The sequence below is a fragment of the Panthera onca genome, chromosome A1 (genome assembly GCF_046562875.1).
Source record: "Panthera onca isolate mPanOnc1 chromosome A1, mPanOnc1 haplotype 2, whole genome shotgun sequence".
NCBI classification, from domain to species: domain Eukaryota; kingdom Metazoa; phylum Chordata; class Mammalia; order Carnivora; family Felidae; genus Panthera; species Panthera onca.
The window spans coordinates 157241548-157385726 of record NC_138339.1 but is presented as its reverse complement, the minus strand read 5'-3'; the positions used below and the strand labels follow the sequence as shown (position 1 = coordinate 157385726).

The 144179-nt window shown below is 45.3% G+C and overlaps 2 protein-coding genes, 2 long non-coding RNA genes and 1 pseudogene across 5 annotated transcripts; 2 read left to right on the top strand and 3 right to left on the bottom strand.

Moving 5' to 3' along the window:
• Positions 1-41706: 41706 nt before the first annotated feature.
• Positions 41707-56831, bottom strand: LOC132674640 (nuclear pore membrane glycoprotein 210-like). Its single transcript, XM_078435906.2, has 9 exons — positions 56745-56831; positions 54936-54998; positions 54589-54768; positions 51689-51769; positions 50483-50614; positions 49215-49373; positions 46037-46128; positions 44248-44422; positions 41707-42850 (listed from the first exon to the last, which is right to left on the bottom strand). Exons 1-9 carry the CDS (start codon positions 56829-56831, stop codon positions 42671-42673), a joined length of 1149 nt encoding a protein of 382 aa, XP_078292032.1. The 3' UTR covers positions 41707-42670.
• A 7155-nt stretch (positions 56832-63986) lies between these two features.
• On the bottom strand, positions 63987-67442 carry LOC144613929 (nuclear pore membrane glycoprotein 210-like). Its single transcript, XM_078435965.2, has 5 exons — positions 67410-67442; positions 67136-67328; positions 66500-66606; positions 64625-64729; positions 63987-64542 (listed from the first exon to the last, which is right to left on the bottom strand). Exons 1-5 carry the CDS (start codon positions 67440-67442, stop codon positions 64237-64239), a joined length of 744 nt encoding a protein of 247 aa, XP_078292091.1. The 3' UTR covers positions 63987-64236.
• Positions 67443-68635: 1193 nt separating this feature from the next.
• LOC144613935 (transmembrane protein 65 pseudogene) lies at positions 68636-69741 on the bottom strand (annotated as a pseudogene).
• On the top strand, positions 69739-126706 carry LOC132681777 (uncharacterized). Of its 2 annotated transcripts, XR_013557764.2 has the most exons (8): positions 69739-69860; positions 82846-82976; positions 86200-86346; positions 91748-91855; positions 99542-99647; positions 105961-106054; positions 111769-111863; positions 124680-126706. It is a non-coding gene; the product is annotated as an uncharacterized LOC132681777 (long non-coding RNA). The 2 variants fall into 2 exon arrangements; XR_013557765.2 differs by lacking the exons at positions 111769-111863; positions 124680-126706 and adding an exon at positions 110149-111056.
• On the top strand, positions 73871-78173 carry LOC144615721 (uncharacterized). The gene is made up of 3 exons (XR_013554272.1): positions 73871-73936; positions 74358-74647; positions 76363-78173. It is a non-coding gene; the product is annotated as an uncharacterized LOC144615721 (long non-coding RNA).
• Positions 126707-144179: the final 17473 nt, after the last annotated feature.

Sequence of the window (144179 nt, the reverse complement as noted above, 5' to 3'; positions counted from 1 at the left end):
TCACATGGCAAAACCTGAGATCTCCTCCCAACATCCAAGAAAGAGTGTTTGCAAAGTGGATCCAACAGCTCCACTCAAGCCTTCAGATGACTGCAGTCCCAGCCAGAACACTGACTACCTCATGAGAGTCCCTGAGTGAGAACCAGAAAAACTAAGCTTCTCCTGAATTCCTGACCCACAGAAATTGTAAGATAATGTCTTTTGTGTAAAGTAGCTAAGTTTGAGGGTAGTTTTTTTTGTACAGCGATAGGTACCTAAGACAGTTTTCTACCACTTTGGGACTGTACTTTAAGAAAGGTTGTCCATAAAAAATTATATTTATGCCATTAATGTATGCTTATATTAGAATTTTAAGTATACATGAGAAAAAAGACACATTTAAAAAATGTCCATATTCTCCTTCAAAGATAACTAATTTTATCATTTTAATATATAGTGTTTCATGCTTTCTATTTGTGTATGTTTTTCTTACAAAAATGAACTCATATTATTTGTAATCTGCTTGATCATTCAACAATACTGAATAATATTTCAAGTCAAAGAAAATTAGAATAATATGTGGAATAGTGCATACTATGTGCATAGTATTTTATTGGATAGGTACACAAAATATACGTAATTTTTTAAGGAGATTTAAGCTATCACCAGTGGCTAGCCATCCATGTGGCTCTTATGTGCTTGCCCATTTATGTCCTTAGCGGTGATTGATAGAAGTACAACTGCTGGGTAAGAAAACGCACATACTTCTTAAATGATTGACACACATATTACCAAATTACATAAAATATTGGGCAAATTTAGATCCTTCTAGCAGTTTATCAGGGTGTTTCTCCCACCATACCCTGGCTAACAGCAGTGCTCATCAGAATCATTAACGGCCAATTCTAAATGAACTGAATCCCTAGTGGTGGAATTTATAGAAGACTAACAAAAAGATATCTGGGCGGCTGAGAAAGGATCTTTCTCCAATCATACACCATACTGCAATATTCCCTCTCATCTATGTCCCTCTAAGCTTCCCCTTGGCTCCTCTTACTTCAGCTACACAGACCAGGGGAGGAGGCAGAGGTAATCTCTGCCATGAAAGTCCCCAAATGCAGTTGTAGAAAACGTGGCACCATCTTCTGGTGCCCCTCCAGACAGACAGCAGTTATCTTGGGCAAAATGCACCTTTTGCTTCTGAAGATCGTCAACTGCATGCTATTCTCTAACACTAGTTATTCATTCATCCTTTTAACCTATGTAAACTCATTCTCTGATTTGTAAAATAAAAATTTTAAATAAAAGCCACCAAATGACTTATTTCTCTTGCCATGGACCAAGATGGGCAGGCGGACCAAAAGGAGGAGCTTTGATTCCTCAGACCCATGGACATGCAGCCTTGAACAGTATTTACCAGGCAGGGTTCTGTGGAAAATCCTACAAGAGATCTAAAGGCAGGAGATAAGAATCTGGGGGATGCTCACATTACATGGATGGATGGATGGATGGATGGATAGATGAAACCAATAGAAATGCCTATATTAGTTATGGAACTAAAGAACTTGCTAAATTATTTAAGTGTATGTTTAATATAATTTTAGCTATTTCAAAGGACATAATATTACATGTAATGATACTACCAATCCAGTTAATGGTCATTATTTTTCTCTCGTATACCCCTGCAGCACATGAAGCTATGGGCCACAGTGGGTCACTGCTGGTCACCTACAAACACGTTTATATTTATCTCAGGATTATTTACCAAGTGTGTACATTTTCTCCATAATCCATTCAAATAAAAATGTGTGTGTATTTTACTCCTTTGATAAGAGGCAATTTTGAGTTGATATACCCTTATATGGAAAATATGTATATTGCGCTGTTTGCCAGTTTAAAAAAGCCAATGTCTTGATTCAAAAGTATAAATCTGATATATATCCAAAGGCAGGGAAGGGGAATACAGAAAAGAAGCTGAAGGGGAAAAACAAGCATTCAGGTGGTTGGTCACACTATCCTTGAAGCAGGATAAGAAGGTGAGACTCCCAGGAGACAGAATGGAGCAGAGAGGTGCTTGAGCCTGTGTAGACCACCTGTAGGCAAGAGCTACATGTATTTGAAAGAGGTTACCATGACTCAGATGAGGTAACGGTGCTGGACACCATGCAGGGGCAACATCCATGTAATAAACACACCTTTGTGGCAGACTGCCCCGGCTCAGGCATGTCCAGGACAGCCATCCTAAAGTGCTGTGACTCTCTGTCAAGTGCCTTCGACACCTGAGGCCTTCCTCATGGACACATATTCATGCAGAGAGCCTTGGCCATGGCCCACACACCGGCTCCTCTGGAAACCTTGCTCATGCCCCCACCTTTCCATATTAGTGGCTCCATCCTCCGTGCCCCACAGCACTTCTGTACCCCTGTACCTATCTCATCTTGCCAAGACAACTCCTGGTTCCCTGACACACTGGGATGGGAAGCGTGCCCTCCTCCACTTGGGCTCCCCAGCCCTTAACAGAGCAGAAGGGCTGTGTAACATGTGACTCGGCTGAGATGGCAGAGCTTACATCACCCGCCCTACATGCCTTAAGAGTAACTTCTACCAAATGATGAATGAAACATGATCACTTTGCATAAATTCAGAGAAGCATTTTTCTCCTAACCAAACTGAAGAAGTAAAGAATGAATTAGGCTTTCCTCATGTCCTACAGTTACTCTTCTTAAAATCGCCACATGGCTGTCTTTCTTGGTCCCATGCACCATTTACCCACACAGTCTGAGGGCAGTCAAATGCCATTAGAGTACCCGGAGACAGCCAGGCCTCCTCTCGCCGCCGCTGGGGAGCTACCGTCGCAGCTGTCTGTGTTCTGGAGGAACACACCAACACCCTATCGTGTGACCACGAGTGAAAATGAACCAGAACAGAAATCAACTTGTGAAAACACACCCAATCTACACCCTTTATGCTACAAAAATTATATTTCTTGGCAGACATTCTTCTCAGCATGCAGCCAAACCCTTACAACTTAATTCCATCAACGGGCACTCCTGTCCATCTAAGTTCTTGAGTCTACCCAGGCCCAGAAAGGAGCATGGATAACAGGATTGGACCCACTTTGAAAATGGTCAGGTATTTCCCCTTCAGAGGGAAGTGGTCACATCATCTAACTGTGTGCCAGGCAATGGGGAGAGTGTCTCACATACACAACCGAGTCTGTATTCGCATCAAGTCTGAGCACTGGCATTACCCCCACCCCAGGGTTAAGAAAAGCAGCTGGCACACTGAAGAAGGTGAGAAAGCTTCCTCCCTGACACCCTGCCAGGCTGCCTCATGCATCCCAGCTACGCTTCCTCTTAGGTTTATCCTATTAATTTTTATCTTTCCCTTTACTGAATGATTAACTTCTGCTCTCTTAAGAGGCCTCTATCTGGCATTCACCAGATATTCATTTCTCAGCAAAGCAATTAGTTACCTTAATCTTCCTTTATCATCAAACCTGCATCCTTAATCCCTCAGCATAAGTTCCAGGTCCCCCCAGTGATTCTAGATCCGAATGCTAGCAGGATGAAGTCAGAGCCCTAAAAGAAACCTTCAAAAACAGATGCCATTAAACTCTCATCACCATCTACCAGCATGTATCGACAGAACAACTATTATGCACGGAACCTGTGTGGTAACATGTATGGGCTGCAGGGGAGGGGAGGGGGTGCTCATTTGGACAGCATGTGCTGAATGCCCACTATAGGTTGACCACTTTAATGAGATACAGGTGTGTCCTTTTTACAAATGAACACACTGAAGGAAAAGATCTTCACCTGGAAGCAGAGAGGCAGGATTATGGCCCTAGAGCTGGGCCCTCCCCCTTCCCCCCATGCTGTTTGGCACAGTGCTAAGTACCTTAGGGCATACACAGAACAAGCCAGTTCCAGGCTCCAAGCACCAGCCTGGCTGTTGAACAAAAAGAGGACCCATAATTCAAGTGAGTCTTTGCAGAGGGATGAATGGCTGTCTGCAAAGAAGGGGCCTGCCCCTGAGGCAAGAGAAGATGGGCTTCTGGGGAGGCCCTGAGAAGAAAAGACATGAGCCAGCTGTGATGAGGGAGATAGAGGCTGATCTTGAAGGACAACCTCACTTCAGAGCCCCAGCACATTGACCCCACTGGATGGCAGTCATTCTCATGGGCCTTTCCTTCCACTGCCCACTCACCACAGGCCTCAGGAGGCATGGGTCACTTCTCTGCTTCCACCAATTGCCCAGCCCGACACTCTCTTGGTGCCCCTACTCTTCCTTCTCATTCCTCGCTACTTGATCTTTGCTGTGGACATGGCCCTGAGGGTTCTATCAGGGATGTAAATCGTCAGCCCAAACTGAGGGCCCCCTTTAAACAATTTCTGGACAGATGAACGAGACTTATGGGAAAGTGGGCAGAAGGCCCTGGACTGCGTCAAGGTGATTTCCTGAATGCCTGAGGATGTTGCCCATGAGAAGTCACCTGTCATCAGCAAGCCCAGGCAGCAGGGTGGGAAGGTGAATTAGTGACACCTATGCATTTCTGAGCTCTCTGAACCCTCCTGCTGCAAAGACCACAATGATCTATCTCAGAGTTCCCCACTCGTGCTCAAGCACATGCCACTCTTGCCTCTATCTAAACAAAAACATGCTGAAATCTCCAGAAAGCCTCGCTGCTGGACTCTCGGCCTCCTTCAGAATATCATTTCAAACCAGGTGGTGCTCAGAGTACGCCCGGAGCACACAACCCAAGTGTACTCCACAAACAGAGCAGATACACAACCGCCCCATCTTCCCAAACTCACCTTCCATGCCAGCTTGCCTGACCTCAACTTAGGCTCATGGTTTTCTACCTCTGCGTTTTACATTTGACCTTCCCTGCGTCTAATGTTCCCCCCCCCACTCTTCATTCCTTCTTTGAAAAAATAAAGCATCAAATGTCCGGGGATCTCCCATGTGCTCAGCACAGTGCTGGCATGTAAGAGAAATACGAGGAGCTGCAGCATGCTGTCCGATGAGCTCATCAGTCTACATGAACACACGTGGGGCATGAAGGGGCCCAGTAAATGCACACACGTGCCACAGGCTGAATGCAGGCAGTCCCCTCTCTCTGGGGATGTACACGGAACCTGAGTGGAAGAGACCTTTGCTGTGTAGGCAGCAGCAACTAAGGTCTTCTGGACAACAGAACAGTCAGTGGAAAAGCACAAAGCCAGCAAGGCACAGGGTGTACCTGGGGACCTGCTTAATCAGGGAGAAGAGTCTCCAGAATGACAGACAAGGCTGCAAATGGAGACCAGATGTCGACTGTGGAAGGCAGGGCCAATGGAAGGAGTCAGTCTTCATCCTCCAGGCAACAGGAGGATAGCAAAGAATTTTCGAGCCACCGTGCTGTTTCGTGGGGATGGGTGCAGCAGCGGCCCCGAGTGGGAGGCCTGCAGGTGGGAGCCACCAGAAGGAACCTGCTCAGATGCTCTGAGACACCTGCTGGTGAGGGGACCCTGGGCTCTTGAGGTTGCCATGGGAACAGAAAACCAGGAATGACGAATGTAAATGGCTTTCTTAAGGAAAACGAAGATGTTGTGACCCTGCTGAGAGCAGTGGAGAGAGAACAGTCCACGAAGACAGTGATGCTCAGAGCGGACACTTCTGTTTTGAGGGGCTTAGCATCGAAACCCTTTTCTATCTCGGAAGAACATCCCCCACCCCATCGCATGCTTCTTGATGGAAGGCAGAGCCCATATCTTCTAGAGTAGTTGAAGGAGACAGACTGTCCTCTCCCCCTCCCCTTGGCAGCCTCTGTTCAGAGGTGTGACCTCCCCCAGATGGTCCCACCTGAACTGCAAAACTCAAGGGGTGACAAGGACATAGGGACAGTTTAGGATTCAGTCCCAGGGGAGGCATCCAGCAGCGATCAGGGCTGGACCTGGGGCCATAATCAAGCCAGAGAGCTTCTGTGGTTTGACTTGGGCCGGGCTTCCTGTAGTCTGACAGACTGTGGTTCTCCAGCCCTGCTTCAGCCTGGAGATTCCTGAGTTACTCAATAGGCCCCCAACAGATTCCTTAGTCAGAATCATACTGGTAAAAATATTAAATCTACCCCTGAAATCCTTGTTGCACTATATGCTAATTTGGATGTAAACTTTAAAAAATACAAAAAATAAAATCAATCAAATCCAATCCATGCTCTGTGCCTCTCCTCAAAGCCTTTGTCCCCAAACGCCCAGATGGCACAGCCTCTTGTCAGTTGAACCCTTCTAGCTCCTCTGAACAGATGCTCACTAGGTACCCCCTTTGTACTCACTTCTATTAGCCAGAGATACACTGACTAGGCTTTAGGTGCCGCCAGGACAGAACCCACATTTTTTCAGGGTAGGGAGGGGCAGAGGGAGACAGAATTTTAAGCAGGCTCCATGTTCAGGGCAGAGCCCAACATGCAGCTCGATCCTGCATCCCTGGATCATGACCTTAGCCGAAATCAAGAGTCCCACTGAGCCCCACAGGCGCCCCCACATCTTCTCTTAAACTTACCTCCGTTGCCTTTCTCTACCCCACCCATCAAAACCTGGCCCACTCCCACACTAGCACAACACTGTGGGTAGGGCAGGCACTCTGGATACACCTACAGAAGGATCTGAATTTCATTTGGTCACTCTGGGAAAAATCTGAAAAGCCTCTCACAGGAGTTAAAAGTCCACAATGATGCAATGTTTGGAAAATTTTTTGTAAAAATATTGAGAGATAAGGTAGAGAAAGAAGAGGGCTGGTAGAGTAACATCAAAATATATTTAATGATAATTTTGTCCTCAAAATAATCCAGGCAAAAGAAGAACTGCGTACAAATATAGATTCAACATGGGATTTATTTTACTATTCTCTTTAGTTTTGATGTTGAAAATTTCCACAAGAAAAACCTTAAAAGATTCAAGATATCAAAACTGAATGGCTGTCTTGAGAGTCTAAGCATGAATGGAGAAGGGATTGAAATCTCCCATGACCGTGTGATAATTGCTCAGGAAGGATAGTAAGCAGTGAGCTCCATGCATTTAGGAAAAGCTTGCATTTAGTCATAATGCAAAAACTTCCATTTATTAAAGAGCTTACAGGGGTGGGAGGTGGGAGATAGTGCTTCAGTAACAGAATCAGCATGGAGGGATTTCAGCCCAAAGAGCACACCAAGGGGAAGCAGTGGTGATAATACCCACTGTGTAGTGCATACAGTTCCCTGCCCCATCTGCTCCTCAGGGTGACTTGGAGGAGAATGACTGATACCCATGATTTACCTTTGTATACATAAGAAACTGCCATCCATCCCATAATCTCAGGGTCAGTGAACCAGAGCACGTAAAGATATAAGGAGTCAGAAACATGCTCACGACCACAGAGACGTAACTTCCACCTTTTGATCGTGTAAATCCCATGTCCCCGTTCCTGGGAAAGCTGCCTATAAATCTACTTAAGGCATGGCGGACTGACCTCCTGTGGGAACCCACCTTGTGTTCAGAAACAGAGGTGTACACTGAGATTTTTTCAAAAACCTGGTGCATCATTTCAGTGCTTTGACCGAAACTTCCTAAAGGGCTGGCTTGAGAATGACACACCCTTGCCACAGATGACCTCTGTGTCAGATGGTAAAGGCAGAAAATTAAAATCAATGGAAGATGAGCTATAAGAGAGACGTCCATCTCTGAAGGGTTCTCCTCTTACCCTCTTCTGCATCACTGGAGTTTCAGAAGGTGCTTACTGACTACATTTACTACTGGTCCAGTCCTCATCTCCATCGCTGGGATTTTGCCGCCATCCTGGCTGCAAATTCTTCTAAGCGGGGGTCTGTCTTCCCCTGCCCTCAGCTGCAGCTGTCACTCACAGAGGTCCCCTGCACTCATCCCTGCCTCCCCCTCTCTATCCAGGACACTCAGCAGAGACTCTGAGCTCCCTCTCCTGCTGACTTTATTTTCCTTGAGCTAAATGCAATTCCTTCCCTGCAGCACCACCTGCTTCTGTAACAGATCAACACACATGAGATGTGGCCTATCGCTCATTAACACTTTATTATGGTTGTAACTTCTAGTGATTACAAGCCAACTTCCTTAGAGGCCCCTAAATGTGCCATCTGGGTGCCTAAGGGAACCCCCTCTGTCCACACAGGCTCATTTCACTAGGCAGGTGAATGTCCCCTCCTTTCTGGTTCTCCTTGAAGGACACAGCGTCACCTCCCTTTAGGAAACCCTATCATTTCGATGGTAAATGTTCCTGATTGAGGCTACAGAAAAGGTTCAGTTCCTTGGAAATAAAACAAACCCCTCCTCCAAGGAACTCCCTTGCTTCCTCTTTGAATTAGAAGGAATGTGTGTTCCCCCACATATGTTAGGGAACACTACTTCTGTGTCTCTTAAAAGCAGGGCTTTCCTATGACCAAGTTGGGAGAAACTTGCATTCTGTATTCTCGCTGAGGAGAGATTCACACACATATTAGTATAGTAAAGACTACAACTAGGGCTGTAATGGATCATTTCCCCTAATAGCATCCAGTGAGATTAGAATTTTCTAGAACTCCCCCAAGGGATGTTGCAGGTACAGCTTAATAGTCCCAAAGAAGCTAAGCAGAAACCAGAGGGCAAACCTGTGGCCTTTGCTGCTTTTAACTCCTTGCCGTTTGTTATCTGGAGTCATTAACACATAAACCCCGAAAGATTTATGATGATTCCATGCTCTGGCTATAACTTCATTTCTGTCCATGTCAGCTGACTCAAAAATCAAGGCCCATTTCTACTGACCATCAAGCATGGAGGACACAAAGGATTGGCTTTCAGCACACATGCTATTCTCCTCCCAGTGTTCCCATCTGTTCTGCAGGGGATGCAAAGCCAGAACCACATCTCCCAGATCTCTCAGGGCTAAGGTTCCAGATGTGAGTTCAGCGGGGCCATTTAGATGTACTGTTGGGAAATTTGGAAAGCAGAAGTGAGGCAGAGGTCATAGTTCTGTTGTCACTCCTTCCACAGCAAGCCAAGTCCAAGAGGCACTCAGTTCTTCTATGATGGTTTTAGCCAAGGTTCCAGCATGCAGATGCCAGCTTCATGGGTGCCAGGAGCAGGACTAAAACACCCATGTGTGGGTACAGATCACAGAAGTGTGGCTGGTTTTGATTGAGGCAGCCTCTTAAGCATGGCAGTGCCAACGTGGTCCTGGGGATGCTGCTCCATCACTGTAGAAGAGGTAGTAGCTTCTTTGGTGGTCCAGCTCTCTAGTATGGCTTTCGGACACTCAGTTGTGAAACCTCCATCTGGAGAACAGCGTCATCAGAACTCTTAATAATTCAAGCCAGTCAATTCCCTGCAACAAATCCCTTCCTCCTGCAGTTTGCTATAGTGGATTCTGCTTCCTGAAACTGAACCTTGATCCATACTCCAGCTCTGTCTGTGTTCCTGCAAGGATGACCTAACCTCTCAGTCGCACTGTAATGACTGGGATTCTGAATAGTCATAGTCTACATTCCATCCAGGCAGGAAGACTCCTGTATGGCTGACTGTGGGAAAAATGATGAAAACCTGGCCTTCTGAAACCAAGCGTGCATCCTGGGTCAGGTCGACATAGATGCCTGCCTCTCAAGTAAGTAATGATGCCAAAACTCCTGGAGTGGCAACTATATGTTGCGTGCCACCAGAAGTTGAAACCATGTAAATCCCAGGCAGCAGAGTTTACCAGAAGAAGAAATATACCTGGGTTCTAACTGCAACCCATGCCATTTAAACTGTGAGTTGCAGACCCCCTGTTCTGCCCGGTGGGGGCAGTGACATCATCCACCTCAAAGGGAGACAGAAAAGAAGAGTAACCTGAAAGGACTTTGGGCAGCAGGGGTGGGGTAGGGGGAAGGGTGTTGGTGGGAGACGAGGAAGAGTATTATTATTATTATTATTATTATTATTATTATTATTGAAGGGTGGTATTTATTACTACTAATTATTATTAGGATCCAGAAATCATAACCAAGAAAAGTATATTTTCCATACTTTGAAATATACTGGCTAAATCTTTAATACTCATAACTTTTCAGCACATTGGAATTTAGAGACAAAGTTTTATGAGCCTCATAAAAAGAAAATCAGAGCAATAAAGTGCAATGCTTCCTTTAGATTACAGCCAAGCATTGGAAAGGTTTTTTGTGTTTGTTTGTTTTTTCTCAAAAATCATCTTATTTCAACAGTACTATCAAGACCCATCGCAGGGTTACTATTTTCAGGTCAGTTATCCTTTTGTGCTGTGCCACAAGATAGCTGGAATATTTCCTGTACCTCCATGGCTCTGTTTGTGTTTTGTTGTTGTTGCTATTGTTTTTGTTTTTGAGCAAGAATCATTCCTGTTTCTTCAGTTTTTGACACAACAGGAAATTACTATGGCAGGTTTGTATCACTGCTAGCCTTAAAATGCCATGACCCCTTGAAGCAAATGCTCTTGACACAATCTCAAAGTGCTGCTCTAAGATAACAGAGAGCCACAAGGCAAGGAGTTCTTGGGAAGAATTAGACTAACAGGCCGGAAAGCAGGCAGTGGCCAGACCAAGGGGAAGGAGGTCAGTGCTGTCAGTGTGCAGCAGAGCAGCAGGGTAGGAATTGGGACAAGTGACAGAAGGGGACCGAGAGTCGTGTAGCCAGAGCTCCCTGGGCTGAGGACAGTTCTGAAATCAACTCACCATGCATTCCAGGACCCAGAACAGAAGTCAGCCACAGTGTGGAGCCCAGAACCCATGGGCTATGGCAGGTAAGGGTTATACCTGCCAGCAAGAGCTGGGTCCATCACAAGAGGCCAAGGGAGGCCCCTGGGGAGGTCTCTGATCAGGGAGCCCTGAGGAAAGGATCCAGACCCTAAAGAGGGGGTGGGCCCAACAGTCTCTCCACACCTGATTCTTGCACTTATGTTACCAAAAAGACTTCAGTGAGACAAAGCAAAACACATAACTCAACAGGATTCCTTTAAGGTTCCCTAGCGCATTTAAAATAGGATTTAGCTTTTTTAAATGGTCTTACATGTAACATTTTTGGAAAATAACATAAAAACCAAAGCACCAGAACCCTGTAAATCTATGGATTTTTTTGAGCCATAAGAGAAAACATTTTACATTGCAAAATGAAATCCTATGAGGTGTTCTAACCCTAAAATATTCACTTTAGGATGTGTGAAGTGTTTGCTTTAACCATGGAACTAAAACCCATTTGTTGCCAATGACAGGCAAAAAAGTCAGACTAGGGGATGATTGTGTAGTGCTCAAAGAGCAGGCAGGTCCAATACAATCAAAGGGATGCATGAATTCACGTAGATTAACTGATTTTTAAAACCAAGGTGGCTAGATTTGTGTGTAGGGAGACATGTTTTAAAAATACATGCAGCCATCTTCTACGATCCAATTAATGGCAACAGCTTTATCCAAGGACGCTGAAGAGTTAGCTGCAAATATAAATGTCCCAAGAAGGAGGGCTCTGCAAACAGGGCTGCCTGAAGACAGCTTTGCTATATTCTCTCGGATCCAAAAAGGGAAGCTTTATCAGGTCCTTCCCTCCACACACACACATCATTTTATTTGGATGTCACATCGTGTGATTAAATTTAACTGGGAGGACCAGTGGAAAACCATAGCATTAACAACATAATTTTTTGAGGAGAGATTTTTTCTGCCAAGTGCAAAGGAGATAATTCTGAAAGTGGTGAGCTGCTAAGACCTGCTTTCAGCATTTTTTAAAATCTAGAGGTACCAAGATAAAAAATCTCTGCTCATTATGGCACTGCTTCTTAATAACCAAATCCGGGGAGTGACCTGGGTTTTCATCATTTGGGCTCCTGGTGGAAAAAAATCATAGCCCATATAGAAGAGATTATCTGTTTACATAACTTATAGAAGTTAATGTCTGTGTGTGTCCATGTGCCCAGTTTCTGGAAGGTTACAGAAGAAGTAAACAGAAGTCATCTCTGGAGAATAGAACAGATTGGGGGAGGAATGTCTTTCCCTCTCCAGTTTACACCCTTTTGTCCTAGCTGAAATTTTATGCTAAGTATTACTTTTATAGTAGAAAAACTAGCCATGAACATATGTTTAAAAATCACTTTAAGAGCCCAGAGGCCAGGAATCCCAGAAAGCTCAGTCTCAGCCCTGCTCAGTCACCAGGAAGCTATAAAGCTAGAAATGCTCTACAGCTGTAACACTCCCTACAGTTTCCAGGGCCTACACTGCCTCCCTTTATTCCTGTAACACTGTCATAGGTGTCAAGACAAGACACTACTCTGATTTCACGCATAAAGAAATGGAGGTTCTGAAGACTAAATGTCCTGCCCGGGGCCACAGGGGCTACAGTTGGGGAAGCTGCACTTGAACCCAGGCCGACTGCCTCATTGCCATCCTGCCTTCATTCTGGAAACCTTGTGCAGGTCACGTCTGGGTCTTGGACCACCCATCAATAAAATGGAGACATTATCATAGGCATCCTTTCAACAAATAAGTAAACAGTAGCTTATTTTACTAAAGACAAAACTGAACTCAGATCAAGTAACTTCTTGTCCAGGGACAGACAGCACTTGAACCCAGAAGCCCTCTCACTCCACTTCCTGGCTGCTATTCCAGACATCTCTCCCAATTGTCCCTTCCACCTAAAACAGGGCTGGTTTCAGGCGCCCAGATGTTCACAACAGTCTTGATTTTCAAAAATACGTGTCCTAGAATGTTCATGGCAGGGACAAGTGCTGATAACCCATCCACAGAGTCACCCACTGTTAAAGCATTTGCCTAAAATCTGCTCCGTGCCCCAGAAGACCTCAAGCAAGCTCAAGGATTCCAAGCTGCTTGCAGGAAGGGAAAAAATAAACTTCAGCTCTGCATAACACTGACAATTAGGGCAGAAACTTCCAAGGAAAGATTCTCAGGACTTTTCCCCAAAGTTGGAGCCTGCACATTCCTCCAGGAGATGCTGGGAGAATGATGGTCTCCCCCATTCCCCTGCCTGACCTATGCCCTGATCTCCAGAGCCCACTCCAGCTGTGCAGAAACAGACTTGCCAGTCCTACCTGCCCTTCCCCACAGTGTGACAGGGAGAGAAGAGAAGTCCCTCCTAAGATATGGACTAGACATGATCCGCTCAGGGATGAGAGACAGGCACTACAGTCGTATGGGCTCACTTTTAGCACATGCCATGAGAACAGCTATCAATGTGTGAAAAATACAGTATAAATTTAATTCCTCATGCCCAGGAAAAGCAAAACCCCATCCAGAAGAGCCAGAAGGAGGAGTCCATCAGAATGGCCAATGCAGAGGGAAGTAGCTCCATCTGTAACCCTAACACACAGGGAGCTCACCCCAGGAACCTTTCACACTTGAGGCCTAGCTCCCTTGGGGCATCAGCCACTGGCCACAGCTCAGGAGCCTGTAATGGGCCTGGGGCCCTCACCCACACCCTAGGGCCAGCCAAGGTTCATCCCTGCAGGGCCTTCAGAGTCCTCTCCCAAGTGCCCTGCAATTGCTCTACAGTTTCCAATCAATACAAACTCAATGTCCAGTTAATCTCTACAAAATCAAAATCTCTACTTGGCTCTATTCATGAGCAATCTTGTAGGGAAGCCCCCACATGGCCAGCTGAAATGCTGTGAACACACACAATGACCACGCACAATGTCTGGCTACACCAGTGACAGTGAATACCTAAGACTAGGACTAAGACATTCACTTGTATATGTGAGTTGTTTTTGTTTCATTTCGTTTTGTTGTCCCCCCGCTAAGATTTAAAGCCCAGAGAGCCAAATAGTTTTGTGGTGACTGGTCATTGCTACACATTGCTGTGGCATGTGGTTTCAGTCCAGGTCTGGAGGAGCAAATGGCAAACCTTTAGATTTCCAAATGGTGGTCAGCTTTATTAACAATACCCAAGTCCTTCTGAAGGAAGCCTGCATTCCTCCACACAGGTTGGCCCTGCCAGGGCCAGCGACAGAAGCCAGAGATACCCAGGAACCCGTGAACTCAGAGGTGCCACATGAAGACTTCAGAAGAAAGTGCAGTGCAGGCTCCAAAGGGCCAGGTGGAATCTTGAACTCTAACTCACCAGGCACTTTCCATTCGCTTTCCTCCTCATCATTTTCCTCCATTTGTGGAAAGGTCCCCAGGGTCAGAGAGTTGCTGAGAATTAGGCTGGTTTTGGGGGTGATGCAGGAAAAGAAAAATGCCCACCAAAATATCAAGGTGAGGAAAGGCATTTGGGAAAAGGCGATCAATGACTTTTTATCCCACAACAGAAATTTTCCAAGCATCATTTCCCCCCATCATTGAATGCAAATCCCCAAGACGTCTTTGTATTCTTGGAGCCCAGCTGTTTTAGGAGGACCCAACACCACAGAGTAGCCCTCCCAACGAAGAAATCCCCAGAATCCCACAGCCTCAGATCACTGTGTGACTTACACTGTCAGGGCAAAGCTGTTGCATTAACTCCCACATGTCCCTTCCCAGCTTCTACATAGTCATGTACAATGCGACAGCCCCACCATGAAAGCTGGAACCTGCTCTCCACAGAGGAGTAACTGCATCCCCACAAAATACAAAGGAAGTAGGCAAGACATGTCACTAAAGAAGAGAACCCCTTCTAACATAGCCATTTATTCTTTACACGTTAAAAAAAAATTACTTATTTTTGTTTTTTTTTTCTTTCCACAGAAAAATGTCATTTCCCTAAGCCAGCCAGACCTGACACATTAGTTTTTTTTTGAAATAACTCAAACATCCAATGGAAGACAGGAAAATGCCCCTGCAGAGGCCATGGCATAAAGATGCACAAAGCTCCAGAGGTCCTGGAGCTACCACTGAGCTTCTTAGTCTTTGGTTAACATGCACAGCGCCACACAGCCCTGGATAGACTCAGAAAAGCCACTTAGAATTCAATCTTGTTCCTTGCAACACTAGAGTGGGCGATTAAGAAGACACACATCAGAGCCAGAGGGAAGGGCTCTGTTCAAATGTTGATGCTGCCTCTTACTCTGTTGTCTAGTTACTCCATCACACTGGGCCTCAGTTTCCTCAACTACAGAAATGGGGATAAGAGCATCTACCCCACAATATTGAAATGATTAGATACATTTATAGAACATAGTTAATATACTTCTTGAGATATAGCAAGCATGATATAAGTGTTGGCTATTATTTAAAAAAAAATGTTTCTTTATTTTTTAGAGAGAGAGGCAGAGCATGAGTTGGGGGAGAGGGGACAGAGACAGAGCGGGAGACACAGAATGCAAAACAGGCCGCAGTCTCTGAGCTGCATCGGCACAGAGCCCGATGTGGGGTTCGAACTCCCAAACCATGAGATCATGGCCTGAGCCGAAGTCAGACGCTCAACAGACTGAGCCACCCAGGTGCCCTAAGCACTGGCCATTATTAGCTAGAATTGCTTAATGCACTGAGGGCCTACTAAGGACTGTGAATACAAAAGCTTCTAAATTGCAATAATAACTATTCATAAATTTCTGACTCGGGTACTTGAAGGTTATTGGTGCTATGCATTATCAAAATATACTAGTGAGGCCTGCAAATCCTGTCGATTCGAAATGTGTACACCTAGATATTTTTTAAGGTGTACACCTAGACTTCCAGATGTGCTCACCCTTTGTTTTTCAGGATGTACGGGACAAAATTCAAACACAGCATGTCTTATACGTGGATTGGCTTGATTCTGTGGTTTGGTCTCTTCTGGGAGATGCTGCATAGAGAAGGTGGGCATGTTCAAATGCCAGCTGCAGTCCCTGAAATCTTGAAAGGCCTGTTCCAAGCCCTTAGGATCTAGCTCTCACTTACTGATCCATGAGACTGTGACAAATTGTGCTTCTTGATAGAACTGTATTCAAACCACCATAGTCCTTTGCATCTAGCCAGAACCTACATACCCAACAAATACACCGCTGCATTCATTTTCCTAGAGACCTGATATTTACTGTGCACCTACTATGAATGAGACGCTGTGCTAGACACTGATATACGTACACTCTCTGCCCCCACATAGCCATCCAGGCTGATTTTTTTAATCATGAAAATACACATAAAAGTATAAATTGAGATAAATGTATGAAGATAAAAACAGGGTTATGAAAGTGTATATGGAAGAGACATAATGGACACTGGCCTTAGCCAATTCTCTGCTGGAGAAGTGACATCCAAAGTGAGACCTCCAGTTTCTGGTAATGGTAGACTAGGTAATGGTAGTTGGGCCAACTGTACCACCAAAAATAATGAGCAGATTAAAAAAAATGTCAGATAAAATTATTCTTTAAACCACTGAAAAGTATAGGGGTGCCTGGGTGGCTCAATCAGGTAAGCATCCAACTCTTGATTTTCCCTCAGGTCATGATCTTGTGGTCCATGAGATTGAGCCTGCATCGTCCGGCACTGTGCTGACAGCATGGAGCCTGCTTGGGATTCTGTCTCTCCCTCTCTCTTTGCCCCTACCCTGTTTGTGTGAGCAAGCGCTCTCTCTCTCTGTCTTTCTCTCTCTCTCTCTCAAAATAAATAAATATTTGAGACAAAAAATAAATAAAGCATCAAAGTGTAGATGAGATAGTAGTGAAGAACTAGGGAAATTTCAGAGAAATAGGAACACAAGGAGCCACTTTTGCCCTGAGGGTATTTGCCAATTCTGAAAAATTTGTTGTTTACAAGCCACTCAATCTATGGTATTTTGTTATAGCAGTCCAAACAAACTAAGACAGAAATAGCAGCCTTGATGGGATAAGACAGAGACTCCAGCCCTGAACTTGGCTTAAGTTGGCTCTGGATACGAGGCATTAAGCAGAAACAAATACTAGAGGAAGGCACCTTCGTAACAGGTCCCAAATACAAATCAGCACAAAAACCAAAGATAACTAAGTCCACAAGGAAAGAAGCACCATGAGTAAGAACTAGTTGAAAATAAAAATAATAAAAACAGAACTACAAAAACTTCAAGTATTGGAACTGTCAGACCATAAACTCTGCTTACAACATGGGAAGATTTTAAAAAGACAACTTGGAAAATATGTACCAGGAATAGGAAAACCAGTGACCTAAAAGATTTAAAGAAGAACCGAATAGAAATCTAGAAATTAATATAGTACCAACAATTCAAAACTCAAGATTTTAATACCAAAATAGATACAGTTGGGGAGAGATTTGAAAAATCAGACGAAATTATCCAGAGTATACCATTTAAAGACAGAAAGGATGGAAAATACAGAAGACAGGATAGAGAATGCAGAGGAAGAGAAGATGAAGTGTTCTGTAATCAAGACCTCAGAAAGAGAAAAGGGGATGCCGTAGAGGTAATATGTGAAGAGATAAAGGCTGATCATTTTCCAGAATTTTTGTTTCTTTTTTTTAATCACAAACATTTTTTTTACATTTATTTTTGAAAGTCAGAGCACAAGTCCGGGAGGGGCAGAGAGAGAAGCAGACACAGAATACAAAGCAGGCCCCAGGCTCTGAGCCATCAGCAAAGAGCCTGACGTGGGGCTTGAACTCACAAACCGTGAGATCGTGACCTGAGCTGAAGTTGGACAATTAACCCACTGAGGCACCCACGTGCTCCTTTTATAAATTTTTTAATATTTACTTTTTAATATAATTTTTGTCAAATTGGTTAACATACAGCGTGTAAAGTGTGCTCTTGGCTTTTAGGGTAGATTCCTGCAGTTCATCGCTTACATACAACACCCAGTGCTCATCCCAGCAAGTGCTCTCCTCAATGCCCATAACCCATTTTCCCCTCTCCACCACCACCCCCATCCAAGCAACCCTCAGTTTTTTCTCGGCATTTAAGAGTCTCTTTTTATTTTTGAGAGACAGAGCGTGAGCGGGGGAGGGGCAGAGAGAGAGGGAGACACAGAATCCAAAGAGCTGTCAGCACAGAGCCTGACACAGAGCTCAAAACTTGAGATCATGACTGAGCCAAAGTCAGATGCTCAGCAGACTGAGCCACCCAAGTGCCCCTCCAGAGCTTTTGAAAGACATTAATAGGTAACTTTAAAACCTCATTCAGTACTAAGAAGGAAAAATAAAAAGACAAACCTTAACACAATACTATTAAAATGTACACCACTAAAGATAAGGAGAAAAATCTTAAAGGGATCCTGAAATAACGCCAAACATATTACCTTCAATAATGACAGCCTGACGGGTATCCTCTCAGTGAGAACAATGCACGATAGTGGAATTTTTCCTTTAATGTGCCAAAAGAAAATAACTCCCTACCTAGAATTCTATACCAACGAAAACAACAAAATCATCCAAGGAGAAAGGTAATCAAAATATTTTTTTAAAAACTAAGAGTGTTTGCCATCAGCATACTGAAATGTGAATTATAAGGGCAATTTTAAAGGACGTACTTTAGGCAGAAGTATCCTAAATGATAGACTTGAAGTATAAGAAAGAACAAATGGCAAAGAAAGTGGTAAATATGTGGTACTATCAACAAAATATTGGCTATGTAAAACAATAACAATGATGTTTTATAGTCTCCTTTAATTAAAATTTTTATCATCAATAAATAGCATGTAAGATGAGCATGGGGAAAATAAATGTAATTATTCTAAGAGCCTCGTATTATCTGAAAAGAGGGTAAAAGTTTGATTAAACTTTAAAGTTTGAAAGTTTGAAAAATTAACTGTTAATTCCCAAGGTAATTACTAAGAGAAAAAGACATTTTGGAGCGCCTGGGTGGCTCAGTCGGGTGAGCGTCCGACTTCGGCTCAGGTCATGATCTCACAGCTTGTGGGTTTGAGCCCCGCGTCGGGCTCTGTGCTGACTACTCAGAGCCTGGAGCCTGTTTCAGATTCTGTGTCTCCCTCTCTCTCTGACCCTCCCCCGTTCATGCTCTGTCTCTGTCTCAAAAATAAATAAACGTTTAAAAAAAATTAAAAAAAAAAGACATTTTCCAAACTAGTAAATGGCAAAAGTAAAATGGTAAAAAAAATCAAGAAAGGAGGTTAAAATACCAGGGTACGTGTAGAAAGAATAAAATGTTAGGTTTAAATCTAAATATATCAGCAATTACATTAAATGTGAGTAGATAGAGATATTCTAGTTAAAAGGCAAGAACTATCAGACTGGATTTTTAAAAAAATTCCGCAGTATGATATTCACAAGAGACAATGTATAACATGAAGAATCAGAAGTTGATCTGGCCAACAACAGTTTTCCAGGCAGAAAGAATAACATATGCAAAAGACCAGCAGTAGGAAAGCCCAACTGATAGGAGGTCAGTGTGGAAAGTTGTAGCGGTTAAAAAGAAATACAGTCTTAAATGAGCTGGAGGTGTAGGCAGGTGCTGGAGGTGTAGGCACCTCCACACAGGTGCAGGCAGAAAAGAACAACAAAATTTATCCTAAATGGCTGAAAAGTATTGGAAGAAGTACACAAGACACAATCTAGGATCTCAAGCTGCAATGCAATCGACTTAAGCACAAATAATAAAAGAGCTAGTGCTCCTAAGGGCACCTTGGTCCATTTGTGAAATGGTGTGGTTCAACTATGAATTCTGAGGTGAGGATAAGCTGAAAGTGACCTGGGAAGAACCACAGGGATGATGGAGGGCTTGTATTCTGATAAGGGAATGTAGATTTGTACCTTGCAGGTGATAGGAGACTGTTGAAGGATTTTAAGCTGTAGAGTAATTTGATGAGAAGTGCATTTAAAACTAATCAGGCATGACTGTGGAAGATGAAATAAGAGGGGGAATGGAAGTAGGGAGACGAGTTAGACCACTCATGACTTCAGAGCCACTGTCATTGTTTCTTACTACCTCTCATACTCAGCATTGTACAGAGAAACAAGCACTCTTTAAGTTTATGTATTTATATATTTTGAGAGAGGGAGAAAGTAGGGAAGGGGGGAGATGGGGGAGAGAGAGAGAGACAGAGACAGAGACAGAGAGAGAGAGAGTATCTCAAGCAGGCTCTGCACTGTCAGAGCATAGCCCAATGGGGGGCTCAAAATCAAGGGCCTTAAGATCATGACCTGAGCCAAAATCGAGTCTGGTGTTTAACTGACTGAGCCACCCAGGCACCCCAAGAAGCATGCATTATTATCTCACATTCCCTAGAGGGACCAAAATCAGAGAAGCAGAAATGGATTTTCAAGCACCCATAGATTATTCCCACCATGGTACCAAAAAGTAGAAAATTGCTTAATTTTGAAATTATAAAATCTACCCACTGTACTATTAATTAGCAAACCTTAATTTAGCATTTTCTGAGGACTAGGTATCTGCTAACATGGTGGGAAATACAAAAGACACTTTTAACTGGGAAGAGATGTTATGTCATTCGCTTTCCATAATGGCTGTGAGGCGTTTGACAACTCATTAAGTTCGACCCTCCAGGCATTGCCCAAACCCCCTGTAGGTCATTATCTCGAGGTTCTGGAGTTCAAACCCTGCATCAGGGTCGCTACTGTCAGCATAGAACCTGCTTCAGATTCTCTGTCCCCGCCACACTCTCGGCCCCTCCCCTGCTGTACTCTTCCAAAAATAAATAAGTATTAAAAAAAAAAAAAAAGCTCCCAGGTGTCACGCTCTCCTCCAGCTCTCCTCCAGACTTACAGTTGCATAGACTGCCTACCTGCTCTTGACTCCTCAGTTCATATCTCCAGCCTGGACATCTCCCCTGAGCACCAGAGCCATATATCCTGTGGCCTACTTGATGCCTACCCTCAAGATCTCCCAGACATCTCAAACTAAAACATAACAAAGGCAGAGCTCCAAAATACCCACCACCCCTCTCGGGCTCTCCCATATCAGTTAATGGCCAACTCCATCCACGCAATTGCTCACACCAAAAATCTTGGAATCATCCTTGATTTCTCCTTTTATCTTGCAACTTCCAACATATAAATAAAATTTTCAACTTACATGCTCACATGTATCCCAAATGCAACTCCTTATCATCCTCACCACCATGATCCAGGCCACACCATTCCACTGCTGGCCTGACTCATGACTCTGGTTCTGCCTTTGCTCCTCTGCTTTCCACTCGTGCACGGCAGCCAGAAGGATCCTGTTAAAACCCAGATCACCTCTCCTCTGCTCAGAACATTCCAGGCTCCCCACGCTCCCCCCACCTTTCTTCAGGGCAAAGGCAAGAGTCCCAAATGTGATCTGCAAAGCCCTATGTAAGTGGACTCTCTGCTGCCCTCTGACCTTGCTTTTTATCCTTTGCCTCTTTATTCTCTCTGCACCAGTCACACAGACTCCCTTACAGTCTTTCACTTGCTGTTCTCTCTGCCCAGAATGTTCTTCTTCCATTTCCGCAGAACTCATCCCCTGATTTCCTTCAGGAATATACCCAAAGATCTCCCTGGTCCCCTAACATCTCAGGGTCCGCCACCCCCTAAAATTCATATCCCACTTTCTTAATGTTTTCTCCTTAGCAGTTACAATTAGGTAATGATCCCTCATCTTGTTCGCGGTCTGTCTCCCCCACCAGAATGTAAGCGCTCGAGGGCAGTGATTTTGTGTTTTGTCCAGGGTCCAGCCCCAGGGTCTACTACAGTGCCTGGAACAAGGTAGGTGGTCAACACATCTGTGTAACAAGGGAAGGAGTTCTGCGGGTCACTGGTCTAGCTGGTCCAAGGTCTTCTGGTGGCCCCTTCTCCACTTGGTCACCAGACCCAGACAGCAAACATCTCAGGCCTAAGGGGACAATTCCAGCAAGGCATGATAAAGGCCCATCCCCATAGCTTGGGCACGGTCTTGGGAGGGGACTGCACAGACGTCCGCTCCTCACAAATGCCCCAGCTTCCACAGCTGCTGCTGTGCACCCTCATCTCTGCAAAGGAAAACACCCCCTGGGATGTCTTTCAAAACCAAGTCCCATGTAAACCCTTCAGCTGTTTACCTGAATTCCTTTTAATCTCCTATAGAGATGCCACTAAATAACCAGCTCTCAAGGACTCAGGGGGGGTGGGGAACACCAACTCCTCCTCAGAAAATGTTTTTATCACCCTGCTGCTGAGAAAACAGGATTTAATTTCCATCAAGAGAAGTACAAAGCAATAGAGCAATTATTCATATTTTCCCTCAGTGCTGGATTATCTAACCAGGGGTCTCAAAGCATTTAATCTCCAACAGGTAAAGGGTTTTACCCAGGCAAATGGACCTTCAGACAAAAATCTCGAGCCCCACTTGCAGGCTTGTGTGTGAACCTGCTGGACCTTCCATTTGACCTCATCATGGAGGTCATGAAATACTCTCAAAGGCAGAGCCATTCACAAATGAGAACTTTCTCTTTTGGGGTAGGAGGTGGTGGGCAGAGAGGGTCTCTTCCATCTCTGTGGTTCCATCATGGGATGTCTGCTGTCTCAGTCCACATCCAATGGCATTCCCTCTGAGAGGAGCAGGACACCCCGGAGGATCTCAAGACAAGAATCACCTGGAAGGCCCTGAGGCACTCTACTCTCTGAGAAGTCCCTTGCACAACGTCCCAGACAACCGGGACCCCAGGTCCACTGTTTTCCCAAATGCTTCTGGGGATAGGACATTCACTCCCCATCTTCTGGAAAGCCTGTTCTTCCTAAGTGCCATTGGTCCCCTGGGGTGACTCTTTTCAAAGATCCTGGGTCTTTGTAATCACTGAGTGTTCACACTGTGCCCAGCACTTTACATAATTTACCTCATTTAATTACTCTAGTCTGAGGAGAGAATTGCCATCCCCATTTTCAGATGGGGAAACGGAGGCTTCCACTACTTCCATCCCTTCCTAGCCACTCTCCTTGTGACACGGGTTCTAATGCGGCATTTAATTTCAGGAACGCTGCAACCATGACTGTAATCTCTTTACCTCTTATTCTAGAAACACAGGCTAGCACTTGTAAACACACTAAAGTCTTCAAAGACAGGGAGAAAAAAAAAAAAACCACACAGCATGCTTAGCCTAAACACCAAGAAAGAAACTGAAGAAACTCAGGTTCATCACAATATCAAATAATGTGGCAGGTCAGCCTCTCAGCTGATATGACTCAAAATTAGATGCCGACCCTGTGCACCTTAATTTCACCAAGGCCCTCTATCATCTTTGAAATAGCTTTTAGAGTAGTTTTAGTTTCATGGGAAAATTAAACAGGAAGTACAAAGTTCCGAAATACACCCTGTCCCCAGAAATACAGTTTCCTCTCTTATTTACATCTTGTCTTAGTGTGGTACATTTGTTATAACTGATGAACCGATATTGATACATTAGCATCTACAGCTTCCTTTAGGAGTCACTCTGTATTATGTTCTATGGGTTTGGACAAATATAATGACACGTGTCCATCATTACTGTATACAAAATAGTTCACCGCCCTAAAAATCCCCTGTGCTCTACCTGCTCGTTCCTCCCTACTACCCCCCTCCACAACTCCACCCTCTGGGAACCGCTGATCCCAAATGACAAGAAACCCTGGAACTAATAAGCAATTAGAGCAAGATTGCCTAATACAAGCAATTGCTTTCCTATATCCTAGCCATGAACGATTGGAATTTGAAATTAAAAACACATTAGCAACAAACAAACAAAAACCAAAAAAATGCTCATGTATAAACAAATATGAAGCTAACAAAATATTAACATGGTCTATAGGAGGAAAACTATAAACCTCTGATGAAAGAAATCAAAGATTTACATAAATGGCTATTCCTTCGTTGAACTTGAAGAGCAAATCCTCCAATCCCCTCTGTTACCCCGATCTCAAATTGTAGCAATAGTTAACAGACAAAATCTCCAACCAGAGGTAGCCCCATGGATGTGCTGCTACAAAGTTTAGGCCCTCTGCCTACTGTGGGCTGTGGCAGGGAAAGAGGTGCCCAACGGCGAAGGCATATAAAATACAAACAAGTGCTTAGTATGCATACGTCCCAAACATTGCATGGAACATATTGACACTAAAAAATTAGAAGGTAACTGTTAATGTCAGGCGTTGTGCGGGGTAAAGATAGGAGTGTGAGTCAAAAACAATTTTTGCAGTATAAGGCCTTATTGGGAACTAAGGTTCCAGGCGAGGTTCCATGACTCAAGGAGGGAATCAGGGAAGTCACACCCAGGTATGGTGGGGTAGGGTTTTTAAGCTGTAGCAGTTCCGGGTTTAGGCTCAGGTGGGTCTTTCTCTCCTGCCAGGTTGTGCTGTTGCTCGGTAATTGGTTGAACTTCAGTTGTTCTGGAGAGCCGCTAGGGGCTCTCTGTTGGGTTGTGCTGGCGCTCGGTGATTGGTTGCCCTTCAGTTTCTTCTGGCCCGCTGGAGATGTTTCTTCCTGTGTGCTGGCGAGAGGGCCGTCCCCCTCCAGGGACATCCTAACAGTAATTTGTACTTCAGCTAAATTTAAATTTTACCTGGGGCTCCCGTATGTTTATTTGCAGTATCTTGCAACCCTACTCCAAGGCCTCACTGAAGCCAGACTGGGGGTGGGAGGAAGGAAGACAAGGCAAAGTAACAAACCTGTTATTGTACCCAGTGCTTCCTATTTTTCAAAGCTTTTTCAACTCTGTTTCTCCAGATTTGCTACATGTCTGAGAGGAAAACAAGACAACAATCTCCACCCTCATTAACCAGAGGAGAGGGGGAAGACGAGCACCAAGCAATGGAGCCAAGACTGTGAGAGTCAAGAACACAGCTGGCTCTCATTATGCCTTAGCCCACCTGTTCAATTAGTCCAGTGGTTGAAACGTGGGATCACCTGGTGAGCTGCCAAAAGCCCCTGAGGCTTGGGCCCCACCCCTAATGCCTGCGGATCTTTTAAAAAAACTTCATGATAGGGGTACCTGGATGGCTCAGTCCGTTGAACGTCTGAGTCTGGCTCAGGTCATGATCTCACAGTTCGTGGATTGGAGCCCCGCATCGGGCTCTGTGCTGACAGCCTAGAGCCTGCTTCGGATTCTGTGTCTCCCTCTCTCTCTGCCCCTCCCCTGCTCATGCTCTGTCTCTCTCCCTCAAAAATAAATAAACATTAAAAAAAAAAAAACTAAAACACTTCGTGGAGGAACTGCTTTTTTAGTTTTTAAAAATGTTTAGTTGATTTCAATCAAAAAGTCACAGGCAGCTGGTGGCTATGGATGGAATACCACAGATCAATAATCTCACCCATTTCTCCCCACCACCATGTTTTTCATTTTTAAGTTTTTATTGAAATTCCAGTTAGTTAACATACTACCATGTTGTTTTAAAGCAAATCCCAAACATATTATTTAATCCATGTACCAATATCTTTTAAAGCTTTCCAGATGATTGAACTGTGAAACCACGGTTGGAAACCAATCACTAGTCTATCAAATACTCAAAACTGTAACACTTCGTTTAATTAGGGGACTTTCAGCAACTTCACAACCTTGACAACCTGGTTCTAACCTTGAGTGCATATCCAATCACCTGATGAGCCCAGACTCCACTCCCAGAGATCTGGATTTGGGGAGATAACTTTTTCTCTCCCTCCTCCTCTTGCTCCTTCCCCATTTTTCCACAAGCTCGTTATGTGATTCTAATGTGCAGTCTGAATTGAGAAGCACTGCTTAAAAGTCTTTCTATATAAAGCATCTTCCACAGACCAGCCTCACCTGGAAGCTGGTTGAAAACAGCAGAATCTCGGGTCCAAACCCAGACCTTCTGAATCAGAAAATCATTTTAAAAGCTTCCCCAGGGGCACACTGAACATGCACACTGAAGTTTAAGGAGTACTACTCTAAAGCAGTGGTTCTCAGAGTGTGGTCCCCTGACCAGGACCCTTGGGCTGCAAACTTGTTAACGGTATAAGTTCTGGAGCCTTATCCCAAGCCTACAGAATCAGAAACGCTGGGGGTCAGGCAGAGCAAGCTTTATTTGTACTTTCACCAGCCCTCCTGGTGATGCTGATGCACATTCTAGTTCAAGACCCACTGCTCTGGAGTCTAGAACTTGGCTGTATTGCCCAAGCAGCAAGTACTGCTTACAAAAACAACACTTCACTTCAAAAGAGAAGCTGAAGCCATCCTTGGGCTTCTACACAAACAATTCTACATAAATTAAGATATCTCTTTTTAACTCTTTGACCTATGAAAACAAGGAGTGCAATTAAAAACAAAGCAGCCTGGGATCCTTAGGAAAGTATAGGCCAATAACTGATGTTCCTATAAGCATCCAAGATACTAAACATGTCGGTGATGTTCCATACATTCTCCTTGAGAAGGCACCCAAGTTTACATTTTAGAAATAGTTCTATTACAATGTTGTACATTTCTTCCAAGCAAAAAAGAATTGCTTAGAATAGTCTATTGTGTCACATAGTTCATTCCTAAAATGGAGAGGTGGGGAGGGGCACAAGAAGAAAAGTCCTTCTAGGATGGCATGGGAGGACCCAACACCACTCTCCGGAGAAGCTCCTGTTAAGCTTTTTGAGGTCTTGAATTCTTCTGAGAACCGGAGCAAAGACCTTCTGCCTTTAAAACACGTGTCCAGAATGTACATAAAATTTTTCACACAGTGTCAGAGGAGTCAAGGCCCCTAGGCCAATGGGTATGATGCTGAGGATGCCTCTTCCGGTACAGAAAGCAGGCAGAGAGAAGAGAATGCAGCTGTCTCCGGGGGAAAACCATCAGACCCCTGCCAAATCCTAGCTTATTCTCTCACCAGCTAAACAACAATCAGAGATTCATATTCCACTGAAAAAGTGGGTGCAGGAAGGCCGGTTTTACTGCTGCCATCTACGAGTAAGGAAACTGAAATCCAGAACAGTGAGAGGCTAGTCTAGGTGGGCCAGTGACAGTCAAACTCGGGCTTTCCACTGGCCCATCTCCTGCATACTAGGATGCATGAACTCTGTCTTCCTCACAGCTCCAGGACTGCCAGGCACACCGGTCTCTCTCTCTTTACTGCCCACCTTTTAGAGCCCATCTCCCACACAGTCACAGCCTGCCATCCATTACCCTTTGTCCCCTCCTGACCAGGGAAAGCCCATTTCTGCCTCCAAGCCTCTATTCCAAGCTGGGTAGGGTTGGCCAGCCCATCCTTGAAGCCTCAATGAATCCTGAACAGGAAGAAGTCTTAAATCAATGACACTCTGGCGCTGACTGTTGTAATGCCTTTTCCCACAACTAAAAGCTTGAGATCCTTGCGAGTAGAGTCATGTGCCTCATCTCTGCATCCCCAGAGTTGGCCAATGAGCACTCAACCAACCGATGAGGCAGGGAGGTCAGACACCACTCCAGACTGTGGAGATGAATAATGGAGAAGACTTCAGGCCTTTGCAAGTGTTAGTTTACCCTGGTATTGTGTTTGCAGACAAGGCTGCCTCCAGGACTAAACTTTAATCCCCTGAGGACGCAGGTGAGTTTCCTATCTTTATGTGAGAAGTACCAAGGGCCATGTTGTATAGGTGTTATATAGAGAGCGGGTGGCCTTAAGACCCTCCATTTTCCTGAAGAGTCAAGTTCTTCCAAACAAAGTAGCCACAGGGTCTAGGCTGAATGCTAACGAGATATCAGGAAATGGGGAGCCTAATCCTACACACCCGCCTTTCAGGAACCCCAAACACACATTAATGGGACAAACTGCAGGTCCGGCCGCCCTCTCCCACAGCCTCACAGCTCCTCAAACCACACACACTGTCCCCAACTTCTCTCTTCTCCTCCAGCAGAGCCCCAGCAGGCTGCTCTTTGCAAAACTGTTCTCATCCATCACGCTCTGACCTGGGGTGGGAGGGTGCCTGTGTTTCCAGCACCAATGTGGCTTCTGAAGAGCTTGCGGAGGACATGGCATCTGGCAAGCTTGGAGCCCAGGGGCACACCACACAGGTGACTGTGAATGCATGTGAATGTGTGTGTACGTGAATGTGCACAAGCGTGTACAAGCACAAGTCTTGGGAGCTGGAACACAGTTGACTTTAGTAACTGGCTGCCTGCCCTGAGTCCTAGCAGCAAGCAAAGCCCTGGGTATTGTGTCCTTATTCCTATCATCTGTAAGGGGATGGATGAGGTAGTATACGTTTCCCAGCACAGCAGCCCTTGGGAATGGGCCTCAGAGGTTGTGACTCAAGTTCAGCTCCAGGAGCACAGACAGCCCAAAGCGCCAGGCAAAGAGATCCTTGCCCCTCAGGCTGCAACTTGATGTCTCCTCGTACAGTGTCACTTTCTCTCCTGACAGTCTATTTGAAGAGCAGTGATAACCGTGAAATAAGGCAGAGAACAACCTAAGAGAGGCCTAATGTATTGGTAAGCTGTGCAGTCAGAGAGTTCTGTGGGGCTTCAGAAATGAGGCCAAGCTGCACCTGGCGGAGGGGTCTCGGGGTGCTATGGCCGGGGGGGGGGGGTGGGGTGAAACTTGCAAATGTGACGGAGGAGGTAGTAGTCATGTATGCTAGGAGACAACATGGTGAGGAGTGCAGATGAGCAGATTACAAATATATTCTCAAGATAAAAAGGACATGGGGGCAGAAAAGAGTCCTTTGCTCCCATTCCAACTTGTCAGAGGTAAAATTTTGTGTGTGTACACATGTCCAGCACATATATGTGTGTGTGTTTCTTTTTGCACGATCATACCATATCTATGATTTCAACTTACTTACTTTACTCAACCATTAGTTTTGAACATCTCTCCCTGTTAATATATAAAAATCAGCCTGAAAATTTGTAATGGTTGCTTATTCCATTACAGGAGGGTACGGAATGCCCCTTAGCTGTAGGATTTTTGTTTGTTTCCAATATTCTGCTATTTCAAATCCAGCAATTTGTCTTTGCCAGTGGGAAAACCCTACAGAAGAATTTCTGGGTCAGGGGCAACTCCAAGTACATTCCTACCAACAGTTCAAACGGCACTTACTGAGCATTTACCATGTGTACACAAGTGGTAAAATAAAACAGCTTTTATTTTAATGGCACTGAAAGTGAACTGATCCTGAGCTACTGACCCCAACAAGGAGGAGACCATTTATTGAGGGATGAGTTCAGGGCCTTTCTACTCTTTGTATATATTTTTCTATTGCATGCACATATATATATATATATATATATATATATATATATATATATATAATTTCAAAAGGCACCCAGTGCAATTAAAAAAAAAAAAAAGCAACTCAACAACAAAAAAGATTTCCAGAGAAGATGTTATGGTATAGAAATGAAGACTGTATGACAATGTAGAAAAAAGTACACTTTCCATCTATGTGTATGGTGCTTTACTTTCAAAGTGGGTTTTCATGCATATAAACCCCTCCTGCCATCACTCTATGTTAGTGAGTAGGATGGGAATGCATCAGGACGCTCACTTGATTGAGTAGAAACAGAAGCCCAACCGTGTGAAATGACATGTTCTAGGTCCACACGTTTCACTCCTAGGATCTCTATTTACCAGATGGCCATAGAGAGAATGTAAATATCAGCCTCATATAAACATTAGGGGAAGATATTGACAACAAATGTAACTGACTCTGAAGCTATAAGATTTAGAAAAAAGCTATGTAAAAGTTTAAAAAGTAACGAACAACTATCTTTCAGGAGTGATCAAAAACCTGTAGATACATAAAAAGTTTCTCAATATCACTAATAATCAGAGAAATACAAATTAAAACTCCGAGGAAGCATTCCCCACCATACTAGCAGAAATGTAAAAGTCTGATAATACCAACTATGAAGCTATAAAGCGATTGGAAACCGTAAACATATCTGGTGGTAGCAGCAACTGGCATGATAGTTTGAACAACAATTTATCATTACCTAGTAAAGTTGAACATACACAAAAATATTGAGCCATCATTTCCACACGAAAAGAAACCTAAAGAAACTGTAGAAGCAAGTATGTCCCAGAACACAGTATTGTCCCTGATAGCAAAAACTTAAAAACGACCCAGGTATCCTGAATAGAACACCTAAATGAATTTTAATATATTAATGTAATAGAATAAAAAATGAATGAACTACAGCCACCCACATCAATATGGATGAATCTCAAAAATATAACACTGCATGAACCACAAAAGAATTTACATAGGATGTTACCACTTAAATAAACCTTCAAAAGTAAGTAAAAACAGGGGTGCCTGGGTGGCTCAGTTGGTTAGGCGTCTGACTTCAGCTCAGGTCATGATTTCACGGCTCGTGAGTTTGAGCCCCACGTCGGGCTCTGTGCTGGCAACTCACAGCCTGGAGCCTGCTTCGGATTCTGTGTCTCCCTCTCTCTCTCTACTCTTCCCCCACCACTCACGCTCTGTCTCTCTGTCTCAAAAATAAATAAACAGTAAAAAAAAAAAAGAAAAAAAAAAGAAATTTAAGTAGGTAAAAAAAAAAAACACACAATGTATTATTTAAGGAAACATACATACAGGTGGTCAAATCATAAAGAAATGGGAGAAAACAACACACAATTCAGGACAGTACTTACCTTTGGGGATAAATGGTGAAGACAAGATCAGCAAAGGGTCACAGGGGACTACAAAGGCACCAGAAATGTGCTTTTTCTCTATCTGGATCATAGGTACATATGACCCATGATATATAATATATAATTTCCAAATAAAAATAGTGGGAAGAGAGTAAAGGAGAGAGAGAGTGTAAGGCTGATTTAAATTAACCTCAAAGGAGAGATTGATACAAGGGAAACAGATCACAAGAGGGTCTTATTTCCTCCAGTCAAACCAAGAAATTACCATTTTTCATTTTCTAAGGCAAGACAGTCTGGTGAGGGCCTCGGGCAGTATGGGAAGGAAATTGAAAGTACTCTGGTTTGATTTATGTTCTAAAAAAATTAAAAATAAAAACAAAATAGGTCCTTCTGCAGTGCAAGCTAGGTCTTTCTAGTTCGCCTGGCAGTATAGTGGCTTCAAAGGCCATAATTGCAGCCAGGGAGAAGTCCAGTGGCTAGACGGACATCTGTAATTAGGCAGGTGAAGTCCGCCTTACAGGCTCCAGGTGCTTGGCCGACAACCCTGCTGACCCCAAACCCACCTATGACAGGCAGTTCTCGGCATCCATACATTTCGCATTCTGACAACACACATGGATGCTCGGCTGACAGCTGGAAATCGCGTTTCACAGTGGTGTTCTCTGCCTGCCAAGCCACTGTGCCACCTTCAAGCCTTCACCATCCTTTCCTGGACAACCGTCACTCATTAATTCATGCAACAAACATTTCCTAAGTATGCCTGGACTCTGGTGCTCTGTGAGGCCATGAAGGTAGAGCAGAGAACAAAACAGACATCGTCTCGGCCTCCATAGAACTTAGAGTCGAAAGAAAGTGATTTTGCAATTATCTTAATATTTTGCTGTTTCCTGCTTCTTTTTGTTGTTAAATGAAGATAATAGTAAGAAAAAATGAGGATATTGGCCTTTGTGATAAGATACATCTTTTCTACTTCGGAGAATAGATTCTAATATAGCAAATCAGCAAAGGGTCCTCAGGGGGCTGCAAAGGCCCCTAGTTAGCCTCAGCTGGACCCTCCCAGCCTGTAAACAGGTCGACAGGTTGCCCAAATGACCCAGTGGGGAAGAATGCTGCAAATAGGATTAAAGACAGTATCTAAACAACAAGACACCATGAGAGCCATTTTATAATATATTTTTGTTCTCTGACATACGTAGAAAAATGCTGCTACAGACCACGTCAAAATAAATTACTGCCTATACTTTGTTCTAATAGATTTATGGTTTTAGGTCTCAACATTTAGGTCTTGAATCCATTTGGAGTTTAGTGTTGTGCATGGTATAAGAAAATGGTCGAGTTTCTCCTGCATGTAGCTGTCCAGTTTTCCCAATATCATTCAATAAATGATATTGAAAAGACTCTTTTCCCCACTACCTTCATCATAGATTAGTTGGCCATAAACATGTGAGTTTGTTTATGGGCTCTCTATTCTGTTCCATTGATCTCCATGTCTGTTTTTTGTGCCAGCTCCATATTGTTTTGATTACTACAGCTTTGTAATGTATCTTGATATCCGGGATTGTGATACCTCCAGCTTTGTTCTTTCTCAAGATTGCTTTGGCTACTCAGGGTCTGCTGTGGTTTCATACAAAATTTAGGATTATTGGTTCTGATTCTGTGAAAAATGCTGTTGGCATCTTATAGGGATTGCACTGAAACTGCAGATTACTTTAGGTAGTGTGGACATTTTTTTAAATGTTTATTTATTTTTGAGAGAGAGAGAGAGAGAGAGAGAAATGGGGGACAGGCAGAGAGGGAGGGATACAGAGAATCCAAGGCAGACTCCAGGCTCTGAGCTGTCAGCACAGAGCCTGACACGGGGCTCAAACTCATGAACTGCAAGATCATGACCTGAGCAGAAGTCAGACTCTCAACCAGCTGAGCCACCCAGGTGCTCCAGTAGTGTGGATATTTTAACTGTATTAATTCTTCCAACCCATGAGCATGGAATATTTTTGCGTTTGTTTGTGTTGTGTTCAATTTCTCTCATCAGTGTTTACAGTTTTCAGAGTACAGAGCTATTATTTCCTGGTTAAGATAATTCCTAGGTATTTTATTCTTTATGGTGCAACAGTAAATATTTTAACTCTCTGCAATGTAATCTCCCATTACAACATTAACTCAGTTATTCAAACTTTCACTATTTTAACCTCCAGACACCTTTTTAGAAGTGTGTACAAATTTAAGGACCTACCTAAAAACATAGCTGTTGGTTCTCTGAGCATGAGGAAATTCAAGAGATACTTAGGATTTCATCTTTCTGTAAGGATTGGTCTTTTCTTTTCTTTTCCTTTTATTTCTTTATTTCCTTGTTTCTTTCTTTACTTCTTTCCTTTTATTTCTTTCTTTATTCCTCTATTTATTCCTTTCCTTACTTCTTTTTTTTTAACAAAGGAATAGTTAGATATTCCATAAGTATCAAGAGGTTAAACCAGCAACACATGAAAGTTCTGAAGGTAAAATATCAAGCATTTAAAAATATATAGGTAAACGTTAAGGGGAAATGGGTCACGTGCCTTCCTGGTGCCTCAGCTCATACAGGCAATAAATTATTAGTTGGAGTCTTTATACCTATACATCACAAACCATGGAGAGAATTTATCTATTCAAAATCAAACCATTTCTCAGGGCAAGAAGTTAAGTCAAGTCTAACCACAGGAACTTCCATTCTTCCTACATCTATAGCTCCGAGGCTTCTTAAATCTGAGGAGAAACTCTTTACTCACGGCACACATGAACTGATTCTGTTTCCCCAAAGCCTGAGGAGAAGATGCCCTCAGCACGCATGAACTGATGATCTTTCCGCTGAGTCTAAGGAGAAACTCCTGATGCCCAGCACACATGATCTGGTGCTGTTTCCCTCAAGTCTGAGGAGAAACTCCTTACCCCCAGCACGCATGCACTGATGCTGTTTCCCCTAAGCATGAGGAGAAACTCCTTAACCCTGTACACATGAAATGGTTGCTTTCAGCCTTTCTTATTGCCAAGTAGCATTCCATTGTATATACAAACCAAATCTATTTCATCCATTCATTAGTGGATGGACATTTAGGCTCTTTCCATAATTTGGCTATTGCTGAATGTGCTTCTAGAAACCAAACCATGCCATCTGCAGCAAGATGGATGTAACTGAAGGGCATTATGCTCAGTGAAATAAGTCAGGCAGAGAAGGACCGATATCATATGTTTTCACTCATATGTGGATTTTGAGAAACTTAACAGAAAACCTTTGGGGACAGGAAGGGGGAAATTAGTTACTAACAGAGAACAGAGAAAAATTAAAGAATAAAAAAATAGTTTTAGACAGATTTCTTTTTCTTTGTATATAATACTATTTTGTTGTAAATGATAGGCACCCATAGATACACGTTTAAGTAATCAATGATGAGGTTCTCCACCAGGGACACCTGTTATATTGATACATCCCTTCCTTATTTAAACCTAGCCCAGGAAAACTTTGTTTGCTGTTTTATTGTTGTTGTTTGTCTGTTTTCACAAGTGTAAGCCAAATATATTCAATAAACATGTTAAAATAATAGTTCTGTTTCCAAAAGACCACTGAAGTCAAAGTGTTTTAAATTAATTCTATTTGGATTTCAATCCATCTTTCTTTGTTTTTGAATCCAATTAATACTAATTTGGGTAAGGGGCCTGGTAAAACCAGAAATGCCCTTAACCCTTTCTATGTTGGGAAAACTTTGAAGTGTATGTCACTAAGACTGAGAGTCTTTAGTTATAACACTGGGAAGTACAGGGGTTACACTGCAGTGATCAAGGCACTTGTCTTTCACAATCACCTTCTGTGCTCATGTAAGTACAGGGAGGGGAATTCTCATCCACCCACTGGGTCACACTCTGATTCCATATATTCAAGAAGGCAGGTATGCCAAGGGGAACCCTGAGGTGTGCTGTGTCCCAGAAATACACCTACCCTAACAATGTATTTTTCCCTCAGGGTTCCCACGCGCTAGATCTATGAAAAGAACAGAATCAGGGCCCAAGCCTGGCACAGAATGATTCAGTGAGAAGCCAAGATGTTCCCCATGCTGCCTCCAAGGCAATGATGGGGCTACAGAAGGGGAGTTTCAACTCAGTCCTACACACTGCCCACATACTTGGCCGGCCCCCGAGCCCAAGCTCTCAGCCTGAACTGCAACCTGAACCTCCCCTCATCTCAGGCATCCTGGGGAACCACTGCCTGCTGTTGCTTTGGATCATGTCTCCGCCCAGGACCTACCCCAACCATAGCCTTGCCTCTGGCCTTAGGTGTCCCTCGTCCTAGCTCTGAGGAATCAATGGAATTGAGGCCCGTGACCTCGCAAATCTTGTCAGGGAAGAAGGGGGAAGATCACCATGACATTTTCATGTATGGGATGGAGCTCCAGAAAGGGATCCCCAGCTAAAGCATAAGCCTTTCCCACAGGATCCACCAACGCCTGAACCCAAATCCTAAGGCTGACCGGCACCCTCACATTGCCCCCAACTCACCCTGCCCTGGAGATCACTGCACAGCTGCCTGTTTTCCCCTTGCCACCTCCGGGAACCGAACCCTAACCCCATGATGCCACTGCACATGCTCCTGCAGATAGGAAGAGAAAGACAAAGGTCATTATTTCATCCCATGTAAATGTGAACTAAACACTTCTTTCAGATCCTCCATTCTTACTAAGGAGCTTCTATTACCATAGAGCAAAAGTCAAACTTATGAGATCTATTCAGAATTTAACCCAGAAATGACTTTCAGAAAATTTCTTTTCAGAAAGAGCTTTAAGCAGTAAAAGATAAATTCTAGATTCCTTTTGTCTATGTTCATGAATTTATTTCTTACTCAACTCTTTCCCTTACCATTTATGTAAAATGAGCTTTGGGTTTCAAAAAAATGCAAAATTTTGATAACCAGTTGAAAAATACATTGATAATTAAAGACACCATAAATTAGTGCTTATAGGCACTGCATGAAAGGAAACTGGATAGTCAAACCTAATTCTGTAACCAGGCATAAACTGGTCACTTTGGGAAATAATGATTGAAAAAAAATGTCCTTTTATATTTCACTTTAATCCCCTATATTTTCAATGTTCTTAACATCAGCAAGTTGGCAATCCATAACCTGTATGCGCAAGTTCAAAAAGAGATGTCCTCCAGACATGGTCCCCTGTTTCACTGCTGGTCTAGAGAAGAAATAGGTGCAATAGCCAGAATACAGGATGAGTTGAGTGCTCAGAAAAAAATCACAGCATGGACATAGTAGGAGAGGAAAGAACTCTTCTGACCTCTTACTCTAAAACATGATACAAATCCAGTTCCAGAATCAATTCCCTTAGTTAAAAGATGTACCTAAGGAACTGAGAATGGTGTAAGATGCTGTCCCATATTTGTAGGGCATTTCCTAAAATGATCCAATTAATATTAGCAGGGTCAGTTTATACTGAGAAGCTGGTGTCCTATACTGCATCCTGGCTTTGCACTTTCGGTCCAGGTAAAGTGGTCATGAAGCTTGTGGCCATGGTGTACTGGGAAACACATGTCTGGAACTTCATCACTGAAAACAGCTTAAGACAAAGTGCCCTCATTTCTCATCGACTGAGGCTACAGAATACCACCATGAGTTGGAGATATAAAGAAATTTAATATCTGAACTATCGAAGGGCCCATATAGTGGGAGAGGCAGATACATAAACAGATTGTTTTAAAAACACTGTGGTCAAAGGTAACACCCAAGAGTAAAAAGTTGCAAGGTAGCATGAGAAGTTGTTTTGAGAAATGACGAAATAACTCACGAAGCAGCAAAGGTTGAAAGTGGCTGCCTGTAGGAAAACATACTGTTGACTCTTGTAGACTGCTGACTGGTATTTTAAGGTTTGTGTACATGTAACTTTGATGACAAACACATAAAATTTGTTTCTTTTGCTTGGTTTCAACATCCCTGGGGGAAAAAAAAAAACACCCATCACCAACCCTTGATATACATTCTTTTATTTTTTTCTTCAAATTTCCTCAAAGATGTTTTGTTCAATCCTTTGTAAAAACATACAGTGGCAACACAATGCACCCAATTTTTAAAAAATTTTTTTGAAATTTATTGTCAAATTGGTTCCCATACAACACCCAGTGCTCATCCCAAAAGATGCCCTCCTCAATACCCATCGCCCACCCTCCCCTCCCACCCACCCCCCATCAACCCTCAGTTTGTTCTCAGTTTTTAAGAGTCTCTTATGCTTTGGATCTCTCCCACTCTAACCTCTTTTTTTTGTTTTTTGTTTTCCTTCCCCTCCCCCATGGGTTCCTATTAAGTTTCTCAGGATCCACATAAGAGTGAAATAATACGGTATCTGTCTTTCTCTGTATGGCTTATTTCACTTAGCATCACACTCTCCAATTCCATCCATGTTGCTACACAGGGCCGTATTTCATTCCGTCTCATTGCCACGTAGTACTCCATTGTGTATATAAACCACAATTTCTTTATCCATTCATCAGTTGATGGACATTTAGGTTCTATCCATAATTTGGCTATTGTTAAGAGTGCTGCTATAAACATTGGGGTACAAGTGCCCCTATACTTCAGTACTCCTGTATCCCTTGGGCAAATTCCTAGCAGTGCTATTGCTGGGTCATAGGGTAGGTCTATTTTTAATTTTTTGAGGAACCTCCACACTGTTTTCCAGAGTGGCTGCACCAATTTGCATTCCCACCAACAGTGCAAGAGGGTTCCTGTTTCTCCACATCCTCTCCAGCATCTATAGTTTCCTGATTTGTTCATTTTTGCCACTCTGACTGGCGTGAGGTGGTATCTGAGTGTGGTTTTGATTTGTATTTCCCTGATGAGGAGCGACATTGAGCATCTTTTCATGTGCCTGTTGGCCATCCGGATGTCTTCTTTAGAGAAGTGTCTATTCATGTTTTCTGCCCATTTCTTCACTGGGTTATTTGTTTTTCGGGTGTGGAGTTTGGTGAGTTCTTTATAGATTTTGGATACTAGCCCTTTGTCCGATATGCCATTTTCAAACATCTTTTCCCATTCCATTGGTTGTCTTTTAGTTTTGTTGGTTGCTTCCTTTGCTGTGCAGAAGCTTTTTTATCTTCATAAGGTCCCAGTAGTTCATTTTTGCTTTTAATTCCCTTGCCTTTGGGGATGTGTCAAGTAAGTAATTTCTACGACTGAGGTCAGAGAGGTCTTTTCCTGCTTTCTCCTCTAGGGTTTTGATGGTTTCTTGTCTCACATTCGGGTCCATAATCCATTTTGAGTTTATTTTTGTGAATGGTGTGAGAAAGTGGTCTAGTTTCAACCTTCTGCATGTTGCTGTCCAGTTCTCCCAGCACCATTTGTTAAAGAGACTGTCTTTTTTCCTTTGGGTGTTCTGTCCTGCTTTGTCAAAGATTAGTTGGCCATACATTTGTGGGTCTAGTTGTGGGGTATCTATTCTATTCCATTGGTCTATGTGTCTGTTTTTGTGCCAATACCATGCTGTCTTGGTGATTACAGCTTTGTAGTAGAGGCTAAAGTCTGGGATTGTGATGCCTCCTGCTTTGTTCTTCTTCTTCAAAATTACTTTGGCTATTCGGGGCCTTTTGTGGTTCCACATGAATTTTAGGATTGCTTGTTCTAGTTTTGAGAAGAATGCTGGTGCAATTTTGATTGGGATTGCATTGAAAGTGTAGAGTGCTTTGGGTAGTATTGATATTTTGACAATATTTATTCTTCCAATCCATGAGTATGGGATGTTTTTCCATTTCTTCACATCTGCTTCAATTTCCTTCATAAGCTTTCTATAGTTTTCAGCACACAGATCTTTTACATCTTTGGTTAGATTTATCCCTAGAGAGAACTGGACAGCAACATGCAGAAGGTTGAAACTAGACCACTTTCTCACACCATTCACAAAAATAAACTCAAAATGGATAAAGGACCTGAATGTGAGACAGGAAACCATCAAAACCTTAGAGGAGAAAGCAGGAAAAGACCTCTCTGACCTCAGCCGTAGCAATCTCTTACTCGGCACATCCCCAAAGGCAAGGGAATTAAAAGCAAAAGTGAATTACTGGGACCTTATGAAGATAAAAAGCTTCTGCACAGCAAAGGAAACAACCAACAAAACTAAAAGGCAACCAACGGAATGGGAAAAGATATTTGCAAATGACACATCGGACAAAGGGCTAGTATCCAAAATCTATAAAGAGCTCATCAAACTCCACACCAGAAAAACAAATAACCCAGTGAAGAAATGGGCAGAAAACATGAATAGACACTTCTCTAAAGAAGACATCCGGATGGCCAACAGGCACATGAAAAGATGTTCAACGTCGCTCCTTATCAGGGAAATACAAATCAAAACCACACTCAGATACCACCTCACGCCAGTCAGAGTGGCCAAAATGAAGAAATCAGGAGACTATAGATGCTGGAGAGGATGTGGAGAAACAGGAACCCTCTTGCACTGTTGGTGGGAATGCAAATTGGTGCAGCCGCTCTGGAAAGCAGTGTGGAGGTTCCTCAGAAAATTAAAAATAGACCTACCCTATGACCCAGCAATAGCACTGCTAGGAATTTATCCAAGGGATACAGGAGTACTGATGCATAGGGGCACCTGTACCCCAATGTTTATAGCGGCACTCTCAACAATAGCCAAATTATGGAAAGAGCCTAAATGTCCATCAACTGATGAATGGATAAAGAAATTGTGGTTTATATACACAATGGAATACTACGTGGCAATGAGAAAAAATGAAATATGGCCTTTTGTAGCAACATGGATGGAACTGGAGAGTGTGATGCTAAGTGAAATAAGCCATACAGAGAAAGACAGATACCATATGGTTTCACTCTTATGTGGATCCTGAGAAACATAACAGAAACCCATGGGGGAGGGGAAGGAAAAAAAAAAAAAAAAAAAAAGAGGTTAGAGTGGGAGAGAGCCAAAGCATAAGAGACTGTTAAAAACTGAGAACAAACTGAGGGTTGATGGGGGGTGGGAGGGAGGGCAGGGTGGGTGATGGGTATTGAGGAGGGCACCTTTTGGGATGAGCACTGGGTGTTGTATGGAAACCAATTTGACAGTAAATTTCATATATTAAAAAATAAAAAAAATTAAAAAAAAAAAAAAAAAAAAAAAGATTTATCCCTAGATATTTTATGCTTCTTGGTGCGATTGTGAATGGGATCACTTTCTTTATTTGTCTTTCTGTTACTTCATTATTAGTGTATAAGAATGCAACTGATTTCTGTACATTGATTTTGTATCCTGCAACTTTGCTGAATTCATGTATCAGTTCTGGCAGACTTCTGCTGGAGTCTATTAGATTTTCCATGTATAATATCATGTTATCTGCAAAAAGTAAAGCTTGACTTTATCTTTGCCAATTTTGATGCCTTTGATTTCCATTTGTTGTCTGATTGCTGATGCTAGAACTTCCAACACTATGTTAAACAACAGCAGTGAGAGGGGACATCCCTGTCATGTTCCTGATCTCAGGGAAAAAGCTCAGGGAAAAACATTGAGGATGATGTTAGCTGTGGGCTTTTCATAAATGGCTTTTATGATGTTTAAGTATGTTCCTTGTATCCCGACTTTCTCGAGGTTTTTTATTAAGAAATATTGCTGAATTTTGTCAAATGCCTTTTCTGCATTGATTGACAGGATCATATGGTTCTTATCTTTTCTTTTATTAATGTGATGTATCACTTTGATTGATTTGTGAATGTTGAACCAGCCCTGCATACCAGGAATGTATCCCATTTGATCATGGTGAATAATTCTTTTTATATGCTGTTGAATTCGATTTGCTAGTATCTTATGGAGAATTTTTGCATCCATATTCATCAGGGATATTGGCCTGTAGTTCTCTTTTTTTACTCTGTCTCGTAAACGGTCTCGTAATGGTCTCCGTCTCGTTTAGGAATCAGAGTAATACTGGCTTCATAGAATGAGTCTGGAAGTTTTCCTTCCCTTTCTATTTTTTGGAATAGCTTGAGAAGGATAGGTGTTATCTCTGCTTTAAACATCTGGTAGAACGCCCCTGGGAAGCCACCGGGTCCTGGACTCTTCTTTGTTGGGAGATTTTTGACAACTGATTCAATTTCTTCGCTGGTTATGGGTCTGTTCAAGCTTTCTATTTCCTCCTCATTGAGTTTTGGAAGTGTGTGGGTGTTTAGGAATTTGTCCATTTCTTCCCAGTTGTCCAGTTTGTTCGCATATAATTTTTCATAGTGTTCCCTGATAATTACAATGCACCCAATTTACATGAATCAACACGTCAACAAATCGTCATACATGATTTTTGAACAAACAGTACTAAAGTAGCTCATGTTCTGTTTAACTAAAGTTATGGTGCTTTCAACAAAGAAATAGCTAACATGAGAAAGAAGATTCAGTTTCAATCTGAAGGAAGGTTATTTGTGACAAGTACCATGAAACAATGATTTTATCACATCACTATCTTAAAGAGTACCATTTTTCAGAAGTTACAAAGCACCAATACTCATGTAGAATAAGATCTTGAAAATATGTAAACTTAAGGCAAAAAGTCTCCATTTTTTGAAAATTAATTATCTGAATGATTTGAATTTTTCTTTCAATAAATTAAAAGATCTTTCAACATGAAGGAAATATATACTATGTTCTGACACCTCAACTAATTCTGCAGACATTCAGCTCAGCTGAAAGCTTCTGTAGGACTACTTTCAAGACCAAAAAGTGGAAACCAACAATCAAAAGCCCTTTCTATACTCACAGACAAGGACTCTGGATATGGGATCTAATGAATACAAAGAAAATTTAAGTATCACAATAAAATACTTTTTAGAAAACAGAAAGGACTGGCAATATACAAGTTAGGAACAAAAGCATGTATATGTTTACCCCCACTCCCCAAATTGTTTAAATATGCACTTGAATCCTATCAGCTAAAGTAACAAAGAAGTTCTTTTTGGTGTGTGCGTGTGTGTGTGTGTGTGTGTGTGTGTGTAGTACTAGGTGGAAGATAAAACCACAATTCCGTTTAAGGAGTCAAGTTCTGTAATTCTAATTTGATCAAATGAGTCTGTTGTATTACGTGTTCATAATAAGAAAGTTATACATTAATTTGTACATTATATGATTTATTTTCTTCTTTTTCCTCGAAATCTATGATTAAAGGATAGCTTCAAATTAGTTTGAAACTCACAGAGCAAAAATTATGTCAAATGGCTTTGTAGGAAAAAACAGCCCCTCTGAAAATAAGAGGTCTAAGTAATTATGTGCAAATAAACTTCAAAATAAGGTAGCTGCCCCCCATAGGCCCTAGAACCCCTGCCCAAGCCATCCTTCTTCCTATGCCTGATGCTTCTCTCTCCTCCTCTGAGCTAGTCTGCATGCCCCCGGGGGGCAGTAGTTCTCAACCTTTAGAATCGCCTGGAGGTCTAATTAAAACAGACTGATGGTGGGGCCCTGGGTGGCTCAGTGGGTTAAGCGTCCCACTTCAGCTCAGGTCATGATCTCCCGGTTTGTGAGTTCAAGCCCCGCTTCGGGCTCTGTGCTGACAGCTCGGAGCCTGGAGCCTGCTTCGGATTCTGTGTCCCCCTCTCTCTGCCCCTCCGCACTCACGCTCTGTCTCCCAAAAATAAACATTAAAAAGAAACCCCAGGTTGTTGGGGTATTTACAGGGCCAGCCAAAATGAACCTCATGTGGAGCCTGGTGTTCAAAGCCCGCGTGACCCTGAGCAAGTGGCTTGACCTCTCTGGGCCTCTACAAACAGGCGGCAGTGAGGAGTCAGCGAGATGTCACGTGGAAAGGCCTGTACACCCACAAGGGGATGCAGTGAAGGTCAGACCCCTTCCTCCCCGGCACCAGAGCATTGGAATGTGTGTGCCTTGCTCTGACCAACTTTTATAAAGTCTGTGATCACTGATTTGCATCCGCTGATCACAGGGCCAGTGCAATGGCCAGGGTGGCTACGTCTCCCCTGCAGTCGGCTTTCACGGGTACACCAAAGTTTATCACAAACCCCAACACCTGTGTCTCACCTCCGGCCTGCCACGGGACATCGCCAACAGCTTCCCGCCATGCGGTAGTACAGGCTCTGTGCCCTGCCTTCCCCTCACCGCTGCCTCCTGCCCAAGCCCAGTGCTCCCCCTGGGGTCCTGCAAGCACGACACGCTCCCTCCTCAAGACTGCAGGGAACAAAGCTCTCCTTCCAGTGGCACGGAGGGTCTAGTGGACTCAGCCACCCCCATACATCAAATCCAAGTACAACTGACACACATCTTCACGGGGGAGAAGAGCCTCACCCACACCCTACCTGTTGGTCGCAAAGCTGAGGACCGAATTGTGAGCATGGAAGCTATCTCCGGAGTTGTCGCGGAAGTGGACGGTGAAGGTCACGGTCATTCCCAAAGGCAGGGCTGCCAGAGCCTCCTTGTTCTGGGTGTGCAGGGTGGGGCTCATGGAGAGCCTCAGGTAAGACACAGGAGATACCTGGGGACAGTGAGCAGGTGTGGTGATGACTGCCCTGGGGACCAGCCTCCCAGGGAGGAGTCACTTGCCCCCAGTGGGGCCCGCCTCGGGAGGGATCGGGAGGCTGATCGACTCAGGGGTCATGGAAAGAGAAAAGGCCTTGGTCCGCTAAGCGTCCCAACCTAGCGACAAGAATCCCACCTTCCCACACAGTGGGCTGGCCTCACTAGAAGAAAACCCCCCAATCTACAATAGTCAAAACCCATGACTTTGAAAAATTAGATCGTTATTCACATTGGCAAAAATTCCCCCTGGGCTTTCGATGTTCGGTTTCCTTCGAAAACCTGGCTCTCTGGGTGTTTAAAGTGGAAGTAATGCCCACTTGGACGGCAGAGGAAGTATTAACCAGGAGCCACGACGTGCTGACAGGTGCTCCAGGGAAAGAATCCCAGAGCCCAGAAACCCAAGCTCCAGGGAGAGCAGCCCTGGCCCTCCAACTCCGGGTAAAATCTATCCTGGCCAGAAAGTTAGCTCCGCTCAGAAGACCCAATTTCTTGGATAAAGATCGGCGGGTGCAGCGACCTCTACTCAGCTGGTGCTCACTACATACTTGCTGAGGTAGGATGAGCAGGAAGCTGCTTTCACCGACTCAAAAACCAGGCTGAAGGTTCCCTGCCAGGCATTAATTACGGAAACAAGAAGACATTAATTAAGGAAACAGATCTGTGACCACGGCAAAATCTCGAACGTGAAGTCATGTATCTTGTCTGTCACCCAGGATTCAGAAAGTGGCTATGACGAGATAGTGGAAGGAAATTCCGGGGACCCGACCCGAGGGTGCTCGAGGAGGAGAAAGTCCCCGTCACCACGGAGCACGGAGGGCAGAGGGACATGGGAAGCGCCGTGATGCGGCCGGATGACCAGACCCTGACTCTCCACCACTGAAGTGACTCACTGAGCGAGTCATTTCCATGGTGAGTCCCAGTGTCCTTGCCTGTAAAATGGGTCACTGAACTGCACATGCTGCCACATGTATAATGCAACCATTTCTGTGTCGGGTGCCCAGCACATGGAGTCAATGTGCATAGGCACCTATCACGTTCCAGGTGCCGGCTGCCCAGTCAGGACATGGGTGCTGGTCCCAGCAAATCACGGGCCTCGCTGGGCCTCAGTTTCCCCATCTATGAGATGAGGCCACTGCAATCCATCTCCAAGGATCTTCTGCTCTGACATCTAGAAGATGCTAGAACTTTTCAGCTAGGACCTCTGCTCCCAAGTTATTCTTCAATAAATTCTTACCTACAATTTCTCAGCTGGAAGGTGATAGATCTATTTTATACCTGCGAGGGGAGATTTTTTTTTTTTACCTCGACACGATTGCTTTTATTACTCCAAAAAGCAGGAAAGCATGAACCTACCTTTACAGCAAAGAGGATGGTCTGGTTGGCCCCAAAAGGCTCTTGGGCAGTCACTTGGATTGTGGACATCCCAATCACGGACCCTGACGTCAGGCAGCCTTTCTCGTCAACATGCATGACAGGAACTTTCTCCGGCCCGTCCAGGACACGGTAGCTCAGAGATGCTGCTCCGTCCCTTTGGAAAAAAAGCAGACTCGGTTTTTCAGAGTGTGGGAGCGGGTCACAGCAAGGGGCCCGAAATCCCTGCCCTGAGATCCAGCCATCTGGGCTTCCCGATGGCTCCTGGGAGAAGGAAAAGGCCTGATCTTAGCCCCACTGTGCATTAGGACCTGGGTGCTCAGCTCAACTTCAGCCTCATCAGTCACCCACGGGAAACTTAATTTGCAAAACCGATGGTTCCAAAGAGGGCGCTGCTTCTGGGAGAAGAGGTTGAGGCCTGAGCTCCTCTCATCAGCTGCATGGGACATATGCTGTCAAAGATGGTTTCTGGGGCAAACTTCCCCATTTGCTGCCATAAGGCATCCTGGCACAGTGAAAGACCATCGCCAGGCAGAAGCTGAGTGCAGTCCCAATGCCCCGCAAACAGCTGCATGTCTCCTCTCTTGGCCTCCGTCTCCCCAGCTGTGAAAGGGAAGCAATGGTGTTGCCCTGTCCTGTTTCCAAGGGCAGGGAACGGGATGAAAATGGGCTGCTGGCTCAGAAAGTGGTTTGGGCTGGGTGGGAGACACATCTCAGTGTTTCATACTCTCTTTTAGGCTTACTACAGAACAAAGAAACAGCAGGGAGCAAAGGTGTTCAGCCCCCAGGGCCTGTCCCCCTCCCAGTGCTCTTTGCGTGCAGGCCGACAGGCCCTCCTCAGATGACCTTAAAGTAAATGTTACTGCTTCTGCTTCAACTTTCTCCCCCATCAGTAACCCCTTGCTGGGAACCTGCAGAATTCCTCTTCATCCTTTAATAGCTCAAGCCTCACTATCTCAGACAGGCCTCCCCTAAATCCTTGCACAGAAGGCCCTTCTTTGGGCCTTGGCTTAACCGTTATACCTTGTTTCGTTGTCCTCTTCTCGTGCCGTACTTCTCGCTTCCCCACCAGCACGTCATGCACCTGTTCCAAGAGCCTAGCACACAGCCTGGCATCTAGACACGTGCACGAATGACCACCACATGTGTGCGCTCCACGGAACACGCGAGCACTCCTGTGGTCCTTACAGCCCCTGCCCCACCGTGCAACTGTAGGTCACGTGCAAGTCATTGCCACCAAAGGCGCCCCATTTGAATGCAAGGTGGGAATGACATTGGCAGAGGTGTTTTACACCTGTGCCTTGTAGACAACGATGTGCATCCCCATCGAGTGGGGGTCTTGTTACGTGCAGGTCTGGGGTGGGGCCCGGGGTCTGCATTTTAACCGGCTCCCAGGTGATGCCCATGCTGCTGGGTCAGGAATTATTCACACTGAACAGCAAGCCTTGAAGACAAAGGGGCATTTGAAAATTTAACTCTTCCAAGGTAGCACTTCTTTCCCTTTAAGGTAGCGGGTTTGAGCAGTGGGCATTCAAACCTTTCGAGGCTACGGGGAAGATAAGAAGGACCCTTGGGAACACGTGATGTGGAACAGCAGAAGATGACATCCATGGCGGAGGGAGGGGGAAATGCAGAAGCCGCACCCACTTCAAGCCCAGGAAGATGCCGTTCGCTTGAAGCACCCGCGGCTCCTGACAACTTTGACAAATGAGCCGTCGGGTGCCGAGCGCAGCGTCTCGGCCCAGCTGCAAACAAGCGCTGAGTCACGTACCTGTTTGTCTGAAGCTTTATAAACGAGTTGGGCGACATTAATATTTGCTCTGCTTCTATTTCAGGGCTCAGCAGCAGCAGCTTTTCCAATACCTAGAGTGGAGGGAGTTTTGTTTCCTGTCATGCGACTGGAGTCACGGCCAGGCACCAGCTCCCCTCCAGGGAGGGAGACCAACGGGGTGGAGACAGGAGGATCACTGTTGCCAGCACCTGTCAGGTGGCTGGGGATGGGACGGGGAGGGCTGACTTTTAAGAGAGGCCCCGACGGCATCTGCTTCATGGAGCCAGGAAGCACGGGCCCCTCCCCAGATTCCCGGTGGTGGGGACGTCTCTCTGGGCATGGAAGGCAGCATAGAGAGTTACAGGACCCAGGGTCTTGCTCAGCTGCTCCTCAATGTGACCATCTCAGAATAACCCCCATCTCACTCCCTCCTGCCACGGTCCTGCGGGATCCGCACAGTGTGGGTACGGGGCATGTTGGCGAACCAGGGCAGATGATAAACCTGGTAATGTCCGAGTGAATCTGATCATCGCTCCCCAGGAGCCCCGGGGCCCTCGACGGCTCCCCAGCCCATGGTTGCTGCACTTATGGTAACTCCAGACCCCTCCCTACATGCACCCTAACTGCCCACCACCCTTCCAAGTCCCTTTCTCTAGGAACCCTTGGAAGGACCTTCCTTGGCATCCGGGTCTGGATGCTGAGCACAGCTCTGAGCTCCACACTGGCTTCCGATCTGATCAGACTGGCTGGATCCCAAGGGCTCGGTTTTCCAAGAAAACTCCCTCCCTCCCAGCACTGCTATGTTCTGATCGTATATGTAAGTCTAGATTTCTTCATCTGTAAAATGGGTCTAAAACTAATAATCCTTGCCATGTCTGTCTCAAAGAGCCGCAGGATTCCAGTAGCAATGTGCGTGGCAACACTTCCGAAATGGTGAATGATAAATGACCTTTGGAGCTAGATGGGGTTCTGGCATCAGGGGAGTCCTTCCACTAGGCAGGTGGCACCCAGAGTGGAGCAGCCTGATTTTGACTCGGATGCATGCACTGCACAGGAAGTACATGCAAAAATGTCTCCTCCTAACTCCTATTTGTCTTAAATGCATATTCTTTATTGTCCCTCTTTATTTTATTTTTTTTAATGTTTATTTTTCAGGGAAAGACAGAGAGGGACAAAGCATGAGCAGGGGAGGGGCAGAGAGAGAGGGAGACAGAATCCGAAGCAGGCTCCAGGCTCCGAGCTGTCGGCACAGAGCCCGACGCAGGGCTTGAACTCACGAACTGCAAGATCACGACCTGAGCCGAAGTCAGATGCTTAAGTGACTGAGCCACCCAGGCGCCCCTATTGTCCCTCTTTAGAGGTAAATTAAGGTGCAAGAGAGATATTACTTTCCTGTTAACTCAAGTTTAAGAAAAGGAATAATGCAAGCACCAGGGTCAATGGCAACTGACAGGTGGTCTCACCATCGGGGAGAAGCGGGGGGCAATGGGGCCAGGAGGGGCTGCTTCCCATCTCCTGCTGATTTGGGCACATGTGGAAAAATGCCATGTATCTTCAGGACAAGCTGCCTATTGGATTTTTATACATCTTCCTATTTTTCAATGTTCGCAACAAATAAAAATGGTTTCAGAGCACAGAATGAGCCAAATCAAATACATCTGTGGGCTGGATCCAGCATCGCTAAGTCTCTGACATACCCAAACCTCCAACTGCTATCAGCTAGGGAAACTGAGGCACAAAGATGCTCAGTGACTCATGCAAGGTCACAGAATTCGAAGGCTGCAAAGCCCCGTCTTTATCCAATGAGGAGGTGCCAGACATGCTTTCATTTTTAACTGGGAAGAACATCTATTTGCACGTGTCTGTGTTTGTATTTATCTGTGTATACATACGTGTCTGTGTCTCTGCATGCGTATGTATGTTACGTGTCTGTGTGTGTTTGTGTCTGTGTGTGTGTGCATGCACACATATGCAGCCCGAGGTGAGGGGGGTTGGTAAATGACAGTTTCTTTCTTTGAAAATCTTTACCCCTGACTAGGTAGGCGCCTAGGTTAGAAAATGCTTTATTTCTTCTTGAAGAGGGGACCTGATCTGTTTCTTTTCTCACGTTCAGGAGCTGCTTTCAATTTTTTCTTGCAATTTTTTTTAACGTTTATTTTTGAGAGAGAGAGAGAGAGAGAGAGAGACAGAGACAGAGCATGAGTGGGAGAGGGGCAGACAGAGCGGGAGACACAGAATACGAAGCAGGCTCCAGGCTCTGGGCTGTTAGCTCAGAGCCTGACGCAGGGCTTGAACCCACAAACCGTGAGATCATGACCTGAGCTGAAGTCGGACGCTTAACTGACTGAGCCACCCAAGTACCCCCAATTTTTCTTTGCCATTTAAGGTATCCCAGAAGTTATTGGGTCCCAGAGCCTTAGTTTCACTGAGGGGCTCCAATAGTCAGGGGAGGGAGGAGGGCAGACTGGAGAGAGAGATGCAGGCACTGAGGCCTGGGTGGGAGAAAAACTGCTGAGCTCCTGGTCCTGACTCAGTGGGGCTCCTCTGGGGGCTTGGAGCAGGCCCCCTCCCTCTCTGAGGCTCGGTTTCCATCTGTGAATTGATGGGTCACACCGTCTCCCAGGCCGTACACACAGCACAGCCCTCCAGGCCTTTCAGCACCCACCACCCACTCACTGCAACCTGGGGGCACACTCTGACCCCTCCCCCCTAAGGCCTCAGGCTCATCATCAAGCAGCAACGCCCACAGCGCCTGCCCCACAGGCTTCGGGAGGCACTTCACGGGTGAGGCAACACTGGGGACTGGGGAATGGCAAGTCCGCCTCTGGTAAGTGGTCTGTGTTTGCGAAATAAACACAGACAATTCAATTAATGCCCCACTCAGACAGTTCTCTGGCTTCTTTCTACCATGAAGGTGCCTCAGACTCCTCCCAGCTCAGGATTACCCGCTCTTTAGGGAATACATCAAGCTATTTCGGACCTCCTGGACTGCCAGCCACCCGCCCCCACCCTATGCCCTCAGGCAGCCCCATCTGCGGGCTCCCCTGCAGCCCGAGAACTCCTCAGGTGTGGGGTGGCAGAAGGGCTGATGTGCCCCCAAATGGTCCCCAGGGGGAGAGGCTGCTGGGTTGGCACCTCCTCTCCCTCTGACGGCGGCCTCTGCCCACTTGTCCTTCACCTGGATTTGGATCTCGTCAGTGAGCTCTCTGGCGAGGCCGTGCAGCTGTCCAGCAGCGGGGTCCAGAGCCTTGACCACCACCCTCAGCCCAGTCCGGCCTTTCACCCGGCCGTGCACGTTCATGGCAAAGTTGTACTGTGACGGGAGCCGGTGCGAAGCCTGGGATGGACACCAAATAGGTTCTCAGGGAGGGCCAGGGGCTCCAGTCCCCCCGACATCCACCTGCCTGTTCTCAAAGGCCGTCGCCTCACCACTCCAGCCAGGGCCCGCTAACCTGTCACGGGTGCGGGAGGCAGAGTTTCACGAAGTTCATGGGTGCATGTGGGGGATGTTGGCCCAACCCAGGCGGGCAGAGCTTCTCAGAGCCCTTAGCATGTGGGGTGGGTGATGAACTGAGAGGTATTTGCTAGACCTGGCAGTTTTCCACGAAGGGACCCTCTATTCTGGGATGTCCGTGTTATGGAAACAGTCTGAGGAAGCCCCTGGCACTGGAGACAGGACCCTCCCCCCCATGCACAGACAAGGCAAGAAGAAACCTCTCAAAACCACCCCACACTCGAGTCCTGTATGACCCAGGGAGGGCAGACTAGAGTCACCAGGGCTGGAACCTGGTCCCATTGTCCCATTTCCCCACTGGCTCCCTGGGCCAGACAGGCATGTCCCTTCCGTATGGGCTCGTCAACACAACGAGGGGGTTATAACTACTCGTCCAGCTCTGAGGTCTGAGGAGAGGCCAGGGTCCCTCTAAGAAGCGCTAAGGGGAGGGGGGCGGGGGTGGTTGCCCTCTGGGGTAAATCTGGAAAAAGCCCCAGGGCTGTGAGGCATGGCCTCAGAAAGAAGGTCAGAAGTACAGAGTAGGGGCCCTGACCAAGACCCTGTGACGGCCTGGAACTTTTGTGACTTCCCCACAAGGCTGCCTTCTGAAGCGGGTTACCCACAACGCCCCTCTCTGGCACTTAGCAAGAATGTGCTTAAAGTGGAAAGGGTTGCAGGCAGTCCGGGACCGGGAAGGAGGGAGAGCTAGGAGCCCATATTCCTGGTCACGAGAGGACTGGGAATGGAGGCAGGTCACTGGGGGTGGGGGGTGGACAGTGCGGTGGCAGGATCTGGGAGAAGGTGTCCCAACAATCCCTGAGAGAGAGCAGGACAGGGCCAGGACCAGCCTGGGAGGGAGGGGGCAGAGCTCACGTGCAGAAACGTGGGGAGAACCCTCCCGGCTCCGGACGCCGGTGCATGCAGGGGGCAGGGGACCCTGGGGGGGGGGTTACCTCCTGGTGCCGCCCTCGGATGTCCAGGATGTCCCGCTTGGTGACAGACCAGTGGAAGGTCAGGCCCGGCACGGCATTGCCAAAGGAGAAAGGGTTCTGGCTGTTGGTTATCCCAGTGATGTAAACAGGCATCTGCAGGAGAGAAGCCAGGCCCGTGACCAGCAGAGTCCCACCGCCAAGAGTGCCCCCCCCCCCAAGCCCTGGGCACCTCCAGCAGCCCGGGCGCTTTCCTGTCTCCTTTGTGCAATGGGGGCCCTTCTTCCCTAACCAGAGAAGGGCCTGGCACAGGGGCGAGAAGCTCTGGTGAAATAGCAAATGAGCAAACAAGAGACAGAGCCAGCCCCTCCGCACGCGGTCCTTCTTGAGCTGTGCACGGCGTCTCACCTTGGCTGACAGACCCCCTTGGTGACGTGGCCCCCTACAGCTCCAGGGGGCCTGCAGGCCCCCGGGCAGCCCAGCCCAGGCCACCCTGCCATCTGTGCCTCTGCTCCTCTCTCAATCTAGCAGGGGCTCCCTGCTCACGTGGAATGGGCACAGGTGGGGTTCACGGGCTCCCTCAACCCGTGCTTCCTGAGTGCCCACCAGGGGAGGCAATACCGCTAACGGGAAGAACGGACTCCATGCCAGGCCGCCTCGGTCAACTTCCAGTTCTGGCACTTACTAGCCATGCAACCTTGGGCAGAGGCCATAAGCTTTCTAGGCTTTCATTTCCCCACCCGTAACATAGAGACTGACACCAGGAGCCACCTCACAGCTTTGATGAGTGTCAAATGAGTCACCGCACAGAAAGCCCTGAGGTCCTGCTATCCAAGCATTGGCTCCTGTTCCCTGCCAGGTGCTATTCCAGGTGTGGAAGGGTGACAGACTCGGGGGAGGGAGACACAGGCATCACTCAATAACTGTGCTGAGGGAGGGGGACCCAGAACTGGAGAGGGGTAAATGCTATGCCCACGAGGGCTTTGCACCGGGAGCGAGAACACACAGAATGCTTGTTAGGCCTAGAGCAGGAAACGGTAGGGCTCCGTCCTAAAGCTCAGTCTGACCCCAGAGATGAGCGGGGGTTGAGCAGGAGAGGAAACAGCGACCTAGCAGCGACTTCCACTCCCCACAAGCTCAGCCTGAACCAGAACTCGGAGCCTGAGACCCGCCAGGGGGCTGCTCAGACAGCGACACTGGCAGCAGGTGCTGGAGGGGTCCCCGTCTCACCTGGGTTCCCGTCCTCATCCGAGTGATGGGGGCACGGATCCTCACCGCCTGGAGAAGCAGCACCTCCACCTCCACGAGGTCCTAGGGAAAGGGCTTTGGGCTCAGGCTGGCTGGGGCAGGGGGGTACTATCAGCCAACAACAGGTGTTTCACCAAGGGACCCCTCCAAACAGGGAGGCTCTTGCCAAGGCCAGCTTGGGAGCTGCATGGCTGGAAGGTGCTCACGGATGTCCAGCACCACCCTCCTCTTCCCAAGGCAGCCTGGTTTTGTGGGTGGCTCACCCCACACAGATCTGGCCACTGTTCCTCCCGTTCCCTTGGGGCTCCCAGCCTTGTCCTCTGAGCCTGCAGACCTATTAGATGGAGTTGTTCCGGGTCAGCACCAGAGAGACTAGGGGGCAGTGACCGGACACTGTTCTTCTCTAGGTTGGGTGGCCCTCACAAGACAGGAGTCCAGATGCTCCCGACCCTAAATCTAATGTGTTACTCTCTGTCAATGATCAGGGTGTTGGGATAAATGCAGGATACAGATAGAGTCTGGTTAGAGCAGACTGTATATTCTCCTTCATTCTGAAGTCTATACTCTTGTCAATCTGGTCAAAGATTAACCTTATCAGGCTTCTTTATAGTGCTATTGACTCTGTTGAACCCAGGCTACTAAAACCCTTAAGCCTTTTTTATATACTGAGCTCACCCTGTGTCTTGTGATCCGGGCTAATGCCTGGCATATAGTAGGTACTCAATAAACATCCATTCTCTTCCTTCTCTTCCTTGCCTTTGTCCCTTTCACTGCCCAGTCTCCTTCTGCCAGTCCTGGCCCATGCTTTGGCCATGGGTGCTGATTCTATGATCTGGTTTAGACAGATGAACTGGGAGCTTCTGAGCAGAACCCCCTACACTTTGTGGACACGTGGGCCTCAGGCTGAACCACTGCCTGCCTGGGCTCTAGGAGATGGATTTCAGATGGAACTGCTGGCAAAGTCACTCCACCTGCCCAGGGGTGCCAGACCCTCCCCCAGTTCCTCTCCCACCCCACCCAATGAGAGACACACGGAGAGAGGTGGCCCAGCGAGGTCAGACCACAAAGAGAAGTGGGATGCCTGGGTGGCTCAGTCAATTGAGCGTCCGACTCTTGGTTTCGGCTCGGGTCATGATCTCACGGTTGATGGGTTCAAGCCCCACATTGGGCTCCATACAGACAGTGGGGAGCCTGTCCTTCATCTGGTCCTTCATCTTCTCCTGCAAGACGTCTATCTGAATCCTGCTGTATGCCACAGGGCAGATTTCACATTCCCGACACTTTGTCTTTATAAAAATCAATAGGTACAATCAGGGCATCTACCTCCACGATGCAAAGACTTTGTGGCTTAACCGGTTACTTGCAGAGACACTGAAACTCGGGCAAACAGGAGTAAATCAATGAACTCAATGTCAGATCAAAGTCAGCCACAGGGAAGAAGGGCACATCTCCAGGGCAGTGCACAGAGCCAGCTCCCTTGGGTGCCCTGTGTTCAGATGCTATGAGCTCATGGGAGCTCATGGACTCCTTCCAGGGGGCCCTGCAGGCTGGACAAGGAGCAGGGTGACAGGGTTCTGAAAAGGCTGTCCACAGTCACGTTACACAAAACAATGCTCTTCTTAGAGCCCAGATTTCTGGCACGGTCATGTCCACGCTGCAGTCTCCCCTGAGACGCTTCCACAGGGCACCGTCAGGGAGAATCCGAGCACTCTGAGCCCTGCTCAGGAGGTGGAAACCATCTCCCGTCTCCCTTCCGGACCCCGGTGAGGTCTCTACCCCCTGGGAAACAAGGGAAACTATCGGACTTAGAAACCGACTTTCACCCGCCTAGTGTCAGTGCCGCTAATGAGGGGCAGGAAGACCCTCCTGTGGGGAGGACTCCCCTAGCTCGGCCTTCCATTGTCTCTGCTGATCCAGAAAAGCGCTTAGCAAAAGTCCCCGAGTCCAGCCGAGAGGCTTGGGGGATAACTTAAGTTCATTGCTGCGTGATTCAGGGTCTCCTTTTCTCCTGGAAATAGAACTCCGGGTCTGAAACACTACTGATGTCCGATCGTCCACATGCTTAGAGCAGCCTGGCTACGCACGCCCCTGAAAACACACACTGAGATCCACGAAGTGTGTCGGAACTAACAGTAACCCCTTTTCCATCAGAATGTCCCCAAGCCCTGGCCCACTAGCTGTGCCTCAGGACCGTCGTCTGGAAACAGGGTAGCCGTAGACACCCTGGGGCAGGGGTGCTGAGAGAACTAGAGAGCTGCAGGCTGCGTGACCATCATGCACTGGAATGTCCCCAGGGCAGGGATGGGGTTGAAGACCAGGCTCTGTCCCTTAAGGAGCAGCTGGGGAGGGGCGCCTGGGTGGCTCAGTCAGTTAAGCGTCTGACTTCACCTCAGGTTATGGTCTCACGGTTTGTGAGTTCAAATCCCATGTTGGGCTCTATGCTGTCAGCACAGAGCCTGCTTTGGATCCATCCTCTCTCTCTCTCTCTCTCTCTCTCTCTCTCTCTCTCTCTCTCCCCCCCCCCTCCACCACTTATGTGCTCTCTCTCTCAAAAACAAACATTTAAAAAAAAAAAAAGAGCACTTGGGGAGACTCAGTCTGGAGAATTCTGAGCGATCTTGGGGGCCCCCAAGTTGGCTAGGCTGGCACTGGTGGGTGGTCAGGTGGCAGACAGGGGCTGTGGACTCAGAGGGCAGAAGCAGGACCCTCAGAGAGGGGTGGTCCTCATGAGCAGAGCCAGAACTCAGTTAACAGACTTCCTCCCCATCCCAGCTGACCAGCACCCCAGCTCTTGAGGGGCGCAGTGCACCCCAGCACTTAGAGGGCTCATGCCCAGGGAGGCTTCGGAAGCACCCACGTCCAGTGGAGCCCACGCTCGTTACCTGAGACACGATGACAAGCTTGCTGGTCTCAGCGTCCACGGCCTGCACGACCCCAGACACGGTGCCATTGCCGAAGGCCAGCCCCCGCACCAGCCTGGCACTGTTTACCACGGCAACGGTCTCATTGCTGACGGAGAAGAGGATGTTGGACTGGGGCTGGGGGCCACCGTCCGAGGTGATCTGGCGTAGGGAGAAATAGCAGTGCCCATCAGCCTCCGCCTCATCCTCAGAGCTCAGGGCCCGGAGCGCCCCATCTTAGCCCTCTGGCGCCCAGGAGGGCAGGCCAGCCTGGAGCTAGGCAGGGGCCACGGGTGGGGGTGGGCGAGCACGCGGCCTTTGGTTCCTACCTGCATCATAGCCCCGATGATCAGCATCACCTTCCTGGGTATCAACCTAAACGGGGGAAAGACCTGCATGTGGAGACACAAGAGAGAAGGGGGCCATCGTGTTCTAAGCTCGCGCAGCTGGGCAGAATTCACCCCTGAATATTTTCAGGGAGGCACGGTGCCTGGACATCCCTCCTCTGTTAGAAGGGACTGGCGAGGGCCTGGGGTCCTGACCAGCTCTGGGGGGGGGGGGGGCTGAGTGCCCCCCCGCCCCAGGATTTCAGCCCGCCCATGGGCCTGAGGATCTGTGGTTCTCAGGGGCATGTTCTGTTGTTTACAACGATGCTTCATTTCACCAGATGTGAAACCCCATGAAAAGAAAGACAATTTTATTCATGTGAGACCCCTGCGTAGAGCAGTGGTTCTCACGGCACGGTCCCCTGACCAGCAGCACCAGGGTCACCGGGCAATCGTTAGAAATACACATTCTCCAGCCCACCCCGGTCTATGAAACCAGAATGAGGCAGGGTGGTGGGGGGGGGGCGGGGGGGGGAGTCCTGAAATCTATATGTTAACAAGTCCTCCAGGGGATTCCGATGCATGTCAAGGTTTACATTCCAGTGCCTTCAAGATGTTCCATTTCACTGAACTTCTCCAATTTCTACTGATAAATTGCCTGAGAATAGTGCTCTACTTCGATGCCCTCAAAACTTCTCAGATGAAGAAAGAGGGGTGTGGGGGGTCAAGGACAAGGATGTCCTGGTCTCTGCAGCACAAAGAAGCCCAACACCATCGTCCTGCACCCCCCGCAGTGCCCGCCCTGCAGGAGCACAGGAAGAGCCTGTGCAGTGAACGAGTGTGGCGTGTGGCGGTCGGTCGGCCCAGGGGCTGCTTTGTGCATCAGGATTAGTCTCCTAATCCTTTGGAGACTTTGGGGATCCTTAAATGCAAAAATGACGCTCTCCGCTCTTAAAGAATTAAGAATCTAGTTAGAGTGAAAAGACACAGCCAGAATGGCATACAGTAGGAGTTCCATAAGTGCTCACTGACTGAACAGCTCACATCTGGCACCATATAATACGTACAGTAAGAACTTTAAGAGACCAAGAGTCAGAAATGCTTAGTGAAGAAGTAGAACTCTGATCAGCAAATGACCAGTGGAAGTAAAACCACAGAAGGAACATTTGAGGCGGTGTGAGAGAATATTGGCTTTTCAAGCACTCTCAGCTGCTCGAACATTCCCCTTTTAATTACTAACCATTCTCTCCAGTCAGGAAGATAGGAACCTGACAGCAACCCTCTATAAGCCTGGCTGCAGCTCCTTCAGGTACTTGCAGTAATAAAAATTCCCTGTTTACGTTAAAGAAAAGCCTAGACCTATTACGCATTCCTTTTGCAAAAGCACTTGGCATAGCTCAGTTTACTCATTTGCTGATGAGATTCCAAAACCCTCACACTAGGGAGAAAATTCACCATCAGCAAGGGGTATGCCTGGCCAGTTAGTAACTACACCAGCTAGAGACCGAGAATCCCCAAGTCGGGGCTCACGAGGAGACGACGTCGGGCGGGATTCGCAATTGAGCTTTACCGATGTCGACTGGCAGGAAGAAGTATAACCTCAGAGGTTGCTTGACATCACACACGCGGAGTGACAGAGGTGAGACAACATCATAAGCTCAAAGCAACTTGGCGGGGTGGGGGTGGGGGGGCAGGCGGAGCTGGGTACAGGGACTCAGAAACAGGGCACGAGGAAGATAACTCCCACAGAAACACCGCTCTCCCAGCCTCTGTGAATCAGCAGCGAGGGGCCTTTAGGGAGTGGCTACTGACCTTGTCAACCACACAGACGTACGGCTCCTGAATGTCCGAGACGTAGACATTGGCCTTCGCCGGGGCTTCGCCGCCTTGTAGTGACATGTTGTATTGTTAAGGCATGTATCTCAACTACGTGGTCTGGGGGCTGGGCAAGTGGGGTACGCCACAGAGCTGGTGGGTGAATCCAGAGCGGCGCTTCCTGTCTCTAACCCTGGCTTTGCTGCCTGCAGCTTGTGGTGTTACAGTCATGGGGGGCAGGGGATGTTGACAGTGAATGGTTCAGTGCTTGCAAAGCTAGGATTTCAATATCAAGAACCAGTGGGGGAAATAAAAAGCAGATTTCTGACCCTAATGAGAGAGCCAAAAATGATCACATCATATCCAGGTTAAAATCCTTCAAAAAATGGGGCACCTGGGCGGCTCAGCTGGTTACGTGTCTGACTTCAGCTCAGGTCATGATCTCACGGTTTGTGGGGTTGAGCCCCACGTCAGGCTCTGTGCTGACAGATCGGAGCCTGGAGCCTGTTTCGGATTCTGTGTCTTCCTCTCTCTCTGCCCCTCCCCTGCTCACACTCTGTCTCTCTCTGTCTCTCTCAAAAAATAAATAAGCACTCAAAATTTTTTTTCTAAATCCTTCAAAGACTGCCCAGAGAGTGAGTCCAAATCCTTAGCCCATCCTGGAAGAACCTGGCATGAGCGGGCCCTTGCCCATGGCTCTAATGTCACTGTAAACCATGATCCCTCACCACTGTCAGGCTCCAGCCACAGTTCTGCTCTGTTCTCCAAAGCCAGCTAGCACCTGCCTGCCTGCCTGCCTGCCTGCAGACCACACAGTCCATCTTAATGATCTGGGGTTCTTCCCCTGCACCCTGTCTTCACCTGCTGGCTCCTGCTCATCCTTCAGGCCCCTGTTCAAGCATCCTTCCTCAGAAAAGTCTTCCCTGACCAGACAGCTAAGAGCTACCTCTGTTCACTTCTCCTAGTGCAGCTTTACTGCATATAATGTGGCCATGATGGAGACCGTGGTCTAGTGTCCATCCTCCCTCAGGCTGTCTTCTCGCCAGCTGTAGCCTCAGGGCTGAGCCTGGCACCCAGCACAGTACCAATAAACATGTACCAATCAGGTCAAGATCCAGGATCACAGCTCTAGGTCACTGCAGTTACGCCAAAGAAACCTGACTTTCCAGCTTGCTTCCTTAGCTTTACTTTTAGCTTTGCTAAAACCTAGAAATTCTAGGGAAAAAAAAAAAAGTCTGCAAACCCCATGTACCCTCATCTCTTTGGGAAGTGCTGTGATCCAACTCCTTCAATGCACATATGGGGAAACTGAGGCCCACTCAGGACGGGAACCCAGCCTTGGAGGGGCAGCACTGGGGAGAGAACCCAGGTGCCCAAGCTCCCAGCTCAGGGCTCCTTCTGCCACACTCTGCCAGAGCAACCAAAATGGAACTGTGGGCAGGGGAGGAGGGCGGGGCCAGCCGGAAAAGGCCAGAGCTGAGGCAGGCCCCAGCCCCATTAGCAAGCTCGGCCAAGCTGGAAACCCTGCCGGTGTCATTGAGCTCAAGGGCACATCAACCCGGATGAGGCGTGCCTGAGTTATTCCACACGATGACTTAGAGTCGATTAACAAAGATCCCGTGGTGGAAATCACACTCGCCTTCCAAAGCGATGCCTGTGCAATTTGAGCCATTGCCACACGAGTCCGGAATTAAATACAGGCCGAGGAGTGGGGTCTGAAACCAGGGGCCTCCAGTTTTGCCGAGGACGATTCATCCTGGCTTATTCTCTTTCCCTCAACGGAAACTCATTTAAAAACTTGAGAGAGAAATGAGAGCTTTCTTTGAAAGCCTAACGCGAGGCTCCGATCTAATCCTCCTGCAGAAGTTATTGCTGTCAGGACCTGGCGTGTCCTTCACAGCGCGAAGAAATTACACATTGCACTGGCTGCTGAAAGACCCGCACAGGGGAATGCATGGAAAGCTTTCTCGTTTTCTTTTTTTCTCTCCTTCAAAAGGACCATTTTGCACATTTTAAACAAAGACGGAAAGTGGCGAGGGGAAATCAATTCGTCTTCCGCTTGATTTCCCAGAGGCTGGAGGTCCGGCCACCTTCCGGGTGACAGACGCGGAGACGCTGCGTGGCCTGGCCGGCCGGCCTGCCTGCTGGCACCCATCAGCTCGCCTCACCCCCCCTGAACAAAGCTCTAAGGGAGAGAGTTCACCAGGCCCCTTGGGAGACGAAGAAGCTGCTCTGGGGGAAGCGGGGGACCTGCCAGGCAGCTGGAGGCAGAGTGGGGGCCTGCCTCACTGCAAACTCTAGACTGTGCACGTCTGTTTCTGCAGGCAATCCGGGTCCACTAGCTTCCTGACCGACATTGAGGCACGAGTATGAAGGAGAGGAGGAGGAGAAAAATCCAAGCCCAGAGCAAATTCTAATTTCCAAGTGTTGAAGGTGCCACCTGAGAACTTCAGCGAACACTGAGCCCAGAAGAAAGTCCTGTCATCTCTTCAGAGGTGATGAATGCATTACTGCTCATTAAGACACTGTCAGTGGCACCGGAGGCAGCTCGTGAGTGGGCTGGAGCCGTGACTTCTACTGGCCCCCATCAGGCCCCGAGGGTCTGCCCGCATCATCCCGGTGCCTCGCTTCCCTGGGCCCCCACACACTTCAGACTTGTCCCTTGATAGGTAGCATTCATAGAAGAGTAAGGACCGTATAAATATTTCCACACGTCACAGGAGCCATCAGCTCCCGCTTCCTATTATATAGCGTGCTTGTCAATGTTGTGCGGTGGGTCAGGCCGTGCCACGCAAGCACTGGGGTCTGTGCCCCCGACTGGATGCCATCGAGACCCCGAGGGGGTGACCACGAGCCCATGAAGATCACAGACACCGAGAAGAACCCTGGCTTGGATGCTGGGTGGAAATCCAGCCAGGGACCCCAGCCAGCCCTATGCCTTCCTGCAGGGCCAGGACTGGGACGGGTACCTCTGTCCACGGGTCACACTCAGGGGGAAAGCAGGACACACCCAAGTTCAAACCCTGAGGCTCGCACCTGCTACCCGCCTCATCTTCCTTCCTGATGCGCTTCCACAGACGTACAATGTCACCATGATCGGCTATGCATCACGGGACCAAGGAAATGGGCAGAAACACTGTGGCTCATGAGGTGTTCCCCACGGACTCCCAGTGCCTGGACCGGGACCAGGCACATGACAGGCACCGATCTTTGCGAGATGAATGCGTTAGTTACAGGTACAAAGTGCTTGGCGCACAGTAGGGCCTTCCCCGCTGCTCTTAGAATCGCATGATTATAAGATCCTTCTGTTGGAACGACTTGGTTTGAAACATAAAGAATCGGTGAGAAGAAAGAAACCCTAAGTTTAACTCGGGTAAACACTCCTAGGGGCAACCCAGCCAAAACTGAAACGAAGGCCCCTTGCAGAGTTTTAGGGGGTGTGAGCAGAATTCCGCACAGCCCTCCATGCATTGTGGGGACATGATAGCCTCCACAATGGGCCCGGTGCGTGAGCTCCGCGGCTGCCTTCCAGAGACAGACACTCAGAAGCCGAAACACCCAGAAGCCATTCTTGCATCCCGAATGTGTAACAATAGGAAAGAAAGAAACATTTTCTATGAGCTAATTGAAAAACTCCTGTGGGCTTTCTTGTCTCTGTGATTAAGGGAAATGAGAATGTTGCTAATTAGCAGCTGGAAAATGCCAAAGAAATGTGTAAACGTCCTTCAGAAACAACCGTCTGAGAGAAGCTGCTAGGATCTGTCACAGATTGTCAACGCTCCATGAAAAACTTCCCTGGCAGGTTACAGAAGAGGCAAGGGGGAACCAGATCCCAATCTCCACCTCGAGGTGCAGAGGTCTCTGCACAGGTGATGGGAAGCAGAGACACCAGGGCTCAAGGTGCCTTCAGGACACCTTCTGGGGCAAGAGCGACTCTTGTAGGGCCTGTCACACGGGCTGCTGCTGGTACGTCCATAGTGTGCTAGGCTTGTCCTGTGGGATGTCTGCACTGGGCACCGTGTCCCATTCCATAAGGGCCACGAAGCAATGAGACATGCGAGCAAAGGGCCAGTCCACAGGCAAGAGAGAAGGGCTATAGCTTTACTAGAACCATCTGTAAAATGGGGACATTAATATTTGTCTTGATTGGAGAATCCTAGCATCTGTTGCTGAGGGGGACTGCACAGGGAACTGCAGAATTGTAGGACTGAACAGGGGCTCACAGGTCGCCTGGGGAAACTTGCCTCTGATGCTGAAATCCCATCTCTAGTTTTCCAGACAAGGGTCCCAGCTCCCATTTGGTTGCCTCCAGAGACGGGGCACTCACTACCTACAGAGGCAGCCGAGTCCAACACGGGCTCTTCAAAGCATTTGTTCTTGGAGGAAAGTTCTCTCTCTGGCTGTAGGTTTATCCTCAGGGCTTACTCAAAACGTATGGTGCGAGGTAAATATGAGTAAAGGGGTCCCCAAGTATTGTTGGCACTGTGTACATTTTTCTGAACTGCAACTTCCCTCTTCTTTATTTTTTTTAATGTTTATTTTTGAGAAAGAGAGAGAGCGAGTGAGCACGAGTGGGGGAGGGGCAGAGATAGAGAGGGAGACACAGAATCTGAAGCAGGCTCCAGGCTCTGAACTGCCAGCACAGAGCCCGACGTGGGGCTCGAACTAGTGAACTACGACACTTGAGCCAAAGTTGGACACTCAACTGACTGAGCCACCCAGGGGCCCTGAAACTTCCCTCTTCCTGATAACAGGGGAGTTATTTTTAATTTCCAGAAGTAAAGCAAAGCAAGGCATATCTCAAGCAGTCAGAATTATTTACGATTTGAGCTTTTCCTTTTAATATGAAGGATGTGACAGCCAACACTCATTTACATGGCAGGAGGGATGGCCAGGGAATTATTCTTTCTTTCATAAAGGGAACAAAAATGCTCAGGGGACAGCTTCCTATGATCTCGGGCTTCTAGCAGCACACATTTATTCCCAGGTGCTGAGAGATCGTGTTTTCTTGTTCTGATTTACGGCCACACACCTCACAGGTCCTGCCATGTGAGACTGTGCCTCTGAGAGGAACAGGAACATTATGACGTGTTTCCTCACCCTTCACTGAAGGGCCATACCAGGGAAAAGCGTCCTTTCCACAGACAGGTAAAGACCAAGGCCGACCACTGGAAGAATGTAAAAAAATGTAAAAACAAATAACAAAAACAAAGAAAAACCTCAACTGTCCTCAAAAGACCCAAGCCACCAAAACTGACTCAGAAAGAAACAATGTGAATAGGCCGATAACAAACGAAGAGACTGAATTTATAATCAAAAAACTACCCACGAAGGAAAGATGATGGCCCAGTGGCTTCACCGGTTAATCCTACCAGACATTTAAGAGTAATTATTAGCTGGGCGCCTGGGTGGTTCAGTCAGCTGAGCGGCCGACTTTGGCTCAGGTCATGACTTCACAGTTCATGAGTTTGAGTCCCACATCGGGCTCACTTGCTGTCAGCTCAGAGCCCGCTTCAGATCCCCTGTCCCTCTCTTGCTCTGCGCCTCCCCTGCTCTCTCTTTCTAAAATGGATAAACATTTATTTTTTTTTAAAAGAGTAATTATTATCAAGTCTACATAAACTGTTCCAAAAATAAGAAGGAACACTTCTAAGCCATTCTGTGAGGCCAATGTCACCCTGATACCCAAACTGGACAAAGAAATCACAGAAGAGAAAAGCACGGACCAGCATCTCTTACGACTCTTAACGACACAAACCCGCCAAAATAGTAGCACGCCAAAATATTAGCCCAGTTCCATATAAAAAGAACTATATGTCACGATCAAGTAGCGCTTGTCCCAAGAATGCAAGGTTGGTTTAACATCTGAAAGGCAACTAACACCATTCATCATATCAACAGAATAAAAAACAAAAAACCACATCAATATTTCAAGAGACACAGAGCATTTGACAAAGTCCAACACTCTTGTGTGTGTGTGTGTGTGTGTGTGTGTGTGTGTGTGTGTAAAAGCAGGGAGGAGATGGCTCAACCGTCCAGGGTTTCTGTTTGAGGTGATGAAAACGCCCCAGAACTGACTGTGGTCATGGCTGCACCTGCCTAGGAATGTATTAGACACCACTGAATCGCACACTTTAAATAGGTGGACGGTATGGCATAGGAATTATACCACAGTATTAAGCTGTTGTTAAAAACCAACAGAAAGGGATGCCTGGGTGGCTCAGGCGGTTGAGCGTTGGACTCTTGATTTCAGCTCAGCTCATAATCCCGGGGTTGTGGGATGGAGCCCTGCCCTGGGCTCTGCACTGATCATGGAGCCTGCTTGGGATTCATTCATTCATTCATTCATTCTCTCTCTCTCTCCTCCTCTGCCCCTCACCCCCCCTTGTGTGCTTTCTCTCTCTCTCAAAAACAAAAATAAAAACCTTTTTAAAAATAACAAAAGGCCACTAGAGGCACACCGCAGCTGTCCCTTAGACACAGTCTCTGCTTTCCACTCTGCCACAGTCCCCACCACCCCCTACTACTCTCTGACACTGAAACTAAGCCTCTCCCACACTTCCAGGTACGTTCCTCATGGGAAACCCTGCTCATGTCCCTCATTTACTTTCCACCTATCCCACTCCAGAGGCAAATAATTCGTGACACCCGTGTCAAGATGGTCAGTGAATGCAAACCGAGAAAAGGACCTCTGGAGCCGCCCAAAGGCAACAGCACAGTGGCAATTTAATGACACGACTTAGGTGTCATGTCTTTGTTCTTGGCCGCCTACATTTACGACTTCTGGTAGTGGTCTGATACGTTCTCTGACACATTCCGTAGTGAGTTTATTTTAAAGGAAGTTTGGTTTTCGTAACCGCAAAAATAACTCATTGTGCAGATATGCAGACATTTAGGATACTGGTGTTTGTTTTTACCCTTTGCTACAACTATACGGCTATTTAAAAAGAGAGAGAGAGAGAGATTTAAACAACCGAAATGCTCTACAAAGAGAGAATGGCTAAGTACAAATGACAGCATAGAAATAATCAGCCAGCCTACAGAGCAACACGGTGGCGGGGGGGGGGGGGGGAACTAAGGGTGTAACCACTGACCAAAGCAGAATACTAAATTCTTCCATATCATAGGCACAGCTAAGTCAATATTTGCAAGAATAGGAAGAAGGTCAAGAAAGGAATATGGGAAAACACAAAAAGCAGATACATCTTTCAAAAGCAATCTTCCTGGGGGGCCTGGGGCGACTGAGTCCGTTCAGCGTCCAACTCTTAATTTCGGCTCAGGTCACGATCTCACAGTTCGTGGGATCGAGCCCCGTGTTGGCCTCTGTGCTAACAGTACAGAGCCTGTTTCCCACTCTCTCTTCTCTCTCCCTCTTTCAAAATAAATCAGTAAACTTTGTTTTAAAAAAAGCAATCTTCCTTACGGTGGTCAGACTTGTGTTTATATGATAATGTTTTAATTCACAGACTGATTGACAGGAAACCATTAGCTAACTAAGAGTGTGGGTAGTTTGCAGAGAAGGAACAAAAGTCACAAATGATGGAAGTTTCGCGAACAATGAATCAGAGACTCTAAAGACGTTACAAGTCGCATCTGCTGCGATTGAGCACCTGCTTCTGACACAACCAATCTGATAACCACAAGGCCACCGGACGAGGGATGACAAGGACGGTGGAGATGGGCCCGTACTCACCGTGGCCACGCCCCTGGCCTCCTGGTAGGTCACCTTGATGACGTCTGTGGTGCTGGTGTTGAGGAAGAAGTAGCCAGAGCCTTCTCTGATGTGCAGCTCAGCCTGCAAGGAAGGGTGGGCCTGGGTGTCGAAGGCGAGGCCCCCCCGTGGGTCACGCCCAGGTGGCAGGTGGAAGGGACCGTACCTGCACATCGGGGTGGTTGTAGATGGTCCCCTCTTCCGGGCTCACCCTCACGTCCTCCACCAGGATGAGTTCTATGGAGGCCAACACAGGCGTGAGAGGGTCGTGCTGAAGGGGTGAGGCAGTGCTATTAGATCCATAGGCAACGGCCCAACCCTGGCCAGTCTGCGGGTCGCCCCCCCCCCCACCGACCCCTGCCCTGAAGGAGCATGGAGACCCCAGGTCCTGGCGTCACCCCAGGGCACTCATTATGTTGGGGACATAAGCCCCAGTAAAACCATCATGTTTCAAGCCCAGCTTAGAGGACACATTCCTTTGAGGCAACCAGAATTCTGCCAAGGCCGGTGCCCCACCCCAGGTGGCCCGGCCCCATGAGAGTGGTGATTCCCACGCACTCCAGGAAAGTGGGGGTGCACAGCAGATGACCTGCTGCAGTGCCCTGTGTGAGGGACGGGGACACGGGCAAACAGCATATAGGTGCTCAGAGGAGGGGGCGTGGAGGCGTCCTCACGGGGGACTCATGGGGGATGCAGCACAGCCCTCACTCCCCTGGGTGCTGCCCGTATCCGTATGCGAAGCTGCTGCCTGTCCTTCCAGGGAGACTGCTGGACCCAACCCGGCCCTGTACTCACCTGCTTCAGCACCCGTCCCCGCCCAGCCCTGTGCTAGCCCTGGGGGTTCGACAGCGGTCCTCAGGCAATGATGCAGATTTAATCCAATGTCAGGATTACATTATAAGGGACAGTAAACGAATGGCCTGTGTCAGCGCGTAGGACAGGTTGTGAAGGCGACGAAGGGCCAGGTAGGCGCGAGGGGGGTGGGGGGGGGGACTCTCAAATGAGCAGACACCCAGAAGTGAAGGCGTGAGCAGTACTGCTAGAGAAAAGCCCACAGGCCAACGAGGCTAAGTGCAGATGCCCTGGAGGGGGAGGCCCGCGAGGCCACCCACAGCCAAGGGACTCCCTGTGCAGGTGGGGACAGACGACCTCGGGCTGAAGCCACCAGGGGCGTACAGGTGTGCTCCTTCAGGGCCAGCCTCAGTGCCGCTCCCACTGGGGTCTCCACCCCCTTGCTCCCCCCCACCCGGGAGACAATTTCAAGCCCCGTCTGCTGGAACTTAGGGTCCCTTGGAACCCCATCCCACCCTCTCCTTCCAGCCATTATCTGCTGCCTTCATCCTACTCAAAACCCACGTTGGTGTGGGTATCATTCAGCAGGACCGCTCTTGGGGAGCCCTTCCATGCACCCATTTGCCACCCAGGAGCAGTGCCTCTGCGGGGGGCCCATGAGATGCTGGGCTGGGGAGGCTCGGGTCAGCGGGCCTTGACCCAAGCGTATGCAGACGATGGCAACAGTCTGTATGTGCAGGGATGTCTGTACCATACCAGGGGGCGCACAGGGGGATCTGAGGCCTTGGGCAGCTACTGTGTGCCCAGGGTTCAGGGACTGCTTCCCAGAGGCTGACACTGTGGCTGAGCCTAACAAACAGGAAGTAAGGGAGTGAGGGGACAGCATTCCAGGCAGCGGGGACTGGAGCTGCAAAGGCACAGAAGCCCGAGCCACCTGGGCACAACCTCGGGCGGGGTCTGAGGTCAGGGCCACGGGTGGGGGGCAGGGGGAAACAGGCTGGACAGATGAGGCTGAGGGCTCCCAAAGCTGTGCGCCGGGGCCTCGAGGTGACAGGGCCAGACTGCCTGAATGCTAGGCGTGTGGGGCAGGGGTACTGGCGGCCAGAAGCCAGAGGGAAGGCGCTCGATTCAGGGATGGGTTAGTGAACAGAGGGTGCGACCCAGCAAAGGGACTCAGGACACTGGGAGGCCGGACAGGATGCAGGCAGACGCGGGGGCCTCCCCGCCACCGGCGGGCCTGGGGACGTACCGGCTGCACCACTCTGGCCGTGCTGAGGTGGGACTGCTGGTAGCCAGTCGCAGTGGTGGAGATGGCTGTGGTTCCCGACGCCTCGTGCACCAAGATGGCCTGCAAACCTGAGTCCAGGGAGAGGAAAACGGGTGTTGGGTTTTGCCCCCTGCCTCCCTGTGATTTGCAGTCTTAAATCTCCATAGTCCTAAACATACATCACTGAGTCTGTTTAAACTGCATGCACCATAAGAGTTAGTGGGCCCTGAGCAAAAGGCCCACGGTGCAGCTTCGGGGAGCTGCACAGGACTCCATGTGTGGCTGCCAAGGGGTCTGTGAAGGCAGCATGACTCAGAGCAGCAAGGGTCCCAGAGGCTGGCTGATCCGTACAACTGGGGATGGGAGACACACCTGCTGTGCACCCTGAGCCCGTGTCCCCATCCCTGAAATAGAGATTCCAGTTCCTGCCTCACGGAACGTCTGTGCAGGATCAAAGCAGAGGAGTGAACTTGCTTCCTTTCCGTTCTGGATAAAGGGGAGTCCCCGACGAAAGCCCCCAGCAGCCGCCAGCCCTCCTCAGCACCCCTCTCGTCTGTCTGGGGTTTCACGACACCCTGTCCTTCTGACCTGGGTCATCGGGCTCACCACCCAGCTCACCGTGCAACTTCTTCTGGCCGCTCCCATCGTCCCGGGCCACCAGCTGCATGGGCAGGCCAAGGTTGATACTGGCCAGCGACGGCCTGGTCGACTCCCACGGGATGTTCAGAGAGCTGAAGTTGTCGAATCTGCAGCCCTGCTGGTCGTAGGCGGCCAGGTCCAGCAGGGGGTTGCGGTGGCTGGAGACTGGAACCTGCGAGAAGCAAAAGTCAGATGTCGTGGCCAAGCCCAGGCCTGGACACAGCCACTCTTGACCATGCGGTGCACCCTGAACCTGGCTGACTGCCTTCGGAAGGGCTCCCGGCATCCTGGCGATGGAGGGGGGCAAGTCACTAACTACTGCTGTGCAGCGGTCAAGATGCTTCATAGGCTCGTCCAACCTGGTGTCTTAGTCCACCCCGTGGTCCTTTAGGGGGGACCGGTTTGCCCTTTCAAGGAGGCCTTGGCGATATCTGAAAGCATTTTTGATTTTTATAGCTGGGTGGGGTGCAACAGGCATCTAGTGGGTAGAGGTCAGGGATGCTGCCTAACACCCTCTAATGCACAGGACAGCCCTCAAGAAGGAAGGATCTGGCCCCAAAGGTCAGGAGTGCCAAGGTCAAGACACCCCACCCTAGAGCCCTCCCCCAGCCAAGGCTGCTCTTTCCTTCCTCTCTTGGCCTCACCTTTCCAAATCCTTGCTACCTCCTCCCTGCCCCACCGAGCCCCTCCAAGAGGAAGGCTGCCCCCACCTGGGTTTCATAGGAACGCCAGTTACAACCTCCAAAATATTCCAGAGCCATTCGGCTTGCAAGGCTCCTTGCAGAGCCAAGTTCTCACCTGATCCTTAAATATCCCAATGAGATGGGAGCTGTCATCCCTATATAAAGGGTGAGGAAGCAGAGTCCCAGGGAAGAAAAGGAACAAATAAAAGGCAACTCCGAGAATGAGTGGCACACCCTTCGGGGTTCGGCTCCAAACCCTGAATTACTAACCACTCTACCATTACCTCTTGCTCCCCAGGCAAACCCACCCTGGGCAACCCAAGTCAAGTCGCCCTCCTTCCTCCCAGACGCTGCTTCATCCCCCACCCTCCCCGCCTCCTGGCAAGGGGGCAGGTGGGGCAGGTAGTGAAGCAGGGACCCTAGGTACATAGGCATCCGTGTCCCCCTGCCTGGCCTGGAAGCTCGGCCTGTCACCACCCCAGGCAAGCCAGTGGGAGTCACAACAGGGCCCACCTCCCAGGACTCTGTTTTAACCAAGGGTCGTATGAGACCATTTGCAAGAGGTCGGCTCACTGTAACAAACGTGCAGGCAGGGACACGGGCGTTCGTGCGCATTTTTTTAAAAGATGTCCTGTGAAAACCAAGCCACAATAAGTTACTGTTTTCCATTAAACATGCTGAATTATTTGATCCCATATCCATACACTTTTATTGTGTTAAATCCTAACTGTTGTGACAGTATGCTTAGCAACTAGGGTACATTAGTTTACATCTTTTTATAGATAATCTAAGAGGGTTAATTTTTCTTTTCCAGTTTTTAATCTTCTTCACCTCTTCCAAAGAAAAACAAAGGAAACATTCCTAGAATACTCACACCAACAGCTTTGCCATGTTTCTAGGAACACGTATTTGCCACGTGTCCACTTGTTTTGTTGTAAAATCAGGAACTGACAAGCCTAATCTGAAAGCAAAAGCTTCAACTGGGCCTGCAAATTCTAGTCCAGATAAATCTGACACAAGATTTCCCAAAGCAGCAGCTGCCATAGTTGATATTCCCCCAAAATTCCAATAGACATCTCAATATGCCTGCAACAATCGTATTCGCATTATCCAAGAAGCCAAGCACTATGAAAGATATTGCAATGTGGATGAATACCTATCTCAGTTATCCTGTTGTGGGTGATGGCGCTTCCAATTTTTCCTGGGCGGTGGTAATGGAATGGAGGGGGTGTGGCTCCTTGGGCAGCCAGCTCCTCTCAGTGGAGTACAGGTTGTACGTGAAGTTGCACGCATGCCCGGTGCTGTGTTCAGCACCTCCATGGGCTCCTTGGGGCTGTTTTACCAGGGGCCGCTAGAACCAGCAGCCCCCACCCACAGCAGCGCCAAGACTGCGGGTGGGGCGCAGCGGCCTGACCAGGCCTCAACCTGCAAGGGTGTCAGGCTCCTCAGCAGGCAGAGCAGCCTGGACCTGGCTTGCTGAGGAGCAGTGACAGGGAGCAGAGCAGGGACCGCCCACCCCTCCCCCCCCCCGCCGCCCCCGCCTCCGTGGCAGTCCCAGAGAGCAATTTCTGGCAAGGCGGGGGAAGAAGGAGCTTGACTCCCCCTCATATACATTCTTAAGAAGACCCAGACTCTTTGTTCAAGTTCTTCTATAAGCGCTTCCCCACTTACAGTGGACCTCCCGTTTCTATCTCCTACTCTCTCAGGATGGGCTCGCTGCTGTGTCCAATCACCAGGTGGCTCTTATCTTGGTGTCACTCCTGTATCCAATCAAGAGGAAGTTCTCAATGTATCTTGCTCGCTTGCCCAGTCACCAAGAGCCTCTCATATTGATCTTAACCAGGTGTCCAATCACCTGGTGGCTCTCACCTGGCCCTCCTCCCTTCCTCCCCCAGGGGCCATCTTGGATCCCGCAGTGCAGGGACAAAGCACGACGGCATCTGGAGCGTCCTCTTTCAGCGCAGAGCCTGGCTCTTTCTCCCCTGTGGCCCAGCCTTCCTGTCCCAGTTGAGAAACTGGAGGTGAGGTCAGTGACCCGAGGCTCACAGGCCCTGGGAGATGTGGTGTAAACAGGGTTGGACATGCCCTGCAGTCGTGGTGTTTCGTTTGTCATCAAGTCAGGTTATTTAGTCCTACAAAGAGGTCAGCGCCCGGTGGTTGTGTCTCATTTCAGGAGGTGGGGGTTCAGGTGCACCAAAGTTGGGGTGTACGTGTTTGTATCAGGATGTTAAGGGGTGTTTCCGTGGAAACAAAAGGACAAAGGTTAAAGATTGGGGCAGATTATAACCCCAGTTCTGAGTTCTGAAGGCAGCAGGTGGAAATTACTAGATGTTGGTTTGGAAGCCTCTTGTTGTCCCACCTCAGCCTGCATGGCTTTGGGAAAAGGCCAGTTTAGTCCTCAGTGATTCCAAATCAGAAATAGGAGAAAATTGCACACATGGGTTTGGAGACTTTTTGTGAGAAGTTGCAAGAGCCTGGAAGGATCCAGCCCTCACATAGTTTATAGCAAACAGGTCACAGCGAACAGGTTTAGAATCCAACGTCCACACAACTGTGTGGTGAATCTTCATTGTTCTCTTAAGTTAACCCCCCCAAATATGCATGCTAATGGTCTCCAAACTCACTCTGTCATGACTTGAATTCCATTTTCTGTGATCCCCATCCTGCCTGTGGGGACTGAGGACCATGGTACTGTGTCCACTCATCCTGTCTGTCTCTGTCAATTGAGGGTTTTCTTTACAGCAACTGTAGGAAGGTCTGTACACAAGAAACTCTATTTGCAACTACTCAGGTCATGGTAAATGCTGAAATCACAACTACGAAAACCTACATTATTCCCCTTACTTCCAACTGTGGTGCAAGTGAGACTAATTTGTTTGCAAAGTAAGTGTATTTTCACGATTCTTGTCCTGGTTCTTTACATAAGTGCAGCAAGGATAGCCCTCGATCATGTAGGCTATTTTCAACCCACTTTGCTGGAACTTATCCTATGAAATCTCAGATTAATTTCTAACAGCTCCTCAAGGGCAGAGGCCAAGCCAGATATTTGCCATCAGACGTTGCCTGCAGTTGCCACTGATTTGGGTTAACTCTTTTCTTCTCAAGGTCTCCAAAATATCCCGAGGTTCTGGCACTTTCCCAGAAGTGGGTCTTTCACTCACCTGAATGGGCTGCTGGGAATCTTGCAAGCAAGGTATCTGGCTGCTGTTTCCTGGGGCTTCATCCCTTCAAACTGTCTGGTCACACCTGAGAGAGAGAGAGAGAGAGAGAGAGAGCGAGCAGGGGAGGGGCAGAGACACAGAATCCCATGCAGGTTCTGTGCTGTCCCCACACGAGACTCAATCTCACACTCCCTGATGTCATGACCTGAGCCAAGATCAAGAGTCCTACACTTAACCAACTGGGCCACCCAAGCACCCTTCGGTTGACTGTGATTCATGAATATTGTGTTGGTATTATTTTGGTATCTCCTCTGCAATGTCTAGTAAAGATTTACTAGCCCATCATTGCCTTGCACGTGACATGAAGAACTTCTGGGCTTCTCACTGAATCATTGTGTGCCTGGCATGGGTCCTGATTCAGTTCTTTGAGGAGACCTAGTGGGTGTGCCCCTGAGGGCCAAAACCATGGGTGGGGTTAGGATCAAGCCACTGGAGGACATAGCCTCAGAAATAACAGCCATGTAGGGATTAACCTTCCCAGAGGAGTGAGTTGAGGGTGTGTGTTAGTGTTCTGGTCAGGCATAGCATTTGGCTCCAGGGTGTGGCCAAGCGCTTCTGAAAGGCTGAGGTCTGGGCTCATGATGAACTTCTGCAGAGCCATACAGCCTTGTATTTGTCAGGACAAACTTCTGGCTTCTTCCCTGAAAAAATCTCAGGTGGCCATGAGCACCAATTCAGTTCCTGGCCCACAGACTGCATAGCTTAGGAACAAAATCAGCTTATTTCTTAGAGTTCTGGAGGCTGGAAATGTGACATCCGGTTGTGGTATGGTCAGGTTCTTCTGAGAGCCCTCTTTCAAGGCACTGATGACTGTCTACGTGCTGTGTCTTCACACGGTGGAAGGGACAAGGGATCTCTCAGGAACCTCTCTGAAGTGGGCACTAATCTCATTGATGAGGGCTTCACTTTCATGACCTACTAATTTCTCAAAGCCCCTTCCTCCTAACATCATCTCCTTGGGGGTTATCATCTCAATGGATGAATTTGTGGGAACACAGACATTCAGAGTGCAGAACGATGAGTAAAATATTGTCAATCTGCCAAGAAAAGTTGGGTCACCGAGGCACGAAAGTCACTGTGTGCATCAGACAAGGAGGTGGGAGAGGGAGGCATGGAAATCCCAAATGTGGCCAGAGTTTCAGTGGCCTCAGAGACAGGCCATAAAGAGAATACTTGCATGCCAGGGGAACAGATTTCATTCTACATGATTGCATTTTTGCAAAATCCATTCTTTGCTGTGGGGACTCATTGCATGGGAGCTAAATCAAGGAGAGGAAAATCAGAAGAATATATCAATAATGCAGTGTGCTCACAAGGTCCCCAAAGTAAATGGATCCAGAGGGATGCCAAGCCAAGAGGGAGCAAAGGAGAAGTCACTCCAATTGGAACAGTCATGCTCTAGGAAACAGTGTGGTTGATTGCTTTTAATTTGTCTGGGCCAAGTGGCCAGATAATTGTTCAAACATCATTGTGAATGTTTCACTGCGAATGTTATTTAGATGAGATTATCAGTGAAATCAGTGGACATTGAGTCAAGCACACTGTTCTTCCCAATGTGGGTGGACCCCATCTAATCAGTTGAAGGCCTGTGTAAAAGGCCAAACTCTCACAGGCCATGAGGCTCTCTCCAGCAGAGTACCCTTGGGTTCCATCTGTAACACTGGCTCTTCCCAGTTCCATGGTGGAAAGCCTTCCAATTTGAACTTCAACTTTCTCTTGAGTCCTTAGCCAGCAAGCCTTCCCCTTCAACCGTAGGACTCACCAAACTTCCACAGCCCCAAGAGTACATTATTTTAAAGGAATCTCTCCAATAGATAGATGATAGATAGATAGATAGATAGATAGATAGATAGATAGATAGATAATATATACATAGATAGATACTAGATATATAGATAAGATGATAGATGATTGATGATAGATAGAAGAATAAGAAAGATAGGTGACAGGAGGATGAGAGCTAGCTAGCTAGATTGATAGATATGTGATAGATAGGTGATAGGAAGCTAGATAAGATAGGTTATAGATAATAGATGATGGACGGATAGATGGATGGATGGATGGATGGATAGATAGATAGATAGATAGATAGACAGACAGACAGACGATTTCCTATTGGTTCTGTTTCTCTGGAGTTCCTGAAGGCATATTGCTTAGAGAGAAAGAAGCAGCATCTCGGCTCATTCACTCCATACAATGAACACCGAAGTGCACAGCTGAGTGATGCCCCATAAATGACATGGGAAAATCCAGGCACACAGCAAGGGTGTGTGTGGTGACAGTTATCTACCCTAGACTGCCTTTGATGACGTACAGAATGAAGACTACCCTCTGCTTCCACAGCTTCTTTGTTCTTTAAAGAGCTCCTTGATGGTGAAATGGGAATATTGGAATAAAATCCCTTCCCAGGGGCAGGGTCCTTGGACATGAAGATGATGTATTTGGTCCAGTTGACACATGGGCCAGTGACGGAAGTGCCCCTCAGGTTGACCTGGATCATTTTCCTTTTAACTTTTCAAATACTTATTTATTGATTGATTTATTGATTTATTGAAAGAGAGTTAGAGCATGACCTGGAGAGGGGCAGAGGGAGAGAGAGTCAGAATCCGAAGCAGGCTCCAGGCTCTGAGCCGTCAGCACACAGCCGACACAGGGCTTGAATCCACGAACTGTGAGATCATGACCTGAGCCGATGTCAGAAGCCACCCAGGAGGCCCAGTCTTGGGTAATATTCCATCCACTCCCTTTCCCTGCCTGTGGCTGTAAGACCCATCTTGTATTCAGAGTAAAGTTCTCTCTCTCTTCCCTGTTGCAGGAGTCTTGAATAAAGTCTCACTTGCCTGTTCAGCTGGCCTGGTGTGATTTCTCCTATACAGGTCTGTGACACATCTGGAGTTCTCTTTGAGTCCTGTCTCCATACAGCACACAGATCCCAACACATGTGACTTTCCTTTGCCAGCACATGCATGATTCCTAATGCTAGGTGTGTTTTTATTTTTGGCGTGTTTAGTTTTGAGAGAGAGAGAGAGAGAGAGAGAGAGAGAGGAAGGGAGAGGGAGAGGGAGGGGCAGAGAGAAGGGAAGACAGATGATTCAAATCAGGCTCAGTGCTGTCAGTACAGAGCCCAATGTGGGGCTCAAACCCATGAACCACGAGATCATGACTTGAGCCGAAGTCGGATACTTAACTGACTGAGCCACCCATGTTCCCCTGGATATGTTTTCATGCCTAGAATTGACATATCTCCTCTTGTTTAACGGTCACTTTTTACTGTTGCCCCTTTTGTATCTTATGCAGAGGAGGGAAGTAAAACCAAGTGGGCCTGCTGGGAGGAAGCAGCTAAGAGTCCTTGGTCATCTGGTACTCACCCCAGTCCAGAATGGGAGCACCACCAGAAGCCTGGCTGCCTGGCAGTCACTTACAAGCCACACAGCTTGGGATCAATTTTAACCTATTACATGCTTTGGATATGTCATCTGTACCAAGGGCTGTAAGGGGTAATCATGTGAACCATAGGGTTTTGGGGATTCGAGATAGCACCTGACACTTGGAATTGCCAAAGTGTGATTCTGATCTTTGTGCATCAGGTGAGTACCTGGAACCTAAGACTTGGAACAAGGAAGACCTTTCTAATTTGTGGGATCATCAGACAGTGAAGGGGCTGGTCTCTGAAGCAGTGCACACCCTATCCTGCTGCAAGATTTCTTGCTGACTCAGCAGGCAGCAGAAATGCTCCCCATGGTAGCCCACACAAGATGTCAGTCCTCATCCCACAAAAGCTGGAGGAAGAGGTCAGGCAGAAGCAATTTCCTGCCCACCCATGCAGCTTCTGTGTGGTCTGTGGTCTCACCTCACTTGTCCTTTAGCTAAATTATTTCTCTAGGACCTGACAGAGGTAGGGTCCTCTGGTTTTGGGGCAAAGGTGTCCTACTGTCTGGATATTGAGAGTCTGAGACCAGGATGCCAGCATGCTGGCATGCTTGGGTTCTGGGGAAAGCTCACACAGCTGAGAAAGAGAAATCAAAAGAGCAAGCTGTGTACTAACTTCATAAGGCTGCTGATCCCATGGGCTCCACCCTGACCACCTCTCCAAGGCCCTACCTCCTAATACCTTCCCAGTGGGGGCTAGGGCTCCAACACAGGTGCTTGTGGGCAACACAACTCAGTTCACAGAAGAGGGGATCTCAGCTGTGCCCTGCCTGCAACTAAGGATCTCACTTTAAGAAGGCACCTAATGTCTCACTTGTCTCGGCCGATCCAAGCTTAGACTGGGAGCTTACAAAAGAAACACTTGCAAAATCCCTTGTCCCTCAGAGTGCCCGTGCATCTGTGCTGGCCACTCACGATCTGAAAGAAGTGTCTTCATAGGACCCATATAAATGAGGAGGACATGATACAAGCAAAAATGGGCCAGAAGGACAGCCAGTGGTTAAGTATGTAGTTACCTACTGGGAATTCTTCCTCTCCCTGCACCCCAGCTCCAGAATAACCCCACTCATCTCCCCCCACTTTCTCTCTTTCCCATGGTGACCCCATACCCTGAGAGCAGATGCAGGAGACATCGGCAGAGATGTGCCTCCACCTTATTGGGCCTGAAGTAACCAAACAAGGAAGTAGACAACTCCTCCCCCTCCAATTTACCCAGGAAACACCTACCTCATTTTATTGTGCTTTGCTTTCTTGATCTTTGAAGACACTACGTTTTGTGCAAATTGAGGGTTTGTAGGAACCGTGAGTAGAGCAAGTCTATGGGGGCCACTTTTCCTAGAGCATTTGCTGCCTCCAGGTCTCTGCTAACTTTTGCCCCTTATTATATTCTTTTCATTATTATATCTGCTCTGGTGATCTACAATCAGTGATTACCTATTGCTGAAAGCTCAGGTGAAGGTTAGCATTTTTTTCTAAAAAGAACGTGTTTTTTAAGGGGCACCTGGTTGGCTCAGGTGGTTAAGCATGTACTTCAGCTCGGGTCATAATCTCACAGCTCCTGGGTTCGAGCCCAGTGTTGGGCTCTGTGCTGATGGCTCAGAGCCAGGAGCCTGCTTCAGATTCTGTGTCTCCCTCTCTCTGTGTCACTTCCCCACTCATGCTCCATCTCTCTTTCAAGAGTAAAATGAATATATTAAAAATGTTAACAAGTGTAAAGTGCTTTTTAATTATGGTATGTACATTATTTTTTCAACATAATGCTATTGTGCATGATAGACTCCAGTCTAGTCATGACTTTCATACCCATTAGGAAACCAAAAGATTCATTTTGAGCCGCTTTGTGGTGGCATTCATTTTTTTTTTTTTTTTGCAGTGTTCTGGACCCAAACTCACAACTTCCATGCATTCCGGAGAGTTTTCTCAATTCAGACCCCTCGGAAGAAGCCTGCAGTGGTTGTGCGGGATCAGGCATTGCAGCCAGATTTGGATGGAGGAAATGACTCTGGACTGTTCCTTCCTCAGGAGCTAAGGAATGACCACGGTTGGAAGGACTGCACTGGCTCTTAGTGAACCTAAAAAGGAGGCGGAATGTATCACATGCTGACCTCATCCCCCAAATCCATCCCCTGGGTGAGCTGGAGTAATCCACCAGTTAACATGCTGGACCACAAGGGGGAAAAAAAAAGATTATGATTTTGTGTTTTAATTAAAATGCAATGCTAAGCTGTGAACACAAGCTGACCTATTTCATTTTCATTTCTTATTGTCCCTCAAGTTGCCAGGCCACGCATTCTTTCTAAACCTGGTGATCTAAAGGACCACCTTTTCCTCCTGCACACTGCATTGCTGACCTTGCCACACCAGATTTCTTCTCAAAGCTAGAACAAACAATCCTAATATTTGTATGTAACCACAAAAGACCCCGAATAGCCAAAGTAATATTGAAGAAGAAAACCAAAGTGGGAGGCATCACAATCCCAGACTTTAGCCTCTATTACAAAGCTATAATCATCAAGACAGTATGGTATTGGCACATAAACAGACACATAGACCAATAGAATAGAATACAGACCCCAAAATTGGACCCACAAATGTATGCCAACTAATCTTTGACAAAGCAGGAAAGAGGAGCAATGAGTAAGACAGTCTCTTTAACAAATGGTGCTGGGAGAACTGGAGAGGAACATGCAGAAGAATGAAATTAGACCACTTTCTTACACCACTCACAAAAATAAACTCCAAAAGGATGAAGGACCCGAATGTGAGACAGGAAACCATCAAAACTCTAGAGGAGAAAGCAGGAAAAAAACCCCTCTTTGACCTCAGCCATAGCAATTTCTTACTTGACACATCTCCAAAGGCAAGGGGATGAAAAGCAAAAATGAACTATTGGGACCACATCCAGATGAGTAGCTTCTGCACTACAAAGGAAGCAATCAACAAAACTAAAAAGCAAAGGATGGAATGGGAAAAGATATTTGCAAATGACATATTGGATAAAGGACTAGTATCTGGTATCTCCAAAGAACTCACCAAACTCCACACCCAAAAAACAAAGAATCCAATGAAGAAATGGGCATAAGACATGAATGGACGCTTTTTCAACCCTGATGACCATCAGACACATGAAAAGTTCTCAACGTCACTCATCATCAGGGAAATACAAATCAAAACTACAATGAGATGTTATCTCACGCCGGTCAGGGTGGCTAAAAGGGACAGATCAGTACACTATAGGTACTGGTGAGGACGTGGAGAAAAGGGAACTGTCTTGCACTGTTGGTGGGAATGCAGACTGGTGCAGTCACTCTGGAAAACAGTGTGGAGTTGAGTCCAAAAATTAAAAATAGAACTACCCTATTGCCCAGAAATGACACTGCTAGGAATCTGCCCAAAGGATACAGGAGTGCTAATACATAGGGGCACTTGTACCCCAATGTTTATAGCAGCACTTTCAATAATAGCCACATTATGGAAAGATCCTAGTCCAACCACTGGTGAATGGATAAAGAAGATGTAGTTTATATATACAATGGGATATGACTTGGAAGTGAGAAAGAATTAAATCTGGCCATTTGCAGCAATGTGGATGAAACTAGAGGGTATTTTGCTAAGTGAAATAAGCCAGGTAAAGAAAGACAGATACCATATGTTTTCACTCCTATATGGATCTTGAGAAACTTCACAGAACATGGGGGAGGGGAAGTGGAAAAAAAGTTACAGAGAGGAAGGGAGGAAGACCATAAGAGACTCTTAAGGACTGAGAACATACGAAGGGTAGATGGGGGTGTGGGGGAGAGGGGAAAGTGGGTGATGGGCAGGGAGGAGGGCACTTGCTGGGATGAGCACTGGGTGTAGTATGGAAACCAATTTGACAATAAATTAATAAATATTTAAAAAAATAAAAAATCAAACCTTCAAAAAATAAAATAAAAAATGACCTCCATGCAGGGGAAGGGTTTCTCCCCATGTGACCTATGGACCCCTTGGATCTCACTGCGTGCTTCTGAGGATTTGCCTTGCTTCCTCACCAGAGAACCACCTGGTATTGAGCTCCAGAATTTCTGACTTTGCACTCCCCTGTTTATAGAGTCCTAATGGTATTGAAACCATCTCCTTTATCACTGTCAGTGGTTTTGGGGAACAGATTTCTTGTTCAGTCCATTGTGACTGTTTCTACTCTTTCTCTTTCTGTCCAGCTACTTTTGTGGGGAGTGCTTTTCCTGTACTCTCCCTTTGTACCACACCCTCCCCCCCCTTCTCTGTCCTCTTGCTGCAAAAACAGCTCCTTACCCTCCATGGCTTCTCTCTCCCAGTTCACCTCTCCAGAGCACATTCCTGCTGAATTCTGAGGCCAAGTTATGCAGATTGTTAATGTCAATCCTCAGATCAATTTCCTAGGTATGCAGAATGGTTTGGAGATGATGTAGCTGCGTTTCAGAAGCTGAGAACATCCATGCTGTTCAGCCATCTTGGCCCCCTTTAAAACTATCCCTCAGTGGAGATTTATCTGATGTGTTCCCTCATAATTAGAAAGGGGTATGGGTTTGAGGAAATAACAGAGATGAAGTGTCATTCTCCTCACATATCAAGGGAGCATGCTATCAACACGATGTATCCCTGTTGATAGTGACCATAATCACCTGGCTGAGTTCATGCTTGTCGGTGTCTCTACTGTGAACTGACTCTTTTCCTCACATTTCCATACTGTATTCTTTGGAAGGTGTCTCTACTGTGAACTGACTCTTTTCGTCACATTTCCATACTGTATTCTTTGGAAGGAAGCTACTCTCTGCAGCCCATGTTCAAGGCTCCTGAAAACAGAGTATTTACCTCAATTATTTAAAAATTTCCTACATGGAGAGTTGTCTCTTTTCTCCCATTTATTTATTTATTAAGTCATTTATTTATATCAGTATGGAGCTCTAAATATGTCTTATTCTTGGCTTAAATCCAATACTAATTTACTGATTCCCCCCTCAGATTATTTAAGCTTTGTCTAGTGAAAGCTCTTTCAGTTGTGTCTTGTATACCTTTGACATGTCCCCCATCCTTTTCCAAGCTCTTCTTTCTTTGTGACACTACAAGATGTTCTTGTATATTCCCTGCCATAGCCCTGGAATCAGGCATTTCTCCTAGGACCCTTGCTTCCTTTTATTGAAGAATGGAATTAGAAACCAAGATATGGGTGAAAAGTGTGCTCCTCTCTACTCATGTATTTTTGTTTCTTGGCTCTCCCAGATGACAGAGAAGAAAATAGATCTATAGTTATCACTCTGTATATATACCCATGTGTATCTATCTATCTATCCATATATATATATATATATATATATATATATATATATATATGTATATACACACACACACACACACACACATTTATGTATATTTATTCCCCCTCTATATCTAGTATATCTGTGTGTATCGTCGTGAGGGTGTGAGGGGCTCTGAGACAAAGCAAGTAATGTCAACAAATTTCCTCAATTTTTGTGTTTCTGAAGTCTTTATTTTTATTTCACTTAAAAGCATTTTTTTTCTTTTTTTAAAATTTTTTAACGTTTATTTATTTTTGAGACATAGAGAGACAGAGCATGAATGGGGAAGGGTCAGAGACAGGGAGACACAGAATCTGAAACAGGCTCCAGGCTCTGAGCTGTCAGCACAGAGCCTGACACGGGTCTCGAACTCACGGACCGCGATATCATGACCTGAGCCGAAGTAGGCCGCTTAACCGACTGAGCCACCCAGGCGCCCCTGGAAAGCATTTTTTAAAGTTTTGTTTTTAATTTTTATTTTGAGAGAGAGAGAGACAGAGCAATAACTGGCCAGGGACAGGGAGAGAGAGAGAGAGAGAGAGAGAGAGAGAATATCCCAAAGCAGGCTCCATGCTGAGAGCAGAGAGCCCATTGCAGGCTTCTTAAGCATGAGATCGTGACCTGAGCCAAAACCAAGAGTCAGAACCTTAACTGACTGAGCCACTCACTTACCCCTTCTTTCTCTTTTTAAGAATAATTTTGCTGTCAGGGTGCCTGGTGACTCATTTGGTTCAGCGTGTGACTCTTGATTTTGATTCAGATAATGATCTCATGGTTTCATGAGACTTAGCCCCATGTCTGCCTTCACACTGATAGTCCAGAGACTGCTTGGGATTCTCTCTCTCCCTCTCTCTCTCTGCATCTCCCCTGCTCATATGTGTGAACTCTTTGTCTCAAAATAAATGAATAAACATCTAAAAAAAAGAATATTTTTTTTCTGGATACAGAATTCTATGTTAACTTCTTTCAATACGCTAGATAGTTCACTCCATTCTCTTCTTACTGGCATGGTTTCTGAAGAGAAGTCCAATGTAAATATCACCCTGTTCTTCTATAAGTAAGACACTTCTTCCTCTCATTTCTTACCAGAGTTTCCCTTTATCTTTGATTTTCTACACTTTGAATATGATGTGCTTATGTATATATGGAGTTTTTTTTTTTAATAGTATTTGGTGTTTCTTGAGCTTCCTGTGTCTGTGATTTAGTGTCTCTCTTTGATTTTGGAAAAGTCTCAGAAATTATTACTTCAAATATTTCTGTGATTCCTGTCTCGCCTTTCCTTCCAATATTCTAATTATATTTATGTTATTCCTTTAGTAATTGTCTTACAGTTTTGGACATTCTGCTCTTTTTCATTCATTCTTCATTTTGTGTTTTGGTTTTAGAAGTTCCTGTTGACTTGCCTTCACACTTACTGATTCTTTTCTTCCTTCTGTCCAGTCTACTGATGAACCCTTAAAGACATTCCTCATTTGTTACTATACTTTTTATTTCTAGCATTTCCTTTTAATTCTTTCTTAAAGTTTCCATCTCCCTGCTTACATTGCTGCTGCTTTCTTGCACATTGTCCACTTTTCCCATTAAAGCCCTTATCATATTGCATATATTAATCTTTAACTCCCCCATATAATATTCCCAAAATGTGCCATATCTGAGTCTGGGTCTTATCCTTTCTTGGTCCCTTCTGACTGTTTATTTTTACTTTTAGCATGGCTTGTATTTTTCTGTTGAAAGGTGGATGTACAATATTGAGTAATAGAAACTAGAGTACATAGGCCTTTAGTGTGAAGTTTTATGTTTATCTGGTTAGGGGTTAGGCTGTGTTATAGCTGTAGGTGTCAAAGAATAAAACTTCTAGCATCTTTGTTTTGGTGTTCTCTGTTGTCAGCATCTTTGTTTTGGTGTTCTCTGTTGTCTTTGGGTTTTCCTAGAGACGAATTAAAGAGAAGCTGCCTTCTTTTCACAATAACCACTTATTATTTTGCACGAGTGCTCTTCATACAGTGTTAAGATGTGGTGGGAAAGGAAACCTTGGGTAGTTGTATGATTAGGTCTCAGTCTTTCAGTGAGCCTGTACCCCTGGGATATGACCTTCACAAGTGTCTTTCAGTTCTCTATTCTGGTATTGCAGGGAAGGTATAGAGGGCCAGAGGTGGGTATTACCCTTCGCTCACATTTGTTGCCTTCCAAAAAAAAAAGTTTCTCTTGAGGGCAGGCCTTGTTAAGAGCAGAATGCTGTGGGGGCATCTTTGTTTTTGTGTTCCCTGTTCTCTTTGGGTCTTCCTAGAGACTAATTAAAGAGAAGCTTCCTTCTTTTCACAATAACCCCCTATTATTTTGCAGGAGTGCTCTTGATACAGTGTTAAGATGTGATGGGAAAGGAAACCTTGGATAGTTGTAGGATTAGGTCTCAGTCTTTTAGTTGGCCTGTACCCCTGGGATATGACCTTCACAAGTATCTTTATTTCAGTTCTCTATTCTGGGGTTTCAGGAAATGTGGAGAGGGCCACAGATAGGTATTACCCTTCCCTCAGGTTCGTTAACTTCCAATAAAATAGTTTCTCTTGAGGGCAGGCTTTGTTAAGAGCATAACGCTGTTGGGGGGGGGGGTATTTCAGAATGGTTACTTTCCCCTCCTCCTGCCACAAGCAGTAAGGGATTTCCCTCCCATCTTTCACATGAGAACCTGATTTGTGACTACTGGAGGTAAAACTCACAAAAGTGTGGGTCCCCCATAAGACCAGATCTCCAGGAGTTTTTAATTCTCAACTAGTTCTCAACTTACTTTTATTTGGTTCTCAATAATTTTAATTCCCAATTAGTTCACATGGTGCCTCCAGCAACTCTTGAATTACGGTTTAAAGTATTCCTGTCAGCAACTCCTACTTGTGTCTTTCTGCTCAAGTAAGCTGTGTTTCTCTCTGTGTGCCACTCCAGTGTTGGGGGCAGCACTCTGCCCTGTGACCTCAATTCTCTTGTGGATCCTAGAAGAGTTTTGATTTCAAGTTTTTGTTTTGTTTTTTTTTTCTTCTTGTGAGAATGGGAGTGATGACCTCCAAACTCTTTACATGCTGGACCAAAATTTGGAAGTCTACAATCAATCGCCTCTAAATCATGCAATCAACGTGGCTTATGCTGAGCACTTGCCTTGCATTGGGGAGTCGTTTTGGTAAGTACAAGGCAGCGGGTGTCTAGATGGCTAGAAGGCACCTCAAGGTGCTGAGTCTCTGGGGACACGGTGTAAAGACCGGTGTTGTCACAATTCATTGCTGGAAGAAGTAAGCATGGCCTTTGTGACTCCACTGGGAGACAGTCCTTGGCACCTTGCACCTGGCTTCCTCCTGGCTTTGATCTTATGCCTACTTCTTTTGCTATTTTCCCTTATTTCCTTTCCGTGTAATAAATCTTAGCGACAACTATGACTATTTCATGAGTTCTGTGAGCTGTCTTGGGGGATCAGTGGGGGCCTGGGTACGTAAAAACAAAACAAAGGAAAACAAAAGAAAACCAGCAAACATGTTCAGATTTTAATAGAGGTACCGTTGAAACTGAAGATCACTTTGCGTAGTGGTTCATCTGAACAATATTAAATCTTCTAATTGAGGGAAATGAAGATTTTTTTTTCCATTTTATTCAGGCCTTTTAAAATTTCCTTCAGCAATACATTACAGTTCTCAGTGCACAACTCTGTTGTCTCCTTGGTACTTTATTGCTATTTTATTCCTTTTGATGCGATTGTAAGTGAAATTGTTTCCTTAATTCCATTTTTGTAGTGTTCATTTCTACTGTATAGAAATGCTACTGATTTTCACATATTGCTTTTATACCCTGAAACACTGTGGTGTTTGCTTTTTAGCACCAATAATATGTCAAGTTTTTTTCTTTTTTAAATATATAATATGCCAGGGTTTTTTTTTTGAGGGGGGGCAGTGGGGAGGATGTTAAATCTTTGCATGTGTGTGTTCCAATCAAACTTTATTTAAAAATAGGCTGTAGCTAACTGATTTCTACCTTAAATCAAAAACCTGGGGATAATTTTATCTGACCATGCAAGAGGCACTGAGGACAGAACCCAGTTGTGCTTCTTATGTAAGCAAATAAGCCTTTCTTCCTCCATTACTGCCTTTTCTTGCTTCATAGCTTAAAAGTCATTTTATTATTTTTACTTTATTTAATAAAATGTAAATATTTAAGGTATAAAATAGTATACTTTGAGATATATTTACATACATACATAGTTATGTTATATATATATAACTATATATAGCTATATATATAGTTATATATATAGTTATATATATACGTATATATATAGTTAAATGATTATTACAATCAAACCAATTAACATGTCCGTCTCACATAGTTACTTTTATTTTTTGGCAGTGAGAGCATCTGAGAACTACTGTTTTTTAAATTTTTTTACCATTTATTTATTTTTGAGACACAAAGAGAGACAGAGCATAAGCAAGAGAGGGGTAGAGAAAGAGGGAAATGAATCTGAAGCAAGCTCTAGGCTCTGAGCCCGATGTGGGACTCGAACTCATGAACTGAGAGAACATGACTTGAGCTGAAGTCAGACACTTAATCGACTTAGCCACCCAGGGGCTCCTGAGAGCTACTCTTATGGCAAATTTCTAGTACGCAATACAATATTATTAACTATAGTCAATCTGATGTACATTAGACCTCCAGAACTTGTTCATCGTGTATAACTGAAACCTTGCCCTGTTGACCATAAGGTAAACCATCCTTGCAACTGAGAATTCCACTTGTTCACAGTGAATTCAGCTTGCTAGTATTTTATGGAGGTTTTTTGCATTTTTATTCATCAGGAATATTGGCCTGGAGTTTTCTTTCCTGGTAGTGTCTTTTTCTGGCATTGGTATCAGGGTATTTTTGGCCTCATCGAATTAATCGGGACATATTCTTCTTCAGTTTTTATGGGAGGGATGATTTTCAGAAGGATTGGTGAAGTCATTCAGCCCCAGGCTTTTCTTTGTTGGGGGTTTTGTGATTATTGATTTAATCTCTTTACTATTTATGGGTCTATTCAGATTTTTTACTTCTTCATGAGTTAGTTTATGTTGATTGCATGTTTCTAGCAATTTGTCCATTTCACCTAGGTAATCAAATTTTTGGTGTATAATTTATCACAGTATTCTCTTATCCTTTTTATTTATGTATAATTGGTATAATCACTTTCATTTCTGATTCTAGTAATTTAAGTATTTTTCTGTTTTTCTTTTTTTGGTCAGTCCTGTTTGTCAGTTTTGTTGATTTTTTTTTCAAGGAACCAACTTTGGTTTCAGTGATTTTCTGTATTGTCCTTTTATTCTCTCTTTTATCTGTATCTGCTCTAATCTTTATTATTTCCTTCCTTCTACTAGTTTTGAGTTTAGGTTACCCTTTTAAAAAATTCCTTAAGATGTACGATTACGGTATTGACTTGAGATCTTTTTCAGTGTATGCATTTACAGATACAGATTTCCCTGCACTACCTTTGTTAAGCCCATGAGTTTTGGTATGTTGTGTTTTTGTTTGTCTTTGACTAAAGGCATTTTCATTTTCCTTGTGATTTCTTCTTTCACCCATTGGTTGTTTAAGCGTGTGCCATTCAATGTCTACCTATTTGTGAATTTTCCAATTTTTCTTTGGCAACTGATTTCTAGCTGTGTTCCACTGAGATCAGAAAAGATGTTGTATAAGTTTGGAATCTTTTAAAATGTATTAAGACTCATTGTGTAGCCTGGGGAACCTGGGTGGTTCAGTTGGTTAGGCATGTCACTTTGGCTCAGGTCATGACCACTCGATTGGTGGCTTTGAGCACCATGTCGGGCTCTGTGCTGACAGCTCAGAGCCTGGAGCCTTTTACAGATTCTGTGTGTTTCTCTCTCTCTGCTCCTTCCCTGCTCGCACTCTCTCTCTCAGAAAAATAAACAAATAAAAAACCACAGCAAAAAGACTTATTGTATAGCCTAACAAATAGTATCCCGGAGAATATTCCATGTTTTCTTGAGAAGAATGTGAATTCTTCTCTTCTTGGGTAGAGTATTCTGTATATGTTGGTTCTGTATGTATACAATTGGTTTATAGCATTGTTTAATTCCTGTTTCTTTATTTATCATCTCTCTGGTTGTTGCATCCATTATTGAAAGTTAGGCAATTTAGTCTCCAACTACTCTTGTCGAAAAGTCTATTTCTCCTTCAGGTTTTGCTATATATATATTGGGGGCTGTGTTGTTGGTGCCTGTATGTTTATAATTGTTATATCCTCTTGTTGTGTTGAACATTTTATTAATAGTCTCTGTTTCTCATAACCTGTTTTGATTTAGAGTCTATTTTTTTCTTTTTCCTTTTTAAAAATATGTTTAATATTTATTTATTTTTGACAGAAAGAGAGAGCACGAGCATGAGTGGGGGAGGGGCGCAGAGAGACACACACAGAATCTGAAGCAGGCTCCAGGCTCCAAGCTCCAGTCTCCGAGCTGTCAGCACAGAGCCCGAGTGGGACTCGAACTCATGGATCCCGAGAGCATGACGTGAGTCGAAGTCAGATGCTCAACCGACTGAGCCACCCAGGCGCCCCTAAAGTCTATTTTTTTCTGATAGTAATATAGAAACCCAGCTGTCTTTTGGTTACTCTTTGCATGAGATACATTTTCCATCTTTTTACTTTTAATTTGTTGTGTGTACTTATATCTAAAGTGAATGTCTAGCATCTGGATGGAGGATGTATTTTATCCCACATTTCAATTTATGTTTTAATAAGAGGGTTATTTTCATTTAACAAGTTTGGTAATAAAGAAGGATTTACTTCTCTTTACCTGTTTGTTTTTAGTACATCTTTTATGCTTTCTGTTCCTCAGTTTCTTTATTACTGCCCTCCCTTTTCTGGGTACTATACCACTTTGATTCCTTTTTTAAAAGTTATTACAATTAACATATAAGAGTGTAATTTACATAATGCTGATTTAGTTTCAATAGTGTATACTCTGATCCTGTATGTCTCTATTCCTACCCCAACTAGTGTTGTCACAGATTAATCTTTATGCATTTTATAGCCATTAATACTGATTTAAAATAATTGTGTTCTGCATTTGGCTATTATATAGGAAAAAGAGAGAAGTTGCAAACGATACCAAAAGTACACTAATACTGGCTTTCATATTTACCCCTGTGGTTACCTTTACCAGTGTTCTTATGGTAACCTTACCTTTTTTCTTATGACTTGGAGTTATACTCTTTAGTGTCCTTTCATTTTAGCCCAAGAAATTCTCTTTAGTGCTCCTTTTGTTTGTATTAATAACTTTTTAAATGTTCTTAAAATTTTATTTTTGAGAGAAACTGGTAGTGGGAGAGGGGCAGAGAGAGAGGGAAAGAGACAGAATCTCAAGCAGGTTCTACACTGTCAATGCAGAGCCTGATATGGGGCTCAAAGCCACAGCCATGAGATCCTGACCTGGGCCAGACTCAGTGCTCAAGCGTCTGAGCCACCCAGGCACCCCAAGGGAAATCAGCTCTTCTTTTTAGGGAGGATCCTTTGTAGGTGATGAATTAGTTTTCTCTTCCTGCTTTCTAAATTCCTTCTTTGGGTTTCAACAAGTTGACTGTAAAATGTGTCATGGTGTAAATCTCTTCGAGTTTATCCTCCTTGGAATTGATTGATCTTCTTGGATGTATACATTCATGTATTTCCTCAGACTTGAGAACTTTTGGAACGTGATTTCTTCAAATATTTTATCTGCCCTTTCTATCTCTCCTCTTCTTTGGAACTCCTAAAATGAGAATGTTGATGACTTTGATGATGTCCCACAGACTGTTCATTTTTATTCATCCTTTTTTTCCTTCTTCTCTTCAGACTGGATAATTTCAAGTTCACCAATCCTTTCTTCTGCTTGCTCAAATCTGATACTGAACCTCTCTACTGAGTGTTTAGTTGTAGCTATTGTACTCAGCTTGAGAATTTGTTTGGTTTATTATTAAATTTCCTATGTCTTTATTGATATTCTCATGTTTTTTCTTACATTATTTTCCTTATTCCCTTTAGTTCTTTGTCCAGGGTTTCCTTTAAATTCATTGTACATCTTTAAGAGAGTTGATTTAGCATCTTTGACAAATAAGTCTAATATTTAGTCTTCCTAGAGGATGATTGTTTCTAAATTCTTATATTTTTCCTGCAAATCAGCTGTATTTGCCTGTTTCTTTGTGTGTTTTACTATTTTTTGTTCAAAACTGGACATTTTGAGTGTCGTGTAATTCTGAAAAAGTAATCCTCTCAGCCTTCAGTGATTGCTAAGTCTTGCTTGTGAAGGGTTGAATTTATCCATTTGTGACTTTTCCAAACTTGTTCTTTCTTTTCTTTTCTTTTCTTTTCTTTTTTCGTAAAGTGTCTATTCCTCATTGTATGTAGTAATTGAAGTTTACTTTCTGTTATCTCTGTGATCAGCCAGTGGCCTAAAAACAGTTTTCTTAAATGTCAGACTCCCAAAAGAGCAGGGGGAAAGTACTGCCTTTTTAAATCTCCTGGGAGCTTCTTCAGTCTTTGAGGGTTAAAACTGTGGCTGCCAGTTTTTGTGCTGGCCCCTCAGTGATCAAAAGGAGCATCGGCCCGAAGAACACACAATCTAGATGTAGGGAGGGGAAGGTCCTTACTGCCCACCCTGGCTCCAGAAAGCTGTACCAGGAGCAATTCAGCTTCCCCCAATGCCTCCTACCAGGAGGATGGGGAGTAACAACCCACCAAATGCTGAAATTTGCTAACATTTACCAGCCTCTTCATCATCTTCTTCCCTGGGTGTTTCAAATGTTTGACTCACTCGTAGAGTTCCAGAACATTTGATTCAGACAATTATGCCAGTTCAATACCTGTTGATGTGGAGGAATGGATCTTTGGAGCTTCCTACTCTACCATTTTCTTTCTGTAGGTAGGTTTTTACTACTCTTGAGTAGATATCTGGGAGTGAAATGGGAAGTACATGTTTAATTTTTAGGAAACTGCCAAACTGCTCTCCAGCATGGTTTCCATTTTAAATTTTTTTTTAAGGTTTATTTATTTTTGAGACAGAGAGAGACAGAGCATGAACGGGGGAGGGGCAGAGAGAGAGGGAGACACAGAATCGGAAGCAGGCTCCAGGCTCTGAGCCATCAGCCCAGAGCCCGACGCGGGGCTCGAACTCACGGACAGTGAGATCGTGACCTGAGCTGAAGTCGGAGGCTTAACCAACTGAGCCACCCAGGCGCCCCCCAAAGTACCATTTTAAACAATCCCACCAGAAGTGTGTGAGAGATCAGTTGCTCTGTATCTTTACCAGTGATACATATAGTCAGACTTTAATTTTAGATATTCTGGTAATTGTGTAGACATATCCCATTGTCATTTTAATTTGCATTTCCCCAATAACTTGTGATGTTGAACATATTTTCATATGCTTTTTCCATCTGCATTTCTTCTTTGGCGAAGGATCTGTTCAATCTTTTGCCCATTTTCACTTGGATTGTTTGGTTTTTTCTTAGTATTGAAAGTTGAGACATCTTTATATATTCTGAGTAAAACTCCTTTATTAGATATTTTATTTGGAAATATTTTCCCCCAATCTGTGGTTTGCCTTTTCATTCTTTTTATTATTATTATTATTTTAGAGAGTGAGAGAATGAGAGATTGGAGGAGAGGGGCGGAGGGGGAGAAACAGAATTTTAAGCAGGCTCCACGCTCAGTGCAGAACTCAGTGTGGAGCTCTATGCCATGACCCTGGGATCATGACCTGAGCCTAAATCAAGAGTTGAACTCTTAACCTCCTGAGCCGCTGAGGAGTGTCAACCTTTTCATTCTTTTAACATATCTTTCAGTGACTATTCTTAATCTCCTATTGATTATTCTCAAAATGTAGATGATCTCATTTACTTATCAGAAAATAGTAGAGGAGCTACTATTGTAGTTTTGCAGGTGAAGAAACTAAAGCTCGGAGTTTTCCACTTGTTCAAGGTCATGTATTAGTAAGTAGTGGAGCCATAGGTTGAAACTAGGGCCTTGTGAATCCATGGACTGGGCTCTTAACCCCAGTTCAAGATTAACACCGACAGTTTGGTTGTTGAGATGAAGTTTCCTTCTGGATAAATGTTTGGCACCATAACCTCTGCCGCTAGAATGATGCAGGTCTGCCAAGCCTCTTCCATGCACCCACTTTCCCATCTTCTTTTCTCCAGACTGGTTGAGGAAATGAAGGAGATGTGTTATGAACTGGAATTAGAAAATGAGGATGTTTATGTGGCAACAACCTTTGGGGACTTCATCCAGCTATTAGTGAGGAAGCTACAAGGGGACAACAAAGAGAGCGAGTGCATCATTGACTCTGTGAGTCCTGGGCCCCTCCACGTGGGCTTGGCCCTGCAGACCTCTCAAACACTCACATCCGTGATCTCAATGACACATGGGGAAAAACTGAGCATCCCAGAATCCAGGGCACTCAAGAGCCCACCTTCAATATCCCAAACTCTCCCTGGTAACTCTGATAGCCTGAGGCTGCCAGCACAGTTAGGCAAATGCAACAGAGGAAATTGTTGTCTATGGGACAAAGTCTGACCCCCAAAGATATGAGAGTAGGATATTAAGAAGTGGCATTTACAGAGTACTTCCTACCCTCTGTGTCCTATGGTGTTTTTTCCAAGCAGTTTCCTCCTTGCTGCTGTGGTTCCAGCCTCTGCCAGATCACCCTTCCAGTATTCTAGTTTTGCTGACGGACCCTAAACCCTAGTTCTGGGACCACCACTTCCTCCATTTGTCCTTTTAGTCTAGTAATGGCAGGGGCTTCCTGCTGTTATTAATCTCTGGTTTGACTCATAGCTTCTCAGCTCTTTCATCACCTGTGCAACCAACTGCATGCATTAAATTCTTTTTGTTGAAATGTCAAAAGAAAGAGAGAAAAGGAGAGAGGGAGGTAGCTATATGGAAAGAGAAGGAGAGAAAGAGACAGAGAATGAGTAATTGAGAACATTTTCCCAATAAGGGAAACAAGTGATCTTATACATTCAACTTGCATATATGGAAGTGTGATGGTATAATTGCAAACTTATTTTTATTTTTTAAATGTTGTATTCAATTTTTAGAGAGAGAGTTTGTGGGGAGGGACAAAGAGGCAGGTGGCAGAGTATCTGAAGTAGATTCTGTGTGGACCGTGGAGAGCCCAATGCAGGGTACGAACTCCCGAATCTTGAGATCACCCAAGCACCCCTGCAAGCATATTTTTAAAAGAAACTCTTGAAAAATCATCCTGAGGTGTCTTGGCAGGCTACGAGCTGCTATAGGAATTAAATTTGGGATAGTTTGTTTGGATCAAAAGCTGATGAAGAAAGTGTAGGTGGCCAGGATGGATACCAGGTTGGCCTTAGGATTGTGGTCAGATGACTGATGAACAGATTTCAGGAGACAGATGGTGTTTCAGAGGATGCCATTCCGTCTGGAATTTCAGGTCTACAGGGAAGTGAGCGATGGAGTTGGTGTCATGTCTGGTGACTCACAAGTGTCTGTCTGCCAACTGGCACTTCCTACTTGCAGATGCCTAGCAACCAGTCTTAGATCACACAGCGGGTAAGTGGCAGGACAGGGGTTGCAGCCCAAGCAGCCTGACCTCAGATTCCATGCTCATCATCGCTTCTTATTGCTCAGCTGCCACCGCTGCCTACATAATAGCTCCCTGGGATAAGGAGGGCAGCAGGACTGGATTTGGCTAAAGAGACCTGACAAGGCCAAGGGGCCTTGAGCCCTGGCCCCTTGGCTCTGTGTGTGTGTGTGTGTGTGTGTGTGTGTGTGCGTGCACGTGTGTGCATGAGTGGATATCTATCTGTCTGTGTTTCCTGTGTCTCTCTGTGGGTTCATATCTGTCACTAATGCACCTTGTGAAGACTCCACACTGCACTGAATCTGTGCAAAAATTCCCTTCCCAGGTGGAAAAGGTGGTGAAAAAGCTGACCCTCCAGATGCCCACAGCTCTTCATTAGGGATGTGTTTGGGGTGCCAAGACCTAGGAGACCGTCAACCCAACAGATGGATGTGTGAGTACACTTCCTGCACTTCCTCCTGCTCTCCCTCCACCTTCCCCCTCCAAGGCCTCCTCTCTCATCTACTCCACTTGTTGTCTGGGATCCTGGCTTAGGGAGCCTCTACTTGCACACAGAATGGTTGCAGTCAGGTTTACACTCCCTCCACAGGAATGGCCCAGAGGGGAGCTGGAGCTGGGAGGAGGGAGGATTCCAAAGGTCTGGAGCCTGCTTCAGAGACTGGGACCAGAGCTAACATCCCCATGGAAGAAATGAAGCCATTCCTTCCCCCTCCACGTGTCAACAATAATCTCAGCATGGGCGTTCCCTTCTTGAATATGTGGCACCCCACTGTTGGGAACTCTTCCTTGAATCCCATGTTTGTCAGATTTTCTGGACCTTGACCTTTTTATGTCATGACCCAGTATGCGCATATCATATTCACACACACACACGCACGCACACACACACAAACACACACCTACCTGAAACAACACTTACTCCTACAGGTGCATACTCAGTTTTCCATTTTGCCATACCTACAGCATCCCTCAGGTGCTGCAAAAAACAGCACGCTCAAATGGGTCAGTTGAAGGGAGTTTAAAGAAAATAATTGACAAAGGGGTAGACTGGGTGTGGGGACACAAACAAGGGGATCCTCAGGCAGAAACATGAGCTGCTACCACTTTGAGGCCTGTTTGGGGAATCCCTGAAGGGAAGCTGTGTGGACAGGGTTGCCTGGGTGCTGGGCCCTTGGGCAGGGAGGGTGTACCATGCCTGTGGTAACAAGCAGGGTGCTGGCCTTGCTGCCTCATTCAACCTCCTAGTCCCCATGGTGGAGGTTCGCCCATTGCTGGCTCAGAAGGGAGCAGCCCCTGGTTCAATGAGGAAACTAGACCACCATGGATACATATTATGGAATACAGAATACATTAGAGGGTTGAGACATTATGCAATTGTGAGAGATACTAGGAAGAAAAATCCAGAAAAGTTGTTAGAGAAAGTCACTAGACAGGCCCCAAGAACCATTGAGGGAGAAGATAGAGCCTCTCAGGAACCTAGAGGCCAGTGTCCACAGCTGCCAGAGTGGGGCCACCAAGAGCTGGTGGCAGAGTCTGTAGGAAGCTGTCACCTTTTGTTTAGACACTTCCTTAGGTTCACAGACAAGAATCTGGTGGTGGCCCAGGTTGATGGGAGTGAGGCTGAGCCTGTGTGGCAGCCCACACTTGCCATTCCTCATGACTGTCCTGAGGACCTCTGGGATGATGGTGGTTGCTTCAATGCCTTCCCCCCTGGTGCTTTCTGTAGACAGGATGCTGGAGGCAAAGGTACAGCTCAACAAAGTTGACAGTGAACAATCCTACTCAGTTCTCGTTGAGCCTCCCAAATGGTGTGCTCAGGTGATAGTTACTTCAGGGCTTTATGAGATGGCCACATCACGTGCAAGTGACATTGTCTGGAAGAACTGGAGGTATTTGGGGCTGATCGAGGGAAAAGATAGGACTATGAGAAGTAGAAACACGCAACAGGCTTCAGGATGCGACATCCCCTTAGTGGGAGACCATCCAGAGACGGTAGTGGGGTGGTCTCTACTCAAAATGGGAAGGGTGCAAAGGAACTTTTGGAGGTTGGGTGATCAGACAGGGTGGGCTCCTGAGTCCTGGCAAAGTTATTCAGCAGCAGAGCAGGGATCTTTGCGTCAGAGGTCTGGGAAGGCAGCAGCTGTAAATGCATAGTCCATCTCTCCAACGATAATAGCTGTCAAGTGGGTGATGCAAAGCAAGAAGACTTTAAACAGCTAAAGTCTGCTTGTTTGGACTACATTTAAAATAATTGGAGACATAAATGGGTATCCAGCAAGCATTTAAGCTGACAGGTCTCACCCTGCAGTGAAGACTTGAACAACTAGAGGCCAATACACAAAGACCAACTTTGGCTTGTTTATAATACAGATTTATACCTGTGACACATCTGTTTTTCTAGTTGATAGAACCCTGGTCTTTGAAGTGCCACAACATGGTGTTTTTCTTATTTGGTCTATAAAGCTTCTCAAAAAGTGATTTACACCTTTGCTATTCTTAACTAGAAAATTACCTGGGTGTGTCACTGTGTCTGAGGTAACCGTGTGGCTACGCCACTAGATTGCTTGTGTCTGTCCAGCCCATAGTTTCACTCACAAGCCTTATGCTACATACTGACTGTGTGCCCCGTGGGTGTAGCAGGTCCAGTAGGGAACAGGGGACCAAATCCTGTCCCAGGCCCCAGGGAGAAGCAAATAGTACTGGAATGCTCAACTAAGTGAATATCTGTAACAGTCATGCAAGGTTTGAAGAAAGGTAGAGGATGCTATCAGGACACTGGAGGGATATGTTATTGGTAAGGAGTAGGCAGGAATTAGGGTTGGCTTCCCAGGGAGTGTGAGTGTGTACTTGGGGTGTTTAGGCCATGCCATGGCTGAATGCAGAGAGGAGCTGGTCAGCAGTCTTTTGTCCCAGACTTATCTCTGGGCCAGAGCTCCCCCGTGCACAAGTTTGAGAGCTGCTCTGGGTCTGTGGCCTCCACCTTCCTCTGGACACCCTGTCCCCTGGGCACTCTGCTTTTTGGGCTCCGTTATATCAGAGAAGGGGGCACAGTCCTAATTCCTAGGCTGTCCACAGAAGCACACCCACCGGAATCACAGGAGGGCAACTGGATTTCATAGAGCTCACACTTCAGGAGGCCTGTGTAGACGAACCTTCCCTTGAATCTCTCCCATCATCCCCCCTCTACCTCCCGACAGATGCCATCCTTGGGGGCTCACTCCACTGGATCTGCTGGTGCTTGAGCTGGACATGCTGTCCCCTGGTCAAGGCTGTCCAGAGACAGAGAGGGTGGCCTTTTTGGATGGTGACCTCCTTATTACAGAGGCAGAGGGACTGCTTTGCAGAATCACGTGTGTTATAAAAGAGTTACTCCATCCATATTTTACAAAGGAAGAAAGGAAAAGAGAGGAGAGGAGAGAGGGACAGAAGGGCATCATCCTCATAGCCATCCAGCAAAGTAAACCTTACTGTCCCATTTCATAGATCAGGAAACTGAGGTCAGCACATCTGAGTGTGGCAGAGCTAGCTGTGCAGGCCAGAGCCCCTTGTTCATTGACGAAGGGCCCTGAAAGAATAGGCAAGGCTGGTCGCATCCTGAGCCAATCTCCCTCCCCTCCCCCACCCCTTGACCTCATTGGCGGACCTCATGGAAGAGCATAAGGAAGAGCTGGCCACCATCAAGGCTCTGGATGCAGATGCTGCCTACACACCTGCCCTGAAGACCCACCTGGTCATGTCCATCCAGACCTTCCACTACTTTGCTTGCTGGTGTGACAAAATTTGCGTGGGACTGAAGCTCTTGCCCACCAAGTGAGAGCTCACACAGGCAGGCTGGGGTCAGCAGGAAACTAGGGCAGTGTGTTAGCCTACATGCTTCATAACAGATGACCCCAGTGTATTGGTTTAAAACAACCCATCAGCTCTCATTTCTGCAGATGGGAAATTCAGGCAGGCTTGGCTAGGTTCCATGCCAGGATTTCACAACGTCAGTGTCAAGGTATAACCAGGCTGGGCTTTATCTGGAGGTCTGGGGAAACCCTGCCTGTAGGCCTGTTCAGGTGTTGGCAGAAATCAGCTCCTGTTGTGGTAGGACTGAAGGTCCAGGTCCTTGCTGGCTGCTGGCCAAGGCTATTGCAGGCCCTGCTCTGGCCTCGCTCTGGCCCCCCAATCCCCTTGCCTTTCTCAGGTTTGGCGTCCTTCTGAGTCTCTTAAACTGGAGAAAACTCTGACTTTATGGAGGCTCCTGAGGCCATGCTGGGGTTATCTGCATCGTCTCCCTATCCTCAGGTCAACTGTGCCATTCTGCATCTTTGCGGAAGGGGTAGCCCACAGCTCCTGGATACTAGGGATCAGGATGTGGCCTTGGGAGCCATTTTCAGAGGTTTTCCCACCAGAGGCAGGGATGGGTCAACCCTTCCCCAGAGATATCCATCACCAACAAGTTCACTGGGGTCTGCCAGAATGGGCTCCATGCCTCTTATCCTCTCCATGGGGCTGAGAGGTGCATGTATTATGGCAGGCCTAACATCTGTTTCTCCTTCTGCTGCTGCATCACTGTTGGCTGGAGCCAACCCCCAGCTGGGGCCTCCTGGGCCAGCACAGCCTCCAGAGACAGCTTGGCCCCCCAACTCCTCCCTTCTCTGCACCAGTTTCAAAACCAGAGGCCTTACCTGTACCCAGACCAGCTTCTTGTCTGAGGATTTTGCCAGGCTCAGTGCAGGAGGCACCTTGCCCCTCATGGCTGCCTTCTCCACCTGGACCTGAAGTCCTCAGATACCTCTGTCATTCCCAGTCTGGAAGGTTTGGGTCTCCTACCTGTCTCGGTCACGGAGATTTCAGGATGCAGACACGACCCTGTTCCTTTCTGAGCCCCAAGCACAGTCTGGCTGCCCAGGGGGAAAGGGGAAGGAAACAATGGAGCCCCCTACCAGTGACTCCCCTTGCTTCTTCCAGGGCTCCACCATCCCCATCAACCAGGCCAGAGCAAGCCACAACCTGGCCTTGACCAGGAAGGAGCCTATTGGGTGAATCACAGCGCCAGGCAAAGACTCACCACACACTAGGCACTTTTTGCGCAATTTGTAGTGTGAGTGTTCATCCCCTTTTTACGCATCTATCAAACACTATTTATTCACCAATTACTAAATGCCATACATTTCAGGCGCAGGATATACAACGATGACCAAAACTGATGGCATTGCCTGCCCTCGGGGGACTTATATCCTAGCAAATAAGACAGCTTTCACATTTAAAGTACCTGCTCTGTGCCAAGCACTGTTTCAATGACCTTATAAGTATAATTTTACTTAAGCCCCACAATAGCCATGTATCAGTCAGCGACATAGTGGGAAACAGAGGGCACACCTGAAAAATTTTATGTGCAAAGATTATAATAATGAATATGCATAAAATTAAGAACTACAGGGCACCAAGGAGCAGTGTAAAAATAATAGAGAAATAGACAAAGGATGGGAACTAGTGCTCAACAGTAGACAGGCACCTGCCCAATCAACATAGAAAACACTAGGAATTGGGGAAATGATGTTAAACCCAGACGTGCGGGGCTATGCCTCACCATCAGATGGTCCCAAGGCCTAGGGAGAGAGAAGTCTCCTCACACTGCTTGTGGGGGGTGGGAGAAGCAGAGGGTCCACCTTTGTGAAAGGCAACTTGGCAGTGACTTTTCAGTCTCCAAATGTACCCTGCCACAGGCACAACTATGGTGACTCACTGGCACAGGTGCTCAAGGAGACAAACCCAAGAGCACTCACAGAAGCTGTTCTGGGGCCTTGACAGCAAACCCCTGCACAACCCATGCTGAACTCTGTGGCCTCCTAACCAGGGCATGGCGTGTGGCTGTGCGAAGGCATGGGACAGTGAGAGCTATGAGGACCACGTGGAACAGCTCCAGGAGAAACTCGTGTGAGGGAAGCACACTGACGAATGCCCTCTAAAATCACCAAATGTGCACCAGAGGCCCAGTGTGGTCAGCACCCAGCAAGCATTCCCACCTACCCTGTGCCCCTTACAATGTGGGGCCTCTGGGATCCACCAGCAGGGACCTCACATCCCTGTGGATTGTGTTCAAGGGCACTCAGCTTCTTTGGGAATGTGTGGGGGGGGGGGTGTCAGAAGGAGAATGTGTTCAGATGTCATTTGCATTGACAGAAATGAGTACAGATGACCACACCAGGTCCTGAAGGACAGGCCTGCTGGTGAGAGCAGCCCCTGTTGGGAGAGTGGGCTGTGGATACGGGAAAACCCTGTCCTGTAGCCCCCAGAGAGGGGGCAGCCTGGGTGGGATGTGGCACTGACTCAGGGCAGGGCTTCCCACCCAGCCTGTCCCCCAGAGGACACAATATGTAGACAGTGCACCAGGACAGGCCCCCACAACAAGGAACTCCCCTGCCCAGGTGTCAGAGTGTAGAGTGAGAGCCCTGCATAGCCCATGTGCTTGGAGCCCTTTCCTTGGGAGCAGGCCTGAGAAGGGCTGGGCAGGGGAACCAGGGGCCACCTGGCTGACAGCCACAGGAATCTGCATGGTCACTGCTCTTGCAGATGCCTCCCGAGGAGTCTGTCCCCATCAGACTGAGGAGGATACTAATGCAGAGCCTCCCAGGAGTTGGGGGACTGGGAAAGCTGTCCCTATATGGGCGGGTTTATGTGTCTGCTAGAGTTGCCATAACAAAGTACTGAAACTAAGAGACTCAAGCAACACACATTTGTTGCCTTAGCATTCTGGGGCTGGAAGTTCCAGATTCAGGTGTCAGAGTGTTAGTTTCTTCCGAGGGTATGTGGGAGAATCTGCTCCAGGTGTCTCCCCCAGCTTCTGGTGGCTTACTGGCAGTCTTGGGTGTTCCCCAATCTCTGCCCTCATGTTCACTTCGTGTCCTCCTTGTGCATGTCTGTCTGTTCACATGGCTGTTTTTTGAAGGACGTCAGTCCTATTGGGTTAGGTACACACCCTATTTCAGTATGACCTCGTCTTACCTAATTGCATCTGGGATGGCCTAATTCCCAAATAAGGACGTTCTGGAGTTAGGATTTCAACTGCGAATTTTGGGGAGTACAGTTCAGCCATGACAGTGGGACTTCCTGACGTCCATTCTCCTTTGGAGCCCCCACAATCCTGATGACCTCACCCTCTTCTCTAGACACTCTCACCGTGCTTCCTCCGCTTTCTCATCCTGTTGGGTCTGCTGGGTGTACATGGGGTGGGGAGTGGCTCTCCAAACCCCTGAGTATACCCTGTTGTTCCCAGGATGGTGTGCTGGTCCCCAGATTGTCCTAACCTCAGCCTTCACACACGCTCTTCCCCCTTCCTGGGTTCAGCTAAGTCATCTTTTGGGAAACATTCTGTGGTGATTATGATCATTAATATGATGAAGAAATCAAGCTAGGTAGCCTGAGCAATTCTGTGTGGACGGGCTCATTAATTGTCTGACACTGATAAAGACAGTGCCCTGTGTTTTACAGGAGTCAGGGGAGAGCAGGCTGCTGGGACCACACGTGTCATCATTAGGCCCCCCAGGACCATGAGGGGCTTCCCTTTGATGGAGACACTGCTCACCCAGAGGCTTTGTCTGGGACCAAGGGGGCACAGAGATGCTGGGTACAATCTCTTAATGCAGAGCAGACAAGCCTTGTTAGGCCTTCTCAGCTGACTGCTTCCTTTTCTCTATGGAACTACACCCTGGCCTCACCCAAGAGGACTCTTGCTGACTTCCTCCTGGCCCACCCATTTCCAACTCTCTCCCATATTCTCTCTGCCCACCTGGGTGATCCCTGTCCTTCTCCCTGGCCCTGCCTGCTGTCAACCCCTCACTGCCTGGTGTCATGCCCTACTGGACTGTCCTTAGGCAGGTCTGACAGTTCCAATGAGAAACCATGTTCCCTGGCATTGTGCCCTGCCAGGAAGAGGGGCTATTGCCACGCTGGACATACTGCCCCATCAGGGACTGGAAGGCCAGGGATGAGCTCTCTCAGGGGGACCTTGGGCACCATATCAAGATGCTTGGAGTGGAAAAGGGGTCAGGCTTGGGGAGAGGAAGCAGCTGGCAGGTGCAGTCTGGCACCCAGGCCGAGTGGAGAGACGAAGACCCACTTCTTTGTACCACAGGGTCTGTGGCATCGTCATACCCTGGAACTATTCCCTGCTGATGCTCTCCTGGAAGACAGCTGACTGCCTGGCTGCTGGGAACACAGTGGTGATCAAGCCTGCCCAGGTGGGTCTGGGCGTGTTCCAGGTGGGGCCTATGGACTGTAGAGGAGGAGACAGGTGCCCCGTTGGGCCCTCTGCCCACCCAGGACTGGTACCTCCTCAAGGGAGGAAGGGTACTGCTGATGAGCGCTGGCCTTCCGTGGGCTCCGCTCACAGTGGCAGAGTCAGCACGCAGCAGGGGTCAGTGTGGGCTGTATGCAGTGTCTGTCCACTCGACCATGGGGTGGCTGAGTCAGGTTAGCTGTGTGTGTACCTGCAGCTACTTGGTGAGCAGAGTTAGGGATTTTCCCATAGACACCAGCCCTCTGGATTTGGGAGAGGAGAAACTCTGTTTGGTATCCCTTGTCCAGGCCACAGGCTCTGAGAGAGCTTTGGTGCTTTATTTGGCTTCAGAGCCTGAAAGTCCTGGAGGGAGCAAGGGAGTGGTGGGATTTGTACACCTGCACCCCCTCCAGCCCCTCACACAGAAGCTGTATAGGTAGATGTCAGGGTCACTCAGGCAGGCTGGAAGGGCCTGAGCAGTGTCCCCTGGGGATGAGGACACCCCCTGCACGAGCCTCAGCTTTTTCACCTGTATACTGAATGTAACAGCCTGTCCCCTGCCTGCCCCCAGGGGTGTTAGGGACTGAAGGCAAGATGCTCCATCATGTGGCTCTGGACAGCATGCTCAGGAGGTCTTCTGGCTGCTTTGGGGCAACTTGGACCTTAGAAAATTACAATTTAAAATCCAACAATAGCGACAGCTAGCATTTACAGTATTAACCCTGTGGCAGCATTTTAGTCCATAACAACTTACATGAAAAGTAAAAGTTTGCATACGTTTGCTTATTTGATTTTTTTTAATGTTTATTTATTTTTGAGACAGAGAGAGAGCATGAACGGGGGAGGGTCAGAGAGAGGGAGACACAGACTCTGAAACAGGCTCCAGGCTCTGAGCTGTCAGCACAGAGCCCAACGCGGGGCTCGAACTCACAGACCGGGAGATCAGGACCTAAGCCGAAGTCGGCCGCTTAACCAACTGAGCCACCCAGGCGCCCCACGTTTGCTTATTTGAGCATGGCAACAACCCTCTGAGATGACCCATAACCTCTCGCATTATTGGGGTTTGCTGTGCACAGATCCAGGAATTGTCCCTAGAAGGCCCGGTAGTAGGCCCGTGCCCTCCCAGGGCCAGCACCCCACAGATTTTGTGGCTCAGCCTAAGACCACGTGGTGGGCGGGGCACAACCCAACCTTTACAAGGAAAATTACCTGGGTTAGAAGAGGAGCCACTGCTCACAGGGCTGAGGAGGGCAACGGCCTCCAGCCACGACGTGGTAATTAGAATCTCACACCTATCAGGGAGCTCTTGGCACTGCCTGGCACTGAGGTGCTTCCAGGCAGTCCTGGATCGCTCCACTCCCTGAATGAAGTAGGTATGAACATTCAGGAAGGGGCCAGGCCTGGCTACAAGGCTGGAGCCAGCTAGGAGAAGGCACTAGAAGATACAGGAGGGAGCACCTTTACTCCCCACTTTCCCCTGGAGCTGTGAGGAAGCTACCTGGGGTAGCTCGCTTCTTCTTCTTCTGGAATTCCTATGATATGGATATTGTTCCGTTTGATTGCATCACTTAGTGCTCTAATTCTCCCCTCATACTCCTGGATTTTTTTTATCTGTCTTTTTCTCAGCTTTCTCTTTTTCCATAATTATCTCTTCTAATTCACCTATTGTCCCCTCTGCCTCTTCAATCCGTGCTATGGCCACCTCTATTTTATTTTGCACCTCATTTATAGTATTGTTTAGCTCCTTCTGACTATTTCTTAGTCCCTTGATCTCTGTAGCAATAGATTCTTTGCTGTCCTCTATGCTTTTTTCAGTGCCAGTGATTAATTTTATGACTATTGTTCTAAATTATTTTTTCATTATATTGCTTTAAATCGCTTCGGCTTTAGCTGTGGCTACTTCCTGGGGTTTCTTTTGAGAAGAATTCTTCCGTTTCATCATTTTGGGTAGTCCCTGAGGTGACTCCAAACTGCAGCCACTTCCCCTGTGCTGTCTGGAGTCACTTGTGTTGGTGGGCAGGGCCACAGTCAGACCCGATGTCTGCCCCCAGCCCACCGCTTGGGCCACAGTCAGACTTGTGTGTACCTTATCTTCCCCTCTCCCAGGGGCAGTACTCACTGTGGAGTAGTGTGGTCCTTGTCTGGGCTACATCCACACTGCCAGGCTTGTGGTGCTGCTTTGATGGGAACTGGCCAAGGGCGTATTAGAAGGGGTGGATCTGCGAGGTGCACAGGGACTGGAGGGTCAGGCTTAGCTAGCTTTGCCACTGGTGGTCCCCTGTGGGAGGGGCCCTAGAGCACCATGAGGGAGACAGGCCAGTGAGAGAGATGGATCCATAGAAGCACAACATTGGGCATTTGCCCGCTGCAAGCAAGTTCAGTGATGGAAACTGGTTCCCTTTGGAATTTCAGCTGGGGAATGGGAGAGGGAAATTGCACTTGCCAGTGCCTTTGTTCCCTGCTGAGCTGAGCTCTGTCTTCCTGGGCTCAACAACTCTCTCTCCTGGAGTCCTCTCACCCTCCCTCCTCTCTGAGAGCAGAGCTGTTGACTTTTAACATTCCAGATGTTAAGTCCCACTGGCTGTCAGAACTCACATAGTCCAGCCCCTCCACTTTTGCAAGCCAGAATTCGGGGGCTCTGCCTTGCAGGGCGGGCTGCCCCTCCACTGCCCTGGCTCCCTCCCGCCAATCCGTGTATTGCGAACCACCTCTCTGCCCTTCCTACCCTCTTCCGTGGGCCTCTTGTCTATACTTGGCTCCAGAGAGTCCGTTCTGCTAGTCTTTTGGCAGTTTCTGGGTTATTTAGGCAGATGTGGGTGGAATCTAAGCGATCAGCAGCACGTGGTAAGCCCAGTGTCCTCCCACACCGCCATCTTCCCCTCTGGAAGCAACTTCATAATAGACATGTCTCTTTTGCTAGAGAAATAAAAAAAATAGAGTATTGGGAATTCATGTATATAAAATGTTTCTGCACAGTGAACTAAATTATCAACAAAACTAAAAGGCAACCTTTAGAATGGGAGAAGTCATTGCCAACATCATACCTGATAAAGGGTTAGTATCCAAAATGGATTAAAAAAAACTTATAAAAATGAACACCAAAAAACAAATAATCAACTTAAAAATGGTCACAAGGCAGTAATAGCCATTTTCTGAAGAAGATATAGAGATAGCTAACAAACACATGGAAAGATGCTAAAATCACTCATCATTCATTCTTTTTTTAAAAAAAATTTAATGCTTATTTACTTTTGAGAGAGAGACAGAGGAGTGAGTAGGGGAGGGACAGAGATAGAGGGAGACATAGAATCTGAAGCAGACTCCAGGCTCTGAGCTTGGCAGCAGAAAACCAGATGCAGGTCTCAAACTCATGAACAGCAAGATCACAACCTGATCTGAAGTCAGATTCTTAACCAACTGAGCCACCCAGGCACCTCAACTCATCATTCATTCTTGTGACTGCTTTTGCTGCATCCCAAAGGTTTATTTTTTTTTTTACATTTATTTAGTTTTTTTGAGAAACAGAGTGAGCCAAAGCATGAGCGGGGGAGGGGCAGAGAGACAAGGAGACACAGAATCTGAAGCAGGCTCCAGGCTCTGAGCAAGTGGTCAGCACAGAGCCTGATGGGAGGCTCGAACCCATGAACTGTGAGATCATGACCTGAGCCGAAGTCAGATGCTCAATCGACTGAGCCACCCAGGTGCCCCCCAAAGGTTTTAGACTGCTGTGTTCTCATTATTATTTGTTTCCATATATTTTTCATTATGTTTTTAAATTTCTAATTTGGCCCATTTATTCTTTAGCAGTATGTTGTTTAACATTCACGTATTCGTGGTTTTTCAAAAAAAATATTGTGGCTGACTTCCAGTTTCATAGCATTGTGGTTAGAAAATAATCATAGTATTATCTAAATCTTTTTGCACTTATTGAGACCTTATTTGTGACCTAGTATGTGATCCTCCCTGGAGAATGTCCCATATGCACTTGAAAAGACTGTGTAGTCTGCTTCTTTAATATGGATAGTTCTGACTATATCAGCTAAATCCATCTGGTCCAGTGTGTCTTTCATAGCAATTATTACCTTGTTGATTTCTGCTTAGATTATTTGTCCACAGCTGTAATTGTGGCATTAACATCTGTTAATACTATTAATGACTTCCTGTGTATTTGTTACTGTTCTGTGTATTTGAGTGTTCCAATTTGGGCATAAATATTTACAATTGTTAGATCTTTTTGTTAATTAGACCTCTTTATAATGATAGAGCGACCTTATTCATCTCTTGTTAGCCTTTGGTTTAAAATCTAGTTTCTCTAATGTAAGTATTGCTCCTCTGGCTTTCTTTTGACATCCATTTTCATGATAAATATCTCTCCATCCCTTTACTTCCAGTGTGCAGGTGTCTTTAGGTATAAAGTGATTCTCTTAAAGGCAGCATATTCACGGGTGTTGTTTTCCTTATGCATTCTGACACCCTATGTCTCTTGATTGGAGCATGTAGTCTACATTCAGAGTGACTATTGACAGTTATTAATTTACTGCCATGTTTGTTTTGTCATTGCTTACGGAGATTTTCTCTTTTTCCTTCTAGTCTTTGTTGTTTTTGTCTTTCTCACTCAAAGAATTCCCTTTTACTATCTCTTGAAGGTCTGGTTTAATGGTCATGAACCAATATAGTATTGTTTGTCAGGGAAACTATTTATCTCTGCTATTCTGAATGACAGCCTTCATGTATAGAGTATTCTCAGCTACACATTTCTCCCATTCAGTGTGTTGAATATATCATGCCACTCCTTTCGGCTGGCTTGGTTTCTGTGGGGGACGTCTGCTGTTAACATCATTTGTCTTTCCTTAGAATTTGGATTTCTTTTTTCTTCTACTTTCAGGATGTTTTTAGTATCTCTATATTTTACAAATTGTATTACAATATGTATTTGATTTTGGCTTGTTTTGTTGAATTTGATGGGGTTCTCTATATCTTTTGGATTTGGATGTCTCAGATTATGGAAGTCTTCAGCTATAATTTCTTTTTGGAGCAATTGTAGGCGGGATTTTTTATCTTTTTGCTACATCATCACGAGTATAGAAATGAACAGACTCCATGGGGCGCCTGGGTGGCGCAGTCGGTTAAGCGTCCGACTTCAGCCAGGTCACGATCTCGCGGTCTGTGAGTTCGAGCCCCGCGTCAGGCTCTGGGCTGATGGCTCGGAGCCTGGAGCCTGTTTCAGATTCTGTGTCTCCCTCTCTCTCTGCCCCTCCCCCGTTCATGCTCTGTCTCTCTCTGTCCCAAAAATAAATAAAAAAAAAACGTTGAAAAAAAAAAAATTAAAAAAAAAAAAAAAAAAAAGAAATGAACAGACTCCTGCATAATAATTGTGTATTGTATAACTTTATTGAATTAATTTTCAATTCCAGTGGTTTCTTGGTAGATTAATTGAGGTTTTGTATATAGTATCATATCATCTGCAAATAGTAAGTTTTCATTCTCCCTTACCATGTTGGATGACTTTTCTTTTTTTTTTTCTTGCCCTATTGCTATGTTTACCACTTTTTGTATTATGTTGAACAAAGATGGTGAAAGTAGATATCTGTACTTCCTTCCTGATCATAGAGGAAAGGTTTTCACTTTGTCACCATTGAGTATGTTAGCATGTTTTATTTTTATACGTGGCCTTTTTCATGTTGAGGTATATACTTTCTTTTTTTTAATTTTTTTAATGTTTATTTATTTTTGAGACAGAGAGAGACAGAGCATGAGCAGGGAAGGGGCCGAGAGAGAGGGAGACACAGAATGTGAAGCAGGCTCAAGGCTCTGAGCTGTCAGCACAGAGCCTGACGTGGGGCTCGAACTCACGAACTGTGAGATCATGACCTGAGCCAAAGTCGGATGCTTAACTGACTGAGCCACCCAGGTGCCCCAAGGTGTATACTTTCTAAACCCACTTTGTTGAGTTGTTAAAATGAACAGATGATGTATTTTGTCAAATGCTTTGTCTGCATCTATAGAGATGATCGTATGCTATTTACCCTTCATCTTTTTAAGTATGATTTATAAAATTGTTTTACCTGTGAATTGTGAACCACCCATGCATTCCTAAAATAAATCACAGTGGATTGTTATTAATGATGTTTACATTTTAGGGGCACCTGGGTGGTTCTGTTGGTTAAGCGTCCGACGTCGGCTTCAGGTCATGATCTCACGGTTCATGAGCCATTTGCTGAAGGGGAACATCTCTATGGATTTGTATAACTCCACAGTGCATTCTCCATTTTCAGAGAAGAAAGAAGATGTCTACAAAGGTTTCTACAATGCAATCATGGTCCACCTTCAGCTTCACTGTCCTGTGACACACTCACAACCCTGTTTCTGGTGAGTCTATCGGGGCCATTGCTCAGCTGTACCTGTCTCAGCCCCTCCGGTCCTCCACCCTGCAGTCCGGTCCTCCCATTGCTGCCACACTGAGGGGCATGCAGCACGAACAAGCTGAACTCATCTTCAGGTTTCCCATGTGGAGCTGAAGTATCTGACTTTGAGAAGTGGTTATAGACATCACTTCCATTTCAGGAAAATGACTCCTTGCAAGAAAGGGTCAGGGTTAATTTTGGAAAAAAACAAAAAACAAAAACAAAAAAACTTCCCAAAGATATGTTTTACTTAGCCCATAATGAATGAGCTCCCCCATCTTTGGGGCCAGACTGATGGAATATTGGGGAAAGTTCTGGTAGGGACATATTTGGGTTGAAGTGACTGATCCATACATTGGGAGGTACAAGGATATTCCCCTCATCCTGTCTAATTGGGGTGATCTGAAAAGTCAACTTATTGCAGCCATTCTGTGTTGCTGTGTTCTCCAGTGAAAGTGAAGATGCTGGTTTTGCCTAAAGAGAGGAAGAATTAACCTGTCAGGAAACAGGCACATGGGGCATGCTCCCCAGAAAAGGCTGGACTAGGGATGGGAATGGTCTTGGGTGTATGCCTAAGGAAGAACATGAGACCCCGGGTCCTGTGATTAATAGTGAGTGTTCCACATCTCCTATGGAGTGCCAAGGTGAATGTCAGAGGACCCCACTCCTGTCCCAAGTTTATGCAGAGAGAGGGAGGGACTGGCCTTGAGGTTGCCAGATGAGCTGACCACCAGCATGTTCCTCTGTGACTCCACTGTGGTGGTGGGCATGAGGCAAAGTTCATTCCCAAGCAGGCATTCAGGAAGTGTGGCTAGAGTGGATGTGTCATGTCTCATACAAGTCAGCACACCAGTTCAGGGCTCACTCCTCTATCTGACCTGGCTCCCTTTGGCAGGTCTTGGGAGGGATGATATTTAGGCTAAAGACACCAGTAAGAGGAGCCAATTGGATGTAAGTTTTGAGCAAGCCCAACATCAATGACAACCATCCCATTAAAACCCATCATTACCTACTTCTACTAGAATAAACTAAACTTCTCAAATGCCCTCAACACACTGAACACACTTTTCCTCAATAATTCCCACTGTCAACCAGACTTTTGGTCTTTACAAGTACTTATCCTTCCATCTTTGGAAATACATTTGGCAAACAATGTGTTTTAGCTACCCTATGCACTCATCGTTGCCTGTAGAGAAGAAAGCCATGATGATGTGACTTTCCACACAGGTTGCTGCCCTGTATCTTCCCAGCTGTGTCTGGCCAGGGCTCACTGTGCTCCTTCTGGTTTAGGCACAGAACTGGGGCTACATTTGGTAGTCACAGTCTTATTGACCCACCACTTGCTAACACACCAGATTTAAGAACATCCAGAGTCTTATGACACACCCTAAATATGAAAGGTGAATAATTAAGAACACTCGCCAAATAAACCCCAGAGAAATGTCATCTTTAATATGTCACACAATTCACAGACCCCCAAAGCCAATGATGACCTAGGAGTTAGGATTCCCAATGGATTTGAAAGGAGACATCATTAAAAACATGCTTTGGCAAGCAATTACAAAAGCGTTTGAAACAAATGAGAATAAGTCTCAGGAAAGGAAGAAAGGTGTAAAGAAGTACATAATGGACAATTACAACTGAAAAGTATAATGACTACAATTTTTAAAATACAAACATACACACAGACAACACAAAGAATAAAACTAATATTTATGTCACAGGAGTCTCAGAAAGAGAAAATATAAAAAAGTAGGGACTAAAAATATATTTCAAGAGAAAAATAAAAAAAAAAATTGTTTCAGGAAATCATGGCTGATGTGCCAAATTTGACAAAAGATGTGAACCTAATGATCTAAGAAAATGCGTAAATACCAAAGAGTTGAAACCTCAAGAAGTCCACCAAGAAACATGCTATGGACTACACTATGCTCCCACCCCATTCACAATTTTCCAGTTCTATCCCCATAAACTTGCATGTGGGGCCTTGGAAGATAATGAGGTTATGTTAGGTCACAAGTTTAGGACCCTCATGATGAGGTTAGCATGCATACAAGGAGAGATGCCAGAGAGCTGGCACACTCTCTCCATGCACACATACAGAGAGAGGTCATGTGAGCACAAAGCCAGAAGGTGGCCATCCGCAAGCCAAGAAGATGAGTCTCCCCAGAAAGTGACCACACTGGTGCCTTTGTTGGATTTCTACCCTAGAAACTGTAAGAAAGTGCATTATGGATATTTATCCATTGGCTTAAACTTAGTGCATTTTTACACATTGCAATAAAGCAAGATTCAGAAACTAAAATACATGGTGAATTGGACTTTATCAAGATTAAAACATTTTGCTCTTTTTTAAATTTTTTTAACGTTTATTTATTTTTGAGACAGAGAGAGACAGAACATGAATGGGGGAGGGTCAGAGAGAGAGAGATGGAGACACAGAATCTGAAACAGGCTCCAGGCTCTGAGCTGTCAGCACAGAGCCCGACCCGGGGCTTGAACTCACGAACCGCAAGATCATGACCTGAGCCGAAGTTGGACGCTTAACTGACTGAGTCACCCTGGTGCCCCATTTTTAAAATTTCTTTTAACGTTTATTTCTTTTTGAGACAGAGAGAGACAGAACATGAACGGGGGAGGGTCAGAGAGAGAGAACATTTTGCTCTTTTAAAGACCCTGTTAGCTAACAATATAACATATATTATAATTTTATTAATTATATAAATAATAAATATAATTATTATAATTATAATGATGATACTATAATGTAAATTATATTGAAAATAATGTAGGGGCACCTGAGTGGCTCAGTCCATTAAGTGTCCGACTTTAACTCAGGTCAAGATCTCCTTGTTCATGTGTTCGAACCCTACATCAGTCTCTGTGCTAACAGCTCAGAGCCTGGAGCCTGCTTCAGCTTCTGTGTCTCCCCCACTTGCACTCTGTCTCTCTCAAAAAAAATAATAAACATTAAAAAATATCCTGTTAATATGATAAAAATGCAAGCTATACACTAGACAAACATGTTTGCAAACCACACATGTGACAAAAAGAACTTGTATCTACACAGTATAAAAAAATTCAGAATTCAACAAAAAATAATAAGGAAAACATTTTCCAAATGGGAAATGGACAAAATACATGAAGAAACATTTCAGCAAAGACAACATACAGGTGGCATAAGCACATGAGAAAATGTTCTACATCGCTAGCCATGAGGTAAATACAAATGACAACTGACTGAGTAATCACTCCCTGCCTGTTAGAAGAGCTAGTTCAACTAATACAGTGAAAAGATAAAATGTTGGAAAGAGGCGGCTCTCTCATGCATTGCTGGTGGGAATGTAAATAGCACAGCCACTCTGGCAAGACAGTTTGATAGCTGAACATAAACCCTACAAGCTAGCGGTCAGGTTCCTGGACATTTATTTATCCCAGAGAATTTAAACTTAAAATCCCACAAAACACTGAGCACAAATGTTCACTGCAGGGTAATGTGTAATAGCCAAACCACTGAAAGCAAACAAAATGTCCCTCAAATGGATAAACAAAGCATTCCATCCACACTAGGGAGTCCTACACAGTGATAAAGAACATATATACATATATATGTATACACACACACACACACACACACAAAGTAAACTCAGCTAAACAGTCTTCTCAGTGGAGATGCAGAGCCAGGAGGGAGGCATCAGCATAATGTTCAAAATGAAATGGAAACATCATTCACTTACATTTCAATACGTGCCATGACATGGAGACACACGTCAGGGTTCTGGTAGGTAGGAAGCTGCTTCCAAGGAGAATGCAGGCAAATGGTGTGTATAGAGCCAATGAAGCAGGAGTCCACTTCTGGGATGAGACTGATCAATGAGGCAGAAAACTGGTAAAGTTTTTAATGCTAGCAGAGGTCATTGGCTTTTGTATAGCATGAGATCATTTACATTGCCCCTGGGGGGAGAAAGGTTTTGCATCTCTGTTCTCCTAGGCTTGTGGCTTAGTTTTCTCTTCACTGGTGCACTTGAAAGAGTCCTAACAGGTCCTCATTGTACACAGTATGTCCAAGTTGCCAGAGTCCAGAGTCCCTTGGTGGGCTTGTGTGATGGCGCCCTTACCATGACCATGAAGTCCACAGACGAGTTTTGTGCTTTTCCTGTAAGTCCTGCTTCTAACCGGTCCAGTCTGGGGGTGCCTATTTGCAAGTCCTCAGGTGAGGACATGTGATGAAGGCTGGAGATTGGGACTAGCCTTCACTGATCTATATTTCCATGACTCCCTGCTCTCCTTCCAGTGCTGCGTAGGTTCGTGCCCTTGATGCTCCTTTCGTATAAACCCTTGACTACTTGGTCTCTCTACTCCTCCTCACCCTGTATGGTAGTCCTGTGGCTACCCTTGAAACCTCAGGCATAAGTTTTCTTGCCCACCTCTGCACACTGGCCCGCCAGATCAGGGTCTGGTACACCTTACACGTTCAATAGATGCTTGTTGAAAAATTGCACGTAGGATGCCCTGTCTCTCTCTGTCCCCAAAATAAATAAACATTGAAAAGAAATTGAAAAAAAAAGAAAAGAAAAATCACACGGATGAGTTGGGATCCGAGGCACACTGTGAAGAAAACATGGGGGTTGGGAGGTAGTGGAGGTGGAAAGGCAGTTCCACAGAGTTGAAGGACATGACAAAGTCAGCGATGGCAGGGTGGACTTGTGGGTGGGACCAATGGTGGTGTAGTCCAGGTAGGGCCATGGGAAAGGCATGCAGAGCTGAAAAGCACCGACATTTCAAGGAGGAGGGAGGTGGAAGGAGTCTCGTATTCCCAGTGTGTCTCCCTGTCCCTCAGGGCTGCCCTTTCAGTCATGGGTCACGAGTGGGGAGGGTGCACAGCTGCAGATGTCCAGAGTTAGCAGGAGCCTGAGGGAGACTGAGGAACAAACACAGAGGCCTAGGATGCAAGAGGGAGCACTAAGTTCATGTACAGCCACCTCCCTGTGAAACCAGCTTTTCAAAACCTTCCTGGGTCTCTTCAGGGATGACAGGGAGGTCTCCACCTGGGGAAGAGACACCTGACAGTCCCTCTCCCACTAGCCTGGTCTCTGGAGCCCTCTCTCTGGCCCCTGGCTGTCAGGCTGGTGGGCAGGCGGTCATACCATGTGGTGGGCGCACAGAGGTGCAGTGTTGCAGACCCTGGCACCCAGCAGCTGTGTCCCCCGCGGGGGGTGGGGAAGGCGGGGAGGGAATTGGATCCTGGATCCAAGAGGCGTGCAGGAGTGAGCCCACGGGTGCGCATAGGAGCATGGGTCAGGGGCGGAGCCCGGTGAGGGATGCAGCTGAGGGTGCAGCTGTGCTATGCATCCTGGCTCCCAGACCACCTGCCACCCCAAGCTCCCAAGTCTCTCTGCCAGCCAGGGGCTTTCGCCCACCCCACTCCCCCACCAGGGACATGGCTGCTGCCTGGCACCTGTGTCCAGGTAGCTGTGGAGGTAGCGGTAGCGGGGCACTTGCAGGGAGGACTGGGAGCCATGAACCTCCAGCCCCGGAGGGTGGTGGCCCTGCTGCTCCTGCTGCTCCTGGAGGCAGAGGCCAAGTCCCAGGACGTGCTCCCAAAGGCGCCTCTCAGCTGCAGCTGCACTCCTGGAGCACCAACACTGCCAGGGGCTGAGCATGATGCAATGCCCCCAGGTGCCCCCAAAAGACCATCTGGAGAAGCCTAAAGGTGGAGCAGCTGAGACCCACAGCCTCCCTCCAGGACCTGCCTCAGTCGCGGCGCTGCCAAGGTAGGGATCCTAGTGACAAGGTGCCATGTGGCCTTCCCCCTGCCCCTCTCTGTCTTCCCCTTTCATCCCCACCCCCCTCCCTCATGCTACGGGGTTCTTCTTGGGCTCCTTTCTGGCTGCGGTCATAGGAGTGACCTTTATGGGTTGTACCCTGGTTCCCTGGAGGAGGAGGGTCCGAGATGGAGTAGGGGGTTAGGCTCCGGTGGTGGGGAGAAGCACAGGTACAGAGAGGGGACACCCTGAGTGCCCTTGGAGGTCTGACTGGGTTGGTGGCTGGAGGGTGGAGGTGCAAACAAACGGAAAGAACGCGTGGACCCGCGGTTGTCAGAAAATGTCAAGGCAGGGCCAGGGAAGTCGCAGTCATGAGCAGGATGAAACAATCCTGCCTGTGAAAATGAAGCGCAGGGACCTCAGTTTGCAGAGAAACATTCCAGGGAGAGTCAGGGTGGTGGGCTTGAGTTGCTGGAGCCCAGCCAGGGAACTTGTTGAAGCCATTTAGAGTGGAAGCGGCAGGTCAACACAAGCCTCCTGCCTCCCCCCTCCACACCCCCTGCCCTGCCCTGCCCTGCCCCACCCCGCCCCTGGTAGCAAGGTTGCACCCTCTGATGGGGCAGGGAGATCCCACCCCACTTTTGGCTAAAGGCGGTCCTCTAACATGGGAGTTAATGGGACTCTGGGGTATGGAGTCTGAATTAGGGGTTGTGCAACTCCCTTTGAGCTCTTCATTTCTGAAGGCAATTTGCATTCAGTCACTGAACTCAAAGCAAATGGGCGATGAACAAGTGGAGCTTCGTTCTTTTAGAGGGTGTCCAGACTCTTTTGTACTTGGAGTTGTGTGCTGGAGAGGACTGGGTTTTTGGGATTCAGCACAAAATAATCTTTGGGAAATGTTCGGTGGGAACGTCTTCTTCGCAGTCTCCCAAGGAAGGCGGATGGAAAAGCTCCTTGTTCCAGGCAGACTTGTCGGTTTTGTTCTTCATATCTGGGAGGCGTGGTGCTTCATGTTTCTGTGGAGCACCTCCTCTCTTGCATTCATCCCGTGTTCCAAGAGTTTTATACCTTAGGAATCACATCTCCTCTGGGACTCCCCAGGCAGCACCAGGGAGAATTGACTCTGAGACCACCATGTCCCTAGAAACCAGTGCATGTGTATGTCAGCAGGCAGTGCTTACCTCTCAGCCTCCTTTTGAAATCAGCTCTTGAGAAAATGCTCTTTCATTCCATGGGTTCTCCCTCTCCCAGGTTGTTGGTGTGTGTGTGTGTGTGTGTGTGTGTGTGTGTGTGTGGTGCTGTGGACTGTATGTAGTCTGGACCACGATAGGGTCCCAGTTCTTTCCAAAGACACTGTTTTGTTGCATGGGAATATCTCATTTCAATAGACTGTTCCAATCTTGTCTCAAAGGTTGAAAATATCCTGAAGACAGCACCATGACCTCACTGAAAGCAAAAGCCTAAGAGCAGAGGCTTTCACAAACTTACATATCAAGATGACTGGTACTTTAGGTTTTCAGTAACATGGTGTGGTGTAGGCCACTTTCAGCAGCAGCTGTTCCTAAGCATCTGTTTTGTCCTTGGGGGGCGGGGGGTGAGTTGTCTCTCTCAGAAATTAAGGAGATTATGATTATCTTGAATATTATTATTTTCATGATTACCATGATTGCTATATTCTTCATATCCCATCGCATGGAATTTGATACATGTGCTCGATACCCGAAATGTTTTCATCACAAAATGCTCGCTACAACAAGGAGGAAAAACTCACTGTTGTGTGATGGACAATGTACCTTACCTTTATTGTACTGTTTTAGTGGTATGTACATATGTTGACTGATGAGAGTGTCCACTTAGATCTAAGGAGATTTTTGTGATATAATGATACTTCAATAAACCATAAAAATGATTGAAAATCTGACATAGCTAGTAATCTAAGCACTCTGTCCTCTTTGATATGAAATACTAAGTAAAGAAATCATCTTTCAAAAACTTCTGAGTCATCATAATTCCTTATTATTCAGGTAGGTCTGGTGAATGTAATGGAATGAACTAAGGTCTTTGAAATAGAGGAAGCTAGAATTTGAGCTATTGAAGTCATATTTACTCTCTATTTCCCTGTTGACATGGTCTTTTTTTATTTGCTGATGTCTTTTGCCCTTTATGTCTTTTGTCTATTTCCCTCCTTCCTGCCCCTCACCTCTGCAATCATCTTTATGTATTTATGAGTTTGTTTTATTATGTTTTGAGGATTTTTGTATTTTGTTTTCTTATTTTTGTTTCAGTTTCTACATATACGTGCGAGCATTTGGTATTTGGCTTTCTCTGTGTGATGTATTTCACTTAGCATAATGCCCTCCAGGCCATTAAAAACAATGTGGCATAATACAGGTGTGAAGGAATTTTGGGGAGTTAGTGATTTCATGTGTTCTGAGTAATACCTAGGGGGGTTATTGAGGGAAATTGCTGGATGATATGGATGTTCTAGTTTGAATTTTTTGAAGAAACTTTATATTGTTTTCGACTGCTGCTGCACCAAGTTCCAATCCCACCTACAGAGCACAATGATTCGCTTTCCTCCACAGTTTACCCAACCCTTGTAATTTCTTGTCTTTTTTTTTTTTTTAATTTTTTTTAACGTTTATTTATTTTTGAGACAGAGAGAGACAGAGCATGAACAGGGGAGGGGCAGAGAGAGAGGGAGACACAGAATCTGAAACAGGCTCCAGGCTCTGAGCGGTAAGCACAGAGCCTGACGCGGGGCTTGAACTCACTGACCGTGAGATCATGACCTGAGCCGAAGTCAGACGCTCAATCGACCGAGCCACCCAGGCGCCCCTAATTTCTTGTCTTTTTGATAAGATGATTCAGACAGGTTTCAGGTGATATCTCTTTGGCTTTGGCTTTTCATTTCCCTAATGTGGAGTGACATTGAACATCTCTTCATGTATGTGGTGGCCATCTGCATGTCTTCATTGGAAAAATGCCTCTTGAGGACTCTGCCAGTTTCATCATTGCTCTTTGCTTTTGCATTGTTGTCCTATAGGAGTTCTTCATATCTTTTGTGTATTATCCCTTTACCATGTATGTAGTTTGCAAGTATTTTCTCCCATTAACTATGTTGCCTTTTCATTCCTTTGAAGATATTTTTGCTGTGCAGAACTCATTTTTATTTAGTTTCATGTAGTCCCACTTCTTTATTTTTCCTTTGTACCTTTGGCTTCTGGTGTTGAATCCAAAAACTCAGTGTTTAGACTGAGATGAAAAACATCCTCGTGGTTTTGGCATTTGGATTTGTCCAGCAGAGCCAAGGAGAGCAGAAAGGATTGCTTAAGACTCCATGCAAGTCAAGAGAGGTGAGAGGGAGTTTAAGGGACATCTCCGTGAGCTGCTCTCAAGCTCCCATATTCATTAAGCCTACAAACAATGTACAACACGTCAGTGGGCCACATATTGGAAAGAACGTAGTGAAGACATGGTGAAAACCAAATATAGATAGGATAAAATATTCCATGCGACAACATGTTCTAAGGACTTTGTGAGCACATGCAGAACCCAACCCCTAGATACACATCCACTGGATCAGTGAAGTCTAGCCTGCCCCCCAGATACACACCAAGTAGGTGAGTGAACTGCTGCTTGCTGTTTGCACCAAGGCCAGAGAGCAGTGATCTGCTTTGCAAAGCCTTCCCTATAATCTCCTAACGCAGGACATAGTTGTGTGATACCACACCTTCTGCCCAAGTTTGTATCCAGGATATTTCGGGTTTTAGGTCTTAAGTCTTTAATACATTTTGAATTCGTTTCTGTGTGTGGTGTTAAATAGGTGTCAAGTTGTTTTTCTGTGCGTGTTGTTTTTCTGTGCCCAGTGTTCCTGACACCATCTATTGAGGAGATTGCCTTTTCCTCATGTTATATTCTTGATTCTTTTGTTGTGAATTAATTGGTTACATATGTGTGGGTTTCTTCCTGGCCCTTCAGTTCTGTTCCAATGATCTGTGTGTCTGCTTTTACCCCAATACCGTACTGCTTGGGTTATTGTAGCTTTGAGATCTAGTTTAAAATCAGAAAGCATGATGCATCCAACTGTGTTCTTCCTTCTCAAAATGACTTTGGTATTCAGAGCCTTTTGTGGTTCTGTCCACATTGAAGGATTATTCTAGTTTTGGAGACGTGCTTAAACTTTGATAGGGATCGTACCTAGGGAATGTGCAGATGGCTTTAAGTAGTGTGAATATTTTGACAATCTTAATTCTTGGGATCCACTAGCATGGAATGTCTTTCCGCTTATTTCTGTCTCCAAATTCTTTCTCCACTGATTTCTGGGTTTAAGTACAGAGGTCTTCATCTTCTTGGTTAAAGTCATTCTTTTCTTTTTTGAGTTTTCTATGTTTATTCTTGACAGAGAGAGAGAGATACATAGACACAGAGACAGAGAAAAAGAGAGAGAGAGCGTGGATGAGTGGGGAAGAGGTGAGAGAAAGGGAGACACAGACTCTGAAGCAGGCTCCAGACTCTGAGTTGTCAGCACAAAAAATTAACCCTCTTAGATTATTTATAAAAAGATGTAAACTAATGTACCCTAGTTACTAAGCATGCTGTCACAACAGTTAGGATTTAACACAATAAAAGTGTATGGAATATGGGGTCAAATAATTCAGCATGTTTAATGGAAAACAGTAACTTATTGTGGCTTGGTTTTCACAGGACATCTTTTAAAAAATGTTTAGTATCATTTGTATGAATTGGTGAAATGCTTTTTTATCAATGGCAGTCAACATTTTAGCTTTTCTTTAGATATCAAAATATCATTTAAGTATCAGTCATTGATGTACTGTAGTGAGTTGGGATTTCCTTATTTGTTATTTCATGTGTGTGCATGCATGAAAGGGTCTTCCTTTGTGGCTGTTGTTCTCCAGTTACTATTCAACCTTGAGACCTTTTTCCACAGTACTGAAGATATTTAGTCTAAGTTAAAGGTTTTTCTTTTTTCCCCATTTGACAACATCAATCTTGTACTGTTTTACAGTAAACATTTATACTCACATAATTTCAGTCACTTTATTAACTCATCCTATTCAAGATAGACGCACACTTCAAGTATTTTACGTATCTATTACTCATTTTAATTTTCTGACCTCACTATCTCAAGAGCCAGAGGTTAATCAGAATTATGTGGTGTCCCTACTACATAAAAGTATAAATGTTAATAAGTGTATTTTCAGTTGATTTTTTTAACCTTTAATTCCTTAATTTTGAGTGAATACATGGTCATTTCTAACAGCTTAGGTGAAGAAAATGATTACATTAGCGTCTTTTATAAATCAGGAGTATGGAATGAAGGTAAAATAAGGGGGTTGAAATGTCACTTGGAAATTAGGACTCTAAAACCTTTTTTTTTTTTTTTTTTTTTAGAGAAGAAGAAAATGGGAAATGTTGAGAAGGCTTATGGTATAAGCGGTGAAGTTGTGGTGTTTAGAGGGTTGATGAGATAAAATTATATTGTTTGGGATGGATTTCGTTTCCCCAAAGTGTCTTCTCATCTGCTTTGAACGACTCTGAGTACTCCATACTCATAATCCTGGTGTCTTATCTCATTTAGTGAATTTTATTTCCGGATAATTACATGGAGCTGAAAACTATATATTTTATATTTTGCTTTTTTTCTATGAATAGTCTAGTAGTCCAAGTGATGTGAGGAGAAATCTTTTTTGTCTTCTTTTTTCTTTTGTGATGTTCAAGTAATGTTCTAGGTTGAAATTACTTATGTTCAGCCTTCCATACCTGAAATATAGCATAACTATATAGGAATCATGAGTTTTATTTTTAGCATATGCTAAAATTACTCTTACTTGTAAGAGTAAACACCATGGAGAAGAAAAACTGAAGTGAAAGTTATTGTTTGGACTTTTAAAAACTGAGAACAAACTGAGGGTTGATGGGGGATGGGAAGGAGGGGAGGCTGGGTGATGGGCATTGAGGAGGGCTCCTGTTGGGAGGAGCACTGGGTGTTGTTTGGAAACCAATTTGACAATAAATTTCATATTTAAAAAAAGAAAGTTACTGTTTGGGCCACTGAAATTATTTATATTCTAAATAGAGACAACAGAAGGGACACTTCTAAGAAGGATATATTTTCAGCTACCTTATTTTGAAGTTTTATTTGCATATAATTACTTAGACCTCTTATTTTCAGAGGGGCTGTTTTTTCCTACAAAGCCATTTGACATAATTTTTGCTCTGTGAGTTTCAAACTAATTTGAAGCTATCCTTTAATCATAGATTTCGAGGAAAAAGAAGAAAATAAATCATATAATGTACAAATTAATGTATAACTTTCTTATTATGAACACGTAATACAACAGACTCATTTGATCAAATTAGAATTACAGAACTTGACTCCTTAAACGGAATTGTGGTTTTATCTTCCACCTAGTACTACACACACACACACACACACACACACGCACACACCAAAAAGAACTTCTTTGTTACTTTAGCTGATAGGATTCAAGTGCATATTTAAACAATTTGGGGAGTGGGGGTAAACATATACATGCTTTTGTTCCTAACTTGTATATTGCCAGTCCTTTCTGTTTTCTAAAAAGTATTTTATTGTGATACTTAAATTTTCTTTGTATTCATTAGATCCCATATCCAGAGTCCTTGTCTGTGAGTATAGAAAGGGCTTTTGATTGTTGGTTTCCACTTTTTGGTCTTGAAAGTAGTCCTACAGAAGCTTTCAGCTGAGCTGAATGTCTGCAGAATTAGTTGAGGTGTCAGAACATAGTATATATTTCCTTCATGTTGAAAGATCTTTTAATTTATTGAAAGAAAAATTCAAATCATTCAGATAATTAATTTTCAAAAAATGGAGACTTTTTGCCTTAAGTTTACATATTTTCAAGATCTTATTCTACATGAGTATTGGTGCTTTGTAACTTCTGAAAAATGGTACTCTTTAAGATAGTGATGTGATAAAATCATTGTTTCATGGTACTTGTCACAAATAACCTTCCTTCAGATTGAAACTGAATCTTCTTTCTCATGTTAGCTATTTCTTTGTTGAAAGCACCATAACTTTAGTTAAACAGAACATGAGCTACTTTAGTACTGTTTGTTCAAAAATCATGTATGACGATTTGTTGACGTGTTGATTCATGTAAATTGGGTGCATTGTAATTATCAGGGAACACTATGAAAAATTATATGCGAACAAACTGGACAACTGGGAAGAAATGGACAAATTCCTAAACACCCACACACTTCCAAAACTCAATGAGGAGGAAATAGAAAGCTTGAACAGACCCATAACCAGCGAAGAAATTGAATCAGTTGTCAAAAATCTCCCAACAAAGAAGAGTCCAGGACCCGGTGGCTTCCCAGGGGCGTTCTACCAGATGTTTAAAGCAGAGATAACACCTATCCTTCTCAAGCTATTCCAAAAAATAGAAAGGGAAGGAAAACTTCCAGACTCATTCTATGAAGCCAGTATTACTCTGATTCCTAAACGAGACGGAGACCATTACGAGACCGTTTACGAGACAGAGTAAAAAAAGAGAACTACAGGCCAATATCCCTGATGAATATGGATGCAAAAATTCTCCATAAGATACTAGCAAATCGAATTCAACAGCATATAAAAAGAATTATTCACCATGATCAAATGGGATACATTCCTGGTATGCAGGGCTGGTTCAACATTCACAAATCAATCAAAGTGATACATCACATTAATAAAAGAAAAGATAAGAACCATATGATCCTGTCAATCAATGCAGAAAAGGCATTTGACAAAATTCAGCAATATTTCTTAATAAAAAACCTCGAGAAAGTCGGGATACAAGGAACATACTTAAACATCATAAAAGCCATTTATGAAAAGCCCACAGCTAACATCATCCTCAATGTTTTTCCCTGAGCTTTTTCCCTGAGATCAGGAACATGACAGGGATGTCCCCTCTCACTGCTGTTGTTTAACATAGTGTTGGAAGTTCTAGCATCAGCAATCAGACAACAAATGGAAATCAAAGGCATCAAAATTGGCAAAGATAAAGTCAAGCTTTACTTTTTGCAGATAACATGATATTATACATGGAAAATCTAATAGACTCCAGCAGAAGTCTGCCAGAACTGATACATGAATTCAGCAAAGTTGCAGGATACAAAATCAATGTACAGAAATCAGTTGCATTCTTATACACTAATAATGAAGTAACAGAAAGACAAATAAAGAAAGTGATCCCATTCACAATCGCACCAAGAAGCATAAAATATCTAGGGATAAATCTTTTTTTTTTTTTTTTTTTTTTTTAATTTTTTTTATTTTTTAATATATGAAATTTACTGTCAAATTGGTTTCCATACAACACCCAGTGCTCATCCCAAAAGGTGCCCTCCTCAATACCCATCACCCACCCTGCCCTCCCTCCCACCCCCCATCAACCCTCAGTTTGTTCTCAGTTTTTAACAGTCTCTTATGCTTTGGCTCTCTCCCACTCTAACCTCTTTTTTTTTTTTTTTTTTTTTCCTTCCCCTCCCCCATGGGTTTCTGTTATGTTTCTCAGGATCCACATAAGAGTGAAACCATATGGTATCTGTCTTTCTCTGTATGGCTTATTTCACTTAGCATCACACTCTCCAGTTCCATCCATGTTGCTACAAAAGGCCATATTTCATTTTTTCTCATTGCCACGTAGTATTCCATTGTGTATATAAACCACAATTTCTTTATCCATTCATCAGTTGATGGACATTTAGGCTCTTTCCATAATTTGGCTATTGTTGAGAGTGCCGCTATAAACATTGGGGTACAGGTGCCCCTATGCATCAGTACTCCTGTATCCCTTGGATAAATTCCTAGCAGTGCTATTGCTGGGTCATAGGGTAGGTCTATTTTTAATTTTCTGAGGAACCTCCACACTGCTTTCCAGAGCGGCTGCACCAATTTGCATTCCCACCAACAGTGCAAGAGGGTTCCTGTTTCTCCACATCCTCTCCAGCATCTATAGTCTCCTGATTTCTTCATTTTGGCCACTCTGACTGGCGTGAGGTGGTATCTGAGTGTGGTTTTGATTTGTATTTCCCTGATAAGGAGCGACGTTGAACATCTTTTCATGTGCCTGTTGGCCATCCGGATGTCTTCTTTAGAGAAGTGTCTATTCATGTTTTCTGCCCATTTCTTCACTGGGTTATTTGTTTTTCTGGTGTGGAGTTTGATGAGCTCTTTATAGATTTTGGATACTAGCCCTTTGTCCGATGTGTCATTTGCAAATATCTTTTCCCATTCCGTTGGTTGCCTTTTAGTTTTGTTGGTTGTTTCCTTTGCTGTGCAGAAGCTTTTTATCTTCATAAGGTCCCAGTAATTCACTTTTGCTTTTAATTCCCTTGCCTTTGGGGATGTGCCGAGTAAGAGATTGCTACGGCTGAGGTCAGAGAGGTCTTTTCCTGCTTTCTCCTCTAAGGTTTTGATGGTTTCCTGTCTCACATTCAGGTCCTTTATCCATTTTGAGTTTATTTTTGTGAATGGTGTGAGAAAGTGGTCTAGTTTCAACCTTCTGCATGTTGCTGTCCAGTTCTCTCTAGGGATAAATCTAACCAAAGATGTAAAAGATCTGTGTGCTGAAAACTATAGAAAGCTTATGAAGGAAATTGAAGCAGATGTGAAGAAATGGAAAAACATCCCATACTCATGGATTGGAAGAATAAATATTGTCAAAATATCAATACTACCCAAAGCACTCTACACTTTCAATGCAATCCCAATCAAAATTGCACCAGCATTCTTCTCAAAACTAGAACAAGCAATCCTAAAATTCATGTGGAACCACAAAAGGCCCCGAATAGCCAAAGTAATTTTGAAGAAGAAGAACAAAGCAGGAGGCATCACAATCCCAGACTTTAGCCTCTACTACAAAGCTGTAATCACCAAGACAGCATGGTATTGGCACAAAAACAGACACATAGACCAATGGAATAGAATAGATACCCCACAACTAGACCCACAAATGTATGGCCAACTAATCTTTGACAAAGCAGGACAGAACACCCAAAGGAAAAAAGACAGTCTCTTTAACAAATGGTGCTGGGAGAACTGGACAGCAACATGCAGAAGGTTGAAACTAGACCACTTTCTCACACCATTCACAAAAATAAACTCAAAATGGATTATGGACCCGAATGTGAGACAAGAAACCATCAAAACCCTAGAGGAGAAAGCAGGAAAAGACCTCTCTGACCTCAGTCGTAGAAATTACTTACTTGACACATCCCCAAAGGCAAGGGAATTAAAAGCAAAAATGAACTACTGGGACCTTATGAAGATAAAAAAGCTTCTGCACAGCAAAGGAAGCAACCAACAAAACTAAAAGACAACCAATGGAATGGGAAAAGATGTTTGAAAATGGCATATCGGACAAAGGGCTAGTATCCAAAATCTATAAAGAACTCACCAAACTCCACACCCGAAAAACAAATAACCCAGTGAAGAAATGGGCAGAAAACATGAATAGACACTTCTCTAAAGAAGACATCCGGATGGCCAACAGGCACATGAAAAGATGCTCAATGTCGCTCCTCATCAGGGAAATACAAATCAAAACCACACTCAGATACCACCTCACGCCAGTCAGAGTGGCAAAAATGAACAAATCAGGAAACTATAGATGCTGGAGAGGATGTGGAGAAACAGGAACCCTCTTGCACTGTTGGTGGGAATGCAAATTGGTGCAGCCACTCTGGAAAACAGTGTGGAGGTTCCTCAAAAAATTAAAAATAGACCTACCCTATGACCCAGCAATAGCACTGCTAGGAATTTGCCCAAGGGATACAGGAGTACTGAAGTATAGGGGCACTTGTACCCCAATGTTTATAGCAGCACTCTTAACAATAGCCAAATTATGGATAGAACCTAAATGTCCATCAACTGATGAATGGATAAAGAAATTGTGGTTTATATACACAATGGAGTACTACGTGGCAATGAGACGGAATGAAATACGGCCCTGTGTAGCAACATGGATGGAATTGGAGAGTGTGATGCTAAGTGAAATAAGCCATACAGAGAAAGACAGATACCGTATTATTTCACTCTTATGTGGATCCTGAGAAACTTAATAGGAACCCATGGGGGAGGGGAAGGAAAACAAAAAACAAAAAAAAGAGGTTAGAGTGGGAGAGATCCAAAGCATAAGAGACTCTTAAAAACTGAGAACAAACTGAGGGTTGATGGGGGGTGGGTGGGAGGGGAGGGTGGGCGATGGGTATTGAGGAGGGCATCTTTTGGGATGAGCACTGGGTGTTGTATGGGAACCAATTTGACAATAAATTTCAAAAAAATTTTTTAAAAATTGGGTGCATTGTGTTGCCACTGTATGTTTTTACAAAGGATTGAACAAAACATCTTTGAGGAAATTTGAAGAAAAAAATAAAAGAATGTATATCAAGGGTTGGTGATGGGTGTTTTTTTTTTTCCCCCAGGGATGTTGAAACCAAGCAAAAGAAACAAATTTTATGTGTTTGTCATCAAAGTTACATGTACACAAACCTTAAAATACCAGTCAGCAGTCTACAAGAGTCAACAGTATGTTTTCCTACAGGCAGCCACTTTCAACCTTTGCTGCTTCGTGAGTTATTTCGTCATTTCTCAAAACAACTTCTCATGCTACCTTGCAACTTTTTACTCTTGGGTGTTACCTTTGACCACAGTGTTTTTAAAACAATCTGTTTATGTATCTGCCTCTCCCACTATATGGGCCCTTCGATAGTTCAGATATTAAATTTCTTTATATCTCCAACTCATGGTGGTATTCTGTAGCCTCAGTCGATGAGAAATGAGGGCACTTTGTCTTAAGCTGTTTTCAGTGATGAAGTTCCAGACATGTGTTTCCCAGTACACCATGGCCACAAGCTTCATGACCACTTTACCTGGACCGAAAGTGCAAAGCCAGGATGCAGTATAGGACACCAGCTTCTCAGTATAAACTGACCCTGCTAATATTAATTGGATCATTTTAGGAAATGCCCTACAAATATGGGACAGCATCTTACACCATTCTCAGTTCCTTAGGTACATCTTTTAACTAAGGGAATTGATTCTGGAACTGGATTTGTATCATGTTTTAGAGTAAGAGGTCAGAAGAGTTCTTTCCTCTCCTACTATGTCCATGCTGTGATTTTTTTCTGAGCACTCAACTCATCCTGTATTCTGGCTATTGCACCTATTTCTTCTCTAGACCAGCAGTGAAACAGGGGACCATGTCTGGAGGACATCTCTTTTTGAACTTGCGCATACAGGTTATGGATTGCCAACTTGCTGATGTTAAGAACATTGAAAATATAGGGGATTAAAGTGAAATATAAAAGGACATTTTTTTTCAATCATTATTTCCCAAAGTGACCAGTTTATGCCTGGTTACAGAATTAGGTTTGACTATCCAGTTTCCTTTCATGCAGTGCCTATAAGCACTAATTTATGGTGTCTTTAATTATCAATGTATTTTTCAACTGGTTATCAAAATTTTGCATTTTTTTGAAACCCAAAGCTCATTTTACATAAATGGTAAGGGAAAGAGTTGAGTAAGAAATAAATTCATGAACATAGACAAAAGGAATCTAGAATTTATCTTTTACTGCTTAAAGCTCTTTCTGAAAAGAAATTTTCTGAAAGTCATTTCTGGGTTAAATTCTGAATAGATCTCATAAGTTTGACTTTTGCTCTATGGTAATAGAAGCTCCTTAGTAAGAATGGAGGATCTGAAAGAAGTGTTTAGTTCACATTTACATGGGATGAAATAATGACCTTTGTCTTTCTCTTCCTATCTGCAGGAGCATGTGCAGTGGCATCATGGGGTTAGGGTTCGGTTCCCGGAGGTGGCAAGGGGAAAACAGGCAGCTGTGCAGTGATCTCCAGGGCAGGGTGAGTTGGGGGCAATGTGAGGGTGCCGGTCAGCCTTAGGATTTGGGTTCAGGCGTTGGTGGATCCTGTGGGAAAGGCTTATGCTTTAGCTGGGGATCCCTTTCTGGAGCTCCATCCCATACATGAAAATGTCATGGTGATCTTCCCCCTTCTTCCCTGACAAGATTTGCGAGGTCACGGGCCTCAATTCCATTGATTCCTCAGAGCTAGGACGAGGGACACCTAAGGCCAGAGGCAAGGCTATGGTTGGGGTAGGTCCTGGGCGGAGACATGATCCAAAGCAACAGCAGGCAGTGGTTCCCCAGGATGCCTGAGATGAGGGGAGGTTCAGGTTGCAGTTCAGGCTGAGAGCTTGGGCTCGGGGGCCGGCCAAGTATGTGGGCAGTGTGTAGGACTGAGTTGAAACTCCCCTTCTGTAGCCCCATCATTGCCTTGGAGGCAGCATGGGGAACATCTTGGCTTCTCACTGAATCATTCTGTGCCAGGCTTGGGCCCTGATTCTGTTCTTTTCATAGATCTAGCGCGTGGGAACCCTGAGGGAAAAATACATTGTTAGGGTAGGTGTATTTCTGGGACACAGCACACCTCAGGGTTCCCCTTGGCATACCTGCCTTCTTGAATATATGGAATCAGAGTGTGACCCAGTGGGTGGATGAGAATTCCCCTCCCTGTACTTACATGAGCACAGAAGGTGATTGTGAAAGACAAGTGCCTTGATCACTGCAGTGTAACCCCTGTACTTCCCAGTGTTATAACTAAAGACTCTCAGTCTTAGTGACATACACTTCAAAGTTTTCCCAACATAGAAAGGGTTAAGGGCATTTCTGGTTTTACCAGGCCCCTTACCCAAATTAGTATTAATTGGATTCAAAAACAAAGAAAGATGGATTGAAATCCAAATAGAATTAATTTAAAACACTTTGACTTCAGTGGTCTTTTGGAAACAGAACTATTATTTTAACATGTTTATTGAATATATTTGGCTTACACTTGTGAAAACAGACAAACAACAACAATAAAACAGCAAACAAAGTTTTCCTGGGCTAGGTTTAAATAAGGAAGGGATGTATCAATATAACAGGTGTCCCTGGTGGAGAACCTCATCATTGATTACTTAAACGTGTATCTATGGGTGCCTATCATTTACAACAAAATAGTATTATATACAAAGAAAAAGAAATCTGTCTAAAACTATTTTTTTATTCTTTAATTTTTCTCTGTTCTCTGTTAGTAACTAATTTCCCCCTTCCTGTCCCCAAAGGTTTTCTGTTAAGTTTCTCAAAATCCACATATGAGTGAAAACATATGATATCGGTCCTTCTCTGCCTGACTTATTTCACTGAGCATAATGCCCTTCAGTTACATCCATCTTGCTGCAGATGGCATGGTTTGGTTTCTAGAAGCACATTCAGCAATAGCCAAATTATGGAAAGAGCCTAAATGTCCATCCACTAATGAATGGATGAAATAGATTTGGTTTGTATATACAATGGAATGCTACTTGGCAATAAGAAAGGCTGAAAGCAACCATTTCATGTGTACAGGGTTAAGGAGTTTCTCCTCATGCTTAGGGGAAACAGCATCAGTGCATGCGTGCTGGGGGTAAGGAGTTTCTCCTCAGACTTGAGGGAAACAGCACCAGATCATGTGTGCTGGGCATCAGGAGTTTCTCCTTAGACTCAGCGGAAAGATCATCAGTTCATGCGTGCTGAGGGCATCTTCTCCTCAGGCTTTGGGGAAACAGAATCAGTTCATGTGTGCCGTGAGTAAAGAGTTTCTCCTCAGATTTAAGAAGCCTCGGAGCTATAGATGTAGGAAGAATGGAAGTTCCTGTGGTTAGACTTGACTTAACTTCTTGCCCTGAGAAATGGTTTGATTTTGAATAGATAAATTCTCTCCATGGTTTGTGATGTATAGGTATAAAGACTCCAACTAATAATTTATTGCCTGTATGAGCTGAGGCACCAGGAAGGCACGTGACCCATTTCCCCTTAACGTTTACCTATATATTTTTAAATGCTTGATATTTTACCTTCAGAACTTTCATGTGTTGCTGGTTTAACCTCTTGATACTTATGGAATATCTAACTATTCCTTTGTTAAAAAAAAAGAAGTAAGGAAAGGAATAAATAGAGGAATAAAGAAAGAAATAAAAGGAAAGAAGTAAAGAAAGAAACAAGGAAATAAAGAAATAAAAGGAAAAGAAAAGAAAAGACCAATCCTTACAGAAAGATGAAATCCTAAGTATCTCTTGAATTTCCTCATGCTCAGAGAACCAACAGCTATGTTTTTAGGTAGGTCCTTAAATTTGTACACACTTCTAAAAAGGTGTCTGGAGGTTAAAATAGTGAAAGTTTGAATAACTGAGTTAATGTTGTAATGGGAGATTACATTGCAGAGAGTTAAAATATTTACTGTTGCACCATAAAGAATAAAATACCTAGGAATTATCTTAACCAGGAAATAATAGCTCTGTACTCTGAAAACTGTAAACACTGATGAGAGAAATTGAACACAACACAAACAAACGCAAAAATATTCCATGCTCATGGGTTGGAAGAATTAATACAGTTAAAATATCCACACTACTGGAGCACCTGGGTGGCTCAGCTGGTTGAGAGTCTGACTTCTGCTCAGGTCATGATCTTGCAGTTCATGAGTTTGAGCCCCGTGTCAGGCTCTGTGCTGACAGCTCAGAGCCTGGAGTCTGCCTTGGATTCTCTGTATCCCTCCCTCTCTGCCTGTCCCCCATTTCTCTCTCTCTCTCTCTCTCTCTCAAAAATAAATAAACATTTAAAAAAATGTCCACACTACCTAAAGTAATCTGCAGTTTCAGTGCAATCCCTATAAGATGCCAACAGCATTTTTCACAGAATCAGAACCAATAATCCTAAATTTTGTATGAAACCACAGCAGACCCTGAGTAGCCAAAGCAATCTTGAGAAAGAACAAAGCTGGAGGTATCACAATCCCGGATATCAAGATACATTACAAAGCTGTAGTAATCAAAACAATATGGAGCTGGCACAAAAAACAGACATGGAGATCAATGGAACAGAATAGAGAGCCCATAAACAAACTCACATGTTTATGGCCAACTAATCTATGATGAAGGTAGTGGGGAAAAGAGTCTTTTCAATATCATTTATTGAATGATATTGGGAAAACTGGACAGCTACATGCAGGAGAAACTCGACCATTTTCTTATACCATGCACAACACTAAACTCCAAATGGATTCAAGACCTAAATGTTGAGACCTAAAACCATAAATCTATTAGAACAAAGTATAGGCAGTAATTTATTTTGACGTGGTCTGTAGCAGCATTTTTCTACGTATGTCAGAGAACAAAAATATATTATAAAATGGCTCTCATGGTGTCTTGTTGTTTAGATACTGTCTTTAATCCTATTTGCAGCATTCTTCCCCACTGGGTCATTTGGGCAACCTGTCGACCTGTTTACAGGCTGGGAGGGTCCAGCTGAGGCTAACTAGGGGCCTTTGCAGCCCCCTGAGGACCCTTTGCTGATTTGCTATATTAGAATCTATTCTCCGAAGTAGAAAAGATGTATCTTATCACAAAGGCCAATATCCTCATTTTTTCTTACTATTATCTTCATTTAACAACAAAAAGAAGCAGGAAACAGCAAAATATTAAGATAATTGCAAAATCACTTTCTTTCGACTCTAAGTTCTATGGAGGCCGAGACGATGTCTGTTTTGTTCTCTGCTCTACCTTCATGGCCTCACAGAGCACCAGAGTCCAGGCATACTTAGGAAATGTTTGTTGCATGAATTAATGAGTGACGGTTGTCCAGGAAAGGATGGTGAAGGCTTGAAGGTGGCACAGTGGCTTGGCAGGCAGAGAACACCACTGTGAAACGCGATTTCCAGCTGTCAGCCGAGCATCCATGTGTGTTGTCAGAATGCGAAATGTATGGATGCCGAGAACTGCCTGTCATAGGTGGGTTTGGGGTCAGCAGGGTTGTCGGCCAAGCACCTGGAGCCTGTAAGGCGGACTTCACCTGCCTAATTACAGATGTCCGTCTAGCCACTGGACTTCTCCCTGGCTGCAATTATGGCCTTTGAAGCCACTATACTGCCAGGCGAACTAGAAAGACCTAGCTTGCACTGCAGAAGGACCTATTTTGTTTTTATTTTTAATTTTTTTAGAACATAAATCAAACCAGAGTACTTTCAATTTCCTTCCCATACTGCCCGAGGCCCTCACCAGACTGTCTTGCCTTAGAAAATGAAAAATGGTAATTTCTTGGTTTGACTGGAGGAAATAAGACCCTCTTGTGATCTGTTTCCCTTGTATCAATCTCTCCTTTGAGGTTAATTTAAATCAGCCTTACACTCTCTCTCTCCTTTACTCTCTTCCCACTATTTTTATTTGGAAATTATATATTATATATCATGGGTCATATGTACCTATGATCCAGATAGAGAAAAAGCACATTTCTGGTGCCTTTGTAGTCCCCTGTGACCCTTTGCTGATCTTGTCTTCACCATTTATCCCCAAAGGTAAGTACTGTCCTGAATTGTGTGTTGTTTTCTCCCATTTCTTTATGATTTGACCACCTGTATGTATGTTTCCTTAAATAATACATTGTGTGTTTTTTTTTTTTACCTACTTAAATTTCTTTTTTTTTTCTTTTTTTTTTTTACTGTTTATTTATTTTTGAGACAGAGAGACAGAGCGTGAGTGGTGGGGGAAGAGTAGAGAGAGAGAGGGAGACACAGAATCCGAAGCAGGCTCCAGGCTGTGAGTTGCCAGCACAGAGCCCGACGTGGGGCTCAAACTCACGAGCCGTGAAATCATGACCTGAGCTGAAGTCAGACGCCTAACCAACTGAGCCACCCAGGCACCCCTGTTTTTACTTACTTTTGAAGGTTTATTTAAGTGGTAACATCCTATGTAAATTCTTTTGTGGTTCATGCAGTGTTATATTTTTGAGATTCATCCATATTGATGTGGGTGGCTGTAGTTCATTCATTTTTTATTCTATTACATTAATATATTAAAATTCATTTAGGTGTTCTATTCAGGATACCTGGGTCGTTTTTAAGTTTTTGCTATCAGGGACAATACTGTGTTCTGGGACATACTTGCTTCTACAGTTTCTTTAGGTTTCTTTTCGTGTGGAAATGATGGCTCAATATTTTTGTGTATGTTCAACTTTACTAGGTAATGATAAATTGTTGTTCAAACTATCATGCCAGTTGCTGCTACCACCAGATATGTTTACGGTTTCCAATCGCTTTATAGCTTCATAGTTGGTATTATCAGACTTTTACATTTCTGCTAGTATGGTGGGGAATGCTTCCTCGGAGTTTTAATTTGTATTTCTCTGATTATTAGTGATATTGAGAAACTTTTTATGTATCTACAGGTTTTTGATCACTCCTGAAAGATAGTTGTTCGTTACTTTTTAAACTTTTACATAGCTTTTTTCTAAATCTTATAGCTTCAGAGTCAGTTACATTTGTTGTCAATATCTTCCCCTAATGTTTATATGAGGCTGATATTTACATTCTCTCTATGGCCATCTGGTAAATAGAGATCCTAGGAGTGAAACGTGTGGACCTAGAACATGTCATTTCACACGGTTGGGCTTCTGTTTCTACTCAATCAAGTGAGCGTCCTGATGCATTCCCATCCTACTCACTAACATAGAGTGATGGCAGGAGGGGTTTATATGCATGAAAACCCACTTTGAAAGTAAAGCACCATACACATAGATGGAAAGTGTACTTTTTTCTACATTGTCATACAGTCTTCATTTCTATACCATAACATCTTCTCTGGAAATCTTTTTTGTTGTTGAGTTGCTTTTTTTTTTTTTTAATTGCACTGGGTGCCTTTTGAAATTATATATATATATATATATATATATATATATATATATATATATGTGCATGCAATAGAAAAATATATACAAAGAGTAGAAAGGCCCTGAACTCATCCCTCAATAAATGGTCTCCTCCTTGTTGGGGTCAGTAGCTCAGGATCAGTTCACTTTCAGTGCCATTAAAATAAAAGCTGTTTTATTTTACCACTTGTGTACACATGGTAAATGCTCAGTAAGTGCCGTTTGAACTGTTGGTAGGAATGTACTTGGAGTTGCCCCTGACCCAGAAATTCTTCTGTAGGGTTTTCCCACTGGCAAAGACAAATTGCTGGATTTGAAATAGCAGAATATTGGAAACAAACAAAAATCCTACAGCTAAGGGGCATTCCGTACCCTCCTGTAATGGAATAAGCAACCATTACAAATTTTCAGGCTGATTTTTATATATTAACAGGGAGAGATGTTCAAAACTAATGGTTGAGTAAAGTAAGTAAGTTGAAATCATAGATATGGTATGATCGTGCAAAAAGAAACACACACACATATATGTGCTGGACATGTGTACACACACAAAATTTTACCTCTGACAAGTTGGAATGGGAGCAAAGGACTCTTTTCTGCCCCCATGTCCTTTTTATCTTGAGAATATATTTGTAATCTGCTCATCTGCACTCCTCACCATGTTGTCTCCTAGCATACATGACTACTACCTCCTCCGTCACATTTGCAAGTTTCACCCCACCCCCCCCCCCCGGCCATAGCACCCCGAGACCCCTCCGCCAGGTGCAGCTTGGCCTCATTTCTGAAGCCCCACAGAACTCTCTGACTGCACAGCTTACCAATACATTAGGCCTCTCTTAGGTTGTTCTCTGCCTTATTTCACGGTTATCACTGCTCTTCAAATAGACTGTCAGGAGAGAAAGTGACACTGTACGAGGAGACATCAAGTTGCAGCCTGAGGGGCAAGGATCTCTTTGCCTGGCGCTTTGGGCTGTCTGTGCTCCTGGAGCTGAACTTGAGTCACAACCTCTGAGGCCCATTCCCAAGGGCTGCTGTGCTGGGAAACGTATACTACCTCATCCATCCCCTTACAGATGATAGGAATAAGGACACAATACCCAGGGCTTTGCTTGCTGCTAGGACTCAGGGCAGGCAGCCAGTTACTAAAGTCAACTGTGTTCCAGCTCCCAAGACTTGTGCTTGTACACGCTTGTGCACATTCACGTACACACACATTCACATGCATTCACAGTCACCTGTGTGGTGTGCCCCTGGGCTCCAAGCTTGCCAGATGCCATGTCCTCCGCAAGCTCTTCAGAAGCCACATTGGTGCTGGAAACACAGGCACCCTCCCACCCCAGGTCAGAGCGTGATGGATGAGAACAGTTTTGCAAAGAGCAGCCTGCTGGGGCTCTGCTGGAGGAGAAGAGAGAAGTTGGGGACAGTGTGTGTGGTTTGAGGAGCTGTGAGGCTGTGGGAGAGGGCGGCCGGACCTGCAGTTTGTCCCATTAATGTGTGTTTGGGGTTCCTGAAAGGCGGGTGTGTAGGATTAGGCTCCCCATTTCCTGATATCTCGTTAGCATTCAGCCTAGACCCTGTGGCTACTTTGTTTGGAAGAACTTGACTCTTCAGGAAAATGGAGGGTCTTAAGGCCACCCGCTCTCTATATAACACCTATACAACATGGCCCTTGGTACTTCTCACATAAAGATAGGAAACTCACCTGCGTCCTCAGGGGATTAAAGTTTAGTCCTGGAGGCAGCCTTGTCTGCAAACACAATACCAGGGTAAACTAACACTTGCAAAGGCCTGAAGTCTTCTCCATTATTCATCTCCACAGTCTGGAGTGGTGTCTGACCTCCCTGCCTCATCGGTTGGTTGAGTGCTCATTGGCCAACTCTGGGGATGCAGAGATGAGGCACATGACTCTACTCGCAAGGATCTCAAGCTTTTAGTTGTGGGAAAAGGCATTACAACAGTCAGCGCCAGAGTGTCATTGATTTAAGACTTCTTCCTGTTCAGGATTCATTGAGGCTTCAAGGATGGGCTGGCCAACCCTACCCAGCTTGGAATAGAGGCTTGGAGGCAGAAATGGGCTTTCCCTGGTCAGGAGGGGACAAAGGGTAATGGATGGCAGGCTGTGACTGTGTGGGAGATGGGCTCTAAAAGGTGGGCAGTAAAGAGAGAGAGACCGGTGTGCCTGGCAGTCCTGGAGCTGTGAGGAAGACAGAGTTCATGCATCCTAGTATGCAGGAGATGGGCCAGTGGAAAGCCCGAGTTTGACTGTCACTGGCCCACCTAGACTAGCCTCTCACTGTTCTGGATTTCAGTTTCCTTACTCGTAGATGGCAGCAGTAAAACCGGCCTTCCTGCACCCACTTTTTCAGTGGAATATGAATCTCTGATTGTTGTTTAGCTGGTGAGAGAATAAGCTAGGATTTGGCAGGGGTCTGATGGTTTTCCCCCGGAGACAGCTGCATTCTCTTCTCTCTGCCTGCTTTCTGTACCGGAAGAGGCATCCTCAGCATCATACCCATTGGCCTAGGGGCCTTGACTCCTCTGACACTGTGTGAAAAATTTTATGTACATTCTGGACACGTGTTTTAAAGGCAGAAGGTCTTTGCTCCGGTTCTCAGAAGAATTCAAGACCTCAAAAAGCTTAACAGGAGCTTCTCCGGAGAGTGGTGTTGGGTCCTCCCATGCCATCCTAGAAGGACTTTTCTTCTTGTGCCCCTCCCCACCTCTCCATTTTAGGAATGAACTATGTGACACAATAGACTATTCTAAGCAATTCTTTTTTGCTTGGAAGAAATGTACAACATTGTAATAGAACTATTTCTAAAATGTAAACTTGGGTGCCTTCTCAAGGAGAATGTATGGAACATCACCGACATGTTTAGTATCTTGGATGCTTATAGGAACATCAGTTATTGGCCTATACTTTCCTAAGGATCCCAGGCTGCTTTGTTTTTAATTGCACTCCTTGTTTTCATAGGTCAAAGAGTTAAAAAGAGATATCTTAATTTATGTAGAATTGTTTGTGTAGAAGCCCAAGGATGGCTTCAGCTTCTCTTTTGAAGTGAAGTGTTGTTTTTGTAAGCAGTACTTGCTGCTTGGGCAATACAGCCAAGTTCTAGACTCCAGAGCAGTGGGTCTTGAACTAGAATGTGCATCAGCATCACCAGGAGGGCTGGTGAAAGTACAAATAAAGCTTGCTCTGCCTGACCCCCAGCGTTTCTGATTCTGTAGGCTTGGGATAAGGCTCCAGAACTTATACCGTTAACAAGTTTGCAGCCCAAGGGTCCTGGTCAGGGGACCACACTCTGAGAACCACTGCTTTAGAGTAGTACTCCTTAAACTTCAGTGTGCATGTTCAGTGTGCCCCTGGGGAAGCTTTTAAAATGATTTTCTGATTCAGAAGGTCTGGGTTTGGACCCGAGATTCTGCTGTTTTCAACCAGCTTCCAGGTGAGGCTGGTCTGTGGAAGATGCTTTATATAGAAAGACTTTTAAGCAGTGCTTCTCAATTCAGACTGCACATTAGAATCACATAACGAGCTTGTGGAAAAATGGGGAAGGAGCAAGAGGAGGAGGGAGAGAAAAAGTTATCTCCCCAAATCCAGATCTCTGGGAGTGGAGTCTGGGCTCATCAGGTGATTGGATATGCACTCAAGGTTAGAACCAGGTTGTCAAGGTTGTGAAGTTGCTGAAAGTCCCCTAATTAAACGAAGTGTTACAGTTTTGAGTATTTGATAGACTAGTGATTGGTTTCCAACCGTGGTTTCACAGTTCAATCATCTGGAAAGCTTTAAAAGATATTGGTACATGGATTAAATAATATGTTTGGGATTTGCTTTAAAACAACATGGTAGTATGTTAACTAACTGGAATTTCAATAAAAACTTAAAAATGAAAAACATGGTGGTGGGGAGAAATGGGTGAGATTATTGATCTGTGGTATTCCATCCATAGCCACCAGCTGCCTGTGACTTTTTGATTGAAATCAACTAAACATTTTTAAAAACTAAAAAAGCAGTTCCTCCACGAAGTGTTTTAGTTTTTTTTTTTTTAATGTTTATTTATTTTTGAGGGAGAGAGACAGAGCATGAGCAGGGGAGGGGCAGAGAGAGAGGGAGACACAGAATCCGAAGCAGGCTCTAGGCTGTCAGCACAGAGCCCGATGCGGGGCTCCAATCCACGAACTGTGAGATCATGACCTGAGCCAGACTCAGACGTTCAACGGACTGAGCCATCCAGGTACCCCTATCATGAAGTTTTTTTAAAAGATCCGCAGGCATTAGGGGTGGGGCCCAAGCCTCAGGGGCTTTTGGCAGCTCACCAGGTGATCCCACGTTTCAACCACTGGACTAATTGAACAGGTGGGCTAAGGCATAATGAGAGCCAGCTGTGTTCTTGACTCTCACAGTCTTGGCTCCATTGCTTGGTGCTCGTCTTCCCCCTCTCCTCTGGTTAATGAGGGTGGAGATTGTTGTCTTGTTTTCCTCTCAGACATGTAGCAAATCTGGAGAAACAGAGTTGAAAAAGCTTTGAAAAATAGGAAGCACTGGGTACAATAACAGGTTTGTTACTTTGCCTTGTCTTCCTTCCTCCCACCCCCAGTCTGGCTTCAGTGAGGCCTTGGAGTAGGGTTGCAAGATACTGCAAATAAACATACGGGAGCCCCAGGTAAAATTTAAATTTAGCTGAAGTACAAATTACTGTTAGGATGTCCCTGGAGGGGGACGGCCCTCTCGCCAGCACACAGGAAGAAACATCTCCAGCGGGCCAGAAGAAACTGAAGGGCAACCAATCACCGAGCGCCAGCACAACCCAACAGAGAGCCCCTAGCGGCTCTCCAGAACAACTGAAGTTCAACCAATTACCGAGCAACAGCACAACCTGGCAGGAGAGAAAGACCCACCTGAGCCTAAACCCGGAACTGCTACAGCTTAAAAACCCTACCCCACCATACCTGGGTGTGACTTCCCTGATTCCCTCCTTGAGTCATGGAACCTCGCCTGGAACCTTAGTTCCCAATAAGGCCTTATACTGCAAAAATTGTTTTTGACTCACACTCCTATCTTTACCCCGCACAACGCCTGACATTAACAGTTACCTTCTAATTTTTTAGTGTCAATATGTTCCATGCAATGTTTGGGACGTATGCATACTAAGCACTTGTTTGTATTTTATATGCCTTCGCCGTTGGGCACCTCTTTCCCTGCCACAGCCCACAGTAGGCAGAGGGCCTAAACTTTGTAGCAGCACATCCATGGGGCTACCTCTGGTTGGAGATTTTGTCTGTTAACTATTGCTACAATTTGAGATCGGGGTAACAGAGGGGATTGGAGGATTTGCTCTTCAAGTTCAACGAAGGAATAGCCATTTATGTAAATCTTTGATTTCTTTCATCAGAGGTTTATAGTTTTCCTCCTATAGACCATGTTAATATTTTGTTAGCTTCATATTTGTTTATACATGAGCATTTTTTTGGTTTTTGTTTGTTTGTTGCTAATGTGTTTTTAATTTCAAATTCCAATCGTTCATGGCTAGGATATAGGAAAGCAATTGCTTGTATTAGGCAATCTTGCTCTAATTGCTTATTAGTTCCAGGGTTTCTTGTCATTTGGGATCAGCGGTTCCCAGAGGGTGGAGTTGTGGAGGGGGGTAGTAGGGAGGAACGAGCAGGTAGAGCACAGGGGATTTTTAGGGCGGTGAACTATTTTGTATACAGTAATGATGGACACGTGTCATTATATTTGTCCAAACCCATAGAACATAATACAGAGTGACTCCTAAAGGAAGCTGTAGATGCTAATGTATCAATATCGGTTCATCAGTTATAACAAATGTACCACACTAAGACAAGATGTAAATAAGAGAGGAAACTGTATTTCTGGGGACAGGGTGTATTTCGGAACTTTGTACTTCCTGTTTAATTTTCCCATGAAACTAAAACTACTCTAAAAGCTATTTCAAAGATGATAGAGGGCCTTGGTGAAATTAAGGTGCACAGGGTCGGCATCTAATTTTGAGTCATATCAGCTGAGAGGCTGACCTGCCACATTATTTGATATTGTGATGAACCTGAGTTTCTTCAGTTTCTTTCTTGGTGTTTAGGCTAAGCATGCTGTGTGGTTTTTTTTTTTTTCTCCCTGTCTTTGAAGACTTTAGTGTGTTTACAAGTGCTAGCCTGTGTTTCTAGAATAAGAGGTAAAGAGATTACAGTCATGGTTGCAGCGTTCCTGAAATTAAATGCCGCATTAGAACCCGTGTCACAAGGAGAGTGGCTAGGAAGGGATGGAAGTAGTGGAAGCCTCCGTTTCCCCATCTGAAAATGGGGATGGCAATTCTCTCCTCAGACTAGAGTAATTAAATGAGGTAAATTATGTAAAGTGCTGGGCACAGTGTGAACACTCAGTGATTACAAAGACCCAGGATCTTTGAAAAGAGTCACCCCAGGGGACCAATGGCACTTAGGAAGAACAGGCTTTCCAGAAGATGGGGAGTGAATGTCCTATCCCCAGAAGCATTTGGGAAAACAGTGGACCTGGGGTCCCGGTTGTCTGGGACGTTGTGCAAGGGACTTCTCAGAGAGTAGAGTGCCTCAGGGCCTTCCAGGTGATTCTTGTCTTGAGATCCTCCGGGGTGTCCTGCTCCTCTCAGAGGGAATGCCATTGGATGTGGACTGAGACAGCAGACATCCCATGATGGAACCACAGAGATGGAAGAGACCCTCTCTGCCCACCACCTCCTACCCCAAAAGAGAAAGTTCTCATTTGTGAATGGCTCTGCCTTTGAGAGTATTTCATGACCTCCATGATGAGGTCAAATGGAAGGTCCAGCAGGTTCACACACAAGCCTGCAAGTGGGGCTCGAGATTTTTGTCTGAAGGTCCATTTGCCTGGGTAAAACCCTTTACCTGTTGGAGATTAAATGCTTTGAGACCCCTGGTTAGATAATCCAGCACTGAGGGAAAATATGAATAATTGCTCTATTGCTTTGTACTTCTCTTGATGGAAATTAAATCCTGTTTTCTCAGCAGCAGGGTGATAAAAACATTTTCTGAGGAGGAGTTGGTGTTCCCCACCCCCCCTGAGTCCTTGAGAGCTGGTTATTTAGTGGCATCTCTATAGGAGATTAAAAGGAATTCAGGTAAACAGCTGAAGGGTTTACATGGGACTTGGTTTTGAAAGACATCCCAGGGGGTGTTTTCCTTTGCAGAGATGAGGGTGCACAGCAGCAGCTGTGGAAGCTGGGGCATTTGTGAGGAGCGGACGTCTGTGCAGTCCCCTCCCAAGACCGTGCCCAAGCTATGGGGATGGGCCTTTATCATGCCTTGCTGGAATTGTCCCCTTAGGCCTGAGATGTTTGCTGTCTGGGTCTGGTGACCAAGTGGAGAAGGGGCCACCAGAAGACCTTGGACCAGCTAGACCAGTGACCCGCAGAACTCCTTCCCTTGTTACACAGATGTGTTGACCACCTACCTTGTTCCAGGCACTGTAGTAGACCCTGGGGCTGGACCCTGGACAAAACACAAAATCACTGCCCTCGAGCGCTTACATTCTGGTGGGGGAGACAGACCGCGAACAAGATGAGGGATCATTACCTAATTGTAACTGCTAAGGAGAAAACATTAAGAAAGTGGGATATGAATTTTAGGGGGTGGCGGACCCTGAGATGTTAGGGGACCAGGGAGATCTTTGGGTATATTCCTGAAGGAAATCAGGGGATGAGTTCTGCGGAAATGGAAGAAGAACATTCTGGGCAGAGAGAACAGCAAGTGAAAGACTGTAAGGGAGTCTGTGTGACTGGTGCAGAGAGAATAAAGAGGCAAAGGATAAAAAGCAAGGTCAGAGGGCAGCAGAGAGTCCACTTACATAGGGCTTTGCAGATCACATTTGGGACTCTTGCCTTTGCCCTGAAGAAAGGTGGGGGGAGCGTGGGGAGCCTGGAATGTTCTGAGCAGAGGAGAGGTGATCTGGGTTTTAACAGGATCCTTCTGGCTGCCGTGCACGAGTGGAAAGCAGAGGAGCAAAGGCAGAACCAGAGTCATGAGTCAGGCCAGCAGTGGAATGGTGTGGCCTGGATCATGGTGGTGAGGATGATAAGGAGTTGCATTTGGGATACATGTGAGCATGTAAGTTGAAAATTTTATTTATATGTTGGAAGTTGCAAGATAAAAGGAGAAATCAAGGATGATTCCAAGATTTTTGGTGTGAGCAATTGCGTGGATGGAGTTGGCCATTAACTGATATGGGAGAGCCCGAGAGGGGTGGTGGGTATTTTGGAGCTCTGCCTTTGTTATGTTTTAGTTTGAGATGTCTGGGAGATCTTGAGGGTAGGCATCAAGTAGGCCACAGGATATATGGCTCTGGTGCTCAGGGGAGATGTCCAGGCTGGAGATATGAACTGAGGAGTCAAGAGCAGGTAGGCAGTCTATGCAACTGTAAGTCTGGAGGAGAGCTGGAGGAGAGCGTGACACCTGGGAGCTTTTTTTTTTTTTTTAATACTTATTTATTTTTGGAAGAGTACAGCAGGGGAGGGGCCGAGAGTGTGGCGGGGACAGAGAATCTGAAGCAGGTTCTATGCTGACAGTAGCGACCCTGATGCAGGGTTTGAACTCCAGAACCTCGAGATAATGACCTACAGGGGGTTTGGGCAATGCCTGGAGGGTCGAACTTAATGAGTTGTCAAACGCCTCACAGCCATTATGGAAAGCGAATGACATAACATCTCTTCCCAGTTAAAAGTGTCTTTTGTATTTCCCACCATGTTAGCAGATACCTAGTCCTCAGAAAATGCTAAATTAAGGTTTGCTAATTAATAGTACAGTGGGTAGATTTTATAATTTCAAAATTAAGCAATTTTCTACTTTTTGGTACCATGGTGGGAATAATCTATGGGTGCTTGAAAATCCATTTCTGCTTCTCTGATTTTGGTCCCTCTAGGGAATGTGAGATAATAATGCATGCTTCTTGGGGTGCCTGGGTGGCTCAGTCAGTTAAACACCAGACTCGATTTTGGCTCAGGTCATGATCTTAAGGCCCTTGATTTTGAGCCCCCCATTGGGCTATGCTCTGACAGTGCAGAGCCTGCTTGAGATACTCTCTCTCTCTCTGTCTCTGTCTCTGTCTCTCTCTCTCTCCCCCATCTCCCCCCTTCCCTACTTTCTCCCTCTCTCAAAATATATAAATACATAAACTTAAAGAGTGCTTGTTTCTCTGTACAATGCTGAGTATGAGAGGTAGTAAGAAACAATGACAGTGGCTCTGAAGTCATGAGTGGTCTAACTCGTCTCCCTACTTCCATTCCCCCTCTTATTTCATCTTCCACAGTCATGCCTGATTAGTTTTAAATGCACTTCTCATCAAATTACTCTACAGCTTAAAATCCTTCAACAGTCTCCTATCACCTGCAAGGTACAAATCTACATTCCCTTATCAGAATACAAGCCCTCCATCATCCCTGTGGTTCTTCCCAGGTCACTTTCAGCTTATCCTCACCTCAGAATTCATAGTTGAACCACACCATTTCACAAATGGACCAAGGTGCCCTTAGGAGCACTAGCTCTTTTATTATTTGTGCTTAAGTCGATTGCATTGCAGCTTGAGATCCTAGATTGTGTCTTGTGTACTTCTTCCAATACTTTTCAGCCATTTAGGATAAATTTTGTTGTTCTTTTCTGCCTGCACCTGTGTGGAGGTGCCTACACCTCCAGCACCTGCCTACACCTCCAGCTCATTTAAGACTGTATTTCTTTTTAACCGCTACAACTTTCCACACTGACCTCCTATCAGTTGGGCTTTCCTACTGCTGGTCTTTTGCATATGTTATTCTTTCTGCCTGGAAAACTGTTGTTGGCCAGATCAACTTCTGATTCTTCATGTTATACATTGTCTCTTGTGAATATCATACTGCGGAATTTTTTTAAAAATCCAGTCTGATAGTTCTTGCCTTTTAACTAGAATATCTCTATCTACTCACATTTAATGTAATTGCTGATATATTTAGATTTAAACCTAACATTTTATTCTTTCTACACGTACCCTGGTATTTTAACCTCCTTTCTTGATTTTTTTTACCATTTTACTTTTGCCATTTACTAGTTTGGAAAATGTCTTTTTTTTTTAATTTTTTTTAAACGTTTATTTATTTTTGAGACAGAGACAGAGCATGAACGGGGGAGGGTCAGAGAGAGAGGGAGACACAGAATCTGAAACAGGCTCCAGGCTCTGAGTAGTCAGCACAGAGCCCGACGCGGGGCTCAAACCCACAAGCTGTGAGATCATGACCTGAGCCGAAGTCGGACGCTCACCCGACTGAGCCACCCAGGCGCTCCAAAATGTCTTTTTCTCTTAGTAATTACCTTGGGAATTAACAGTTAATTTTTCAAACTTTCAAACTTTAAAGTTTAATCAAACTTTTACCCTCTTTTCAGATAATACGAGGCTCTTAGAATAATTACATTTATTTTCCCCATGCTCATCTTACATGCTATTTATTGATGATAAAAATTTTAATTAAAGGAGACTATAAAACATCATTGTTATTGTTTTACATAGCCAATATTTTGTTGATAGTACCACATATTTACCACTTTCTTTGCCATTTGTTCTTTCTTATACTTCAAGTCTATCATTTAGGATACTTCTGCCTAAAGTACGTCCTTTAAAATTGCCCTTATAATTCACATTTCAGTATGCTGATGGCAAACACTCTTAGTTTTTAAAAAAATATTTTGATTACCTTTCTCCTTGGATGATTTTGTTGTTTTCGTTGGTATAGAATTCTAGGTAGGGAGTTATTTTCTTTTGGCACATTAAAGGAAAAATTCCACTATCGTGCATTGTTCTCACTGAGAGGATACCCGTCAGGCTGTCATTATTGAAGGTAATATGTTTGGCGTTATTTCAGGATCCCTTTAAGATTTTTCTCCTTATCTTTAGTGGTGTACATTTTAATAGTATTGTGTTAAGGTTTGTCTTTTTATTTTTCCTTCTTAGTACTGAATGAGGTTTTAAAGTTACCTATTAATGTCTTTCAAAAGCTCTGGAGGGGCACTTGGGTGGCTCAGTCTGCTGAGCATCTGACTTTGGCTCAGTCATGATCTCAAGTTTTGAGCTCTGTGTCAGGCTCTGTGCTGACAGCTCTTTGGATTCTGTGTCTCCCTCTCTCTCTGCCCCTCCCCCGCTCACGCTCTGTCTCTCAAAAATAAAAAGAGACTCTTAAATGCCGAGAAAAAACTGAGGGTTGCTTGGATGGGGGTGGTGGTGGAGAGGGGAAAATGGGTTATGGGCATTGAGGAGAGCACTTGCTGGGATGAGCACTGGGTGTTGTATGTAAGCGATGAACTGCAGGAATCTACCCTAAAAGCCAAGAGCACACTTTACACGCTGTATGTTAACCAATTTGACAAAAATTATATTAAAAAGTAAATATTAAAAAATTTATAAAAGGAGCACGTGGGTGCCTCAGTGGGTTAATTGTCCAACTTCAGCTCAGGTCACGATCTCACGGTTTGTGAGTTCAAGCCCCACGTCAGGCTCTTTGCTGATGGCTCAGAGCCTGGGGCCTGCTTTGTATTCTGTGTCTGCTTCTCTCTCTGCCCCTCCCGGACTTGTGCTCTGACTTTCAAAAATAAATGTAAAAAAAATGTTTGTGATTAAAAAAAAGAAACAAAAATTCTGGAAAATGATCAGCCTTTATCTCTTCACATATTACCTCTACGGCATCCCCTTTTCTCTTTCTGAGGTCTTGATTACAGAACACTTCATCTTCTCTTCCTCTGCATTCTCTATCCTGTCTTCTGTATTTTCCATCCTTTCTGTCTTTAAATGGTATACTCTGGATAATTTCGTCTGATTTTTCAAATCTCTCCCCAACTGTATCTATTTTGGTATTAAAATCTTGAGTTTTGAATTGTTGGTACTATATTAATTTCTAGATTTCTATTCGGTTCTTCTTTAAATCTTTTAGGTCACTGGTTTTCCTATTCCTGGTACATATTTTCCAAGTTGTCTTTTTAAAATCTTCCCATGTTGTAAGCAGAGTTTATGGTCTGACAGTTCCAATACTTGAAGTTTTTGTAGTTCTGTTTTTATTATTTTTATTTTCAACTAGTTCTTACTCATGGTGCTTCTTTCCTTGTGGACTTAGTTATCTTTGGTTTTTGTGCTGATTTGTATTTGGGACCTGTTACGAAGGTGCCTTCCTCTAGTATTTGTTTCTGCTTAATGCCTCGTATCCAGAGCCAACTTAAGCCAAGTTCAGGGCTGGAGTCTCTGTCTTATCCCATCAAGGCTGCTATTTCTGTCTTAGTTTGTTTGGACTGCTATAACAAAATACCATAGATTGAGTGGCTTGTAAACAACAAATTTTTCAGAATTGGCAAATACCCTCAGGGCAAAAGTGGCTCCTTGTGTTCCTATTTCTCTGAAATTTCCCTAGTTCTTCACTACTATCTCATCTACACTTTGATGCTTTATTTATTTTTTGTCTCAAATATTTATTTATTTTGAGAGAGAGAGAGAGAAAGACAGAGAGAGAGAGCGCTTGCTCACACAAACAGGGTAGGGGCAAAGAGAGAGGGAGAGACAGAATCCCAAGCAGGCTCCATGCTGTCAGCACAGTGCCGGACGATGCAGGCTCAATCTCATGGACCACAAGATCATGACCTGAGGGAAAATCAAGAGTTGGATGCTTACCTGATTGAGCCACCCAGGCACCCCTATACTTTTCAGTGGTTTAAAGAATAATTTTATCTGACATTTTTTTTAATCTGCTCATTATTTTTGGTGGTACAGTTGGCCCAACTACCATTACCTAGTCTACCATTACCAGAAACTGGAGGTCTCACTTTGGATGTCACTTCTCCAGCAGAGAATTGGCTAAGGCCAGTGTCCATTATGTCTCTTCCATATACACTTTCATAACCCTGTTTTTATCTTCATACATTTATCTCAATTTATACTTTTATGTGTATTTTCATGATTAAAAAAATCAGCCTGGATGGCTATGTGGGGGCAGAGAGTGTACGTATATCAGTGTCTAGCACAGCGTCTCATTCATAGTAGGTGCACAGTAAATATCAGGTCTCTAGGAAAATGAATGCAGCGGTGTATTTGTTGGGTATGTAGGTTCTGGCTAGATGCAAAGGACTATGGTGGTTTGAATACAGTTCTATCAAGAAGCACAATTTGTCACAGTCTCATGGATCAGTAAGTGAGAGCTAGATCCTAAGGGCTTGGAACAGGCCTTTCAAGATTTCAGGGACTGCAGCTGGCATTTGAACATGCCCACCTTCTCTATGCAGCATCTCCCAGAAGAGACCAAACCACAGAATCAAGCCAATCCACGTATAAGACATGCTGTGTTTGAATTTTGTCCCGTACATCCTGAAAAACAAAGGGTGAGCACATCTGGAAGTCTAGGTGTACACCTTAAAAAATATCTAGGTGTACACATTTCGAATCGACAGGATTTGCAGGCCTCACTAGTATATTTTGATAATGCATAGCACCAATAACCTTCAAGTACCCGAGTCAGAAATTTA

Excerpts from the sequence above, each read along its gene's own strand:
- LOC132674640 (XM_078435906.2), bottom strand. The coding sequence starts at position 56,831 with ATGTCACTACAAGGCGGCGAAGCCCCGGCGAAGGCCAATGTCTACGTC. Across the intron at positions 46,129-49,214 it reads CTGACGAGATCCAAATCCAG|GTATTGGAAAAGCTGCTGCT; the intron begins GTGAAGGACAAG and ends CCTCCACTCTAG. Across the intron at positions 44,423-46,036 it reads ATAAAGCTTCAGACAAACAG|GGACGGAGCAGCATCTCTGA; the intron begins GTACGTGACTCA and ends TTTTTTCCAAAG.
- LOC144613929 (XM_078435965.2), bottom strand. The coding sequence starts at position 67,442 with ATGCCGGGAGCCCTTCCGAAGGCAGTCAGCCAG. Across the intron at positions 67,329-67,409 it reads TTCCGAAGGCAGTCAGCCAG|GTTCCAGTCTCCAGCCACCG; the intron begins GTTCAGGGTGCA and ends TGCTTCTCGCAG. Across the intron at positions 64,730-66,499 it reads CGGCCAGAGTGGTGCAGCCG|CACGACCCTCTCACGCCTGT; the intron begins GTACGTCCCCAG and ends TCACCCCTTCAG.